Source organism: Acipenser ruthenus, chromosome 4 (genome assembly GCF_902713425.1).
Source record: "Acipenser ruthenus chromosome 4, fAciRut3.2 maternal haplotype, whole genome shotgun sequence".
Classification (NCBI taxonomy): domain Eukaryota; kingdom Metazoa; phylum Chordata; class Actinopteri; order Acipenseriformes; family Acipenseridae; genus Acipenser; species Acipenser ruthenus.
The window spans coordinates 16,933,241-17,077,419 of record NC_081192.1 but is presented as its reverse complement, the minus strand read 5'-3'; the positions used below and the strand labels follow the sequence as shown (position 1 = coordinate 17,077,419).

The 144,179-nt window shown below is 37.0% G+C and overlaps 1 protein-coding gene and 1 long non-coding RNA gene across 2 annotated transcripts; both read left to right on the top strand.

The window, feature by feature from the left end:
- The first annotated feature begins 51,724 nt into the window (after nucleotides 1–51,724).
- LOC117400516 (cadherin-2-like) lies at nucleotides 51,725–106,666 on the top strand. Its single transcript, XM_034000598.3, has 16 exons — nucleotides 51,725–52,011; nucleotides 54,630–54,738; nucleotides 90,544–90,767; nucleotides 92,699–92,872; nucleotides 93,441–93,596; nucleotides 94,017–94,161; nucleotides 94,711–94,883; nucleotides 96,076–96,213; nucleotides 97,155–97,340; nucleotides 97,611–97,864; nucleotides 97,982–98,124; nucleotides 100,178–100,411; nucleotides 100,612–100,845; nucleotides 101,051–101,190; nucleotides 102,839–103,003; nucleotides 105,312–106,666. Exons 1-16 carry the CDS (start codon nucleotides 51,955–51,957, stop codon nucleotides 105,516–105,518), a joined length of 2,739 nt encoding a protein of 912 aa, XP_033856489.3. The 5' UTR covers nucleotides 51,725–51,954; the 3' UTR covers nucleotides 105,519–106,666.
- Nucleotides 103,019–105,272, top strand: LOC131736829 (uncharacterized). Its single transcript, XR_009328415.1, has 2 exons — nucleotides 103,019–103,281; nucleotides 104,826–105,272. It is a non-coding gene; the product is annotated as an uncharacterized LOC131736829 (long non-coding RNA).
- Nucleotides 106,667–144,179: the final 37,513 nt, after the last annotated feature.

Sequence of the window (144,179 nt, the reverse complement as noted above, 5' to 3'; positions counted from 1 at the left end):
AAGACTTTTACAGAAAATGATATCAAGATGAAAAGAGCAACGTAGCAGATGACAAAGACGAGATTGAAAAAACCTGAGAAAGAAGTTCTAGACAGTCTACTGGAAGAAGTAAAACATGCTATCAAACATATGAAGACAGGAAAGGCACCCGGAGAAGACGGCATAACGATTGACATCATGAAAGGAGGTGAAGAACTGAAAAAATACTGTCGCGTATTTTTACAGATTGTATTAGCAAAAGAAAGTGCCAAACGACTGGAACCTATTAGCTTACTTCCTATAATCTACAAAAGTTTTACCAAGATACTCATCAACAGACTTCAAGATAAATGTGATTTGGCACAATCAAATGAGCAAGCAGGATTCAGGAGTGGATTTAGCACAATGGATCATCTTCAAGTTGTATGGCAGGAGATTCAAACCAGCAGCGAGTATGAACTACCACTTTATTTGGGATGCATCGACTATGAAAAAGTCATTGACACTGTTTACACAAGATCTGTATTAAGCTCTCTGAAAAAACAAGGAATTGAGAAAACATACAGAGACTTGATCAGCACCATATACAAGAATGTAACATCCATAGTAAGACTCCATAAAAACTGTGACAAAATGTGTGAAATCAACAGAAGAGCAAAAATGGGCTGGAGTGCCTTTGGAAGATTAAGCATGGTTCTGAAAGGGAAACTACCCTTATGCCTCAAGAGGAAAGTCTTCGACCAATGCGTGCTGCCAGTGCTAACTTACGGATGCGATACCTGTACCCTCAATGCAAAAATGACTCAAAAATTACAAACAACTTAACGGAGTATGGAAAGATGCATGCTGGGAATAACAAGAAGAGACAGGAAAAGGAAGGAATGGATAAGAGTGCAAACCAAAGGATGCAATGTTGTTATCAGAGCAAAAAAACTGAAATGGCAGTGGGTCGGACATGTAGTAAGAAGAACAGACCATCGTTGGACCAAGGAGATACTAGACTGGATCCCAAGTGATATAAAGCGACCAAGAAGAAGACCTCCAGGAAGATGGCAAGATGAAATTAGGAAACACGCCGGAGCAACGTGGATGAGGAATGCAGCAGACAGGCTTTTGTGGAAGAATCTTGGGGAGGCCTTCATCCAGCAGTGGACTGAAAAAGGCTGAAGATGATGATGATGGTGATACAAACAGCTTAGCATCTCCAAATTCTGCACTTGGAATTTCAGAAGCTACTGTAGCTCAATATCCACAACTAAACAACCAGTTAAGAACACAACATCTGCCAGTCTTATGGGATTCAAGGTTACAAAAAGTCTGTTGTAAAGGTTGATGTTTAATTCAAGTATCTTGGATTGTTTCTTCCCATATATGGAGTGTGGCAGCTGTCTGAGACAAGAAGATAAAATAAGGGGCTCATATGTCTGACAAAGAACAAAACTAACCTTGCAGATATACTGTACTCCACCACACAGGATAAAAATAAGAGGAAGCTGTAAGAAATTCTAGTCTGCATGGTTGGGATTTGGCTCATGCTGGTCTTCCTCTGACCACCACTGTGCTAAAATGTATTGAAGGTTCTGCACAGCAAGCCTGCTTTACATTTAACTGTAGTCAAGAAATGCAGTTACCGATTTAAATTCCAGCAAATTGACAGACTGAGCTTAAGGTTCTATCTAAAAAGTTGTGAAGAGGCCATAAACAGGGTTTGAAATGAATCTGTGTCAAAGCACATTCTGTTGAAAGTGAAAGTAAAGATCCGCTAGGTAAAATAATCTTTGCATTGTTTTATTTTATTCTTATTTGTTTAATATTTTTTTGGTATAAACAGAATATTGAATGATTGTTCATGGTACAGTTTTTTATTCGCCACAGGAAAATGTCCCAGTAAACAATACTAGGATAGATTTCACACTGAAGTTACATTGCTATCTGCTTTCAAAACCCTCATGTACACACTGAACTATAATTGCAATTTGCATTTAGTTTTTTCTCATTGTACACTAATTTGTATATACTTTTAAAGATGATTATATATTGGGGGGATGATTTATTTATTTCAAACATTTGCCAGGAAGAGCTGAAACAGACGTTTACCAGCTCTTCCTGGTAAATGTTTTTAATATTAAATAAATAAATCATGTCCCCTCACTATTTTATCACAAACTGGATTAGGACCTACCCTAAGTCAGTGAGACAGGATGGTCGAAGACCAATTACCCTCCCAAATAAGCAAGACAATGTGATCTTCAAATCAATAATAGGAATGGGTATAAATCCCCAGGTAAAGAGGGGAGACTAGAAAAAACTAATAGGAGGAAGTCTCTGGACAACAAAGGCCTTGGAACCCCTCTTCCCAAAGGTATGCTGCAAGGCTGCAGCAATGCACGCATATTGATTGTTTAAGAAGTAAGCATCCAGTAAACCTAAAGGGCCTCTTATCATAATATAAAAATGAGAAAACATAGGTCACCCATTTTTTAAGATTAAAATCTAGTTGGCTGTCACATATTGAATATTTTTTTTTAAATACACATGCAGATAATACATGACTGTAATCTGGGTACAATCCTTGTCTAAACTTTTGCTCTGATCATAAATAAATATCCAGAGTAAATAAATAGGTTGAGGATAAACACAAAATGCATAAGAATCATAATGGATATCGAGTCTATTTAAACATTTGAGCAGCAGTATATTTCCCAAAATTACCACTGAGATCACTTCAAAACACAGAGTTGCTATGGACACGATTATCGTGAAAGGCAAGACTGGATACAGCCTTATATAACAAGGCACTAAGAACTACCAGTACAGGCTTTCCCAGAGCTGTAATCTTGATAAAATGATGTTGCTGAAGAGAAACCTGATAGTGAGATGAATACTTTAATGCTGGAGGTGAACCCAATGGTCTTCTAATGACTTTTGAAATGCACTTTCATATTGAAGACTGGAACTGAGAAAAAAAGCACAGGCAATAAAAAGGAATGCTGAACCCACAAAGTTATCAGAATAAGATGGAAATTACTGCCACCTCTACTTGGAGTTCTAAGCAGTGAAAAAATTATAATAAAAAGATAACATTCAAATGACAGTAGTACCAAGTCATATATAGAAGCTGTCATTAAAAATAATTAGCGATACATCAACCAATGAGGGTTTTGTGATTTCACATTTTGTAAACTTGTGACTCAGTATAAATGTGTAATTGCCACTTGTCTGGCAGTCAATGCTGTTTTCAAAAAGTTTTTTAAATTTTTTTTTTATTATTATTTTGAGAAAAGGGGAAGTAATGTAGGAGAGTAGTCATACCTCAGTCTGTCATCAGTGAGTGTCTCAATAACAGAGGCAAAACTAGCTTTCATCATTCTTTTGACTAGAAGCCTTTTTACTTACAAAATCACATGTCTGGTACCAAAGGCACACCTGGCTTTGAACATGTCTCATATTTCCAGGAAGATTTGTATTGGAAATATGTAGGGAGATCATCTAGTAAAAAGAGACATCTGAAAGACAAAGCGACAGGAAGTGGGTTGAAATAATAAAGAATGAAAGCAAATTGTTTCACATTTTTGTGTTAGTTTTGTAATCCAGTGTGTCAAGAAACGTCAACATTTATGAAAGGGCACTAAATTTGGAGTTAGCGTGCATGTAAAGTAGTGAGCCTAACATGCGCGATAAATCTAAATTTAGTGCCCCATTTACTAACAGAAAACACATAAATTTACGTGCACAGTATTAGGCTAATTTACATACCATACCATGCACGCTACATGTATTGTGAACGATAATTTAATGTGGACGATAATGTCAGGCTTACCTGTGACCACAGTGATGTCAAAAGCCACAGCAGTACAGGCGTATCTTTTGGTCAGTAGCTTATTGTGAAGGTGGAGGTGGCTTACATTGACCGAAAATGAGCGACCAACAGACACCGCACTCAGCAGCAGGACAGGCAGAGGCAACGTAAAGTGAAACTGCACTGCTTACCTTTTAATTTTAACATGTATTCCTTGTGTCGCGGCCCCGAAATAAATAGCCAGACTACGCCGACTTATGTTTAAAGAAAATAAGGAATTCTGTTCTATTATAATTACCTTCTACTTTCATTGACACAGGTTCGAATTATCAACAAAGGGGGGCAGCAACTAGCCCACATCAAAGAACACAGACGAGAAGCAATATGCAATTCTTTATTAAAAACAGGTAATATTCAAAACTTGGCATTAGTATAGCAACCCTCATCACTAACAAGAAAAGTCAAAGTAGCACAGTAAAATAATGTGCATGACCAGTCCTTATTCAATATTACACTTGCCCTGGCTAGATTGTTGGTAGGGGACGTGGTTCCAATCTCCTGCCACCCCAAATTTCAAAACTGCTCAATTATCCCTTTCCCCAACAGGGGGCACCACTCCACCACTGAGTCCAAGCCAACAGACTAATAACACTGAGCCTTCCCCAGAGTCAATTGAGTGGAGAAAGAAACGTTTCAATCTGCAACAGAGCAGGGCCTCCACTCTCGATCTAAAATAGGATATTGCACACGACACAGGTTTCCTGATAAAAATAAAGCAAAGGATCAGTGCACTTCAAGACATTTCAATTCATCTGCTAATTTATACAACAAATTAAAATAGAATAATAACCAGAGAGATTACTATTAAGCAAATTACTGATTAATTAATCACAAACACATATCTATAACCATATATCAATACACATATATCTAGATCTATATATAAATACACAGTATAATCTAGTAACAGATATAACCTAGCAGCATATACAACCTAGCAGCTTTATGTAGTTTAGCAACAGATACAGTCTAGCAGCGTTATATAATTTTAGCAGCAGATACAATTTAGCAGCGTTATATAATTTTAGCAGCAGATACAATTTAGCAGCATTGTCTAGTGTAGCAGCCAAGTATAATCTAACAGCATTTGTAGCAGTAAAATACAGCCCGGCATCAGTTTAATTCTGGCTGTAATGTAAGGCAGGGAACAGGAAAAAATTATTATATATTATAATAAAAAGTAACAATAGCTCAATGAGAAGGTGTGTGACTCTACTGCAGTTTAAGCATAATGCACCACAACAAAACACTTAGCTGGTGGATGACGACCCACAACTCCCAGTCCGGCGTCTTGGGCAGCTCTCTCTCTCAAAGTGCTCGTGCTTTTTACTTCTCTCCAGCCAACGCCGCTCAACTGGTTATCTTCAGCTCCTCACGTCCCGATTTCTCTTTAGTCTCGTTCCCAGTACACCAAGTGTCCCGTACTGCTGCCAACAACACCCCAAATTCCTCACATCCTAATCCCATGCCGCTACCTGCAACACTCCGATCTCCTTGCTTTCTTTAGTCTTGTATCCGTTTTGTTCTTTTCTCTATCCCCGCGTTCTGCTTTCTCCCTATCTTGTTTCTGCCTATCTTTCTTTTCTTTCGTTCCGCCTTGTTCTAACTTCGTTTTCTCACTTTGTTTTCTTACCTCGTTTTCTGAACTGCGTCTCCCAATATCCTCTTTTTTGTTTTTTCTTTTTCCTCCCTCTTTATAGTGCACAGCTGATTAAATTTTTGTCCACACCTGCGATCCAAACAGTAATTTCAAGCGGTAGACACCGGTGGCGTTGCCATAGGAACAGGTAACACAGCGTGTGTACGAAAACGTAAAAGCAAAATAAATCAGTACGTCAATAACGTGCTTAAATTAATCATTCCAACACCACATTGTGAAAAAAGTAAAAATAAATAAAACATTCTAAAAATCACAACAATATAATTCAATAAATCACATACACCTGTGACACTTGTCTGATGTAAAAAAAAAGCCTTTTTCCTTTCTCCTTTAATGCATAAACAATATGTCAAGTTGTGCAATGGCATATTTTTCTTTTTGTTCTGCTTACTCGAGAAATATTGATTGATGAGATGTAGCCTCAATTCTTGGCACTGCCACCCTGCAGAGCAGGCTTCATGGATCAGGGTGACAGTGCTATGTGAGTACAATCAATACTTATTGACTAGGAACCATACAGTGGGGGGAATGTGTTTTGAATAGTATATTTGAGTATATTGGCCTACATACACTTTATATAGACATTACCATGTTTGTGTGTGTGTGTGTGTGTGTGTGTGTATATATATATATATATATATATATATATATATATATATATATATATATATAACATTTTATTTTTATGGTGCAGCCCATGAAGTGAACAGTCTTAACTTAAATGCCACCAGATTTTTTTGTTCAAACAAATTTTCATAACCAAGTAATTCAGCAAGATGTATTTATTTTGCGTTAGTGAATCAATGAATCAAACAAACACATTTGTTGAACTGATTCATTAAACTGAATGAATCCAACGAATCAAGTCAGTAAAAGAATCAAACTGCACATCACTAGTTTTCAGACCAGAAAAATAGCGAGCCTATCAGTGGTTAAAGTCTGGTTCCCATACACGCTAATAAATTATCACTTTAATGCGCGCACTAAAATTAACATCCTTTAGTAAATACCATATTATAATAATAATAATCTGATTATTCTGAGCTAGATGCTCATTTATGATAGTTACATCAGGATACGATTAAATGCAAAATACTACAGATTGAATAACAGTAGTGGCAGATTATATTACAGTGCTCTGTAAAGTACAGGATTAAATCATTTAATACATTTAATCCTGTACTTCAGAGTACTGTAATCTGCCAAGTGTTTAATCTGTAGTATTTTGTATTTAATCATATCCTGATGTAACTATCACTGACACTGTTATCTGCTGTATTATTGAATTGTATTTTGTCACACTTGTACTTGCTTGAACCAAGTCATTGTATTTATCTTGCTCTTAATTGTATTAATACTTGTACTGTGATACTTGAAATGTATTTGCTTACGATTGTAAGTCGCCCTGGATAAGGGCGTCTGCTAAGAAATAAATAATAATAATAATAATAATAATAATAATAATAATAATAAGTAAAGCACATTAAGGAAGAGTGATAAAGTGTCCAGAGGGAAAAGAGGAGTTCTACAGGTGCTGTCTGAAGAGGTGAGTCTTGAGGAGACACCTGAAGGTGGTCAGGGACTGGGCAGTCCTGACATCTGTAGGAAGGTCATTCCACCACTGCGGGGCGAGGGTGGAGAAGGAGCGGGCTCTGGAGGCAGGGAAGCGTAGAGGAGGTACAGCCAGTGGAGCGGAGAGGTCGGTTGGGGGTGTAGGGAGAGATGAGGGTCTGGAGGTAGCTGGGTGCAGTCTGGTCAAAGCATATGTAGGCGAGTACAAGAGTCTTGAACTGGATGTGAGCGGTGATCGGGAGCCAGTAGAGTGAGCAGAGCAATTGAGTAGCGTGGGAGAAGCGAGGCAGAGAGAACACCAGGCGAGCAGCGGAGTTCTGGATGAGCTGGAGCAGACGGGTAGCGGACGCAGGGAAGGCCGGCCAGGAGGCAGTTGCAGTAGTCTAGGCGGGAGAGTACCAGGGCCTGGACAAGCCTACAGCATGTTTTATTGTAAGCTATATGCTGTACACAATCTTTTAGAATAGTAATGACATGGTTATTATATAATATTTTGTATAGAAATTTTACCATAAGGTAACCTGGGGTCCATTCAGACCCCACGGTGCTTTAGAATCAGTTATTATGTGGATCTAGTTACTTGATTTTTGTTTCCTTTTAGGTAGTTGTCAGGCACCCATCCTGTTACACTATGCAAATGATAATTCTAGTCCAGGTAGCCATATAGTTTGGGGTCCGTATGGACTACAGGCGTAGTGTATGGGCGGGCCCAACTTTCTCACGTGAATATCTCAGGCACTGTAATGATTCAATGCTTGTTTGAAAGTACAGAATTAGAGATTTCCAATTATGTATCCTATGTCCTGACCAGGCGAAACTAAACAAACCAAAACTAAGGCTTGAGTCATGTGACATGAGTCAGCTCCTAAGTTTCGTTTGTTGCCTATTACTCAGTCGCTTCAACAGATAGCGTTCCGGTTTTAACGTCATTTAAAAGCACAGGCTTTACACTTTCCACTGATGTCAGGCATACCCATATGCGTACTTTCTATCACCCCCTCATTCAGTGTTCCAGTGCCGTGACACGTAGCAAATCAGTAGGTGTGTTCTGTGACTGTGTCTGTGACTCGAAAACAGAAAGAGCTAGCAACACAGTCGATATACCAAATGAAAGAGGAGGCTTGGGCTTTCCAATTATATCTCACATGCCCTTGACATGTTCCTAGAATAAACTACAGCGATCCAGAATACAGTGATGTCTTCACTTGCTAGGAGACAGCTGTGTGCATTGGGCGTCTTATCCATTTTGCATAGCTTAAACAAAACATTATACCAAACAATGGTAGAAGTAAAGGAAAAGCAAAATAAAGTGTTCATATACACATTTTCATTCATTCATTTATTCCAGTTGTTAGTTATATGTTGTTTTATTGCTGGGGTCAGCTTGTATCCCTGGTTACCAGGAAATTCAATTTTCCGACCTGTCCTTATGAGGGTTAAAAAGTGCAATCTGTGAATCAGTCAAAACTGTTTTACACTGTAACACTGTTTTATAGCTTGATCCTCATTTTACACAACTCCAAACAAGGTGTAAAATAATGGAGCTAAATAGACTCTTCTGCTCCTCTTCAGATTCAAAATTGAATCTCATCAGCAAGTTATTTGAAAATAGTATTTTGGTGCAAAGCTTTGAAAAGTAGAGCAGTACGAAATTAGCTCACAAGCAAAATAACTGAAAATCGATCTGTTATTGTTAAACAAGACATATACAGTTATGATGTACTTCAATCTTATTTAATCTGTATCACTTTTACTGAGCCTCTCTGGCCGCATACTCTCATCCACATTACAGTGGATGTTGTTCTTGGCAATTCTCCTAGAATAATCGCTTGCCGTTTTTGTTCGATTCTAAACATACAAGATGCATGCAAATAAACACACCTATACTCTAACAAAATGTCAAAACTCTTTTACAAATGAGGTAACTGTTTTTTGGTGCTGTTTGTTCCAAAATAATAATAACAAAAAAATAATCACAAAAAAACAATTAACCCGCCCTGCCACAGCTTACTATTTTGAAAAACAATGCATAATGATTCTGCCTGATTGGGTATATAGTCGAAATGTACAAATCAAAGGAGGTTATGATGAGGTTGTACAATCCACTACTGAAACTGCACTTAGAATACTGTGTTTAATTTTGGTCACCACAATACCAAAATGACAACAGCAACCAGACTAATCCCAGGGCTAAAATGAGCTATAACCAGTACTTTTAAAGGCAGCACCGAAATTGTGACCAGAGGACACAGTTTGAAATTAAATGGACTTAAGACAGACGGTAAGAGACATGTGTTTACACAGAGAGTGGTGAGGGTACTAAACGGATTACCTAGCCATTGTTACTTATGCTAAATCATTGGGATCCTTTTAGTCCTTAAACTTGACAAAGTTTTTAGATAAATCAGCTTCTAGGACCCGGGCATGCTTTGATGAAATTTGTCTTCTGTTCATATGTAAGTTACCTTATTTAATTTGCAAGCGATACAAAGCCTTTTAAACAAAGGCTGAGGCATTCTAGGGCTCCTCCCCCATTCTGTCCTGCAAAAATGTCTGTAAATCTCCCTATTTAAAACCCAAGTCACTCCCTTATTCTCTGTCTTGCGTTTCTGTTTGTGTATCGCTACACAACTCTGTAGAGTCCAACTCAATCATTTAAATCTAAGATGATCAATTTTAGATATAAAATGGCTACTCACCCGATGCACTTTTCTTTCTCTTCGGGATCTGAATCAAACACCGACTGCCTGAAATTGCAGCCGCGCCTGTCAATTTCACCGCTCCCACTACACCAACCCTCCTGTCAATCTTCGCTCTCACTTCTGCCTTTAGATCAGGCTCCTGCCCTGCTTCTGTGGTCCACCGGCACTCTCTCTCTCCTCAGCTTAGATGCAATAGACATTTGGTTCCCTCAGCTCATCTGTTCCCCCTGCCTATTCCTCAATTCAGCAATTTGATTGAACTAAATTCATCTCTTCACAATCCCGTCACATGTGCTCAAGATTACATGGCGGCTGCCTTTGCTCCATCTACTCCTAAGCAACCGGCTGGTATGCCTTCTCAACCTTCTGCAAGCAAAATTGTATCTCACGTGCACCCTCCAATCAGAATTTAATTCTGCCTTTCCTCATTCACGCAAAAGGTAATCTACACCACTCCATGGGAACCTTTCAAAACGTACCTTCTCTACCTAATAAAAAATAAATAATAATAATAATAATAATAATAATAATAATAATAATAATAATAATAATAATGCTGATCTCGTCCCCATGTGCTGTTTTACACAATCCATCAGCTTCTACTGATTCTTTCTCTGACACATGCTTCCAAATCCTTATGACATCAAGTAACTCATTCTACCACTCAACACCACAGTTTCACCACCCACTGATTGTCTGGATGCGGTTTAAAATCAGATTACTCACCTGGAACCATCAGTCTCCTCCCCCCACACCAGCTTCACCAGCTGCTCCAGCTGCGCCCATCACTTCTGCTGTTCCCATTGCACCTAACCTGCTGACAAGCTCCCGATATTCACCCTGCTACTGCTTCCAGATCTGCCTCCTCCTCTGCTGGCACTCTAGCTGTCTACTGCTGTGGCGTAACATTATTGAACGCTCCCTGGTTCAGATGCTGATTCCTTCCACTCATTTATTTCCCTGCCTATTCCTCAGTTCAGCAATCTGTTATTCTTTATTATTTTTTTTTATTTGTTTATTTTAGCAGATGCCTTTATCTAAGGTGATTTACAGAGACCAGCATGTGTGAACTATGCATCAGCTGCAAAGTCACTTACAACAATGTCTCACACGAAAGACGGAGAACAAGGAGGTTAAATGACTTGCTCAAGGTCACACAGTGAGTCAGTGAGTGAGCCGTGAGTTGAACCGGGGACCTCCTGGTTACAAGCCCTTTTCTTTAACCACTGGACAACACAGCCTACTATTCAATTAAATTCATCCCTGTGCAATCTCGTCGCCTCCACCCAAGTCTTAACGGCCGCTGTCGTCGCAAAAGACAATCCATTCCTTCTGCATAGGTGCAGCAACTTCAGCAGCCAAAGTCAATGTCAATGGGTCTTCCACTGCAGTGGAGTCTTGTGTTCGTTCCTCTCTCCATAAGATCTCCTCTGCCCAACAGAGTATTGCTAGTATGCCTGGAGTGGGGGTCATCTTTCTGATGGGACCACCATGGGTTTCCTCCAACCAGGGTTTTTTTTCCTCCACTGAGCATTAAGATTAGTCTTTTAATTCTCCCATCAGAGTATATATATATATATATCAATTAATCTCTATTTCTTTCCTTTGCATTGGTAGTGCAGTTGCCGGGAGCAAACAACATAGAATATCTGTGTTTTACCACGTTATTCTGCAGCAAATGGATTCCTAGGATCTCAGCTTATCATCAAGTGTAAAATCAAGGGAATTATATACAATGAATGGTTGTTAAATGTCCTCCCATTTTACTATATTGTGATGCTGCTAGCTATAAAAAACACGGGCCAGATATTATTTATTTATTTATTTATTTATTTATTTATTTATTTATTTATTAGCAGACGCCGTTACCCAGGGTGACTTACAAATGTATACAAAAAATACATATCAAGAATTACAGTACAATTAAGAGCAAGATACAAATACAATGACATCAGTCCTAATAAGAGCAAATACAAAACACAGTACGATTTGATATCGGGGCAGTTCAAGACCAGATAACAGTGTTGATAGTTACATCAGGGTTAGATACACGTGAAATACAAAATACTACAGATTGGGTTAAGTGCAGGATTAAATACAGTAAAATAGGGAGCAGATAAGTGCAAGTTAAAGTGCATTAAAGGCAGAGTGCTATATTGTCCAGAAGGGAAGAGTTGAGTTTTACAGGTGTTGTCTAAAGAGGTGTGTCTTGAGGAGCCGCCGGAAGGTGGTCAGAGACTGGGCAGTCCTGACATCCGTAGGAAGGTCATTCCATCACTGCGGGGCAAGGGTGGAGAAGGAGCGGGCTCTGGAGGCAGGGGAGTGTAGAGGAGGTACAGCCAGTCTTCTAGTGCAGGTGGAGCGGAGAGGTCGGTGGGGGTGTAGGGAGAGATGAGGGTCTGGAGGTAGCTGGGTGCAGTCTGGTCAAGGCATCGGTAGGCGAGTACAAGAGTCTTGAACTGGATGCGTGCGGTGATCGGGAGCCAGTGGAGTGAGCAGAGCAATTGAGTAGCGTGGGAGAAGTATGGCAGAGAGAACACCAGGCAAGCAGCGGAGTTGTAGTAGTCTAGGTGGGAGAGTACCAGGGCCTGGACAAGGAGTTGCGTGGAGTAGTTGGTGACATATGAAAGTTGGGGGGAGAGATGCAGTATTAACAGTGGTGCATTTCATCATATGTTATAATGTATGTGTTTAAATGATTAAGTGCAAGCACTCCCACTCGATGGAGGGTTGTGGACAAAGGCAATACAAAAACAATCTAACAATAGAGAGCACAATTTTATTGAATATTTTATTTTTAGAATTAATGGATATACATTTAAACATTGAACTCCCATATAAAAAACATATACCTTTGTATTCCTATTAAAATTTCATTTTGTTCAAATTTGTAATGTAGTTATTAGTCCTTTCAATATTGTAAGTGGACCAAAATACCTATTTATACTACATAAAAAAATGCGTAATTGTCATAATGCACATTGTGGATAGGGTAAAAAAAAATTTTTAAAAATCAATTTGCGATAAATGGTAGCACAAAACCAAGCAATAAAGGGTTTTCATTATTTATCACTTTATTTTCTTGTTTGGTAGGACTATAAATCTGCTATCTTTATAGTGGTGCCAAATGGGAAATTTAATTCAGGCCTGGGTTCATTTTTTTTTACTTTCTTTCCACATGTGAGATGGTGGTTTTCTAATGATCAAAGCATGCTTATTAGTTACACATCTGCAATAAATTAAACTGTCAACATAAGTACTGTAGCCTTTTCCTTACTTTGTACGGAATTGCTTTATAATTTGCTTGCAGCAAAGTCATTTACTGGAATGAAAGAATGATGGTCTTTACAGCAATTATTTTCCTGTTTAGCAAGTGTTATAGAAACTATATAGTTCTGTGTATACAGTTCTGGTAAAGTATAAAATACGTGTGTTCAATTCCCTGTATAAAAGTTGACCACAGTGACGTGTATGCGGTCGCTTGCTATATAAAGGATATGTCCAGTGCTTAATTTGTACAGAGAGAGGTGCCGGGGCACAAGCAGGGACAATAAATAAAGATATGATTTTGTTACTGTAAAAATATGTAAAAATCATGGCACACTTAAGGCTAAAAATAGACAATTTCACGGAATGGTCACGGATAAAATATAAACTTAAAAAAAAAAAGATTTTATTAATATAATATTGTAATATTTTAATATGTGTGCTAAAAAACATCTATGTAATGTATTTAACATGTTTTTTTTTATTTTATTTAGCAGTACCTTTTCAAACAACTGTAACAGGAATATGCTTACCTTTTAATTTTAACATGTATTCCTTGTCCGATTGTAAACAGTAATCTGAACACTGAAATGCAGTTTTTAAAATAAATGCTCTGGTTGTAAATTGAGAGTTTTACAACAATATCATTTTCGTTAATGTGGTTTTGGTATTTCAAGATTAAAAGTTTGCTTTTCTGTCATCCCTAATGCATTGTTAAGATCAGAAGGATCGTTCTGCAGCCACACTATTCAGGTCCTGGAAATGATCACTTAAGGATGTTGTGGAGGTTTGCAAAGCATAGCTTTTCTAAGCCAAGCCTACAGAAGTGCCTTGTGTCATCCAGAATCAAAGATGATAATGTCCTGGTGTCAGATGGTGTGCCTGGTACCTGAGTGGCTTTTGAAAAGCACCACATTCCAAAAATACTATGTACAAATTTGATAGTTCAGAACTTTCATTGTAGGTTAATGGGAAGTGCTAACAAACTTATTATTTTATTTTTTTTTTCCTGGAACTTGACATGATGAGCTGTAGAGCCCTAAATCTCCCTGCTGGCTTCTCAAAAACTAAAAACAACAAATGCATGTATTTTAATAAAAGGTAGCTAGTACACAATGCTATTAAGAATGAACTTAAAATGTTTGTTTTGTTTTATAGAATAAGGCAACCCGGTCATGATAACACACTCCACACAAAGCTTTCTCTAATTTAAACATGTGTTGTCCTTTTAATATAAAACATTATTTTGTGAGCAACCTACAAAAAAATGGCAATTAGTTGCGGTTCTTTGCACAAAGAAAAGACTGAAACCCAATCTAAGAATCTTTTAAGTTCTCATTTTTTACTATCTACCGAGCAGTAAATACGTGAAGTGGCTGTAAAGAAAGCTCTTGCTTTATATTCACTACTTGTACAATTAGAACTAATTTGTCAAGATGTTTTTCTCATTTATTAATTTAGTATTTTAGTAAATTGCAGTCCATTAGTGTGCTTTTTAATTTGGAAATTCCTGTGAAAAAGGGGGTTTATATTAGTAAAAAAAAACATTATGAATAATGGTTTCCAAATTTAAATCATACACTTTTCCAAACACAACATAAAAAACCAATGATGCAGCAGCTAGGAAATTGAAGACACTTATCAGTGTTTCATAAAACACATTTTAAGAGCATTATTAAAACTACAGAAACATTAGCAATACAATTTCGAAACAGAGTTTATAATAATAATAATAATAATAATAATAATTTATTTATTTTATATAGCGCCTTTCGGGGATCACAAAGCACTTTACACACATAAATGACAATAATCAAAAATAATAATAGCAACAATAAAACAGCACTACAGGAAAATTACAAGAATAAAAATAATACAAATAAAAACACACACAGAACTAAAAGCAATTTAAAAAGCTATAGTAAAAAGATGTGTTTTAAAAAAAGATTTTAAAATATCTGGGGACGGAGCTTCCCTTATTGCGAGGGGAAGCATGTTCCAAAAACTAGGCGCGTAACTGGCGAACGCCTGATCTCCCAGTGTTCGCAGCCTTGTCTTTGGAACAACCAGCAATCTTTGGTCCCTAGATCTTAAAACACGTGCAGGGGCATGGAAAATTAAAAGTTATTTTAAATAGGCTGGTGCTAGATTATTCAGGGCTTTGTACGTGAGTAAAATAATCTTAAAATCAATTATTTGCCTTATCAGGAGCCAGTGAAGGGATGCTAAAATAGGGGTGATGTGAGCAGAGAGTGGGGTTCTAGTTAAAACCCTGGCCGCTGCGTTCTGGACCATCTGGTCTCTGCAGGAGCTTACCAGAGACCCCTGCTAATAGTCCATTACAGTAATCAATACGAGAGGTAATGAACGCATGGACCAGTTTCTCTGCATCAACAGTTGTAAGGGAGGATCTTAGTCGGGCAATGTTGTGCAGATGGAAAAAGGAAATCTTGGTGGTATTCTTAACAAAAGAAAATACCGAGTCAAAGATCACAAAGATTTCAGGCTTCAGAAGCGCAATATACTTCAACCCCATCAATTTTTAGGTTGACACTACCCACTTTACGAAGCTGTTGGGGAGAACCAACATCACCTCAGTTTTATCACAGTTTAATTTAAAAATATATATATTTTGCATCCAAATTTTAATATCAGACAGGCAATCAAGAAGAATAGAAAAATCAAGATTTGACTCAGGTTTGGCCTGTAAATAAATTTGCGTATCGTCGGCATAGCAATGAAAATTAATTCCATGGCTGCGAAGTATTTGACCTAAAGTTAAAAGATAAATACTAAAAAGAAGAGGTCCCAGTCCAGAGCCCTGCGGAACACCAGCTGAAACCAGCATTGTTTTAGACCTGGCTCCATCCATTCCCACAAACTGCCTTCTATCAAATAGGTAGGATCGAAACCATTGGAGTGTAGTGCCGGAAATGTCTACATAATTCTCAAGACAGCCCAGTACAACATCATGATTAACTGTATCAAATGCTGCGCTCCGGTCTAGGTAAGCAGAAGAAATAAATTTTGGGACAGGAATAACAGTGGGTAATAATTGGTTTCTAATGTTAACAATTGTATTCTGAAAGAATTCAGCAAATGTATTACACTGGTCAATAGATACGAATGGAGATGCTTTGCTTGCTGGCTGTAGCATTTGATTTACAGTAGAAAAGATACTTTGGGTTGCCACGGCCATTCTCAATCAGCTGGGAATAATAAGAGGCCCTAGTTGAGTTTAGGGCATCCCTGTACTCACACTGATGCTGTTTAAAGGCTTGAGAAAAAACAGTTAGCTTAGATTTTCTCCACAAGCGCTCCAACTTTCGCCCCTCAGCTTAGATCGTAGTTCAGCTGTGTACCAGGGAGAGGAGCGGGAGAAGGAAACAGAGCGTGTTTTATGGGGGGGTAATGGTTCAGGATATCTTTTAATGTGTCATTATACAATTCAACTGCATTCTCCAAGGAGTTAGGCTGAGCCTTACATAAGGAGGTCTGAATAGCATCGGAGAGTGCAGTGGAATCAACTGATTTTGGATTATGAAATGTAATAATGTGCTTCTTATTAGAAAGCTACAGGGATTTCCAAATCCAGTAGCACAGCTAAATGATCTGAAATGCCCAACTCATATACGTGCAGATTAGAGACTGATAATGATTGGTTGATATTTTAATAATTAAAATATATGTTTGTAAGTATTAAATGATGTACAGAAAACCGTTTTTTATATTAGTGGGAAGAATATTACAGTATGCTGCATCATGCTGAGGCATTTTGTAAGTACAGGATATCATTGTTGTAAGGACCATTTAAGTTATGAGTAATAAGCTTTGAGCAACCGATTTTAGTTTAAAAAAAAAATCCTGGACTTTACTTTGCATGGCACAAATGTTTTCCATTTGTTATACATTAAGTGTGGTTTTGTGGTCTTAAAGATCACATGTGTAACATTAATCTTTTGTGGCAAATTCACTGATGTGATACATCTATGTTTCGTTTTTTTTTTTTTGTTCTACAACAATATGGTCTTCATACAATGCTTATAGACGATGACTCGTTGCCAAAGTGCCAGTATTGCTTTATATTGCCAACATCCCTATGTGCTTCAAACAATCAGACAACGATGCTCAATGTTCAAACTATGATGCGTGATGACACTCACAAAAACTAGAAAATCTTTTAGAATTAAACAGCAGTACATATGATATGCCTTGTATGTAGTACACCCTCGCTATAACAAACCTGCTGGGGTCCAAGCCTTTTGTTCGTTATATCGAGGGGTTCGTTATAGCGAAAGGACAATCAAAATGAATGATAAACTGCTGGAGTAAGTTAATGAGATGAGATTTTGAATAAAAGTAGAATTACATGTACCTGTTTGTCTCATGTATACCGTATTCTGCCTTTGCTTTATCCTATTCGTCAAAGAATTAAAACACAGTACAAAAAGCAAAAATCCCAAATTGAAGCTGAACTTTTATTCAAAATCAATCTGACATGAATCATTTCAAAGTGCACCAAATCTTAATCCAACATGGAAGAATGCCAAACTGAGCTTTTATTCCAGATCAACCCAACATGAAAAGTTTGACTTGAAAAGTTCATCAGATCCTAAAGTTTTTTTTAGTTTTTTTTAGTTTTTTGCTTTGCCGCATGGTTGCTGAACAAGCCAAAAAAGTGCTTTTTGACAACCTATATTCATGACAGAGATATGCCTGCATTACTCCTTTTTTCAAATGATCAATATAGTTTCCATCTTTGTTGCAACATAAAATTATTTGTTGACTTCACTGCGGAGGTGGCATCTCGCACGTACAGACCAGGATGTTGACAGTGTGTATTTATATATATTTTTTATTATTTGTTGTCCAGGGGCCTGGTTTGTTATAGCCGAAGGTTCGTTATAATGAAGGCTGTTATAGCAAGGGTGTACTGTATATATAGAGAGAGGATAAAAAAGTGTATTGTACTCCTAATAAATATACAAAAAACTATAAAACAGTTAGGTCTCCATGTGCGGTTATTACAGCTTTAACTGCTGGAGACTATGGGAGCCATGAAATTGACAGTGAAATGTCATTCCCTTACGTAATGTATGTTAATAAGGCAAAATTGGTAATCATTTGCATATTCTTACAGTACCAAATGTCTGCACTGGACAGGTTAGTGTGCTGCTTTACCAGCCAGTGGTACAAATACAGCTGAGCAGCGTAGTGTTACTCAGACTGACAAAATAATATAAATGAAATAAAAGCAAGTCCCAAAACACACTGTTGCGGCCGTGTGCTATAGTCACTAAGTGCAGTCTCTGGTTCTTTCTAGTCCCCCTTCTCTTTTGCTCTTTCCTGTGGTTTCTTCTGCTCTCTTTCTCTTGCTCTCCAGCTTGTGCCTCTCTCCCTCCCCAGCTCAGCAGTAGCAGTCCGCTACTTATTTCTGTGTCCTCCCCCTCTTGATCCCCTGAAGTTGCAACATCTCGTCCCTTGATTCTGCCAACACTGTTGCAACTGGGGACACTGGTGCGGCAAGCCAAGCCCGATTGGCAGTGATTCTCCCATCTCTAACGTCCCTGAACACCTGCTGCACTGAACTGTTGACCTTGGTCCAGAACCTTCCTGAATGCGGTTACAGCAGACCCAGGGTTGTTACAATTGATATCACTTGAAATGTCATGAGATGTCAACTGTCTGCAGTTATTACAGCTTTGACTGCTGAAGTCTTCTTGATATTTAAAGTTTCAGAGAGAGTGCATATTTTAAAGCCTCAGACCAATAGTGTAGTACTTTAAAGCAGTGGTTCCCAAACTTTTGGCAACCACGGACCACTTTCAAAAATGATATATATTAAATTAAGGTAAACTGTGAAGGCAAATGTTTGACTTACGTTTCATCAAGGTATATTATTGAGATGGATGTTGCTGTTTCAGTGAAGACAACACTTCAATGTCCGGTTGAATTGCCGTAAGTTTAAGTCTCAAATCCGGTTCCACACCCAGCTTATTATGGTACTTCGTTTTGTGAAAGCCACTTCCACAAATGGATGTGGTTGAAAATGGCATCAAATATGTACTGCTTTCTCAGAAAGTTCTGGGTACTCAGACCGAACATGTAATCAAAACCCAATCAATTTTTTGTGTGAAAACACTAATTTCAAAGCAAGAAAGTTCCAAAAGGTTTTCCTCTTCTTTTGACGTCAAATTCGTTGACAATTCACCATCCACATTCACAAATGGGTTTCTTATCCAATCATTTCTGCAGTCAATAGCAGGAAAGTATTCACGTAGCTGTGTTCCTAGGCTTTGAAGATGTTCTTTGATGGCATCATTCACGTCACTGGGAAGCTGTTCTTCATGTTCACCAAGGAAATTGCTCAGTGTAGGAAATTATTTGGAATTTGACCTATCAATACGACGGACCCATAGCTCCAGTTTCTTTATCATTGCATCCACTTTGTCTTGTACTTGAAAGATAGTTACCCCCTTTCCCTGTAAGCTTAAATTGAGTCAAATTAGCTGAATGAAAATATCTGCTAAATAAGCCAAAGCAGCCGACCATGAGAAATCACTGTAACAATAGGACAAATGAAAAGTACAGTCAAGCAAGAACACTCTGACTTCTTCACGTAACTCAAACAAACATGTCAGCAGTTTTCCTCGAGATAGCCATCTAACCTCGGTATATAGGAGCTGGTGCTGGTGTTCACTTTCCAATTTGTCACACAGAGCAGCGAATATACAGGAGTTCAATGGCCGGGACTTGATGAAGTTGACTGTTTTGACAAACTCGTCCATAACCTTCTTTAGATTAACTGGCATTCTTTAGATTAACTGGCATATTTTTCATAGCCAGGGCCTCCTCTCGTTTGTGAACTTTCTTATGTTCTTAACAAGCTCCATCGGTACAAATTCCAACAAAACAATACTATTGCTTTGTATGAATTCATTCAAAGCTTCAAACATAGCTTATGCTGTAGTATGTGTTGGTAATGATTTGCAAAACAGAAAATCTTCATGAGCCTCTCCATTAAATTCATACCTGATGAACAAAAGCTAGGCATTGTTGGCAACGCCAGTTGATTCATCAATTTGAAGTGAAAAGCTATGAGTTTTTCTGATTCTTGATATAAGCTGTTTCTTTACATTTCCCGCCATATCCGTTATCCTACGTTGCACTGTATTGTTAGATAATGGAATTGAATCTATTTTAATTTAAAAAAGGCCTGCTAGCTTTAATATCTGCATATATTATATACACATAAAAATCCAAACGCCAATGTTCAGTGGTGTCGTCCTCAATCTGAAGGGTACCATGTCGTGCTGGATTCTTCCCCTTGCTGAATTGTGCGCAAACATTATTTTTTCCTATATTATCAAATGTAAAATAATCCGCTTGTAAGAATCAAGTAATCTGCTTATAAGAATCATTTTGGGGCAAACTGACTACATGTAATACAGTATTACATGACGTGTGCAATGACGTGTACAGCCAATAAAGCTGCTTTTTACTTTTAATTTGATCACAGCTCGTGTGATTAGGCACGTACGCCTCGTGGATCGTGCAATGATGCAGGAAACACTGCATTGTTTGTAATCAAGCATGACTGCGCCACTGCATTGTGCAGGTATGTTTTTTTGTGTTCTCTGTTAGTGAACATTTGTTACAATAAAATGAATACACATTCATTGAATACATACTGAGTACAGCAGTGTTATTGTGTGATACGCATGTAGAGGGAGTGGGATTGCGGCGCAGTGAGAAGGGAGGGGGATTGCGGAGCTTTACATCTCCGCTTAATGAAAAATTGTGAGATTTGCAATGCAACAGAAAATAAGTAAGTCACAGATGCTAAATGCATAAAATGTAAATTTAATTTGTAATACCGTGTCACAAAGACGGCCGGAGTGGGTGGTGTCAGACCAGAAGCAAGAAATAAAAAAACAAAACGAGAGGTAGAGTTTGTTCTGTTTATTTAATAAATAAACAGAACAGAAAATAAAAGGTTTTAAACACAAAACAGGACACGGCACTTGCGCCAAAATAAATAGACAAACAAAAACGGACTAACACTACAAACGGTGCACGGACAGACACACAAACAAACACGGTGAGTCTATAAACACTTATTATTTACTTATATTTTCTTTTCTTTTACTCCTCTCTCTCCCGTTCTCCACTCTCGAACACCCAACCCCGAGTGAAAGAAATGTGCATCTATTTATACTGTTGTGCTGGGATTCAATTACTAATTAATTATTCACTTGAATCCCAGCGCGTGAATGAATTACGTGCAACCCCGTGCTCACATATTACATACTTTAAATGCACGTGAAGTGATTTGTGCCATCCTCGTGCCTAAATACAAATCTACAATTTAAATCACACGTGAAACACAGACCCGTTTATATCCCGTGTACCAATCTCTATACACCAACATTAACACACGCAACATACAACACATAACACACACATGCACACAGGGGCGGGGCACATTGCCACATACCGAAAGTTCACAGTAAAAACACGGACAAACTTCAACGAAACACTGATGCATGCGCATATCTCAAAGTAGTGCCAAATTCAACAAGGGTTAAAATTCGGCACGACTCCGGAACGCCAGTAAAATATAGATTTTATTAAAAAAATAATGATCATCCAAATTCACATTTTATTTGTATACTGAACTTCAAGTAACACATGTAATAGGTAATGCATTGTGACGGAGTACACCCCGCCCCTGTATTATTATTTGTATATGTATGTTTTGTATTGTTATGGTATTTGTATGCGGGCGGACGAAGCCGACCATCCTAATCATTATTGTGTTTATGTGCGGGCGGTCGAGCACCGTCCGTCTTTTATTATTTACTGTTTGAGACCGACGAGAGAGTCGGTCTTGTAATATGTAGTTGTGGGGATGGGGTTAAAACCCCTTCCCTAGAACTCTCGTGGGAATGTGGCTGGAGCCTTAATAAGGTAATTTATTAATAGGTAATTAAAGCTCCAGCCACAAATATAAAAGACCCACTCTTGGCTCAGAGGGGGGTTGGATGTTCAGAGGTGGAACGAGAGTGAGAGTGAGAGCGAGAGCGAGAGCGAGAGCGAGAGCGAGAGAAGCGAGAGAGAAAATTAAAAAACAAAACGTACAGGACCAGTGAAGGCATTTGCCCAGCCTGACCTGTATTGGCTGTTCGATTTTTGTGTTCGTGATTTTGTTTTGTTTAAATATTTTTTTTTGCTCTGTGAGCAGTGTTTTTGTGTTTAAACTTTTTATTTTATTTTTGTATTTAATTAAATGGCACACTGCGTCTTTTTGCCCTGCACTACTGCTTGTGTTTTCTTTCCTGTTCTGGAACCTGACGTCACCACCCACATGCCACACAAAGCCATCTGTGACATGCATTTATCTCATTTCAACACACAGATGAAGTTGATGCACTGTTGCTGTAGTCTTCGTCTGCATTTTTAGCCTTCTAAAATAGTAGTTCATAATAGAAGTTCCTAATGCGCTTTTCTTTGCATCAAGAGGATTACTGACTGAAATCAGACAGTTGTGCAGGAGCTGTACGTCATGTGACTTAGCTTGCCTAATTATGCAAGTTCTGGCTCGACTACACCGCTGTTGCCTACAGAAAATAGTCCCAGACTACACTGAACCACTGCTCATGTTTTACCATCAGTTTTCTGCTGGTAAACATAGGATTTTTTCTTCAGCTTAAGTTTTATTTTCACTTTTCAGTCTGCTATCCACAATCATACTTCTCTCAAACTCCCTTATGTCTTTCACGTGCTGATTGACAGCAACCTTTCAGGGAAATGCCTACTACTAGAAGTGCACTACTTTTACATAAGCTTTTCTGTAGATCATCTTCTCACTCTCAACAGTGCATGCATTTAGAAAAAAATAAATGCATTTTCTTATTATTACAAGCAATCTTATCACATTTCTTTACTATTGTATTCAATAATGAAAAATAATTGTAGTTGAAAAGTACTGTATATAATATATCCTGAAAAATAAATGGTACTCTTCAAACAGCTAAATGATGTGATACGGTGAAAAAATATGAAATTGCATTCAAGCCACTTTGTATATTGGTACAAATAGCAATAGCAGTCCCAAAAGGAATAGCCTTATTAATATTCAAAAATGATGTATCAATCAGCTTCCTGCTCTAGCTGGTTTCTAACAGAGAGTAGAAACCCACTGTGACGTCATGAGCTGTTACTGAAGTCCAAGTTTTTTTTTCCATTTTCACTGTTCAAGTTTATAAACCTGTCAGTGTCCACTGTAAACTCAACTATTTCTTTTTGAAGCACACATCAGTTAGCACCTAACATGTTTCTGCTGTCCAAAAGCTGCACTACTTTTCTCAGAGAAATATTTTTCTAAATGGATTTTTAATAACGAATGGATATTTATAGAGGGGTGAATTCTCAGTTGATTGGTAAAAATGTACTCCATTTATCACAAATGGAATTTTGTTATTTAATTTTATTCTTTATATGAAAATGTAGTAAAATAACATAGGTGCTATAAAATTACAAGTAGGGTATAATATATCTATTGTATTTGGATTTGTTCATTTTATGCACAAATATTTCTACAGTAGTTACTATAATATTATGAAAATTAGTCTCTGCGTATTAGTGCCAATGATAAGATGTGTGTGGCAAAGCAGAAGCTCAGCACATGGGTGCACATGTGTGTGAGTGTGGTGGCTGGTGGCCATCTTGGTGAAGGGACAGGCTGGAAGCAAGTTGGTCACCGTTTGCACAGCCATGTGGTTTTGATGGTTTGATTGATTGTTGATTGTTTGATTGGAAAAGTGGAGAAGTGTGGAATGTGGCCAGGTGGTGAGTGTCTGATTGATTGTAAATCAGCCCCTGGCCACATGGTATAAAAGGGCAGAAGAAATGTTTGTTTGGGAGCGTGTGATGCAGAGTACAGAGAGAAACAGAGAGAAACAGAGAGAAACAGAGAGAAACAGAGAGAGAAAGAGAGAGAAGGCCCTGTGTTAGCTGAAGCTTTGGTGCTATTTTGTTTATTTTGAACAGTTTGTTTTGTGTAAGTAGTGTTTTGTTTATTTGTTTTTGTGTTAATTAAAAGTGTGCGAGAGTGCTTAACTGCAGTTTTCGTGTATGGGTTTAATATTTCAAAGGGCGCAGACCATCCTTGGCTGAGGGCTATACAACACGTGGTGTTTGAGTGGGACTTCCTTTTGTGGAGACTTAAGAAGACCAGAATGTCCAAAGGGGAAGATTTGCTTCTAGTCCAACACACGTGGATGTTACAGATTGTATTGCAAGGACAGAACATGGTTAAAGATGCTGTGCAGGGACTGTTTTATTTAAGTCCTCCGGAGGTGCTAGGAGTTGTGCACAACTGACAGACAGGTTCACGTAGCGCAGTGCAGTACGTGATTACACTGTGACTTGTGTAAATTGTGTAAACCATGTTGAACTCTTGTAGGAGCTGGAGTCCCCTGTGGTTTCTCGGGATGCTGTTGCAAAGAAAGTTGGTGTGTCAACATTGCAAGTGTCTTGCCTTGTGATAAGATGTGACTTCATTATTTTTAATTTCATGTAGAAATAAAAAAAACAGCAATTTGTTTAGGAATAAAAAAAAAACAAAAAAAACAATTGACTCGTATTCAATTAATATTTAAAATGTAATCATAATGTGATGTAATTTCATTATTTTTCTTTTCATTTATAAACAAAAAGTGTGACTAAGGTCGTCTCAACTGCTTCTTGTTTAATTAGGACAGGTTTAATCTCCCACGGCGTCCCGATAAAGTGGCTGCAACTCTATCTACTTGTATTCTACTGTGAAGCAGAACAATGTATTGAATAATTACATTAAAAAATTGTTTTCTCCTTTTAAACACAACTTAAAATATATATATATAATCATTGTTGCCAAGTCATTATTTCTATTAATGGCATTGGATCTATCTATCTAAATATATTTATAACACCGCTTGTAAAAATAACAACCTCTGATTGAGAACTGCACGGCCCCTCATAGTTTATACCTTACATATATGGTGACACTGAACAATTGTAGTAAAACTTCAAGAAAAGGAATTTGCATCCATCCCAGACAGAAATCATCCGAATCCATATATATTTCCCTAAAGCTAAATACTAACTAAATATGGTGACTCATTAAGATATTATTATATAGGGTTAAGTAAAATCGAAAAATGTGTGCTCAACGTGGGGCTGCATCTCTTTTAACTATCAATTGCTATTTAAATTCACTCAGCAACATCAGCTAAGCACATATGTATTTTGTATGAAAATGTGCTTTTTTTTAAAAAAAAAAATATAGCTACATATATTTAATAAGTAGTCATTTGGAAATGTCACATGTTTAAATTTTTGTTAGTTTTTCGTGAAGTATGTGGAAAACTACAAAGTGGTATGTAATTCAATATGTTAAACATAACATTATTCAGCAGGTTTCATTCTTTATGAAGCAGAATTAGTTAATTTTATAAGGTGATGCAATGCTTTTGGCCATAGCTGTGCAGTATAAATAGAAATGCCAAACATTAAATTGTCACACCTTTCAACAATGATGGTAATAGAATTTCAAACTGAAAGCTGTTTCTGTTTCCCCAGATCATCTTAACCATCCTCATAAATAAATAACTGATATGTAAGATAACTTTTCTGATTTATTTACGTTGTCTTTTTGACAGTCTTCAGTATGTTAACTTGCCAAGGTTCACCTTGTCTTACTTGCTGTTAACTTAATGTTCGTTCTCTGGCATTTAGATGCCGCTAGGGTTCTGATGCAACTGCAATCTCTGTTTACTAAATGCCATGTATATTAGGGTTACAGTTTTTATGTACATGTCTACTGTGATGAAAGATTATTAACTATTGTATATTGCATAAGGATTCCTCTTCTTTAGTACATTTTGCATGCAGAAAATCTAATTACTGCAAAGAAAAACCCATAACACTATGCTAGGACCTTGGTTTTACATGTAAGTTAGGGCCTCCAAATGAGCGACCAACAATGTGTCTGCCAGCAGCAACTTTTCTTTGAAGCTCATCCATCCAAGTTTTAAACGCAGTGCCTTCAAAGATACCACAAAATGTTTCTGTCAGGACAACTGAGCAAGTCAGCACCTCCGGTCACTTTTTTGTAAAGTAACAAAAATGCTTATTCACAGCCAAACATTAACTACTTTAGATGTGTAATGACTGCATGTGGCGGAGTGTCCCACCCCTATTTATTATTATTTGTATTTTTGTTTGAGGATACGTGGCTGATCAGCTACTGATTAACTAGCTGACAGTCACGCATCCTTACCAAACGCGTGCAGACTGTGGCCGAGGGGTAATAAGATAATTAACAGCTAGTTAACCCCTCGGCCAGAGTCTGCACGCGTTTGGTAAGGATGCGTGACTGTCAGCTAGTTAAATAATCAGTAGCTGATCAGCCACGCATCCTCACGGGTTTTTAAATATAAAAAACAATAACAAAAGACGCAGCGCATTTACCCGCGCCGCAAACAAAAATACAAATAATAATAAATAGGGGCGGGACACTCCGCCACACTGCAGTATAGAATACTGACCTTAAGGTTAGGGTTTCGATGTAGGGAGAGGATTAATTATTCATTGTTTTATTAACAACAATCAGAGTGCAGTGTCCTGACAGGAGAATTTCGTGTTACCGTTGCAAGGACAGCGTTTTAAAAAGCCCCAACTCTTCTTAGATTATAAGATTAGACCAGACCAGATTTCAAGGAGGTGAAATACTGCGTGATGAGTATATGTCATAAACCTGGATCATCTTAGCAAATGATCAAATAATAAAAGAAAAGAAAAGAAACAGATCAATGTTTTATCAATCAGAAACTACAATCTGTAGAAACACATTAAACTCATTACTAAAGGAGGTTTGGTTCAGAAACAGAATAAATGACAAACAATCAATTGTTATTACAGCTAAGTGTAGGTAATAAAAAGATAACAGATGTGTCTTCTGCAAACAGAAGTGTGAACACTTCAAGATTCCCTGCTTCAGAAAGTGACACAGAATGTGACAGTGTAACTGAGTAAAACAGATGACATGAAAAGGTGGATTTTGCATTTACATTATGTTTGTATGCAGGATGGTGTTTTGTAAGGACCATCTATAACTTTAAACATGCTTTATTACAGATCAAAGTGGTCTATTGACAATATTTATTTGCTTTTTATTTACCTTAACCTTTAAAAGGTCAGACTTCTTTTTAGACTGTCCTCATCTTTCTGTCTAAAAAATTTTCATGGTTTAACAACCTCACTTGCTCTACATCAAAGAAGAACTCCATTATAAACCTAGGAAAGCAGGGGGGCTCCCGAGTGGTGCATCCAGTAAAGGCGCTCCGCGTGGAGTGCAGGATGTGCCCTATAGCCTGGACGTCGCCGGTTGGAGTCCAGGCTATTCCACTGCCGACTGTGGATGGGAGCTCCCAGGGGGCGGCACACAATTGGCTGAGCGCCGCCCAGGGTGGGGAGGGCTTAGGTCGGCCAGGGTGTCCTTGGCTCACCGCACACCAGCGACCCCTGTAGTCTGGCTGGGCACCTGCAGGCTTGCCTGTAAGCTGCCCAGAGCTGTGTTGTCCTCTGACGCTGCAGCTCTGAGGTGGCTGCATGGTGAGTCTGCATGTGAAAAGAAGCAGTCGGCTGACGGTACACACTTTAGAGGACAGTGTGTGTTTGTCTTCACCACTCCCGAGTCAGCACAGGGGTGGTAGCAGTGAGCTGTGCCTAAAAATAATTGGATATTCTAAATTGGGAGAAAATACAAAAAATAATTGGCCACTACTACATTTTTAAAAATAAAATAAAAAGTAATAATAAAAAAACAACCTAGGAAAGCCCTGTGAAACAAAATGTATCCCTCAGGCACTACAACCAGAAACTGAAAGTGAATGCGAAATTCAGTAAAAACCATGGGGACATTATTAATATGAACACACAGAAAATAAAAGATTTAAAGAAATGTTGACCTCTAGCACATACAGTGCCTTGCGAAAGTATTCGGCCCCCTTGAACTTTGCGACCTTTTGCCACATTTCAGGCTTCAAACATAAAGATATGAAACTGTAATTTTTTGTGAAGAATCAACAACAAGTGGGACACAATCATGAAGTGGAACGAAATTTATTGGATATTTCAAACTTTTTTAACAAATAAAAAACTGAAAAATTGGGCGTGCAAAATTATTCAGCCCCCTTAAGTTAATACTTTGTAGCGCCACCTTTTGCTGCGATTACAGCTGTAAGTCGCTTGGGGTATGTCTCTATCAGTTTTGCACATCGAGAGACTGAAATTTTTGCCCATTCCTCCTTGCAAAACAGCTCGAGCTCAGTGAGGTTGGATGGAGAGCATTTGTGAACAGCAGTTTTCAGTTCTTTCCACAGATTCTCGATTGGATTCAGGTCTGGACTTTGACTTGGCCATTCTAACACCTGGATATGTTTATTTGTGAACCATTCCATTGTAGATTTTGCTTTATGTTTTGGATCATTGTCTTGTTGGAAGACAAATCTCCGTCCCAGTCTCAGGTCTTTTGCAGACTCCATCAGGTTTTCTTCCAGAATGGTCCTGTATTTGGCTCCATCCATCTTCCCATCAATTTTAACCATCTTCCCTGTCCCTGCTGAAGAAAAGCAGGCCCAAACCATGATGCTGCCACCACCATGTTTGACAGTGGGGATGGTGTGTTCAGGGTGATGAGCTGTGTTGCTTTTACGCCAAACATAACGTTTTGCATTGTTGCCAAAAAGTTCGATTTTGGTTTCATCTGACCAGAGCACCTTCTTCCACATGTTTGGTGTGTCTCCCAGGTGGCTTGTGGCAAACTGTAAACGACACTTTTTATGGATATCTTTAAGAAATGGCTTTCTTCTTGCCACTCTTCCATAAAGGCCAGATTTGTGCAGTATACGACTGATTGTTGTCCTATGGACAGAGTCTCCCACCTCAGCTGTAGATCTCTGCAGTTCATCCAGAGTGATCATGGGCCTCTTGGCTGCATCTCTGATCAGTCTTCTCCTTGTATGAGCTGAAAGTTTAGAGGGACGGCCAGGTCTTGGTAGATTTGCAGTGGTCTGATACTCCTTCCATTTCAATATTATCGCTTGCACAGTGCTCCTTGGGATGTTTAAAGCTTGGGAAATCTTTTTGTATCCAAATCCGGCTTTAAACTTCTCCACAACAGTATCTCGGACCTGCCTGGTGTGTTCCTTGTTCTTCATGATGCTCTCTGCGCTTTAAACGGACCTCTGAGACTATCACAGTGCAGGTGCATTTATACGGAGACTTGATTACACACAGGTGGATTCTATTTATCATCATTAGTCATTTAGGTCAACATTGGATCATTCAGAGATCCTCACTGAACTTCTGGAGAGAGTTTGCTGCACTGAAAGTAAAGGGGCTGAATAATTTTGCACGCCCAATTTTTCAGTTTTTTATTTGTTAAAAAAGTTTGAAATATCCAATAAATTTCGTTCCACTTCATGATTGTGTCCCACTTGTTGTTGATTCTTCACAAAAAATTACAGTTTCATATCTTTATGTTTGAAGCCTGAAATGTGGCAAAAGGTCGCAAAGTTCAAGGGGGCCGAATACTTTCGCAAGGCACTGTATGTTTGAACTGAGGTATAATATATATATATATATATATATATATATATATATATATATATATATATATATATATATATATACAAATAAATATTGTCCAATTTTGTATCACTGGGAAACAATCTCATAGAATTTGGTTTTGGGTGCTCTTTCTTGTAATGTTTAACCACACCAAAGGAGTTTATGAGGGCAAATGGAAGTTTGTTATCTTGGTGGGTGTGCGCCATGTGCAGTGATTGATTTATTAGCTATCTTTGGAATAAAAAACAGGATTCAAAATAGACACAAAATGGTTCACAATATATTTTTATTAATCAGAATTCCATTTTACTAAATTTAAAGAATGGTTGCAATTTTAAGCAGGAAGATTAAGCTTATCGTCGAACCATGTGTGTAGCAAATGTCAAATTACATAAAAACATACTTTTGAGTAATACCATACTAAAGATAATGAAGATTTCAAAGAAAACAGGATTAGAGCCTTTGGCCAGAGATGATGTTTACCAGTGCTGTGCCATTGCAGTCGCACTGAAAACACAGATAATCTCAAAACATAGTGTCTGAAATAGATGACAGATCAAAATGAGTATTGATTTCAGCCCATTGCCCTCCACTTCAAAAGTGTCACTGGTTACTTTCAGAATTCTCTAAACAGTCACCACTTTTGGAATGCAAAGACAAATACTGTATGCATGAATAGGAGAGTCAACAACACACTCTTTGTGTGAAGTGATGTGAACTACTGTCTGCTGGGCACTGGGCTGAGGCCACGATACTATTCCCCCTTATTTCTGACGCCTAATTTGATAATAGGACTCTAGACCAATGCATTAGTTCACTAAGCCTGCAAATGTAATTGCAGGACGTTCATTGAGAACAAGAGGGGGGAGGGGGAACGGACAAGCACCAACTGGCTTGAACAGACTTTTCAGACTGAGGAATTATATTGTAAAATGATGTACAAAAAAAAAAAAAAAAAAAGCTTTTAAAGTTACATTTTCATTTCCTAATTATATTACATTTAAGAGACATTTTTATTTGGGATGATGGAAATTCTGACAGCATCGAACTTAATACTATAACCGAATGACTTTTTCTAGCCAAAGTATTTTTATTTTTTATTTGGTGGTACTGTATAACCATGACTGCGGTATGAGGAAATTATTACTGAGCCTTTTTCCAAGAAAAATTGCTCATATGATGAATTACTCTCAGCAGCTACAATAAAATTCTCTATGTACAAAACAAATGATCAAATAACTGAATTAAAAGCATAATGAGGTGCACCCACAAGGTCATCACATAACAAAGTGTCAAGCAACTGTAAATAGTTCCTTTGAATGCATACATTTTAGTCCCTCCTAGAAATGATGTCTTGCTATTATATGTTGATTAGTCTTATTCTATACAATATTTTAAGCCTCTGTAAAAAACAGAAATGGCAGATCAGACGGTTAAGGGAAAGTAAAATATACTGTACCATCACATTTAACACTGCAAAGCAGTGCATACCGAAGCATAGTGCAAGGGGAATAGCCTCTCTGAAAAATGAGTAAGTGAAATGAGTAGTTGTAAAGAAGAAGATGTATATATGAATAACCTTGAGAGACTTACAATATTTATCTAAAGATTCATTGTATAGACTTCAATACTCGCCTCTATCCAGCAGAAAGCTTAAACAATTACGTGACCTTAGTGTGTCATCCATAATGCATCAGAGGTCAGTCACCAACACATTCTGCATGCAGTGACTGCATAACCCTGCAAATATGAAATTGATTCCAGTGGTCGTGATATCTTTATATAATGGCTGGCAGAAAACAAATGTTCTTTAATGATAGAACTTGAACTATGAGTTCTATTCAACTGATGTAAAAGTTGTATCTAAATACCACTGGCCTTTAAATCACTTTTACATATCTTTTCAGACATAAATGCACTAAAAAGACTTATTAGCACGGTTGCAGTAGATGTTTAATTTTCATCATTTTGGTACACAAATTATAATTCTCAGTGGCAGCATTTCAATCTGCTACTGTTTCGCTCAAATGAATAGACCCCTATATCTCAAAATGTTAGTTCTTTATCATTTGGAAACCAAAAAGTCACATGACCACAGTAAGGCTGCCATGTTCAATCACAATTCAAGGTGAAGAGAGCCATTATGTTTCTATACCATTAGTAGCAGTTGAAGCCGTGGTGGGGCAGATTTACAGAAACATACAGTATATGCTACAGTATTTCCTATAGTTAATTTACCATATTTTAACCATCACCTTTGGAGTTATTTTGGAAGCTATACTTTATTCAATTGAATTTTAATTTTGCTTTAAAGAATCTGACTTGTTGAAAAATTACGAGTGTGTTTGTGCAACAGGGCAGATGTTGAGTGTCAACTGGCAACCATGCACGCCAGGAGCGAGCATCTAAATCACAATTAAGAACAAGATTTGTGACTACTGGCATATAAAGCTGGTTAATGATAGCATTATCCCTCATTTTCTGAATACGGCAAACATAAATAGTATACTTTTATTGAGAACTTACATTTGAAAAGCCAACATCCCTAACTGGATTAAATGTATTTGCACAATATTCACAAGTCTGCAGACCTACTGTACTTTTTAAATGAGTGGAAATGCATTATCTTCTAAGTTGAAAAAACAAAGAGCTAAATTTGAACATATTAAATATATATATAGAATGAAAGGTGGAAGCTGTAATATTATTGATAGCTTAACATGTACAATGTGTTCTTGTCATCATCTGCTGCATACCTTATGTATGTAAAATCTTAAAATGCCTTACCATTTCAATTAATTTTTTTGACAGTGGGCAGTGGGTACTGACATATATTTTTCAGTTATCTTAAATGGTTCTTACTCATCTTGTACTACCTTAGGTTTGTGCTAATTGGGGCCATTCCTTAGAGTAGAAGAGTCATTCATAGTGACTAGCATTTCCCTTATGAGGTAATGTGACCCCAGCCCCTCACAGGCAATTTCCGCCTGGGGGGCTGTGCCCTTAAATAAATCACAATATCTTCCAAAGTATAGACAGCACAGGCATGGTTCAGGGCTTGAATTCAAGGTAACCCCTTGGGCATCAAGACTAAAACCTCAGGTGTGATAAAAGTCTTACTCAGTACCACACTGGAAGGAGATATCCAGAAAAAATACATAAAGAAACAACAAACGCTTTTCATTTTTTTATGTTCTATAGTCATTTTTTCAACTTGTAGCATATGAAAAGAGATTTCACCAACATGTCTACTATACTGGGTACAAATTTGGAACTGTTTGAACAAAGGGATCAAATTCTACAGGAGTTTTTACAAAGCTAAGCCCAAGGGTCCCCAAACCTCTCCAAAAATAAACATTGTGTAAATCTTTATGTCCAGTGATACAGTAAGTTCTAAAAGGGATGTTATCTTCTGGCACCTCACTTGCTATCCATTGCCACATGCATTAGCCTTTGTAAGGCTTTTTTTTTTTTTTTCCCTTATCTGGGCGTGTTTGTTTGCACATCGATTACTCTGTAATGGATTGGGCTACAAACAAAGTAAAGGTATGAATGGAAAGCTTGTGACCTCCCCTACAACGTGATCAGGGAGACTTTACCGTCATCAAGGTTTTAAGACCAGAGCAGCAAAACGCAAGCTAGTCGATCACATTGGTTTTGGAAGCATGGGGGTACTAGACACATTGCGAATGGGATATCTCAGCGGTGAAATGACGGATTCGAAAAATTCCTTCGCGGTTTGACGGTAGGAAAACAACGATTTTGATATTCATCAGCCTTTTTTCTCTTTTGCTTTTGTAATAATATTAAAAATGAGTTATGAAATATAATGTTTACGTGCAGTTCCGTGTTCCAACCGTGGGACTAGAGGGCGTAAGAGGTTATCTACTTGGGACCCCATTGCACTGTCATCAGAATTGCTTCGGCGAATATGTTAACGTTAGCACGCCCCAAAATGTATACCGGCACTTGCCGATGGCGCAGGCGATCTATAACGGTGCAAAACATGTCTTCAGAATATCGTTTCAGCGCAGTTTTTTTTTTTAACGTTTTCGCTCCATTTATGTGTCACAGATTCGTGGACAAGCGCCGTTCGCACTCGCATTTGCGCTGTGATCAGAATACAGCCCAATATGTGTCCTTAAGTATTTTAAAAATGAAGGGACCTTGTACAGAAAAAATATCATGTCAAATATTCCAATCCAGTCTCTTAATATAATTGAGCACTGTGTTAAGACCCGCTGAAACCAGGTTTATTTAGTGGTGCAATCAGGAACTTTAACAATACTATAAAAACCAAAGTAGTCCTAAGTAGCAACTGCGTGCGTTTGGACTGACATAGAAAGAGGAAATCAAAGAATGAAAAGTAAAAGAAAAAAAAGAACATGACGAAAAAACAACAAACCGCAACAAACTAACAATATTATTCATAAATTAATAATACACAAATATGAATTTAAAAAAAAAACTCTTTTGCAGATGTAATGGAGTACTACATTTAAGAAGACTGTAGCAATTTATTTTCATGGCAATTATTACAAGTGAAAATATTTACCTACAGAATGGAGAGCAGCACCGCTTCTGTATCTGTATGTGTATGTCTGTCCTTCCTTTCTCTGGTTGTTACTAGTGCTGTGTGTGTGTGTGTGTGTGTATCATGTGCAACTGTAAATGAGTTAACTGCTGTGTAAACTTGACACAATGTATTTGCTTTGTTTCCGTGATTGAAATAAGTTACTACTATCGACAGACCTGAAACAAGATATCGGTTTGGTTCCTAATAATGTACAAGCTTAACTCATTTGAACCATTATAACGAATTAGAAAATGGATCGGAGGTTTCCTTTAACCTGATTGGTCAATATGAAGGCTTAAATCTCTGATAAAGGACCTCAAATGTTTAATCACTGTTCCAAATCAATCTGCCCGAAAATACATAAATACAGTATTCTATGGCGTGCCATTTGTGCCAAAACTATCCAGCCGTTAGTTTGTCAATTTGTTTGTCAATTCGTGAATTGGTCAATTTGTCCAGCAATTCGTCCATAAATTTGTCAATTCATACAGTAATTCATAAACGTATTTGTTAATTCATCTAATAATTAATTCATTAATTTGTCAATTCATTAATACGAAAGGCTGTACGGACCTGCAAATTTCGAATCAACCAGACAAACTTCCCAACAAACAGACAAGCTTCCAACTGTCAATCTCACACTGGGCCGGAAACACTGCAACCTTTCTAGCCAATGGGAGCACACACTAATATTTTAATCAATGAAAATCCAGCCTCACTCAAAACTGCTTCAGCCAGTAATATTTAGAAGGGCGTTTCAAAAAATATTCTATTTAACAAGATACTCGACTCCGCTGATTTTAAATAGAGACTTCCGTCTCACTGCGTGCAAAGCATTTTGGTATATAGCGAGCTAGGCAAAAAAAATTCTATGGAGAGTCAATGCAGGCGTACGAAATGTTGCTGGTTTTCGCCATGTTAAAAAAATGAACTTTTGAAGTAGATTTCACATTTGCCCAAGGCCTTTTGAAGAAAACTGAAACATTAGCAAATTATGACAATACGTAATTATTATGAAAAATGCTATTTTCTGAGCACAGTCCCGTTCGTTGGCGCATGCGCAGAAACATCGCTCTAAAGAAGCGTATTGATTAAATCATTTGACAGTCCGGTAACACCGGTTACTTCAGAAATACATAACAACATAAAATATTATCAAGACACAGCAATATAGTACAGTAAAGAAACTACCGGCATTCTTTTTTAACATGGCGAAAACCAGCAACATTTCTTACGCCTGCATTAACTCTCCATATCATTTTTATCTATATACCACCATGCTTTGTGTGCAGTGAGACGGAAGTCTCCATTGAAAATCAGCAGAGTCGAGTATCTAGTTAAATAGAATATATTTTGAAACGCCCTTCTAAATATTATTGGCTGAAGCAGTTTTGAGTGAGGCTGGATTTTCATTGATTAAAATATTAGTGTGTGCTCCCATTGGCTAGAAAAGTTGCAGTGTTTTCGGCCCAGTGCGAGATTGACAGTTGGAAGTTTGTCTGTTTGTTGGGAAGTTTGTCTGGTTGATTGGAAATTTGCAGGTCCGTACAGCCTTTCGTATTAATGAATTGACAAATTAATGAATTAATTATTAGATTAATTAACAAATATGTTTTTGAATTACTGTATGAATTGACAAATTTATGGACGAATTGCTGGACAAATTAATCAGTTCACAAATTGACAAATTCACAAATTGACAAATGAATTGACAAACAAATTGACAAACTAACGGCTGGTTAGTTTTGGCACAAATGGCACTCCATAGTGTTTGTGTATTTTACCTTGTGCCTGCTTGTTGAAATAAAGTATCCGTTCTTGTAGTGCACACGTCCCCTGAATGTTGTCTGTCAATGTAAGATATTCTGCTTCCTCACTGTCCTATCTATCTATTTAAATTTAGTATAGCAAATACAAGTAAAAAAAAAAAAAAAAGATAAAGTGTTTGCTGTCAGTGGCAATACAGTGACCACAATACTATAGCAACTATATGTGAACTGATGTGGATAGGAGACTATTAAGATGTGATTAAGACTATTAAGATATTAAGATTAGCAAAATGTGACTACAGACTTGCAAAGAAGCAATTACACCTGCAATGCACTATGACGATGGCATCAAATTGCAATAATCCAATAATACATTTAAAAAATGGCATTAGCAATATTATTGCTCTGTATTTTCTTTTGCTGAAGCCTTTTTGGTTCTTCATATTGTTTTTTTATTTTTATTAAACCTTTATTTTACTAGGAAATCACATTGAAATTAAAATCTCTTTTGCAAGTGAGACCTAGCCAAGAAAGGTAGCAACAATACAATACAACATATCGCAATACAAAAATACAAATACAAAAATAAAATTAATTTGAAACAGTCTTTTTTATTATAAGTACAGAAAAACAAGATTTGAGTCTATGAAAACCTATCATGAATTTCAATTTTTTTGCAAGATGGACCTTGAAATCAAAATTACTATCCAGCCAAATACCCAGATACTTCCAGTTGTCAATTAACTCAACGACTTTGTTATCTAACGTAACTAAAGTTAAATCAGCTGTAGCATTTATCCTTGTAGCAGAGAATACCACCTATGTTAAAGAATCAAACAAAGGGAAAACCTTGATTTTTTCAGATACAACAATGTAAGCTGCTTCCTGAAACTCCTCCAGTCATTGATGTGGCTTAATCTACAGCAAGACCTTGTGACCTACACAGCGACCTACATTGCGACCTACACGGCACAGGCAGTGATTTGGTCCTCAGAAAATAGTAAACTTGCAGCACTGTATTCAAAACATGTGCATAACTCCTATTGAAGTTAGAAAAAAAACTATTACATTGTAGCACAATCAAAAATAACTATGATATTTTAAAGCCTTGGTTATGAGTCAAATTTGACCCATCATGTGACTAACATTAAACGGCTATTTCATGTTGCATATTTCTTATTATAAGAATTGAATAAGATACAGAGATGGCTTTCAATCTATCGAAATTGAAATACACTTAATACATTACACATTACACTTAATACATTAGGAATGGGGGGTTTATCATCTGGGACAATGTGTACAAACTTTTTAAGCAGCCAACAAGGGGTATCATTTGTTGTCTGTTTTGATTGCTCTTGCCATATTGAATGCCCCAGCTATTTATGTTGAAACAGTTGTACACTGTTTCAGGATTAACATACAATGCAATCATATAGTATGAAAAGAACCCCTTCTAGCAGTACTCCCTGTAGCTCAGCCCCTGGAGGATCATTTACATAGTTATTAAAATCACTCCCCTGATCTCATACTTAGATGTAGCCAATATTAAACCTTCCTTTATTTGCATAATATACTAAATTGATAGACGGTTGCCATCTTAGGCACAATGTGTTTAACTACAATGATAATAGGACCAAGGCTTCTATTCTTACTTTCAATCACATTTGTCCATATGCAAATAAATAAATAAATAAATAAACAAACATCTAGGAGGTCCTGTTTTGAAACAAGAGCAGAGACAAGGAATATATAATTTTTAAGGAGTGCCTATCGCAGTAAGGAATTATGTCTGGATTTAAAACATTCTAAATGTCTGTTCTACTTTTACTGTACATCTGTGCATATCAGTTAATCCTATATGAGTAACTGTTCGGAATTTACATAACATAGTGTAGAAGGTAGCAGAAGGTGCATGGCTAGATAAACATTGATGTGCCAAATGGTGTCCTTTTTTTCCTAAATGTTCTTATAATCTTATGACTAAGGATTAAACCTAGGTCACGTAGAAGGCTGTGTTGCTGGATTCCCTGCAGATGAGACATGGTTAAAGGTCTATACTACAAGGAGAGTCACACCAAATATACTCCCTGTTACATTTGCCAGGCCCACTTTGCATAGCATCATCATTCATCTACCAGAACACCTTCATCATACCTAGCTTCATAAAGTTCAGAAGGATCCTAATTCTCAAATAATAGGAAGACTTATAAATAGCGTCCTCAAATCATTTGATCAACTCAGGGCTCAATTTGCCATTCCTTTAGTTTAATTTTTGAAATGCATCCTTTTACAGTGATGAATGGTAGCCCCCAAAGAGTACTCATTTGGATTTCTTTCTTCAAAAGCAAGGTGCTAAGAAGCTGATCTTTCGATTCTACTCTCTGATGTTTTCAGATAACGATGATCCACTACCAGGATTGAGGACAGAGTATGGGAGAATCTAAACAGTTTTTTAAGGTATCAATTTCTAGGATTAAAGCTTTCCAGTTTAATTTTGTCCTCTTGGATTTTACTGTATATTCAATACAAAAGCACAAATAAGGCATGATTCTTCACATTTAGATTTGTTCAAATAGTAGGAAATTATCTAAATAGTGGCCAAAATATTAGTGTAATTAGATTTGTTTTTATGGATCTGTACATGGTGGGTCAGAAAGTGACAAAAGTATACAGCACTTTGTTTTACAACCCATTTTTACACCTATTAAATCATTTAAAAGTTGCAAATCAACAAAATTAGATTTTTAGGGCTAACCACAAATTAGACTAGAAGATGAAAAATACAGCTTGAAACTGTACAAGAATGCAGTACTTTAATTACTGTAAAAAAAGCCTCCAAGTACAGTAGGAATGACAAGCTCTTTAAGAAAAAGGGAGACAGGCAGTACAATAGAAATAAAAGCATATCAAAGTTGAAATTTTCACATGTAAAAAGTCTTTAGTGAATAATAGATTTCAAAAGCAGACATTGTGTCATTTTTAGAGCCAACATTAAATAAACACAGAACAAAAAAAAATATTAAAGGATGTTTCCTTACTTAAAACAATTGAAAATGATGGAAAGTGATGTCAAGATGGATATAGCTTATGAAATATTTGCATAAAACTGCCATTTTCATTGCTATGTAGGTCTGACACTTGACTTTTAAAGAACCATATGTTATGTCATTCAATTATTTCAGGTTTCTTGGGGAATCTCTCAGTTTGCATGCCTTACTTTGATGTAGTCAGTTTTATTTGAACTTTCTCTTGGAGGCAGATCTGCCTCCAAGAGAAAACTGATTTACAAAAAAGCTTTATTTGTTCTGATATAAATATCTGAACTGGACAGTGCCAGCCGAGGGTGGGAACTAATTTAAAAGCACAGAATCAAGTATTTTTTTAAAATGTGATATTAATTACTGGCTTTGTGATATTAATTACTGGCTAATGTTCACTAAATGCTTGTATTTAACATGTTATCTTGAATTATCTTATATTTCGTGTAGGGTGCCAATGCTTTTGTCTGTGACTCTATTTACAGACTACACTTAGGGTATAGAATGAAGTGAATATGATGTATGCTTCTATTAGGTATGTGCAGAAATTGAGCTACATTTCAAACAATGTAATGTCATAGGGTATTGGATTTTTATAAAGTAAAAAAATGTTATTTTATAGTGTTTCATATATTTCCTCTGTTACCATCTGTATTATAACTACAGAATCAAGGCCATTTAATCCATTATTCCTTCATTTTAAATGCTGCTAGTGCCTGGGGAAGACATAAGCAAGCTTTGTAAGTGTGGTTTTCTTGATCTTTATATTGCCTACAAAATGTTTCAGGGTTACTTTCATGAGGTAAAAGAAATACAGTTTCTGGTTCATTTAATTTTAAAAAAAGATAGTAATAGTATGTACAATAGGTAAACACTGGCAGTTCTATTGAGTTACTAAATTAACTATTATGATGGCTTCCAATGTTTTAACAATAATTCCCATAATCAGCAAAATTGCACATGCACTCAAACATTTGAGTAAAAAATGGTTCCTTATTTTAATACAAATAATTTACTGTACATCAATTTTTTTTATTTGACGCAAGACATTAGTGTTATATCCTGCACACTGGAGGCAAAGATGGAGCAACTCAAGCAGTGTATTGTACCACAGTTGCATTTATTTTGCAATACCAAGGAATTTAACTTTCTCCGGGCCTAAAAATATATTTTTTGAAAAGCCCAAAACATGTATTTCATTGAAAGGTTCAGTGCAAATGGCAAAATTGTTTATAGGCTTAATAATACTTTTAATAGTAATACAACTTTTTATCACAAACAAAAGAATGGTGAATGATTATTAACACACTGAAATACCTTGGCATGGTTTTAATTGTATGCACATGAGAAGCCAACGTGGCTTTTTTTCTTTAGCTTCTGTTGCAGGATTTGTTATTGCAGTGGTCAAATTTCAGGGAGTCGAAAACTACACATTTTTATTGACAAATGCTTTTTTCTATCAGCTCGTTTGGAATGTGTGTTTGTAAGGTGGTAAGCTCAAGCTCCTCTTTTATATTTTCATACAGCTGACAGTTATCTCATGAAGCCTACATTCTAGAATGGTACTTGACAATGGGTGAGCATTGCTATGGCTTTCCCTTGTAAATCTAAAAACGTCATCCATAAAAAGCAGTTTAAGATGGTTGTTTTATTGGCCCTAAAGCTTGGCACCAAAGACATTTTATATATTTTATGTTCTTTCACCCTAAAACATGCACACATATCCTGGTACAGTATACAGCACGACTAAACTTTAGCCATTAATGATCTGCTTACCAGGACTCTTGGAAAAGTTAATTGCATGGAACAGATTACTCAAACTTCTAAGATATGGTGACCACATCCTTAATAACCTTCGAGCCTCAGGGAGCTTGTAAGAGTCAAGGCAATTAGATCAGGACAATTCTCCATCTTTTACACATTAGAAATCATGCTTGAAGACATATTTTATACTGAATTAATAAAGACTTGACATCGATATTCATTTTAACACAATGGAAGGAAAATTAAAGTGACTGTGTTTCTGTGTTGAGGCCGATTATATCTTGCAATTGACTGATTTAAATTGCACATTCAACTCTATTAGAATTGAAACTGCAACAATCGGGTAAACACTGGTTCTTCTCCTTGATCAGGAAACATAACTTTTGCCTCTGGGACCCAGCTCTGAATCTGGCATGGGATTCAGTGACAGGAAGTACTTTTCAGTGTGACTGCAGAAATGTACCTAATTCTGACATCTAAGTGTTAGCCCATTTCCTAATAATTAAAGGGCACATAAGGACCTTTTTATTTTATTGTGTTACATGTTCCCATGTGTTGCTACAACTATTTAGGTAAGGTGTGTGTATTGTTTTTTTTTTTTTTTTTTTTTTAGATTTTGACCACTCTTTTAAACTTTTAAATTGCATATCCTGCCTCAAGATGGCTTCCCATGTAGCCGCATGGACCTCTCAGAACTACATTTCCCATCATCCTCATGCTCACATATGTAACTGAGATGGATTTACCAGTGAGCAGGAGGATAATGGGAAATGTAGTTCTGAGAGGTCAAAATGATTAAGCACCAACCACAGGCAGAGATGAGATTTTAACACCATCCCTGCCAAACAAATTCTAAATATATATTTTATTATTCACATAGCTTCAAAAACCACACCATTTACCTATTCAGGGCTTCTGCCCTGTCACACTATATACACTTATCAAATGCATACAGTTGGTACAGCTGGTAGCAAAGAGGCTTGACAGGTTTTATACAGCTGAGCACAGTATGTTGCGTTATATAGTCATTAAATTGTAGAGGTTAAAAAAATAGAAACGTTCTACCGTACATGTAGAACACACTTTTAACACACTTAACACAAATGGTTAATTTACTATGACTATGGAATCAATGGCATGCTTTCAGTAAAAAAAAAAAATTAAGAATGCCTCTCTGTTTGAAGTTAGTTTTAGTAATCGTTTCCAAGACAGAAGACATGCAGACTTGATGGTAGGCACTTGTTAGGCAGGGGCCTCAGTATCCAAAACAGCATAATTACTGATATTTCTGCAGTGGTTGAAATAACATTATAACAGAAAAGCAGTAAGACAATGAAAACTGTGTAAACAAAACTTTCGGGGAGCATAGATGATGGAAAAATAATTTGAGGTGATGAACAGTGGTATAGGCTACTTTCTTCTTTTTAAATCAAACGTTTGTGTTTGCTTGTGGTGGCAGACCAATACGCCATGCCTGGCTCCAACTCCAAGGGCACAGAAGATTCTAGAAATAGTCTGAAATTTCAGAAGACCAAATCCATCCCACGATGCATCATTACTACCAGGTCAGAAATTAGTTGCTTCAGGATGACAATGCTTCTATACACACTGCAGAGTGGTTTGACAAACATGGCACAGACTTTCTTAAAATACCCTGGCCCAATCAGGCAACACAGACCATTTAAACATCTGGCCTGTGATTGAGTAAAACCTCATCATAGGAGGAAAAATAGATTTAACTATTGCCCCAACATCCTTACACCACCGATCAGTCTCGGTCTGTCCTGCCCCTTTTCAAAGGAACACCTTTCTCCCCTGCACTCTTCACAAGAGAAAATGGCTGAACACAGATTCTGTGAGTTAACAGAAAATGAATTACAAAACATAGTACTAAAGTAAAATGCTCCAAACAATAAAATGGTGCTGAAAACGTCACTGTCACTGTTTTCTGACTTTCTGAAATTCAAACAAATTCAACTCGACGAAAACAAATATGACGGCGGGATATAAACTGGATTATGCAGCAGTCAGCAAACCAGACAGAGACAGAGAAAAACTTTGCTAACTATACGGTATGAACTTCAAAACATTTTCTGTTATTTATGCTATTTATTTATTTACTTATGCTGTATCAGCTATATTTAAACAAAATAAATAAAGTCGTATTTACCATCCAACCTTGCCTCACTTATTTTCTTGACTGATTCATATATTAAATATGTACTGCAGAATTAAATGCCCCTCGGGAAGACTATTGTTACCTCCTGCGGCTTTGGGTATTATAGCCCCCTGTTTGTAACAGTAGTCTATATATACTGTATATAATCAGACTTATAGGATTTAGTCAAATTTTTCGTGACTCAGACTCAGACTTGAGTCACGGCCACAAAAGACTTGGACTCGACCTTGTGTGACTCAGACTGGAACATTAGGGCACCGTGACTCGGAGACAAGTCCTTTTTTATTTTCTATTACACAAGTAAAATTACAGTTACTAGGAAAATGTGCACAATAAAAACCCACCCAACAAAACATTATCCAATCACTGGTTAGCCCTGTTGTCTTTGCAGCCAATCATAGTAAGAATAAGAAAGTGGAAGCGAGTTAGGTTATAGCGTAAACACCCCCCCACACAAATCCAACTGCAACCATCGCAGACCAATTTTTTTTTCTCTTTTGCATTAAGTTTTATAAGGAATAAATAATGTCAGCATGGTAAACAAATAAGTAATTGTTTGGCTCCCTGAATCTCTGGAATATAATTTATTTGTTAGCACTGAAAACAATAGAACATTGGTCACCTTAATAATTTTGAGTTCACTGAAAACAAAAATGAATGAAAAAAAAATCATATAAGTCATAAACATACTTTCAGAAAGTCGCTGTGTGATTAAATATTCAGTGCTTTGCTTCTAATCTCCACTCGTTCCCAGCACACACCATCACTGTTTGCAAGCAACGTCAGTGAATTCACGTGGCAAATTCAGTGTAAAACTAGGCACTAAAGTCTCAAATTGAAAATTGCCTCCCGTTAAACAAGCAGATATATCAGACTGATATGACAGAAGGACTGATTGATAGTAGGGGCGTCACTTCACAAAAGGCTTGGGTGGGGTGCAAAGAATGCATTTAGGGGGCCCCTCTCCATAATAATAAAACTCTGCAACAAACTTAAAACCAAAAAAAAAACTCTAGCATTGCATGAATAAACCTAATGAAACAGAGGATATCGTCTAGGCTTCACTTTTGCAAAGATATCAACCAGGACCAAAATCTAGTTTTTTTACCAATGATTTTTCAGTTGTCATTACAAGCAGATCACTCAGACAAGGATTGGTCATGGAAGTTCGTAAATAGGTTCTAACCAAACTTAAAACAGAAAGCAGACACTCATTGCCTGCAGTGGTTACTGGAAGAGTGATGACTACCAGGGTTTTTTGTATTTATTTGATTTAAATCAGATTGTTTGATTTAAATTGATAGTTTAGATTTTTTTTTTTTTTTTTTTTAATTATGGATTTTTTTTTGTAGTACCGTAGTTGAAGCTCTACAGTACCTTCAAATTGTGTAAATTTAAGGATGTGTCATACTAAACTAAATTACTCAATCTTAAATGAATAGATAAAGCAAATTCTTTATCATTGTGGCATCCTCTAATGTGAACTACAATAATTTAGCGATGGAGTATGCCAGAGAAAAATACCCCTCACTCATCCCAGTCATTCTTTTTTTTTTTTTTTTTACTTTTCTTTCATTGATTTCCTCTTTCTGTGTCCGTCCAAACACATGCCGTTGTTACTTTTATTTAGCAGACACCTTTATCCAAGGCAGCTTACAAAGACTAGGGTGTGTGAACTATGCATCAGCTGCAGAGTCACTTACAACTACATCTCACCCGAAAGACGGAGCACAAGGAGGTTAAGTGACTTGCTCAGGGTCACACAATGAGTTAGTGGCTGAAGTGGGATTTGAACCAGGGACCTGGGTTACAAGCCCTTTTCTTTAACCACTGGACCACACAGCCTCCTACTTTATGACTACTTTGCTTTTTATAGTGTGTTCAATTGTTAAAGTTCCTGATTGCACCACTAAAACCTGGTTTCAGCGGGTCTTAACACAGTGCTCAGTTGTCTATTTGGGACCCCACTGCTCTGTCATCAGAATCGCGAATATGTTAATGATGGGGCAGGTGCTCTATAACGGGGCAACATGTCTTTAGAATAACATTTTAGTGCAGTATTTTTTTCTTTTTTTTATTTTTTTCTGTCTTCGCTCAATGTATGTGCCACATAATCGGGGGAAAGCGTCATTTGCGCTTGCACTCGCATTTGCGCTGTGATACAGCCCTAAGAGTTTTAGTTTATAGACAGTAAGAGTTTAAGATGTTTGTGTTAATAAAATGTTTTTAAAACATACTTTTCAAATGTTTTTCTTGAGAAACAATATAAAATAGGTAGTAAATGAAAAAAATATTTAAATAAATAAATATATATATATTTTTTTAAATCAAGTGATTTAAATCAGTGATTTAAATCAGCCAACCCTCTGACTACCTTGATGATTTTTAGTAGTTAGAAGTATAAGTAATAGCAAGTATACTTTTAGAGTTGTACCAGCTCAAAAAGAGAATAAAAACTACCGGTGGCATGAGTTTAGCTTTTTGTTCCCCTCTTCGACTCAGTAACTTCTTAATTAGTTAAAATGGCACTGACTATTCAACCACTTACTATTATCAGGGCCTGTGCCAGGTTTCTGTGGGCCCCGGGCAATGGAACTCAAAAATATATATACGGTATGTTTAATTAAAACTACAGGTATCTGATTTTACACATTCTCTTTTTTACTGTAGCTTACGTAGTACACAATTAACAGAAAACAGAACACAAACTTTACAGAAATAATATTTTTTAAATTTACATAGAATATTTTTCCATTTTTGACATCTATATTTGAGTTTCTTTTTATTTGGAGGTTCCAGAGGATTCGCATGTTTCATTTTTGATGGTTTAAAATCGTATAATTATAATAGGCGTTCAGGCGTTATGATCATGAGGCTCAACAAAACGCTTGTCAAATGAACATTTTGTTGGAAAGTAAATGTGCCAATTATAGGATGTCTTTAATTGGAACAGTTGTATAATGTATGTCGAGATCAGCCAATAGCCTTGGGGAGGACGGAAGCCAATAGAGTCAGTAGAGGCAGGACTAAGGGAACAGGAGGCAAGCAGGAAAAGAGGGAAAAAAGGGGGGAGATCTGAAAAGTGTCACTGCACTGCGTACATAAAGTTTAGTTTAGTGAAACCACCGGCCCTGGCTATTATTTTGCTTAGTTGCTGTGACGTGATAGGTCTTATAAGCAAAGCACTGTTACTGACAAGTTCCCAAAACACATCATAAACACATGATTATTAGTAAAACGCACCTTTCTCTTTTGCTTTTTGTAACACAACGTACACAACGGCTGCTATCGTTAATTTTGAATTTCAACAAATGCAAATTATTGCAATAGCTGTTGCTATGACAATTTTTTAGGCAGAACAATTTTAAAACATAGTAGCATTGCAGCATTTGGCAATTAAAAAAAGAATGTTTCATTCAATTGCGTTACATTAATGTCAGGCTAGTTGCTGCACTTTCGATGTCCTGAAGCATGAACACTTTTCTTTAAGCTTCTCACAGAAACTGCATAACTCAGATCAGCAGATGCTATAGTCAGAGGTGAAAGTAACTTTAATTTCTTGCCTGTATAGTGTTATTTTCAGGTACGCGTTAAAAAGTGGTACCCAGAGCACTGCGCTTGCTCATGCATGCCTAAACAGCTTCCACTAAGAAAGCAGGGAAGTGCTCATTCAAATCTGGTTATGCTGTTTTCGGTCTTTTACATCTTTAAATTGTTTTTAATGTAATGTATCATATTTTTCCACCATTAAGAAAATAGTATGTGAATATTTATCATATGTAATACATTGGATCTGGTACATTTTTTTTTACTTGTGCAACTTTGCGTTGGACTTCTCGTGAATTGTTTTTTTCTTTTATGAGAAATTGATTGTCTGTTTCCAGTTTAAGGTTGCAAAACAAAATGTGTATAATTAATGATAAATGTACCTCTTTTTGACAATATGAAAACACCCATCAGATCGCAATTGATTGCATCTGTACCCAAAATCTGTACCACTTGTTGACATTACACGGGTCATGTTTTGGTACGAGTACCACATTCTGACGATTTACCACTTTCTAACTACACCAGCTCTATAGTCCAGGTCACGGCTTCTATCAAAGTAAAAAAACAACGTCCACAAACTTGAATTTGAAGCTTATCTATAAACTTCAGGTACATTCAAAGTTGAAAAGACATACAAATAGAATAATCCAGCTAGAAAAAATAAATTGAAATCATTTTTTTGTATTTTTATTTTTTATTATGTGCGCATTTTTCCTGAGGGATATCAGACAACGTCCGTTAGCTAAACTGTTCCCCCAGCTTCTACCACTAGTTTAATGAAAATTGATTTGTTTGTTTCAAGGACTCGGACTCAGACTCGGACATGGACTTGGACTCGGATTGGAGGTTTGAGGACTCGACTAGAAGTCTGATTTTATATATATATATATATATATATATATATATATATATATATATATACACACACAAAATTCTCCTCTGATGGAAAACCACAGCAAAGGAGAACAAAGACATCAACACCCGTTAAAAATAAAGTTAATATCCACACAGAGTTCTCAATAAAAGCAATGGTCTTTATTTCATATTTTTAACAGCTTCACAGCAAACATAGTTAACACGTTTCGACCCATAGGTCTTCTTCAGAGCATAGACATAACTAGTCATTATTCATATATGTAGAAATAACCCACGACAGGAAGTGCGGTAAGAGTTGTCTTACCGGACACCCTGGAGTGGGTTATTGTGCTTTAAAATGGGTACATTTTTTTTTTTTTAATAACACAAACTAGCTTTTTAAGGAAAAAAAATAAGAAATATATTATGTATCCTTCCACTGAGAAAAAATAGTCCCTGAAGACAGTTTGATTGTAACATATATTTTGTCCTTTTTTATTTGCCATAAACATTGAACATTGCCATTTATAATAACATTTTCGAGATGAAATGACATTTGTGAATTGAAAGCAGACTGATTTCCCACATCTGAGGGAGGAGTCATGGAACAGCCAAACACTGCAATGCACTGGCACTCGAGGGAGGGGCTTCCGAGTGTTTTTTTGTTTGTTTGTTTGTTTGTTTTTGGTAGGAAATGATCCTACTCAGGCTTTGCTGACCAATAATTTCTAATGCTGTTTTCACTCTGATGCCAGTAACTGGCATAATTTCGCTAGATTGTAAACCAGCATGTGGACTAAACGACTTCCGTGGTAGTTTGTTCAGTGTCGCAGTCTTTCCCGTCCGCGGCAAGCACAATAGAATTCTATGCCGAACCCAACCTTGTTTAAAAGCCCACTGGTTGTGTCAGCAGATGTGTCAGCAGGAGAGATTTTAATTTGTTTTAAATACGTTTCTGTCGAATTTAAAAATTGCATACTCGCTAGTCAGTTTTATAAGGCGATATTTAGTTTAATAAGTAGATGCCACTGCTGCATATACAGTATATTACATGCTGAGTGAGACTTGCGTGGTGATTTCTCAGATGGCTTTTGAACAGTGTTACTGCTACTGCTTGCCTCTGAGTTTTCTTTGTTCTGTTCTCTGACTAAATAAATACCACAGTATATTTGCCAATTTTTCTGTAATTCTTAGTGAGAGATGAAAAAAATGATTGTTGAGTGATTTAAATGCTGTTTCAGTTGTATGTTGACATTTTTACCAACAGAAACACTGTTTAGAAGTTGGTCTATGATGTCATAGCCGTGCGATAAGACAATTATTACCACACAGTCATGTGACCTTGTTCAGCCAATCACAGCACTTAATTTATCCAAGCCATTTTATAAATATAGCTGTAGTCAAAAGTTTACAACTTTACAAAAGTTTACAACTCCAAAAATGGTATTTCAAAAGTATTCATACCCTGAGAAGGAAAATGAAATTAATAGCTAGTTGAGGCACATTTACAATAATAACCTCTTTTATGAGCTTTTGGCATGATTCTTTAGTGATTTTTTACCATTCTTCAATGCAAAATTGTTCCAGTTCATTCAGATTCTGAGGACTTGTCTTTTGCACAGCCTTCATCAACTCATACCAAAAATTCTCAATCAGTCAAAGGCTTTATGGAGTGATGAAACAAAAATTGAGCTATTTGGTCACGCTGGTAGTCTTTACGTTTGGAGAAAGTCTAGTGAGGCGTACAAAGAAAAGAACACCATACCTACTGTCAAGCATGGAGGTGGTAATATCCTTCTATGGGGCTATCCAGCATATTTCCAATAACAAAAAAAGCATTGCAAGCTGGACGATGTTTCCCGAGCTCGCTGTGCTTTGGCTACTTGGTTGAAGAACATGTATACTCATTTCAGCACAGTATTGTTTAACTTGTTAATAAAACGAAGCCAGCATCAACACCTGTTTAACCACACTACAATAGGTGCGTTTACACTAGCGTTCCGGAATCTTTCCTATGAGATTCTGGGACAGTCTGTAGTGGAACGGTGTGTTTACACTTGCTTGAAACAGCCGGGGGTATTTCTCACAGGAGCAGACTCTGAGCATGCATATTTTGAGGGGGAAAGAAAAAAAAAAGCTCACACGCTGCTGTAGTGACGACATAAATGAGCGCCATCATTTGAAAATATCCAGTGTAAGCAGTGGACCTTGAAGACTGTTGAAAGAAATTTGGAAATTAATCTTATGATACTGGTTATGGGATGTGTGTCAGTGAATATTTAATAGCATTACTTACTGATTTAACTATATTAAAAACGTATGGCAGAAATTGCTTTGTGATGACGTTGCTGGTTAGCGTGCAGTGCCCACTGGGTATTTTCTGCAGTCTTTCCAGAATACGTCCTCAGCGCATTTACACTGAAGAAAATGACCAGAATCTGTCTTCTTGTCCTCTCAGTCCAGAATACGAACTCAAGATTTGAGAGGATAAGAGGATGGATTCCGGAATGTTCTGAGTAGCGTTTACACTAGCAAAAAGTGACCAGAATCCATCCTTTTATCCTCTCGATCCGGAATATTTGTGCCAGTGTAAAAGCACCTAATGTTTACAACATGCTTACCATAAAACAAAAAGTAGCGTATACTGTTCCACTTAAATACTGCAATTTAGAAATGTTTACGTGAGACAGGTTGAGGGCATGGACATGTAGCGTGTCCAGAATGTCATGTACGTTTGTTTTTAGTATTGCTCCACAAAGCAGCACCCTCAGTTAGCAACATTTGTGACGAGCTGATTGTAGCATGTGGTGCCGCAGAGAATTTACAAAAAAAATCTTATATTTTTTGGGTCATTGTAAAAAAAACGGTTCTACTGTAGACAAGCTTCTAATGTGTTCCAACTACTAACCGACTAGTGAGACTGCAACCTTGCCATTTATAAAATATCCTGCCCCTGCTGTGAGTCAGCCCTGATTGGTCTCTAATCATTTGTGTTCAGAAGCAGTGTAAAAAGGCACAGTGCACTGCACACACAGCTCATAAGATTCACAAAATTAGCAGGATTTATCATTGCACCAGCTGCCGCACCCCCATCACGCATAGTTCCTGTGCCCCTGGAAAGAATCTGTGCTGTCCTTTTTCATGTTTGTATTTTTGACAGTCTTCAGATATTCCGGGAGTGCATAGATCAGCCAGAAGGGACAGCCTAGCCAGTAGGTATAAGTAAAAAAAAAAAAAAAAAAAGTAATTGATACATTTATATAATAATAACCTGACCAAGAACATTCACCAAACGTTTCTGGTACCTACAGTAATGTAGTCTGAAGTAACTGTAAATTGCAGGGGTAAAACCAGAATGTGTCATGGGTTGCACCAGTAAGCTTTTACTGTGGGTGAAATGTGATGGGTGAAATAAAAACATTTTTAAATAGCTTTGTCTATTTTTCAAAGTACAATAATAATAATAATAATAATAATAATAATAATAATAATAATAATAATAATAATACACTGATATTGTTTATACTGTACAACCCTTGGAAGTTCTATAGGGTTAAACCATGAACAAAACCAATTATATTTTGAACCCTGTTGAGCAGTCACTTCTTTAATAAACTGCTTTTTAGAAAAGCAAACCAATTGCTATTTATGGTAATTTATTTAAGGAAGCCTACACTGTATGGTATAAAATGTTACAACATGTACCTATCATTCATGTAACCTTTTTTTATAAGAAAGGAAAAATATGAACACCTTTTTATATTTTACTAACAACTAACTCAAGTGAATTTCAGAACCCTGGTAGACAATGCCCTTTTAATGCAATATTAAAACATTGCAGTGTACTAGTGTGAATTGGATTTATAACACTGTTTGTTCAATCGATTCAAACACACAGCTAGAATGTTGGAGATGTGTTAACGAATAAAATGGGGAACCGAACGAATCTTTAAAAGACTTGTAACATACAAGATTTTGAATTACAGTGAGATTACCTCTAATGGTTATACCAATATCCCCCCACAACATACAGGCAGGAAGAAAGTGAAGACAATGCCTTCAGACCTGCAAATCTCTCACTACAAATTGCCTGCCTCTCCTCGTCTGAACCATTGGTGTGATGGGGGTTGGGTGGGGATAGAAAGAAAGCAGAGAAGAGATTTTCTTTTTGTTGTGGTGAGGGAGGAGGGGTTTGTGATTCCAGCCAAACTTCCGGACTTGCAGTAAAATCCATTAGGGAGAATAAGTGAAATAGACGATGTGACCAGCAGGGAGAGACAGTGAGGTGTCTGTCTGTGCAAGGGGTTTTGTATTGGTTGGCTGTAAAGGGAGTTGCAGCCTCAGTACCACATTGTGAGCTCAGTGTACAGGAGGGGAGCAGAGAGGCTTGTTACTGTTGCCGTTGCTGCCTTTGTTTTAAGGATCATTGTTAACACATCGGTCCAACCCGGAGTGGAACAAATATCAAAATACTAATTCTGAAGGAGAAAGTAAAAGCGATATCGATGTACCTGAGAGGAGGCGCAGGGGTGCTTCTGCCACTGCTGTTTGCAGCTTTGCAGGTAATGTTTTTTGTTACGAATCTAGAGTCGTAGTCGGGTGGTGCGGGTATGTTTTCTGTGACGATGCTGGAGAAAACATGTTATGTGCTCCGACAGTGATTCGGTTAACTGCTGGCATAAAAATAACAACAACAACAACAAAAATCTCGTAGAAGAAAAAAAAAAAGCTACTCTTCCAACACCAGAAAACTAAAGTAACTATACACTACCCGTTATTTATTGCAGAATTGCGCTTTATAACAAGTGCAATTTCAAACGATTGGTGCTGTTTCTTTCAGCATGTTCGGGGTGCTTTCTCGTGTGATTGCAGAAAAAGACCTGGGTGGGGAATATGATGAAATGAATACGCTTCCTAAAAGGAACTCTCTTTTCGTGTCTTGGTTTGGTTTTGTAGATTGTTGTTAGTGTATATGTTACAGCCTTATGTTTCAAGTACTCCTGGTTTAGTTTGCTAAGGGTACTGTCCACGGTGTTACAAAATGAAGCAACGAGAGTGTCTCGCATCTGTGGCTTGCTGTGTGAATTTGTATCGGATACATTTTTGCACTTACAACGTTTGTCACAAACATTGGGTTAAATAACTAGCAGATATAATGTTCCGGTCAACAAATACTAAATGTGCTGTAAAATAGTGTCAAGGTTTTTTTTCTTTTGTCATAAAACCTGAGACACTTACATGTTCATTTTGTTTTCAAGTCCGTACAGTATTTTAATTAACTTTGTATATGCAGACCTCATGTATTTGTGCAGGTAATGTGTTAAAACATATATAAACATTCTGATATATATATATATATATATATATATATATATATATATATATATATATATATATATATATATAACGGTTTTATTTTCTTCCTGTTACATGGAGCGTTTTAACACGTTCTCATGTGTTTTTTAAATGGGTTGTGGTTAGATTTTAAGTTGCAAATAGTGCACGTCGATATTTACTTAGTATTCTGTTCTTAATCATTTTACACGGTCTCAATTCATAGCTGTACTATATAATACAAATGATTACTGGAAGAACATTAAAGTGCTTAATTTATTATAATAGCAGTTGTAGATTGAATTGTCACTTTTTACTTTTCAAATGTTTTATACAGACCTTGACCATATCTATAGTACTTTTGCCTGATTTTCAATCTTTAATGTTGTAACATAATTGGATGGTTTTGATGGTCGCTTAAAATTGTCCAATTAATGGTCTTATGGGGCTGTAGGTGGGGAAACAAGATGTTCAGGACAAGTGTTTTCCTTTCTTTCCTTTTTTCCTGTAAAAAGATTGAAAGTGGCAAGTGGTAGAGATACTCATAATGCACTACACGCCTTTAAACTCACAATTCACATTCTTGAGCGTCCCACAATGAAATGAGATTTCGAAGTGGGTGCAAAGGGAGGGGGGGGGAGGGGGGGCTGCATGTTGGTATGTACTTGGCAGTTAATTAATTTGCTAAACTGCATAGTCTAAATCTATCTTTCACTTACAACAGACACACAAATATTGGAGGGAGGTGTGCATTTTGTATGTTTAATTGCCAGTGGTTACATGGACAGCTTTTCTATTTATTTATTTTTAATTCATTATAGGTTACTGTGTGGTAATGCCAAACATAATCAATGGGTAGTTTGAGTTTTTGGTTTGCTTGGATAATTAAGTTTTCTGGGTATTTACAAAAATAAATCATATTTACTTTTATTTTGAATTGCTGGTGTATTTAATTTGAATGGGATAGTCATAGTTTGTACTGCATCATTTCCTTATCATTCAAACACACATTTGAGCTGTAAACCAACCATAAAAAAGGATCTTAATTTTTGTCCTATAAACATTTCCATTTCCTTTAGCCATATTTATGAAGAATTAGAAACATTTTGCTCATAGTGCCCTTTTTATAGGGGGGAGGGGGCTTTGTTAAGCTATTGTGTGTATTCTGCTGAAAAGGAAAGGCAGCACTCAATAGAGGTATCAAACAAGAGAAGATTCCTTTTCACTGAACTGGGTTTCAAATGGTCTTGTTCATGATTCATTCATTCACTGCCACTGCACACCTAAGAACCTTAGGAAGTTCTGAAATTTGTGTAAAAGCATGCAAAGCTCTATAAGAACGTATTCAAAGAAAAGTGTTGCTAAACCCATGTAATTTGTTACATGATTATTTTTCCTAATAAATTTGTTTAATGCACACCTAGCTGCACGTCTGCAAATTTTTGTAGCGTTGACGTGACTGGATGAATGATGCATTATTAACAGATGGCTGTGCTATCCTGATAAGTCAAGTCTTAACGCTTTTCAGCACTGTATGCTTCTTTACATCATCTTTCCTTCCACTTGACTACTAAATGGGTGTTGTCTCAAATGTCTAGAGATCGGTGGCAAAAGGCTTCTGTTACATTCAAACCTCACAAAACAAATGGGGCCTGTTCATGCTTTGCAATGTTCCCTGGCAAATGGTTAACCCTTTTGCCCTCATTACCTTAATTGTATCCCTTTAGAAAAAACAGATGTGTTTGTAGAGCTATGGGATGCAGGGTAAACTGATATCCATTCTGGAGTGGAATATATTATTGAAAACTACTCATTTTATTATGTTGGTTTTTTTTTGGTCCCCTAGATTCCCATTGAAGGCAGTGGATCCCAGTTGTGCAACACTGGATTTTCAGAAGATGAGTACAATGCAGCTGTGTCTGGGAGTGTACTTGAAGGCCAGCCTCTTCTAAATGGTAATTTCCTTGACATAATGACACTGGATTATTCATTTGGGCTATGGATTCATTGTACTGTAAAAGCAGTTAATGAGTAAAAAAATAAAATATAATATATATATAGAGAGAGAGAGAGAGAGAGAGAGAGAGAGAGAGAGAGAGAGAGAGAGAGAGAGAGAGAGAGAGAGAGAGAGAGAGAGAGAGAGAGAGAGAGAGAGAGAGAGAGAGCTTCAGTTTGATCACATAATACATGTGATGCATGAGACCAAGCAAAATGCATGTTTCAGTAGTAAATCAAATTTCCATGCATATTAAGATTGTAGCCAGTTTAAAATTTGCTTGATGAAGTTCCATGGTCAAAATGTAGAGTATTTTTACAAGAATATTTGAACAACTGAGGTATAGGGAAATTTATGTATTGATATTTAATTTATTCCATCATAGAATTCAACAAAGCTTGTACTACAATATATACTAAGAAAACCACTGCAGGAAGAGTGGTTTAAAAATATATATCAAGTGCTCTGGCTTTTCTGTTCCATACCACATCATGGATTGTTATTGCTGTGTTACCTGTTTGACAATGTGGGCAAGAGTCCTTACACTATCAGTGCATGAGAGCGGACATTTTTAAAATATCTTTGAAACAGACTTTAAAGTTATATGTGTAAAAATTGGTTAGGATGTTACAATGATAAGAAAAAATACAAGTATGTTATTTAAACAGTTGTAGCAACACGCTATATTTTTACTCTAAGAGTGCAAGTATAATCAGATTATTTTTGTTTCAGCAGATCTGGGCTATAACAGAATAGGGGTGGAGTTGAGCCATTTAAGTTTACCTCAGCCTTGTGCACACTAATCATATATAATTGATAAAAAGTCAAACGGTTTCTGGCTGAGTGATTTATGTGCTTATGAGCGGAGAACTGTTCTTGTTTTGGTTTTAGGGCACTGCTTCATTTTTTTTAAGGCACTCACAAAGGCTCTTGGGACTTCTGAGTAAATCGCCCTTGTGACCTTAAAACCAGCAGTCTAAAACAGACACTGGCCATATTCAAATCTGAAATATATGTTCTATTTTTTTTTTGCATAGTTACTAAAACAATGTTGTCCATAGCTGTATAGTTCTTATAAATTAAATATTTACATTTGATACTATTCTGCCTTTTAGTGCAGTAGAAGATCAGCCATTGGACAACGAATAACTGTTTCATTGGTTTTCAATGGAATCATTCAGGCAAATTTGACCAAGTTTGTGAGAGAAAAGTGTGAGGGAGAAGAGTGAATAATTATTTAGCTTTAGGTTATTTGCTTTAAATGCAGAAAGGTGGTTATGTTCTCGATTTGTAAATGGGGAAACCACCTAGAGTGCTTGAGGGTATTGGAAACATTGAGGTTTGACATTCCCATCGTCTGTAGGCTATATGCAAAATGGGATTTCCTGTATTATTGTGTAAGATTCTAATTCTATATTTTAATTTAGGAAGACTAATAGTAAGTGGGTAAGCCTTGGAAATTGTATTATTTTAATATAAGTGTATAAAGTCATATGTTTGTCCTAGACTGAACTGCAAAAAAGCACATGTTTTCCAACATTTCAGTTTAATTCTATTCTTTGTTCTTTTGAGAGGCAGCATGAAGATTAAGGCCATTTCAGAGCCAGTAAAGGAATGACCATTTCACAATGATCTTAGTTATTGTTCCTGATAACTGTGGAATTAACATACAATTACAGCAGATCATGATCATGAACTATAAGCCTGTATGACATAATTAGGAAGTCTGGAATAAGTGTTCCTTGTCTTTTATATCTGTCACATCTACTGAAGCCTTTCAAAAACAGTTTGTCTAAAATGTAGGAAAATTGGTGATTTTATTTTAAACATGTACCCCAAGGTATTTCTTCATTGCCTGCATGCATAGGCTAAACTATATATAGTTTACTATAATTCTATTATGCTTAAACTTTAACACTATACCAGTTTCTAAAGGAATGGTTTAAAAAACTAGGTTAATGAAAAGCCCCAAAGGCTGATTGAACAAAATGCAGTTTTGATCATGGATGTAATTTTTTCTTTTTTCTATTTTTTTTTTTTTTGTGTGAGACAATTCAAATTACATTCAATGTAAATTCAATTTTATTAAGGGCTTAGTTGATTTGAATTCAGTCAGGTTAGCAAAAACTTTATTTTTAAGCAAGTGTATGACGGGGTTGAGGTGGGGTTTAAACAGTCACTTGTTGGCAAGTGCTTGGTATAAATACATTCTGCACTGATGGCAGTGCAGAATGATGCATGTGTTCAGGAATTAATTAGCAACTAGGTATGATGATTAATGAACATGTGTCATTCAGCTAAACCCAGACCCTTTATCGGCTAAACAAATACAGTGTGTATGTGAGAAAGGAGGGTCCGTGAAGGTGGAATGGTCATTTGCCTAATGTGGTCTGGTCTGCTTCTACAATGGTTGCTCATTTTTCTTCAGTTTCTGGCTCAGTTTTACAGATGTTACTGTGCATTCAACTCGGTAACCATTATTATTAATTTTGCCAAACCAAACCATCTTCTCCTGAGCATTACTGCAAAAGCCCAGCTCATAAATATCAAAAGTCTACCTAAAAGATTGTAGTTTTTCCAATCTATCTCTTTTTGTGGGATGGTCCTATCTGGTTGTACTCTATTAGTCGCACAATGTAAAGGAGTCTTTTTTTTTTGTGGTTTGCTGTAACTGCTATAGAGTGGATACATGTTTAATAATGTGCTTTAAAAATCTTGAGAAATAACATTTCTTGTAAAATATAGGTCATGGTGACCTACTTCTGGCTTCTCAACCAAAAAGTTATTTCCCATACTGTGACAGTGAGCCCTGTTGCTAGTTCCTGCGCAAGTGTGTGCAGCTGAGGCGTGTTGCTGGGCAACTGATTGGGTAGTTAGGCTCGCCAGCGCTGAGCGGATCAGGAGAATCGGATTGGCTGGTGGGTGTGTCTGGGGATGCTCATCATCATCGAAGACATCCTCCTGGAATTTCTTCCTGTAGCCCTTTTAGTGTGGCCCCCACTTGATTTAGGATGGTTGCCTTGAGAGTGGGGTAGTCCATCATGGTGGAGGGGTACAGGGATTTTTCTGCAGCCTGTGCCTCCCCCGTTAAACAGGGCTTCCGATCTTCCACCCTGCACGATCATGCATATGCCCGATTTAGCCAGCACAGATCTTCTGTGTCGCACATACTATGAACCAATTTTTTCAAGGTACTAAAATAATTAACATACATTTTGGAAATCATTGCCTGTATAAAAATGCTGTGGCAGCTCATGAAAATGTGTTTGATGTGAAATATTTATTTTTATCACCAGTAAGGCAGCATTTTATTAATGTGCTCCTTGCATCCTTGGTGAGAAGCCATTTGTTTTTTTCTTTCAGTTTGAATGATCAATAAATCCAGGGTCTTTGTTTGGTCTGATCAATATAGTATAATGAAGTCTGTGTTCCAATTCCCAGCTAAGCATTGCTGCCAGGGATGGGAGGATTGGGCTGTTGTTTCCATGTTATAAAGCACAATCATTTTTATTGCTGCACATCAGTATTTTCTGGTTTGTTCTGTTCCGCTCATGGTTCTGAATTTGAGCTGTAGTACAGTGTATATTTAAAATTACCAAAATTTTACTATTGTCCTAATCATTCAATATTAGTGAGACTACATACACAGAACAAGTATATACAGTGGCTCTCAAAAGTATTCACCCCCCTTGGACTTTTCCACATTTTATTGTGTTACAACATGGAATCAAAATTGATTTAATTAGTTTTTGCCACTGATCAACACAAAGTCCATAATGTCAAAGTGAAAAATAAAATCTACAAATTGTTCTAAATTAATTACTAATATAAAACAGAAAATAATTGATTGCATAAGTATTCACCCCCTTTGCTATGACACACCTAAATAAGCTCTGGTGCAACCAATTGTCTTTAGAAGTCACATAATTAGTTGAATGGAGTCCACCTGTGTGCAATTAAGGTATTTCACATGATTTCAGGTTAAATACACCTGTCTCTGGGGAGTTGGGTAGTACATTTCCTAACAAAAACTACATCATGAAGATGAAGGAACATTCAAAGCAAATCCGAATAAGGTTCTTCAAAAGCACCAATCAGGGGTAGGATATAAGAACATTTCCAAGGTATTGAATATCCCCCGGAGCACAGTAAAGTCCATTATTAAGAAATGGAGAGAATATGGCACAACTGTGAATCTCTCTAGAACAGACCGTCCTCAAAAACTGAGTATCCGGGCGAGAAGGGCACTAGTCAGGGAGGCCACCAAGAGGCCTATGTCAACTCTAAAGGAGTTACAGTCTTCCACGGCTGAGCTGGGAGACACTGTGCATACGGCAACAATAGCCTGGGTGCTTCACAAAACTGGCCTTTATGGCAAAAAGAAAGCCATTGTTGAAAAAAACTCACATCAAATCTCGGCTAGAATTTGCCAGAAGGCATGTGGGAGACTCAGAGACCAAGTGGAAGAAGATTCTATGGTCTGATGAGACCAAAATAGAGACCAACTTGATGGAGCTTGAGCAATTTTGCAAAGAAGAATGGGCAAAAATTGCAGTGTCCAGATGTGCAAAGCTGGTAGAGACTTATCCAAATAGACTCATGGCTGTAATTGCTGCCAAAGGTGCCTCTACCAAATATTGACCAAAGGGGGTGAATACTTATGCAATCAATTATTTTCTGTTTTGTATTTGTAATTAATTTAGAACAATTTGTAGATTTTATTTTTCACTTTGACATTATGGACTTATTTTGTGTTGATCACTGGCAAAAACACCTAATTAAATCCATTTTGATTCCATGTTGTAACACAATAAAAATGTGAAAGTCCAAGGGGGGTGAGTACTTTTGAGAGCCACTGTGTGTGTGTGTGTGTATGTATGTGTATATATATATATATATATATATATATATATATATATATATATATATATATATATATATATATATATATAAGTGAAAATCCTCATAATCAAGCATTTTCTTAAAGCCCCGGTGTTAATTATAAATGTTACTAGAGAGGGAATATTCACTCGTCTCTAAAAGACAAAATCATCATGTGCCGTGTCCACAACAATTTTTTTGTGCTGATTTGGGGTGTTTTAAAGCACTGCATCAGCATTTTCAATTAACATTTTTAATTCCTTACCCTGATTGCCTTTTGTTAAGGAAAGAAAATTGAGGCATTGTTAAAGTAGCTCTCAGCAGGATATACAGAGAACTTTTGTAAAAGACAATAGCACTTGGAACCTTTCTTAATGAGCATAAAGTCCTGAATAAAAAAAAAAAAATGCATTTTTAATGTGTCGTTACATTTTTATTTATTTATTTATTCAGTAATTAATTTGATGATACTTTATGCAACTGGAATAGATTCATTGTTCCAACATGTACATCATTAATCTTGAAGAAACATTTTCTAACCAATCTAACAAACTAAAGTACATTTTAATCTGACTTGGAGTTATATATACCATTACATAGGAAATATAATTACATGGTTTATCTTTCCAGAGCGTATAGGAACCTCTTTTCATGCTGTTTTTTTTTTTTTGGGGGGGGGGGGGGGCATTTTTTATTTATGCTTGACCTTTAGCCATTGTTCATTTATCAGGGTTGACTGTTAAGTAAATTGTATGCCTGGATTCCAGAGCAAAGAGCTGGCTGGAATGTGCTCATGATAAAGAAGTTTACACTCTCTGGTAGGCTGATTCCCGTAATGCTGTTGACTTATTTTAGGCTTGGAATCGATGGCTAATTTCAGCAAGCTTTGATTAGAGTGAAGTAGTGTTAGCATTTACTCGGTCCCCTCAATCCACAGAAGAAAAGGGATGTTTACTGGACTATTATTCGATTTATTTATTTATTTATTTATTTATTTTCCCCATCTATCATTAACAAATAAGATGGAGTAATGTTAGTGTTTCAGAGGGGTTTCCATGGATTTTCCATGTGTCCTTGGCTTATAATTGGCCTGATATACACAGGCGCCTGCAATACCCGTGGGCAGATCCTGGCTCCAAATCCAACAGCTGTGGCCAGAGGGTTCTCTTTTTGTAAAGCTTACTGTAGACGGAATGAAAATTGGTTCCCAGTATTGTGGCAAGAAAAGATTAATAAAGTATTTATTTCCTGTTGCCACTCTTGGTGACTTTTATATTGACATTTGTCAGATGCATTGCTGTATATTTCAAAAATAAAATAGTCCCAGCGTTTTAGTAGGTATATTAAGTACCAAAAGTATGGCATTTGGCTTTCCATCCAATACTGCAGGCCAACCCGGAGATCAATAATGTCTTTAGTGTCCATTACTGTGAAATAGGTGCAAGGTTTTTGTGTCATGTGAATATTGCACCTCTGACTTATTTTGCAGACTATGAGTGATCATAAAACTGGAAGATGACTTCCAGTGAGCGTACCTTTAGAACAAGGTGGTGGATTTGTTTTAAAATGATGTTTTAAAAGCACATCTAGGATTGTAAAAGATAAAAAGTAAGCATTTTAATTCCATTCTTTTTAGCCTAGTTAGTGTCAGTATTTTTCTTCTATGGATTATACATAGCCTATGATCTTTCTTAGTACAATTCTGTATCGCTGTTGAAGTTTATATTAATACAACAGCCACAAAGCAGACCTTGTAACATTTATTTTACTTGATGACAACATGAAAACTAGGGAAAGGCCATATATCAATAGCACTTGGGCAGTGTTGACCCGGCTTTCAGCAGGCATGCTGTTATATTTTCATTCTTGAAATCCCAGACACAGCAGAAAACTGGCAGTGCTCATTACTGCGTGTGTCTCGCAGTCAGCAGAATTCAGAACAAAGTTGTGGAATAAAATGTTTATTCATAGAATAACTGGTTTACGGAACTTAAGAAGCATCTTATTTGAATGTCCTATCTATCTATCTATCTATCTATCTATCTATCTATCTATCTATCTATCTATCTATCTATCTATCTATCTATCTATCTATCTATCTCTGTCTAACATGGGTAAACCTTACTTGAGAGTAAATGGAACGAAGGCCTGCAAATACTTGTACCGTGATTCTTGAAATGTATTTTTGTTTACGACTGTAAGTTGCCCTGGATAAGGGCGTCTGCTAAGAAATAAATAATATGGTTTGATGGAGTTCTTAGAATTCCTTGCTTTTTAAACAGCCCAGTTTGCTGACCAGTAATCAAAGCCAGTATTGTGTAACTTGATTTATTTCTGCAGCTTGCTATTTTTTTTGTACAACTGTTTGTGCCTCTGTTCATTTTCATAATTATTTCTTAATCTGTCACTGGATGTAACCCATATTATCTGGCTTTAGCCCTGGACAATGCACTGCTATTTACCACAAATAACATGTAGTGAGCGTATTGTACCTTATACAAATTAAATGGGTTCTCCTTTTTTTTTTTTTTTAATTTAGTCATTGCCAATGATTTTTACCTCAGTTTTCTCCCCAATTTGGAATAGCCAATTGTGTTATTAATCACGGTAAACCGCTGCAACCCCCCCAACGACTCAGGGAAATGGAGTCTGGAACACGTGTCCTCCGAAACATGTTCCTGCCAAGCTGTCATTTTTCGCACTGCAGATCCACAGCGAAGCCATCAGACCTATAGTGCCAGAGGACAACACAGATCTGAATGGCTCCACTGCAGAACCGCAGGCGCCCTGTCACCCACAGGGGTCGCTGGTGCGCGGTGAACTGTGGATCTCCCTGCCGACCTAAGCCCTCCCTACCCGGGCGGCGCTCGGCCAATTGTGCACCGCCCCCTGGGAGCCCACGGTCAGCAATGATAAATGGGTTCTCTTGTAAACCATGTAATGTTTGCCTCCTATTCCGATGTATCAAAGTTGTGTTTGGTTGAGTTTAAGAAATAATACAATAGAAAAAAAATAAATAAAGGAGAATTTGTTTTGCTTTCTTTTTTTTTTCATGAAAGGCTTGTGATGGGGGGGGGGGGGGGGTGGGAATACATACCTGCGATCTCAGGGAAAGGTGAATTTTCTGTGTCTGATTTCAGTAGTTTAGTCAATGTTTCCTCCCTAAATACCTTGACTTTCGTTCTTTAAAAAAAGACTGCCCCTGGCTTGGCGAATACATTTGTCCTTTCAACATGAGAATTGCACTCATAATGAGTTTCCAGTACAGTATACCACAGCTATCCATACCCCTTATGACCTTCAAACCACCCTGCATTTTTTTTAGCCTTCACTTTGCATATCTGTTTGTGTGAATATATGCTTACTAAGCAGGAAGAAATTTCTGACATTATGATAACAATTATCTATTACATAAATGTTTGTGATTCATATACAAAATATTTTCTTCTGTAACTATAGTGGGACCATAGAATGAGCCTTGGGTGCTATATTTGTACATCAAGAAAAAATGTTCTCAAAGACAACAACACTGGTCTTTCCAAATTAGTTGAGTTACATTGGGGGTGGGGTGGGTGGGGGGGCTCTTATAAGTTACAGGAGAAAACATTTGTAATATGAATTCTATCAGATGGCTGTAGACAAACAATTTTTTTCAGTTGAAGAGGGGTCCTACAGAATTGTGTTTGTAGCAGTTATGGACATATCATGTTTACTACCTGGGATTTTCAGTTCATACTGACTGAGTCTGCCTGTGGAATATTGTCAAGTGTTTTAATCTATGTTTAGACTTATAGCACATTTTCCTCTTTAAAAGGATTGTCACATTTACACAGTTTTATCTTCCTTGATATATAAAGTGCCAGAGTTTACTGTTGGAAATGAGACATGGTGGGCAGTATGTGTGATTTCAGATGAGCTATCACCACCATGTTAGCTCTGTAGGAATTTGTTGCGTGGAGCACATGTACCGGTCATTCTGCCTGAGCTGTGCCTAGGTCAGCATTTATCCGCTTCCCTGCTCATTCAGAGAAACTTGTTGAATTTTTCAGCCGCTTACTACAGAGCGACTCAGAACCATGAAGTAAGAAACTATGAACAGTTTATTTTGGTCCAGTGAGCTTTTCTAAAACGCAGAGCTATGAAATAAGTCTGTGAGGAATGCATTTCTGGAGTGGGTGCGATTTTGATGGAATAATCTCAGCTGAAATAAGATTTAAGCACATGTTCAGAATGCCATTATTGTGCATTGCTAGAATCAGACTAACTAAATATCTGTTCATACCATAAGGGTTAATTCCTTTAGTGAGTGTAATTCTGTCTTCAAAGTACAAGCATACACATGGTGACTGCAGATGGACTAAATAAATCAACTTAACTGTAGTGGAATGTTTCTGATCAGACCTTTTTTTAATGTTTATCAGTTTACCCTCTGTTTCTCTTTTGAAAATCAGACCCCGATAAGAGGTTGGAGATAAGGGTTTTAAGTGACCCCAGCTATTAAATCTTGTGTGGTTGAAGATAGCTCTCAAACAACACAGTGCTGCATAAGGAATGGTAGCTTTATTTAATCTTGTACACAGTTTAGGGCCTCCATTTAGCTATTATGTACAGTATGATGCTTTAAGTGGTTAAAATCGCGTGCTATGTTTTGGAGATGTAACAGGCTGTAGTATCGCTTTCTCTCCATCTATACAAAATTCAACTGCGAGTATGGAGTTAGGGTGTGCTGCAGACCCTTATTGGCCGAGAATGAATGAATTGATGAAAAATTATATTGCTTTTAATAACTCTCAGCGTCTTATGTTCTTTAACTTTAAATAATCTTTAACCACAGCCTCTCATGTCATTGTGGAGGACACAATTTGAGGACATCAGCTTTTACATCTGGGCACTTATTTTCTAATAGCATTGTGTTAGCAGTTTGATGATAACCTGTCACAGTTGGTACCCAGTGATGGTGTAGTGTAATTGTATTACCAGTTGCTTTTATAAATGGCAGAGTAGCCAAACGGCACACTTGCACCACTTTAGATTTGCCTTTGGGAGCTCAATTGAGACTGTGTGGTGTGGAGGACAAACCAATTAGATTTTTTCCCAGTGTCTGTCTGGTCTACAGCTGTAGTGTGCCTCGCACAATGAAGGCTGGAAAATGTCCTTTAGCAGCTGTCATAAAACTAAGCGCCAGTCTATCCGGATAAGTGAGACTGGCTTTTCTCCCATGTGTGTTAAAGTATGTTTCATCTGTTGGAGACATAACAGCTGGAACTGTGTTTCAGACATTGTCAAAGTCCTTCTGTAACCATTCTATGTTGGTGGAGTGAAAAAAAAAAAAGTTTTAAATTGGTGCTTGGTTTCAGGCAAAACTAATGAGGGCATGTGTTAAGAATTAGTATACACATAACCTTAACAATGTTTAATATTTTACAGATGTGACATGCTACTGTTTCTTTCATCATTTTAATATAAATAAGTATGTTAATTAACCAAAATTAGTCATTGATGTTTGGATGAGAAAATAAGATAATCATCTCTCTCTTTAATAGACTACTGTGTCCTATTTACAATAGTAAAGAAAAAAACATTGCTTCTTCTAGAATGTAAAGCAGTTATGCTAAATCAATTATTCTACTTTCTAGTATTTCAGTTTTTAAAGTTTTTTAGTTATTGGAAAACTGTGTATTGTGCTGCCCTTTTCATAAACCCTTGTCCTAAAAAGCTGTGTTAACTACAAACAAGACTGATGTGGGTTAGTGATTTAATCTACTTGTGTGGGTTGTTTTAACTATGGAAACATTCTGAAGCCCACTGGGTTTTGCTTGCAGACTAGTTACTGAAAGATAAATCGCACGTATTTATCCCTGGGAAACCTTGTGAATGGCTTTAGGGAGCATAGTTTTAAATAAGTCTTACGTTTGCAACTTCGACTGTTTACAATGGCAGAAAAGTGTGAGGTACTGGAGGTGAAAATTGGCAGAAGCCACCTGCCACCTGCTTCTAGCTTTTTTTGATCAACCAAATGCGTAACCAGCATGGTAAATCCTAGGCAATATATAATGTTCTATAAGCACATAATTACAGAACTGGAGCTTTAGCAGGTTTGTACACTTATGCAGGGTTAGAAACTAACAATATTGTGGTACTAGTCCAAAGGACTAGTAACTTTTGAAACTTGCTAGTCCTGATGTAAACTTACTAGTCCTTATGTGAAGTGCCTAAGTTGGAATCAGCAACAGTTGGGGTCCTTAAAAATGGGCATAGATTTTATTTTGCTAAAAAATAAACACTGTTATAAATTTTGATTTACATTTTTTTATCAAAGCACCTTCTTAAACGCTCATAGAGATCGATCGATCAATCGCCTGTTTTCACCTCGTTACTGAGTGACTAACTGTACTGTGTGCTGAGAAACTGACACTGACAACACCAGACGGGATGACAGAGGAAACATTCTCTCAGCTGTGTCACCTTGCTGACCACGAAGCTCCGCATGAAATTGACACCGATGACACAAATAAAAGGTTTATTTTATTGTACAGTACATGTGTTGCTATTTACAAAAATGCTGGCTGGCTATGAATTACTATCTACAATAATTAATGTATTCACGTACACATGCAGTCTTCACTAAAGTCCCAATTTAAAGACAGTATGTTCCACTGTAGCCATGTGGATGAAATTGTTAGCTAGGTGGCTTTTTTTAAAATTTAATTAACAGTGGGAGAACAGCTTCAGGAAGTATAGTAGAATCTGCCAGAACTACCGGACGCTGAATCTACTATAGATACTAATGAGAGCATAACAAATACAAAAGAAAAAACAAGGGAAACGCTGATCTTTTCAAGACAGCTGGAAGACTTGTATACATGGATTTTATATTTTTAAACGCTGCAATAACAGTTCTGCTTGTGAAGCATCCACAGAACAGGTGATTTATTTGCACTAGGCGGGACCTTTTTTTCCCCATTGGTGCTTGAGCCCTGGAGCACTCACAGAATCGCTGCCTGTGCACCTATCGGTGATATAAAGCCTGGTTTTCAAACAAACTGATTATTGCTCACCAGTGCTGTATTGGTATAAGAAAAGTGTGTTTTTAAAAAAGTAATTTCAGCTTCCAATCACTTAAAATATGCTTACAATAATGTAAACAACACCAAGCTAGAGACAGCGAGTCCCAAGCATTAAACGTGTTACTGTTTATATATAAGAACTCAACTTTTATGAATATGTTGTGTGATTTATGTTTTAAGCAACATACTATGATAACGTTCAATATAAGTAATTGTTTGTTTGTTTGTTTGTTTGTTTGTTTGTTTGTTTGTTTGTTTGTTTGTTTGTTTGTTTATTAGTTTTTAAAATGTTTAGTAAAACGTGGCCTATTCTCCACAATCTCCACATTTTTGTAAACTGACTTTATACTTACTTCAAAAGATGCAACTTGTTTCAGCAAATTCAAATGATAAACTTCGCATCCCGCGTAGAGGGAGAACACAAACGTAAAACGTCATTAAGTGGGGTTGGCATTGCACGGGAGATGAAGGGAGGTTTCAGTTCCTAGTGACTGACTATTTTCTAAGCATTTTTTGTGAATGCTTATTCACCATTGCTACACCACATTAGAAAATTGACTTCCCTGCATTTTTTTTAATGCAAGACTGAACGTGAGAGTATATGTGTACATTTCTTTTAAGTACTCGCCCAGAGTACTACTGAGACACAGATATCAACTAGTCCTCATCAGATTTAATTTGCCTTGGGCAAGCGTGAGATTCTAACCCTGCTTATTATTATTATTATTATTATTATTATTATTATTATTATTATTATTATTTTCATTTATTTATTTATTTATTTATTTATTTATTTATTTATTTATTTATTTTTATTATTTATTTCTTAGCAGACGCCCTTATCCAGGGCGACTTACAATTGTTATAAGATATCACGTTATTTTTACATACAATTCCCCATTTACACAGTTGGGTTTTTACTGGAGCAATCTTATCTGACTCATTCTTTTTAATGAAAAAAAAAAATGCTGTGGTTGATTTGGCGATGTTTCAGTACAAGTATGTTATAATAGTACCTGTGTAACAGACTTTCACATGGTTGAATATATCAAGATGCCACCCACATTGGCCAGACACACAATGATTAGCACAACAAAGTGATTTAATCAGCAAATTGAAGACTGTCATGCTATTGTTATCTGCTGAGCAGGATTTTTGTAACCAGACTGGAAGTATTTTAAGTTTGGAATTTATTTTGTTGAGGGACACAGTTTAAGCTGACACTGGTGTAATGAAAGGGGCAGGGGAGGTATGCCAACCCCCCCCCCCCACCCCAAGAAAAGTAAATAAAATACAGTTTCTAGGAACACTCGGCTGTTTTAAAACATTGAGTTTGACTGATGTGGTAATAATAAAAAATCTTTATAGGTTTAACAGAGATGTGATAGGGGTGAGGGATTATGTCTAATTTATCCAAGTTTTTTTGTGTGTGTGTTCCCAATTTTAAAACTACAATTAGAAACAGAGAAAACCAAAAGTTTTTTTTATAAATTCTGGTACATTCTTGTTCAAGAAATAATTAAGGGATGTCTACTCCAAATAGTTTAATTTTACCCACAAATACACTGTTTCGCATTATACAAGTTATCTCTGTCAGGGCATGCTAGAGTCCTGTTTGGCCATAAAAAAAAACAAAACACAATGTTGCTTTTATTTAGAAAGTTCTTTACCTTTCTTTGTTTGGCAAAACAGTTGTGGGATTTTAACTCCACTGAAGATGAAGCAAATGTTTGTGGTTCAGCCCTGTTGTCTCTCATCATTACAGCTGTCACTTCCTAATGCTCTTGATAAAATCCAAATGCTGCCGGTGCTGTTAATCAACGGAGATGGCATACAAATATCTATTGTAAGACGGATTACTTTGTAGGACTTAAACAACTGCTGATTTAAAAGTCTAGCAACAGCTCATCACTTTGACCTTGCTGTGAACCTTTGTTGATAAAGTATGTGAAATACTAAAGCCATACTAAATGTCGGTACTGCAGGGTTTATAATTAGCTTCCAGACATTTTAACAAGTACGCACACATACTAAATGTATTGCTTTCTGCATTTCCTTTAGCAATGTTTGTCGCAAACATTTTGTGATTTATCATTATGTGGGTGATTATATTGATAACTCAGGGGAAAGCTTGTGTGTATGTGTGTGTGTGTGTGTATATATATATATATATATATATATATATATATATATATATATATATATATATATTATTGTTCAGGTTAAAAATGCTCAACGGGGTTGCACTGTGGGAAATTATTTTCTAGTTATGGTAAAAGGTGAACCTTATAAGGCTATGAAATTAAAAGTACACAATTTATTTTGGTCCGTTTTAGCTTCCTTGTTTCTATGTGTAAATACATGAGCAGTAGTTTTAGACTTCTTCTTACCAGGCTTGTATTTACTTAGTTACATCCTTTTTCATTACGATACTGCATGATCTGATTTTTTTTTTTTTTTTTTTTTAAAACATCAATTCACAGGGCCTTTTTGTGTGCTCTGCTTCTCTCTCTCTTGTTTCATACCACTCTTTGTCTCTGCTGCATGAAAACTGATCCCTTCTAAAGGGCTGCATTGAATTTCAATGCCAGCCGAAAGATACATTTCAAAGGTGAAAAAAGGAATAGACAGCTAGAATTCTGGGGAAGTGAGAGCAAACTTTCCTGTCTTCACCAGTAAGGATGGAGCAATACAACTTTTACATTTCAGTAGAAGCAAACATCGGTCTTGATGAAATAAAGCTATTTATTTCGCATCTCTCTTAATTATATCTAATTAATTTTCAATACCCATTTATAGTGGGACTATACAAGGAAGTAACTAAAACTCTGATGGTCCCCAGGTGCAGGTATTGTGCTGGGAGCAGCTGAGCTTGGAAGTGTAATAGAATATAGGGAAGTATTAGGTCACCACCCTTTCCATTTGCCCACGAGTAAGTTTTGCAAAAAAAGGTGTATGTTATCACTGAAACACTAAATTTCTATAGTCCTGGGCAGTGTTTGTGAGAGGTTTTCTACAGCTAGAGTAGGGTGTATACACACCTTAGGTTTTAAATATTAATAAATAGCCTGTTCATCATTTTTTTTCAAAGAAAAAGTTTTAAAATGTATGTTGTCTTGGATCTTTTAATATGTTTAGTAAGTTTACTCATGCTTGCCCTTGGTTGGTTCAATGCATGAAAAAGGTCAAGCTAGGAATGCAAATAAAAGGAACCAATGCATTTATTTATTTGAATTCATTGTTGATTTTCTCTCTCAATGTGTTAATTGCTATAGAATCTGAAAATGTTCTCAAGATAATTGGTTTCCCTGTGTCTGTTGGAAAAGGATACGTTGAAATGCCATGCAGAGCTGTTGACTAACTCAGTCAAAAATCATCTCCCTTTTTTTAAATGTATACCTCAACTTGTGACTTTGAAAGAAATTATTTTAAATAAAACTGTTAAATGATGTTAAAAAATGAGTATCAGACTAGTGTGGTTTTTAGTAATGGGTTTGTTTATTTCGGTGGAAGTTGGCATATGAACGTACTGACATGTAATGCATTAAGTTGAACCCACATTGTTGAACTGAGCTAGTAATGCAGCTGTTGATGTAAGCCGTCTCCCGAACTTGACACACATGCTGTGACATTCCTTAAACCAAAAGTGTTATAGACACTTAATTGTTAGAAAGAACAGGTGATTCTTAATGGAGGAAGGGGTAGATTGTTCCTACACATCACTGTCAGAAGACTAAAGAGCAGTTGATCAATAGTAAAATATATATATATATATATATATATATATATATATATATATATATATAATATGTGTGTGTGTGTATATATATGTATGTGTGTGTGTGTGTGTGTGTGTATATATATATATATATATATATATATATATATTTTTTTTTATATATAGTATGTGTATGTACACACACACACACACACACAACAGGTGGATCTATTATATTGTTGAAACAAAGAAGCATTTTAATACTGATTTTAAACTAGCAACCATTTTAATAATTTATGTTTAAATAAGATAACAAACATAAACTTTTTTTTTTTTTTTTTAGGCAAGTAGAACAAAGGAATTGATGGTGTTTTATAATTGATACACATTGGAAATTTGTGTAAAATTAATCAGACTTTGAAAAGCATAATAACCTGCACAACCTACATACACACACACAAACACAATCCTTCAGGTGCTGTGGCTGTAAAGTAATTCACTCCAGCAGCCAAACAAAAACTTCATGGTACCCAAAGCTTCTGAAATCAGTACAGTGCAAATTTAATCTCATCCTTTTCTGCTGTCTCCTATATTCATTTTCACTTTTCTCCTCCACTGCTTGTTTTACTCAAAACTTGTTACCTTGCCAACCAATATGTCTGCTCTGATCCTTCAACTGGGGTTCTGGGGTTCTCTTCCTATAAGGTGATGTGTGTGTGTGTGTGTGTGTGTGTGTGTAGAGCACCAAACTATCTACCTGCATGCATTAACTTAAATAAATGTAATACTTGACAAAAAAAGGTATCCAAAGGAGAAGGCTGACAATAAACACGTCTTCCCATTATATTCATTAATTACCATTTTTTTTATATACATATAAAAACAGATTCATGTTTTGGAACTTTCAAATTAGGTCAAAGTGAGGAAAAATGCAGTGCATAAAGCTTGAAAGCAAAAACCTGAAACTGAATATGTAGAAAATTGGATTAAATTTAGATTAGAGCAGTAAGTGGTTTCATTTCTAATCAGTACTGCGTGTTATGTGCAAGTCTGTCAATTAAAAATGCAATAGGCCCTTAATAGGAATTTAAAGTAGGTATCCATGGAACTGAGATTAAAAAGTGTTGTCATAGTGCTGGCATACTTAAGTTAATAGATTTAGAAATGAATAGGCAAGTCCCCCCAGCATGCACAAAGGAATGTATAAGCTTGAGAGCTAAAATGCTATTTTAACACCTTGAGGTGTAGCAGGGGACAGAGAAAATGGGACACCACCTGACACACTTAAGCAGCAATCTATTTTTACCCAGTCCTTGTGGTACTACCCTCTCACCGGTGCATGTAAATCTGGCTTTGTCTTGCTACATGCCGTCAGGGGAGCTATTAATGGAGTAGGGTGAATTCATGCTCTGTGGCTGGCTATCAAGTCACTCTTCAAACCCCCCCACTATAAACATTACAGGAATCTAATATTTCTAAAATATAGTTTTTGCATGGGTGTGGCAGTATTTGAGCTGTTTAGGCTTTTTATGTTTCAATTACAGCGGTAGTGGTGGGAATTGACAGCAAGACAGATTGTGTTGATTGGAAATAACGGAGGCTCATTTATTTGAAAAGCTTCAGAGGCAAATTGATGGCGACTTGCTGACAATATAAAACTTTTAAATGAATCTGTTGTTCAAACAAAACACTGACCTTTCCACGATGTGGGGATATGGCTGCGAAGATGGAGCATCTGTCATTAAAAAACAAAAACAAAAAAAAAAACAGTAAAAATGTTATTGTTCTGTAAAGGGTGGTGACATGAAGACATGCTTTGTTGCTTGTCCCTTGAAGCTTTCTACATTTTACAGTATCCTAATGATAATACTTTGTCATTTACCATGCTGGGTTTTGTTTATCAGTTTATACATTCTGGGATGTAGTGACAGAAGACAGCCAGCATGAATAAGCAGCTTTGTCATTATAAATTCGTTGGCATTTATTCCTGCTTACCAAATGGTTTGAATATATTTTCTTTAAGAAACAAAACCAGTTAAATTTAGAGAAATCGTGCGTGTGTGTGTGTATAATATATATTACACACACACACACACACAATCTTCACCATTTTAAATCTTTTTAAGAATTTAACCTCCTGGTACAGGTTGTACCAGTAATGTTATGCCCTGTTTCCCCAATAAGATTTCTAGGTACAAAAAGTAATTTATTATTCAACACATGGATGTATTGATACCAAAAGGATCATACGTAACTTGGAGTGAAGTTATATAATAGGAAATGGTCATGGCTAGCCGTATTACTTGTAACAACTTGTTTTTCCCCCCAAAAAATAAATAAATATTACTACAATAATTAAATAATTCCAGTAGTTCATTGTGTTTTAAACCTGCAAGATTGGGTTTCATGTTATGCAAGCATTCTGTACTGTACATCATTAATCCTGTTTTTTATAATCTATAGCACACAGCTTAACATCTCAGGACTAAGGTATTAAGGGTGTTTTTAAATAGGTATGTTTATTCATTATAATGTGCTCTGTCCCAGCAAATTTTAATGGCGAGTCTTAACACAATTTACCTCTTTAACCATGTATCTGAATATTTAAAAAAAAAAAATAATATTGGTAATAAATCATTATTCTAAAATAATAGTAAATCATAGTAGTTTTTAAAATACTGCACTTGGCTTAAAGAAAAAAAGCTGGTGAAGAATCTACGGAAGTGGTGAGCATTCTGGTGATTTTAGATGGTGTTTATATTGAAACTCTTGGGACTGCATGTTAAGTAGTTAATGCTGCTGCATTCATAATATATACAAACCAGAATCAATTAAAATTCAGTTCGACTACTCTCAATATTGTTCTGTTTGTGTTTTTAAATATATATATTTTTTTTCTATACCCCCATTTTTTGTGTCAGACACAAGCTATTAAAACTATCTTTGTTTGAAAACCCAGCCACCCTTGTATGTCTACATTTCCTGGGTGGAAACACATCAAATTGCTTTTTTTTCCCATTTGATGTGAAGTCATGCAGAGCAGTCAGTCTGATGGAAAGGTATACCTTTCAAGCTTAGTACTTTTTATGGTGCACTTCATTACAGGGGTACCCAGCATTTCAGGAAGAGGCACAAGTTGATTGTAAATAAGGTAATTAGGATTTGCAATATTACTCTGCCTTCTGTGATCTTTGAAGCATGAAGTTGCGTTAGTCTAACCAAAAGTAAAGCTCTGTGTTTGTTTGCCGAAATATCTACTTAAAATGTGAGGTCTCTCTTCCCTGATCGGCTTCTGCTTTACAGCAGTATTGGTCAATTGTTATTGATCCATGGGAATTGGTACATTTCGCCCGCAGATACAGACACTCCTTGCTAGCACAGATGGATCTATTCTCCATTTGATATCTTTAGAAAACTGCCTTGAGGGAGGGGATTGCATCCCTGTAAAGTAGGTTAATAGTGACACTTGTTGGAGATGTTGCTTATTTTTGCTGCAGCAGTGGTGAACAAATGTATTTGATATGATATCTAAGAAAGAACTTAAAACACGTTTAAATATTTGCTTCTGAAACTCATTTATAACAAAAGGGTATTCAGTACCTCCTAGAAATGTACCAGTTTTTTTTATTTATGCTTTTGCCAGGAAACCATAGTCGAACTACAGCTTCTAATAAAATAAAATGCTGGTAAAATAAATAAATAAATATATTTATACAATATAAATACAATTCTCCTTGCTATATTATTTAAGTGATGTACCATAAAAATAAACAAATATTTATTCTAGACTTTGTAAAGATGCCAATAAATCTCCTTACCTAAATATAGCAAGGAGAATTGTAGTGCAACGCTGTAGCCTTGGGGTACAGTAACTTTAGTATAATCGTGATGTATAGGTCTGTACTTTTTTTTTTTTAGGTCTGTACTTATATAAAACATTTTTTTTTTATATACTTACCGGTAAATGATTATTGTTTCAAAATGTTCCCCTATTCAAGGCTTGGCTGGTTTCATAAAATAGCTGTAATGGAAATTAGTCTAATTTATGAATTCAGAATTCCTTTTGGCCAAACCTTTGTGGTATTATGTGGTACAGAATATGAAACATGAATCCTGTTTGTTTCCTGTAGGAACCCACAAGCTTAAGCGGTTTTATTTTTTGTAACATGTAAGCAGAGTATTGGTTAATGCAAGATTTTTAGCACCTTTTGTTCATTTAATTAGAAGCTTAAAGAATTGCAGGGGTTAAACAGGGGGGCCACTTGAAATACAATGCCCATTGTTAAACATTGTAAAACCTTTTCTAAACAGTTAAATAAAAGGAGATTTATTTACTGTCTTGCCACAATGGGCTTATAGTATCTTGGGAACCAGTTCTATCCTAAACAAGCCATAGTGGATAATGGATCATTATGTTACGGTTTGCTTTAGATTTCCAGTCAGCGTTATGTGACAATTCTGATTTGTGAAAGTATTGTTCCCAAGTAACGTAGCTTTATCTGTCAGGCTTGTTTGATTGTTTTTGCTTGCTGCTTGTTAGCAAGGATCATAGAGTGCTAAATGTATATACAGAACACTTTTGAAGCTATGGATAATGGATTACATTTCCTTCTTGCCGTGTTGCGGAGCCTGAAATATTAACTTATTTTAACACTGCAGACCTATCTTGATCAATAAATAGAATCCCATACAGAACAGCAGACTAGTAATCTAACATACTAAGATATACATCTACAGGGGTGTGCAATTCATATCACCCAACGCCAGGGACAACAAGATTTGTGTGACGGACAACAAGTTTTGCCGTCGGACAAGTAGTTTGTATTTATTTATTTGTCCTATGTTTGTTTTGTTGCTAGAAACTCACTCTGGGTATATTTCTAGAGACCCACGCAAGTTTCTGAAAACTGGAATGCGGAAGTCTAGCACGAAAGCACAAACCATTTTAAAAAGTATTTACATCCCACCCCTATCACTTCTGATTGGCTAGCTGTGGAAGAAGCTGATCTTCTATTGGTTACAAAGAAAACCAGAAATGGCTGCCAAAAGGCCTCTGGCAACACACAGACTAATCTTTTAAATGTTTAAGGTATTTAGTTTTTTTGTAAATTAGCAAATAAGTGATACTGCTTTATTAATACATGAACCTGACATTTAAATGGTGTAATCTAATAAAGTTACAAAAAACAATAAAAACACCATAGTCACTAAGGTATTAGCGGATTAGAAAAAATCATGTTGTGTAATTTATAACACTTAATGGTCAATGTACTTGTTTAAAAAAATAAATAAATAAAAAGTTTACTGTCGACATTTCAAGACAAACTTTCCCAGGCAAAAAAATTAATGATTTTTGTTTTTCTTTCGACTTTTTTATGTTGCTAACCTAGCTTGCTATTTACCATATTTTATTTATTTATTTTTTTGATGTAAACAGTGTACTCCATTGATTTGTGAAACTATTAAATCATTAAGATTGACAAATATGTTTTATAATGATAGAAATCAAATGCTTATATATGAGATTATCTGTACAATATAACTTTCTTTAATAAAATGCAGACTAAATCTCATGGTAATGTGTTTATGTATTAATGTATATTTATTTTTAAGTGAGCAATGTTCTCAAACCCCTAAGGCAAAACACTTTTGCGAACAGACTTTGCCCACGTATGTGATTTAGCAATCGTGTTGTAGTGCCCACTCGGCAAGGCAGCGTTAGCACTGGACATGGGCTTAACTTTAGTGTCCATAATAATAATAATAATAATTTCTACGTGGCCAGACAAAGAGAGGAGGAAACATCCCCAAATATTTAGAAGTCTTTTCTGAGCCTGTCTGACACACAATGTATGCAGCAATTTCGCCTCAACAGAACTGTCGAACAGAGGTATAACCGTACCTTTTAAATGTGCTTGTACTGTAATTGAGCGCACATTTGAAATCCTCAATGTGATTCCGATGTTTGGATGTCTCTGGGGGAACATTACAGTACACTCCTCAGAAGGTTAGCAATGCCATCCTGGCTTTTGTGTATTACACAACATAGTTTTCTGTAGTAGATGTTGAACTTACAGAGGAGAGGTTTACAGGGTTTGAGGGAAGCAGATGCTGGACTTGAAGCCCCAGTGTTGGAGGTTGCAGATGCTGCAAGTGTCAGGCAGGTCAGACAAAGCCTTATAAACAGGGGTTCACATAACTGGTACGCAGGTACGCATGCAGCCCAATTTAAAAAAAAAAAAAATGCAGACTTCTTTATTGTTGTTTTAAGACCCAAATGCATACCGTCAGTGTTTTTTTTTAATAGGAAAGCATTTATAATAAAGGCAGCGACGGTGTTATACATTTGTTGAGGTGAGGTGGGGTCACAGGGAACCTTTTGTATCTTGAAGAATTTAGTGAACCAGTCAAGCTATATAAGGCTAGATCCACCCCTGTTAATCACTATTTGATTGATTTGTGTTCACTGTTAAAACCAAAATCCTTTTTTTATAGTTTTATATTCTACTTGTTTTGTGCGACGGGGAGGGGCAAGTAGATTTTTAAGAAGGACAAGTAGGTCTCTCAATCATTTTGTTCCCTTGGACAACAAGTTTTGTTAAAAATGGCACATTCCTGCATCCAGTTTCATTAGTTATCTTAAGGTAGCCTTTCTGGTACTTGGTGCTGAAAGAGTTAATACTAACTCTGCATTTGATAGGGTTAATTTCACCTAACTTGGTCAAAAGGTTAAAACATCTCTGGTGGCAAAAGAAAATGTCTTGACAGCTGGGTCTGTTCCACTCCTGAATGGTTAATTTTGTAATTGGATACCATCAGCCTAATCGGTTCCTACAGGAGGCATATGTTTTAGGCACTTTAGTCCAAGTCTTCAGCTCCCATTCTGATAGAATCCATAAACATAATGTAAGGCCTACATTGATGTTTAACTAATGTAAAAAGAGAAGCAATCTTAAGTGTGTTTGTTTTTGTTTTGGAAACAGAAGTATTTTAGTGTCGCTGAGTCAGTGGTAGAAGTTTGTAACAGTTGTGGCATCTCCTGCTAATGCATTTTGTCTTAAAGTATGAAAACTAATCCCATTACACTACATTGTTTGCTTACCTTAGTCTTTGATTGATTGCACTATGCCTGATTTGTTTTTGTTTTTTGTCAGTGATTTTAATTTAGCACAAGTTATTAAACTAGATTTAAAAAAGTGGGGAAAGTAATAGTAAGTATTGGAATATTAGAGTATTAGAATATTTCCGTATATTTCCCAGCTGTTCAATGAAACAAAGCAAATACCTAGTGCTTGAAATTACAACATAAGACCCTACACAATTCTTGGATTCGCTTCAGATGGGTCAATTCGCTATTTAGGCCATATATTGATACCCAAGGGAGCATAGGCACAGCATGCAAGCCAGCATGTTGGTGAAATTTCCTGTGGGAGTCAATAGAACATTTCTAGCAATGCAAATTGAAATTGCTATTAGTTTAGTGGACCCCTGCAGCCTTTTGGTGAATCATGCTCTTTGGTGTCTGATTCCCCTGGTGTCTGTCAATGATACAATTTGAGCCTGGAAACATTGCAGTGGTGGCAGAGGCACCCAGCCACGTAGAACCATTTTAGACAACACACTGCCTCCAGGATTCAAAATGACTTTCAGTGCCGACAGTTAACCATGTAAACACAAATCTATGTAAAAACAAAACTAACCTTACTTTTCCAGTATTCATTTCTTCAATTGGAAGAAATTAGCTGAGAACACATTTAATTAACTGCCTATTAACTGCGCTTTCTTTTAATGAAACAATTTGTAATAACTTAAGCACAACAACTGATCTGCAGTATGTTCAATTTATTTGATCATTAAAAAAAAATGCAAGAAAGAACAAACACAATAGGCGGTTTTACCCAAGGGAGCTCCACTTCTCCACATGTTCTTTATAGAATTGGTTTGAAGCTGAGTCATCCTGGGGCTTGGTGGAGCTTCTTCCCATAACACCATGGTGTAAGAAAAGACATTTTGTGCACTAGTTTTAATGGACTTAAATGAATTAGATTATATGCTCCTTGAAGAGTCTTAATAACCTCACTCCTTGTTCTCTGTCATATCCCTGAAAAAGTGGGATCCTGCTGACATTCTAGTTTGCATGTACGTTGGAAGTGGCACTTAAGAAAGTGTTTTGGTATGGTATGGTAATGAGTATTTGATGTCACTGAGAGACTTATACTCAAGGCATTGCAATTTAGAATTTACAAATGAAATAAGTTGTTAATACATTAGACAGAAGGCATAGAGAGAGCATTGGACCCCCTGTGTTTTCTGATCAAGTTAGTATGTAACCTGTGATTTGTTAACTAGATTATGTACTTTTAAATGCACTACTTTGAGAATGATTTTATTGATTTAATTTGTTTCTGGACAATGCACAAGACCAAAAATAGTAGACTAACTCTGATTCCTGCATTGCTTTAGATTTAAGATCTCTTGGAGGCTGAAGGGTATGTACATTTTGGGAAGAAGAAAATGCATGTGTGCTATACATTATCAACCATGCTAAGTCTTTTGTGCATACAGTATACATGTCCATTTATTCTTAATTTTATTAATGAGCTTACCGCTTTTATATGAACATTTTCTACCTCTGTTCTGTTTAATAAGAATATAATCTCCCAGTAAGCAAATTCTTTTTTGGGTCATCTGGTTAAGTTGGCTTTCACTGTCGGACTCAAACGAGTGCAGGCAAGGTTAAAAAGCTCTCGCCTGCCATAATTTCAAACATTTCAGTAAATCTTAAATCCTGGTCTAATGTGGTTTCTGTTGTTCCTTTTTGTGTAATAGCCGTTTAACCCCAGTATCAGGAAATGTCAATGATTTGGGAAAACAGAATCCTAAGGGTTTTTGTTGATAACCCTAAAGCAGAGCTGTCAGAGTTATCTGCCTATGGTCAACTTGTCTTGATCCAGGAATGGTGTAACCCTGCAGATTTGATCTCTCTCTCTCTCTCTCTCCTCTCTCTCTCCTCTCTCGCTCCTCTCTTTCTCTCTCTCTCCAAAAATGCTAATTCGAAAAGTATTTATACCCATTGATGCTGTGATAGTATTGTCTAAGGTGCTAGAAATTTCAAAAAGTAAAGCGCTATCAAAATGAATTGGCTGCAAATGGGACTGGGGTTTCCATTTCAACCATTGGTCGAGTATTGCATGGTGAAGGTCTCAATGGTCGCAGGCCAAGGAAAAAGCCACTTTTAGGAAAACATCAAGAGGACAATCGCTTAAAGTTTGCAAAACGACATTTGAATGATGGATAGGAGTTCTGGTCAAAGGTTATGTGGTATGATGAAACGAAAATCGAGCTATTTGGTCACACTGATAGTTGTTACGTTTGGAGAAAGTCTGGTGAGGCATTGAAAGAAAAGAACACCATACCTACTGTCAAGCATGGAGGTGGTAATATCCTTCTGTGGGGCTGTTTTTCCTCAAATGGCACAAGAAATTTAGTTCCAATACATGGTAAAATGGATTCCGTAGCATACCAAAAGATATTGGCCAATCATCTGAAACCCTCCTCTACAGCACAACTGGACATTTCAACACGACAACGATGCAAAGCACACATCAATATCTACTTCAGAATGGTTAAAGAAGAATAAAATCAAGGTTCTGGAATGGCCTAGTCCAAAGTCTAAATCCGATTTTGAGAACCTTTGGTATGAGTTGAAGAAGCCTGTGCACAAGAGAAGTCCTCGGAATTTGAATAAACTGGAACCATTTTGCGTTGAATGGTCAAAAATCACTAAAGAATCATGCCAAAAGCTCATTGACAAATATCCTAATTGTTTAAAAGAGGTTATTATTGCTAAAGGTGCCTCAATTAGCTATTAATTTCATTTTTCTTGTTGTTGGGGTATGAAAAGTGCTGAAATAAATAATTGTAAACTATTTCTAGTAACTTTTTTCCCCTCATCCACAAAAGCAAAACTTTTGCTACAAAAGATTATTCCTATAATTTGAGAAATTTCTAGAAATGATACATTTTCCATTTAGATATGTAAACGTTTGACTACTCTGTGTGTGTGTGTGTGTGTGTGTGTGTCGTAATTTATGATGTCACAGAAACCCTCTGAAATATTTTCACTCACTGAAGCCCATCTATATATATATATATATATATATATATATATATATATATATATATATATATATATATATAAAATAAATACACACACTGTCTTCAATATGTTTCATTTTTCTACTTTGATACATTATGAGCATCAACAATTTACTCAAAGCCTCCACTAGTGTTTTCTACTATTATAACAACCTTGACTTGCATAAAGAAGGAAAAACATTGAGTGAAATAGCTCGCATCACTCGATTTTTCAAGGTGTGGTATCCGACGCATAATCAGCAAGTACAGAGAAACATCATCTGTAATTGACAAACCCAAGACTGGAAGACCCAAAAGGCTATCTAACAAGGATGAACAATACTTAGATAATATCCTTAAAGAATAGAAAGAAGACAAGCATTGAATTGACAACAGAACTGGCAGAAGGATCAGGTGTCATTGTCCATCCATCAACAGTACGAAGGTCACTTTTGAAATCAGGACTTTTTGAAATAGTAGTCACGTCACTTTTGAAATCAGGATGTGTTGCAGTAAGAAAACCTCTGTTAAAGGGGAACAAGACTAAAAGGCTAAAATATGCACAAGAACACAGAAATTGGACTATGGTACAATGGTCAAAGGTGCTTTGGACTGTTGATGGATGGACAATGACACCTCTGTGTGTGTGTGTGTATATAATAAAATTCTCTCTCCATTTGTTTTACAAATGGTAGTCTTTTGATTAGAGTTATTAAAATAAACAAAACGTTCAGTAAAGGGGTGGGGCTTTTAAAGGAAGTGGGGGGGTGGGGGGTTGATAAAGATAATTAATGAAAGGATTTCAAATCAATTTGTATTTTACTGTAACATGCCCCTGAAGTTGGTTTCTGATTGCTCGGACAAGGTGTTGCTGTGTAGGGTTAAATATTATTGAAATAAAGAAGAATAAAAACATTACAAATAGGGTGTTGACTGAAAACTGTATTTGACAATATAGGATTTAAGAAACTTTGGACATGGTTATTTTGGGATGAGAGTTATATTTAGAATCAGTGTATTGAAGGGATACTTTTGTCTGCAGCATTTTCTACATTCAAGTATGATTTTCCTTTTTTCTGCTTTGGTAGACCAGCTATTGGAACGCTTTTATTTATTTATTTATTTATTTATTTATTTATTTATTTATTAATTAATTAATTAATTAATGGCTATGTACAGCAATGTACAGTACATCGGAGTAACAGGTTAGCTGTGATAAGTTGATGAAATAGCTCAGAAGTTTGGTCCCTGATCTACTGAAAGCTGGGCAAGAGAACAAAGAATGTCATTATCAGTTCAATTGCCTTGATGCAGACATGTTACTAACAGGGCCACACATTGACAGTATAAGTGAAAGTGTAAGCTTGGTAATCAACAGAGAAGACGCTCCTCCTCCAACATATGCTAGTAAATCCGATTTACAGTGTGATGGGTAGAAATAACATCAGCATTCTCCAATCACAGGGAGTTATGTGCATTGATTATTATTGTGGTGTTATAATACATGGTGAACAATAATTGTCCTATAAACATTGGTGTTTTGCAGTCTTATTATACATGGTGGTAGTGCGAGACCTGTGTACAATAAGATTGACTTAGTGTACAGTCAGCTCTCAGATATCCGTTACCCAGATACACATCAGTCACGTTTCCCCGCCCTTGTATTAAGAATAAAACCAATCCCCATTATATATACATGTAACAAATGCACTTACCCGTCACATGCGATTTTCTGACAATCTCTTCAATGATACAATGTACTTGTTTAATCGCCACAGCCTGCGTTTTTTTATTTTATTTTATTTTATTTTATTTTTTTATAAATATTGTTCTCATGTCAGTTCAGTCTGTCTGTTATGCGGTTACACAGCGCTTCCTCCAATTTCACATGACGAAAATGCACCAAAAACAAAGTGAACAAGACCTGCTATGGTAATGTAAAAGTTAATCATTAAACAGTTTTAGATAATGCGATGCATTTTTATTTGCAAGTTAACTGTGACATTAGGGCCTTATCGAGCACTATATTCTGCAATTTGAATACTGACTTTGGATACTGTTTTAATTATGGAAAGTGGTGTTTTTGTTTTCTTTTTTTATATTTTGCTAAATTGCATTGCCTTTTACATTTTATGCAGTTCTGTGCATGGGTAACATTTTGATTTCATTTTGCTGTTGGGTAGTTTAATTGGGAATTTTACATTGGTAATGTTACATACAGGACTTAAAAGTATGTACTGTATTACAGTCCACAGTCATCTCTTTTGGCAAGTGATATTTTCACAATCATATCGTTCTGAATTAAAATACTACCTGCAGTACATCTAAATGGAAGCCTACTTATTTTAAAACACAGTCCTTTCAGCTATGTATTTTTGAACATTTGTATCTTTGTGTTTCCTGAAAAAAGACATGGGTTGGAACGGGCCAAAATGAAATGATCGGATGTGTGTCACACTCGTTGAACCATCACTGAAGTCAAAATGGCATGGATATACGAGTGCTGACTATATATATAGTAAGGTTGATAAAACTGCTGACCTCCATTTTTTTAAAAACAAACTCTACCACCAGTACATGAACACAACAAAACACTGTCAATACTAAAACAAACAACAATGGGCAGCACATTTAAAGTTTTATCTGCAAAAGACTGGGAGAAATGAGTGGAAGAGCAGAATTACGCTAGTACTCTTAGAAAATGATAACTGACACATTCAGTAAGACATGACATATTAGGCAGTGTAGACTTATGGTCTCAGAAAGCAGATCTCTTGAGTGACAAGGAAATCCTCTTAACTTCCCCCTCTAAAAAAGCTAAGCAAATTTTCTACTGCAGTTCTTAGTAATAATGTTTTCCTGCCCGAAAAAAATGTTAAAACAACAACAAAAAAAATACGGAAGTTTAAAATTAATTGTTAAATTAACATTGGGAAAAAAAAAAAGGTTTTCTCAACACTTCTTCAATTGTTAAAAATAAACACTGGTAGTTCGACAATTTCTGTCTCATGTCACCATGTATGTAAATAATCCAGAACTGTACATGTAAGGAAGCAATTGTATCTGGGGTTTCTGGTGACATTGATAAATCACTCAAGCTAGCACTCTCCCCAGAAACGGTTGATAGAATTACATCCTTATTATGCACAGATGGGTGTATTATGATTATGATTGTTGTCTTTTAAAAGGCTTTAACCGTTAGTATACATCTTAAATAAATCTAGACAAAAACTCACATCCTCCAGGAATACCAGTAAAGTGTCAGCAAGTAATTGCACTTCACAGGCAGAATAAAATGCCTAAAACTGCAGTTATTCAAGAAAGTCTGTCTGTAGGTTTCTTCCTAAAGCAGTCTGCCAATGAAGAGAGATATCTGTCAGTTTTTGAGTACTACTAATGGCAACATTTGATATTGAATCCTTGGAAGTTGGTGACAGAAAATGTATTAGTGCTTTGCATATGTGCTGAATTCAGTATAGAGGTGCTTTTGTGGTTTGTGTTGAATTTGATTTATACACATTCTTTTCCTGTGTTGTTGTTTTTTTTTTTTTTTTTTTAAGTCTTTTGATTTAAGAATTGCTAACTGGTGGCAGAGCCAACATGACTGTAGAGCTTCCAGGGTTGGTTTTTCTTTTTTCCCTTTCACTCTGTTAAGAAATAATTAGGTTGTTCTGTTACCATGCCTCAGACAAAGCTCAGCACAGAAACTATACTGAAAGCGTATTCTGTTTGTAGCTATAAATTAAGCAAACTTTGTTTGCTGTGTCACGTGACACTGCAGACAAAGGGTACTTGAGAGGTTAGTAAGGTTTTGTATTGTAAGCAGCAGGGGTTAGCTATGAATGTGATCATTGAATTGGATGTAATTTTGGCTCTGCTCTAGGCATTAAATCTGTGTTTTTGCTGACAGCCAGTATTCCCATTTTGCAGTGCTGCATAGGCATTTCTGTCCAAGCTGCCAAAGACCTTTATCTCTGTGTCCAATGGTGACATGTCTAATGTGGCATGGTTTTTTTTTTTTTTTTATATACAAAGGGGAATAAGACTACTGAAAATAGTATACAACAATTTTTGAAGCAGCTAATATCTGGTTACAATATAAATCGCAATTCAAGGACCAATACACCACTAATTTATGTTGTCAGTGTTGAATTATGTGAATGACTCATTTTAAAGTGTTTGTCTTGAGGGCTTAGTGCATAGTGTTTGGTTAACTTTTATAAAAGCAAGAGTACCCACAGGTCAATTTATTTCACCAACTAGTCTTTCTAGATTCTAGAGTAACATTGTCCATATCTTTTTAGAAAAACTAATGTGCTGTTTTTATCCTGCCAAGCTGAGTGGCCCCTGGTGACCTGTGTTGCTTATTGATCTTTTCTGTTTTTAAATACCATATTCTTTCGAATTTAATTTTTTTTTAAATCAATTTTTTCTTCTAAAAAATGGCCTGCGTCTTAAATTTGAGCATAAGTGATGCGTGTATTACAAAATCACGAAGAGACAACAGTACCTCGAGTACACAAACAGCAACGTGACAAGACAAAAAAAACCCATCACTGCCCGATCTCGAATCAGCCATGACATACAGACAGCCATTTTCAAAGCAGAGTCATTAGCTTCCTTAGGAATTCAAAGGTAAGCTTTAACAGTACCAGCTTGGACAGATCGGATATTTTTCAATATGCCAAGCAATGCCACAGTTCGCAAAAAGGAGGAAAAACAGGTGTTAGTAATCACGACTGGAATTGAGAAGTAGCGCATAACTGTAATGCTCTGTGTGACAGCAGACGGCCGCAAACTGCCTCCAGACAAAATTTTCTTATATGCGTAATTGAGGTTGTATCTTTGTAAGTGCAGCTTTTATTTGAGCTGCGTCTTAAATTCGAGGACGTCATAAATTTGAAGGAATGCGAGAAGGCACAGAAATAAAAGGTTAAGCTCATTCAAGTGCATCAGCGTACAGTATTTCTCAATAGAGATGATTCAAGATGGTCTTAGAATAGTGAATTGACTGAAAAGGCATTTAATTTTAGACCCAGGCACTGTGTCTACATTTCTATGTTAAATGAATACTGTACTTTAGCTGCATTTAAAAATATCTTTAAGTGTCTTGTGAAATATGGATAGCTCAGTAAAAACAGTAGTAGACAATGAGAGGGACTGACCTGTGGGGACACTTTATTCACAGATAATATTCATTTGACAATGATTTGTCAATGTGTTTCCAAATTTAAATTCTCTGTTAAATACTAAACAAACTGACACATGCTGCCTACAGATTGTTGCAGCTTGAATCTTTTGTTCTTTTTTAAAAATAGGATTGCAAATATTTTAAAGATAGCAGTTATTTAAATAAATGTATTCTGTAATTGCATCAGTATTACTGTCAGGATAATTTATTATTATTTTTTTTCTTATATATATTTTTTTTATATGAAGTGTTGCTCTAAAACCAAATTGGATTAGACATGTATACTATATTTGCTGTGTTTTATTACATTGTAATGAATACTGCTGTGGGATTCAATTATATGACTATAAACCACAGACTAATTGTTTGCTGTTTCAGTTAACTTTTCAGTATGCTGTAAATGTGATTAGGAACAGGTTTAACTATGGTAGCTTTTTTCACTCTTCCTTGCAGCTATTCTGAATAATGCAGTTCATTCTTAGCAACACAATTGATGGATTAAATCTGCACTGTTTATAGATAAAACTTTATACTGTGGAATCCTTTTTGTTTTGTGGGAATTTGATGGCCACAAACAAGTGTGTTCCAGCTCCATTGTATACTAAATTATTAAAACCACAATAAATCGTAACATTTTCATAAACATTATGCAATGATAACCTGTTAGTCAGTGTTGTCTTGAAAGCTGTAACAAAGAAAGTAGGGCATACTGAAGAAGGCAGTTTTAAGGAACTGGTGCTCCCCAGAGATTCTGCATTCTGACATGCAAGTCTATTTATGGCGACCTTTTGTTGAAAGGAACATGCTCTGGTGTCACACATTCACAATGTTAGACAGAAGCACAACCGGGTCAGGAGCAAAATGGAAGAAATCATCTTAAATGGCTGCAGGTATATATCCACCCTGTAGTGTAAAGCCAGGATCAGTCCCTTATAGCTACTATTAACTGCTTCCAATATACCCTGTAATAAGAAGTCATTTGGATTTACAGTATGTGGGATAAGACTAATTTTACCCTAGAGTCAGTAAGATGGGACGTCATTGTGCAAGTAGTCTTTCTTCAAGCAAACATCATCTTAAAGTTAGTTGATTTAAAGTTGGAATATGTTAAATAGCTTTTCTATTCTTATGTGACACACAATTTTAATCGCAGTTTACATCTATTTAAAATGATGAATCATTAAATAACAGCAGGCTGTTTTTTTTATTTTATTTTTATTTTGCAAGGGCTAGTATAGCTTTAAACCATTCTTTTCTAGAGCCTTTGTCTTAAGTAAAGGAGATAATAATTAACTTTTGTATTGGAGTATAATTGCCTGGTGGTAAAATGTAAATTAAACCTGTTTGTGACTCAAAAGGTGTGCATAGTTGAATGCATTTGATGTGGCCAGTTTCCATCGATTTTGTAAGTTCGAGTAGAGTGCAATGAAATGCAATACATTTGATTTTGTAGCTGAGGAAATAAACACTCTTCTTGGAACAGTTGACATTCACATGATTTACATGATCACAAGAATGTAAAAGGAATTTTTATAACAAGTGGTCACTCCATTGAATAAATGACAGTAATCGGAACCTTTCTCTTTCCAGTAGAGCTACTCTAGGCATGATCTACAATCTACAATCCAATTAGATTTTGTTTAAAGCATAATTTATTACAAAAGTTGTTTTAAAGCTAATTTTGTATTGGTATTCCTGTTGCTGATGGGATACTGTGGGTCACATGTAGTGGAGACAGGAAATCAGTTTTGTGTCAGATTTTAAATATAACAGTTCTTCTTTTTTTCCCCACTGAGGGTTTCCATAAGATCTGCAAGGAGGGTGTGTGTGTGCGCTCTCTCTCTCTCTCTCTCTCTCTCTCTCTCTCTCTCTCTCTCTCTCTCTCTCTCTCTCTCTCTCTCAACCTCGGTCTTAATCACATATTAAATTGATACAATTACTACATCTCATTTAAATTTGTTGCATTATTATTATTATTATTATTGTTATTGTTATTATTATCCTTAATGGTAAATAAAATATATTTATTTAACCAGAAAATTAACCCATTGAGACAGTCACCAAAATTTATTAGGTGCAATAATTTAGAAATTACAAATACAACCAAAACAATAAAACGTGCAGTTCAAGCTTGATCAGCAGCATACAGAGATCAGAAAGCAGACTAAATAGGATATATATTTTTAAATGTGATTGTGGATTGAAATAAATTTGTGTTTTTTTTAATAAAATTATAAATATGTAGCTACAATAAGCACTTCTAAGAAATTAACTGTTAATTGTGAAGATAATTGTCAACATATCCCAAAACTGCAAACTTAACAAGCACAATTGGTAGGCTTTACATACTATGCACAAAAAAAGCAGCCTACTTTTGGGGGGGGGGGGGGGGGGAAGGGGAGGGGGAAGGGGAGGGGGAAGGGGAGGGGAAGGGAGGGGGAAGGGGAAGGGGAGGGGGAGGGGAGGGGAAGGGGAGGGGAGGGGAAGGGGAGGGGAGGGGAGGGGAGGGGGAGGGGGAGGGGGGGGGGGGAGTCGTGCTTAGTTTGATTCGTGGGCTTGCAGCGATCCTGAATTTCTGTCAAAACTGGTGGGTTTAATTTATTGTTGTTGTCTGTAGCAGAAGAGCTGCTAGTGTATTCTAAGAATCCAGTATCATCCCTTACAAAATAAGTAATATACTGCAAGTATACTTGTGCCAAAATTGTCTGGTTTAAGTATACTATTGGTACAGGGCTTGAATTTCATTTGTGTGTGCTGGGAGGATTTCCAATGGGGGTGAATCCAAAATTTTAGGTGGGAATGGCAAAAGAAAATGCACTTTTGCATTTAAAAAAACTCTATTTTCTACTGCATCATCATTCACACTGGTGTTGCTTTAAAATAAGCTGCTTTCATGAGACCTAAGAGCTGTTTATCATTGTGAGAAACAGCACTCTCCATTGCTCTTGCCATTGCCTGACGTGATGTTTTTGCATGCAGCAGAAGAAAAAGGTGCTTTTCTTTTTAACCAGCGCTCCATTTCCACGTGTTTTTCACTGTTTTTATTTATGTATGTTTGACTGGATGGTTTTTACTGCATGCATGTAACATATCAAATGAAAGGCCACAAATTCCCCTTTCAGATTATGTAAGTTGCAACAGGATCAGGCATACTATATATGGTAGACATAAGAATATATGTAAAAAAATATATATGTATGTATTGTAATCCATAGATGGCTCAAAAACAAAACAAAAAACCAAAAAAAACCCATTAAACCTCAATATGAAGTGAACATGGGGGGAGAAGCTGAGCATCTAAGCTTTCCAATGATACCGCTCCTTTCAGTCTAGCTGCTACAATGACGGAGCAACAGACTCGCAACGAAACCTCAGCTGTGAAGTCTGTCACATGATGAGAGGCTTAACTTCAGGCAGTCGTAGTTCTGGCTAGGAGTACTGCATACACACACTGAATACGTCTTTGGAAAGCCCCAAGTCTATACTTTTTAAACAAGCCATGGACCAGGAAAGTGGCTTTTACGGTGACTGAGTAATATGTGCGTAACCTGAGTTTTAAGAGTTAAAGCGAAAGTCACTGCTTGCAAAACAACACCTAGGTAGACTTTTTAATATTGTTTTTTTTTTTTTTTTTCAAAACTGTTTATTATTATTATTATTATTATTATTATTATTATTATTATTATTATTTATTTCTTAGCAGATGCCCTTATCCAGGGCGACTTACAATTTGTTACAAGTTATCACATTATACATTATTTCACATTATACAGATATCACATTATTTTTACATACAATTACCCATTTATACAGTTGGGTTTTTACTGGAGCAATCTAGGTAAAGTACCTTGCTCAAGGGTACAACAGCAGTGTCCCCCACTGGGGATTGAACCCACAACCCTCCGGTCAAGAGTCCAGAGCCCTAACCACTACTCCACACTTACTTACTGCAGTTTACTTACTGCAGAGCCAGCTCTTTTGCAAGGAGCGTATATCGGGCTTACTACTTCGTGTGTGATTACATCACCTACCAACCCTGTTGCTGCCTTCCCCCGTGCACGCTACACTTTCCCCTGCCAGCCTCAAGTCCGCCCCGGACTTGCTCACCAGGCTACAGTCCGACGAGTGCCAGGGTACCTGCGTCCACTTCTGACACCAATGTAGCGATCTCGGTCAACGCAGGCGCATCACACAGGGCGAGGCAGTCTACACACAGGCGCAGAGCGGGCGCGAACCTGGGACTTCTCGCACTAAAATATAATGCCCATACCGCTGTACAAGGAGTGTATATCGGGCTTATGTCTTCGTGTGTGATTACGTCACCTACCAGCCCTGCTGCTGCCTTCCCCCATGCACGCCACTATATATGTGTGTGTGTGTGTGTGTGTGTGTGTGTGTGTATATAATATAATATAATGCAAGGCATTTTAAATTTCCAGAAAATCACATACACATGCTATTATTGAGTACTTAGCAGATGCTCAAGGCAATATTAATACCACATTTCCCTCTCCTCTCTGCCAAAAAAAGATATTCCACAGAGAAATCACTTTACATTTCTATCCAGTAAAAAAAAAAACATTGTAAGGATGTGCTAAAACATGGACATTTTAAACAGTACTAACCACATAAATATATTGAAATGTTTGTGTTTTTTGTTTTTTTTAGACATATTCTTCATTTTTCACTGTTCTACTAATATTGTAAAAATGTATTTCTATATCCTTCCATTTTGTTGAACTTCCTCTCTATTTGTCATGTATGTTTCAGTGAGATTTGTAGACTGTGGAAGGAATGGACGACTTCGGTATGAAACCACTGACCCATCAGACTTTAGGATAGGAGATGATGGAGTGGTTTATGCTGCAAGAAACGTCCACATTTCCTCCAAGCAGACTACGTTTTCTGTGAAAGCATGGGATACCGAAACCCAGGAGCAATGGCAGGCAGCAGTGAGACTGACCCCCAGGCTGGCACACAGTGAAAAGCATCAGGTGAGGAAGGTTATAAACCAATGGTGTATCTTAATGGAGATTTTCAATTGCAGCAAAGACATTTTGTCTGGTAGGGTTAAAAAGTAAAGCAAGATCTTTTTATAACTGTTTTTCTAAAAGCATATATTAATTTATCCATGTCACTGTGGTTTTAAATGGAGACATCCTCAGGTCATCTTTAAATATCAACATAGCAGTGTGTATGCAGAAGAGATCTGTTCTTCTAGTGATTTAAGAGACCCATGTTGGATATTCCTGCAAAAAATGACTAAGAAATATCATTTGTATTTGCTTGCCAGAGGCAAAAGTGGTGCTTGCTCCATACCAGGTTTCAGTTTCTCAGATGTGATAGTAAATTTATAAAGAAATATATACAAAAGTAAATATAGTTTTTATGTATTGTTTTTACTGTTTGTAGTAGATAATCAACTGTCTTTTTCAGCTAAATCAATAACAGATTTTCAGCCAATGAAATTGGTTAAGCACAAAAGTCTGCAGCTGTTAAACTTAATAATACTAATGGTTGTTAGTTGATTTTTCAGCTACTGTGTTATTTGGGATTTGGTGAAGGGTCATGAATATACAAATTAAACAGGGAGTCACATTTTAATTCTCATTGAAGCAAATACAAAATAAACATGGTAACATGTTACATTGCTAGCATTTTGACCAAGCTCCAAAAGCAGCAACTCCTGTTTTAAGACTACCTCTCTTGTATTTTATAAAATTGTACTATTTAAAAAGTTTATTTGGACAGCTTATAACTAGAGAATAGGAAGTATTCTACAAGTCAATTATCAAGCAAGTTTATTATAAGGCTTCTGTTGAAATAACTGAACCAACTGAAAAGCACTGCTGGGAAGCCTTGTTTTAGTATATGATTAGACCTGTAAATCCATGACTTGGGTAACATGTAAATGTACAACCACATTCTTATTGTGTGAGGTGTGTGTGTGTGTGTGTGTGTGTGTGTGTGTGTTTTTTTCCCCTCCCTGTGTATCATACAAAACAATGATTGTATTAGTTTTTGCCTTTTGACATTTAGATTCTCAACAAATATTGTATATGTGCCAATATTAGATATTTGCTTTGTGATTTGTACTAGTATATGTAAAAAAAAAAAATGGCTATTATTGGTAAGGGTTTGAAATGTCGACATTTACCTACTGAGATGGATGTCCATTCTCTTAAGCAAGCCATCTAGAACATCCATCTTTCTTGACATAGGTCCCAAATAATTACTGCATTACTTCTCTAGAATTTAATAGGGTCATAAATATTTCTGAGTCATGTTTCTGTTAGCTGCAAGACCTGCTTCTGTGAATTTAAATGTATTGCGTTTATAATCAGATTTCAAACATGATTAGCATTACCAACTGTTTTAAGAAGTCTAAAGGAAAACCGTAATGTATTGTAGTTTTTTTTTTCCCCCCCTTTTCAGCATAACAAGATTTAAATCAAAGAGCATTTTTCAAAAAGCTGGATCTTTTAAAAAAAAAAAAAAAAAAACTCAAAAAGACAGTAAAGCCGCACAGGTTGTTGCTGTCACTTGCTCAGCAGTTTTAGAAACAATCTCCAAAAGTTATACTGACTTGGTGTATCTGGCTTTGCTTCTGTTTTCTTTTACAAAGGGAAGGCAAAGCACGTTCTAGTTTTTGTATTTTCCCTCAAGGTTCTGAGTTTTTTTTTCTCTATTCGTCTATTCCACTTGAGAAAAAGCAACGCTCTTGAAATAGTTTAGCTCAGCAGGTTTGAGTACAGTTTACTTAAGACCGCTTATTTAGTATAGTGGTGTGTTGCACAACTGAATTTTGAGATTGGAACAGTAATTTATAATTGTTTGGTCCATGATTTTATTGTGACCATTTGTAATCAATAACTGAAACTTTTGTTATCGGCCATCCCTAATTTTAAGTGTATTTGAATTTCAGAATGGCAAGAAATCCAGTGCCCCAGAGTTCCCCCAGCAGATCCGAGAAATTGTATTTCCACAGCAACACCCGGACCGTAGTGGTCAGCTGAAGCGCATGAAGAGAGATTGGGTCATCCCCCCAATCAATGTGGCAGAAAACTCCCGAGGCCCTTTTCCACTAGAGCTTGTTAGGGTAAAGAAATATTTTATTTATTTATTCATTTTATTTTAACCACATTATTGTAATGTTAATAGATTTGTAAAAGGTGTTTTTCACTTATAGGTAATAAAGGTACTATCTTTGTACTTCTCATTTTGCTGATACTGGATTGCATAGTACATCATTTTCATAAAAAAAAAGAAAAATAAAATAAATAAGAGGAAAACAATTTGTATACATTTACAATTGAGTGCATTAAAAGGCAGTACAGATATAGCTAAAAATGGGTGGTTTTTGATGGGATTCCATTTCCTGAATATACGTTGTCAAACACAGTAGAAAAATGTAATTAACCTTGCCATAGGAAGAGAGAACCCTTTTTATGAAACCAGCACTGCCTGCTGTGTGTAAGCGGGAGCTGACAGCACTGTTAGGTAGATTTGGTTATTACTAATGTACAGTGACTGAGTAATTAATAGATTGTCAGATTTTTTTTTTTTTTTTGTCACCTGTAAAAAATAAATAAATGAAATAGTGCATTCTTGCTGCTGGTTCTTATTTAATCTATCTTTACCTTCGCCTCCTTTTCCCCTGGTTTTAGATCAGGTCAGATCGGGACAAAAACCGCTCCCTGCGCTACAGTGTCACAGGACCTGGAGCAGACCAGCCTCCTACTGGGATCTTCATCATTAATCCAATTTCAGGAGAACTGTCTGTGACTAAGCCTTTGGATCGAGAGCAAATATCTAACTTTCATGTAAGGATAATTTACTGCCCCTCTAGACATGTAGATACAACTGCTGTATATCTGTGTATTAAACCAATAAATTGTTTCATGGACAGATGGAAATCAATAAGTCTTTTTAATGATAATTTGAATAAGTTGTGTTTACTGTAACAAAAACACCTGCAGACCCATTTATTTCTATATAATCTAATGTTTTAGAAATACAATTTTAGGTAAGCCAATTGAACCGCAGCAAAAACTATCAACACTGATACCTACTTTTTTGGACGGCAATCTTACTGTTCAAGTTTTGCATGTGGTTTACACGGTAAAGGCTGTTTTAAAATAACGGTGTGTTTTTAGATGACCTCCCTCTCATCAGTGTTTGTTGTTTTTAAGCCACAGAAAATGTGTGTAAATTCCTGCTGTAATTGTTCATGCTTTTCCCAGCTGAGGGCACATGCAGTGGATCTGAATGGAAACCAGGTGGAAAATCCCATTGATATTGTCATCAATGTGATAGATATGAATGACAACAGGCCTGAATTTCTGCACCAAATCTGGAATGGAACTGTTCCTGAAGGGTCAAAGCCAGGTACCTGAGAAACAGTTTTGTAATAATAATAATGTTCTATTGCTTCAATCAGGATGCATGTGTTTCCTTGACACAACAAAAGTCACGTAGGTAATATATGTGTGTGTACTATACCATGCAGCTGGAGTAAGTTGATTGGAAAGTTAGTTTTACTCGGATGAAAGTAAAAATGTGTGTCCTATAGGAGAAGTTAATGCTTCAACTTACAGTTGGCATGTTACAAGATTGGACGAGCTGTTGAATTTGTTACTTGGGGTGGTTATGGAAATGTTCTTAAATGTTGGCACTGGTATGGATACACCATTTTGGGTCTCTTTCCTTGCAGTAAGACAACTGTAATAAATACATGAATACATTAAATCAATAAAATGTGTGATATCTGGCACTTTGGGGTTGATTACAAAATGTATGTATTCCTTTGTCAAATCCAAAATTGAACTTATTGCCTACTTGAACAATTGCAATAGTTTGCTAAAGGAAGTGCCAGTACTGAATCCAAGTACAATTGTCTGAACAAGTTTGCTGTTTTTTTTTTTTGTTTATCTCTAGGAACTTATGTTATGACTGTCACTGCTATTGACAAGGACGATCCCAATTCTCACAATGGTATTCTGAGATACAAGATCCTGTCCCAGAATCCTGAAAGCCCTTCTTCAAACATGTTTACTATAAACAATCAGACTGGAGACATTATCACTGTAGCAGCAGGACTTGACAGAGAGGTATAAACAGTGCTAAACTAAATTCCAATTGTAAACAAAAGGTCTTGCACAAATACGATTAACTAAAACTGCAACTGGCATCCTAAATGCATGCTAAAGTGATTCAGAATTAAACCAGTAGTTGGGGACAAAACAGAAGCATATGTTACTGGTTTTGTACAAAAGAGAACTGAATAATTAAGGTGTCTTCCTATTAAAATGTATGCATTGTCATTATAAATTAACACATGTGGCAATGGTTGTACATTTTTTCCAAGGTAAAAAACAAACCCAACATGTGACCATTCTGTCCTAGTTAAAATATTTTTAAAATGTAACATTTTTAATATATTAATGTAGTAAGGCAAGCTACAGATGTATTACTAGAAATGTTAAATGCCTGCTTTAAGTAAAGTTGAAAATGTCTGAGTGATGAAAATCCCTTTTTCCTATCAAGGTATCAGTTTCCCCGTATTTTTTATGCCTTGCTGACTTTATAATATGAAAGATGGTCAGTTGCTCTCATTTGAGAAAAGGCAATATGCATGACTCCCTCCTGTTTGGGTAATTACACCCCAGGGTTCTGTTTCATGTGCAGTGGCTGGGGGAGGTTTCCTCTGAAAATAATCTGTCTGCTTCCTATTACCTAGCAACCAGTACCTGAACAGTTTTACTAGAGAGGGGAGTCAGCTGCCAGATCAGAACCTCCCTCCAGGCTCTAGGATATTAAACCAACAAGCTGCACTGTTTATTTTGTACATCATAGGAATTAATGATAAAAAGTGTTACTTACAATTGTTACAAGATATCACACATTATTTTTACATACATTTACCCATTTATACAGTTGGGTTTTTACTGGAGCAATCTAGGTAAAGTACCTTGCTCAAGGGTACAGCAGCAGTGTCCCCCACCTAGGATTGAACCCACGACCCTCCGGTCAAGAGTCCAGAGCCCTAACCACTACTCCACACTGCTGCCCCATATGTGCATGATGGGGGGGGGGGGGGGGGATATACAACATGATGAAGAAAAACAAATAGTCCTGCATACAACAGTGGGTTTCTGAGTTTGTATTTAGGAGGTATAGGTACAGGAGCTGAGACCATATAAATGCAGCACTTAAGGGGGGTTAAGTATGTCCCCAATGACCTCTGTTAACTTTTTTGTGATTCATTTATTAAACATGAGGGATTGTGTTTTTATTTTACAGAAAGTACCACAATACACGTTAATAATTCAGGCGACGGATATGGAGGGAAACCCGACATACGGCCTCTCTAACACGGGAACTGCTGTTATCAAAGTCACAGATGTCAACGACAACCCTCCTGAGTTCACAGCTCGAACTGTAAGTGAAAACCTATAATTATTTATTTTCTTTGCATTATTATGTTTTATATTACAATAGATTTTCCTGATGGAATGTACAGTAACCCTGCGTTAAAGTATGAAGCTCCAAGCTTATGCTGCATGATATTTAGAAAGAAACTTGAGGAGGAAAGGATTTGTTGTTTGCGACCCAGTAGTGGGTCATCACCTTTTTGATTTTGGTTATTGTGATTCATTGTTGGCTCTTTTTTGTCTGGCTTTTTGCAGACTTGAGTTTCTCTTTCAAAGCACTGTGGTGGGAATGCTTACCCACGCCAGGGTATCTTGACATATCACCTGTACTTAATTTTCAGTTATAATGTTTCACTGTTTTAGTTCTCAGTTTCCTGCCCAGATTACTGGATACATTTTGTCCACATTCACCCAGGTAGAAATGTGTGTCATTAAACATCATGAAAGCGGAGTCCGTGGCTTACGATTTTAAAATCGAGATTTAAAACTTGTTTGATCAAATTTGTATTTAACTTCTGATCTATTGGCCATAAAAGCACTATGTTGCCACTAAATAATTGGTTTCTAAAGCATCCGATAGCTCTGGTGGTTAATTCAAATATGAGCTTGATTTTAATTTAGTGCAGTTCCTTGGGGAACTTGTATTGTTCTTTATAAGAGAAATGTCTACCAGCATGATTATCAGGTCAGCTCAATGTAAATGATGTGTTTGACTCCAGACTCAAGGCTGTGCTCTGGTGAGCGTGCCAGCAGTCTCACCTGTATTGATCATCTGTCAAGCAACCCAAGTCAACCCTCAAGCAGCCAAAGTTAAATTCTTCAAATAATAATAAACTTTACCACCTCTTACATTTTGTTATATCTTAAGTAAAAGGCATAATTTAATAAACATATGATTGTACTTGTACCTGTCTGAGTTTCTAAATCATTTATGTTTCATTTATGTAGTTCTATGGAGAAGTGCCAGAAAACAGAGTGAATGTTATTGTTGCCAACTTAACAGTTACTGATAAGGACCAGCCCAATACCCCTGCCTGGAATGCAGTCTACAGAATAACAGGTGGTGATTCTACAGGAAGATTTGCCATTCCAACTGACCCAAACAGTAATGAAGGCTTGGTTACTGTTGTCAAGGTAAAATGCAGCTCATCTTGAGATTTATGAGAATTGCTTTCAGATTTTTTTTTTTTTTTTTTTTTTTTTGTTGGTTTGAAACATTTTGATGTAAAATAATTAGAATGAACTGTAAATAACCACGTTGCCTTTTTCCAATGAGAACAGTTAATAATGAAACTGTGAAATCAATTTTCTTTATTTTGATAATATTTTGAGTGTGCTGCTGTTGCATGATTTGTTCCCCTTTATGAAGCATGACATTAACATATTATTTGTATTTCTCTACAGCCCATTGACTATGAGACCAGTCGGATGTTTGTGCTAACTGTGGTTGCGGAAAATCAAGTGCCTCTGGCAAGGGGCATCAATCTTCCTCCTCAGTCAACGGCAACTGTCTCCATTACAGTTATTGACATGAATGAGAGTCCCTATTTTAATCCAAACCCCAAGCTTATCAAACAGGAAGAAGGCTTGCCAGCTGAAACAATGTTAACAAGCTTCACTGCCCAGGATCCTGATCGCTATATGCAGCAAACAATGAGGTACAGTAAAGTTTCTTTATTTTTAAGAGACATCTTGTATTCTACTCCATATTGTACTCGTATATTTGATTTACTCTTGAGGATTAAACGTAAAACACATTTTTCCTTTTTTTTTAGGTATTCAAAACTGTCGGATCCTGCAAATTGGTTGAAAATTGATGCTGTTAGTGGACGAATATCTACAATCGCAATTCTGGACAGGGAGTCTCCATATGTGAAAAATAATTTTTACAATGCTACCTTCCTTGCATCAGATAGTGGTATGCTGTGTTTTGTTTTTTTGTGTTGTTTTTGTTTTTTTTAATCACTTTCTTGTGAAGTGAATTAATCTTATCTTAATTCGGGCGACTTGTCTGAAATTGTACATGTGAACAGTTAAAGATTTTATTTTTTTTGGAAGATTGAGGACTTTTATTTCTTGCAAAATGTGTGATGTGTACATAATGGAACATGCTCTCATTTAAACAGAAGAGCTTTGAGGGTCAACTAGAGTTAACTGGTTCATGAGTAACTGAAATTACAAGTTTTTATCATAGGTTTTGAACGTATGTGTGTATATATACACAGTAGATGCCACTTATTACCAACCTTTCGGTTCCCAGCAAAAAGTTGTTATTAACTGAACGTTGTTATTAAGCGAAAAGCCACATTTTCAAGTGTATGGATATGGAAAAACAATGTATACTATACTATAGTAGTAGAAACAGCACTGAAATACACATCGTGGTTCATTACAGGGTTAAAAATAAACAAGAAAAACGCCAAATATCAGAACAAACAACTGTTTACTAATACCAGTAGCGGAGGAAGAGGAAGTTGGGCCCCACTGTAGGACATTATTGTGGGTCCCCCTCCCCAAACGTTAATTTAACCCTTATTTATAAAAATCAAACATACCAAATCAAGTGTTCAATATGAACTATATTTAATTGTCAGAATGTTAACATGTATGAAACGGTACATAATAAGAACATTTTCTACTCACCTACTTTAATTTTATTTTGCGTACATCTTTCTGTCTAACACTACACTATTTTTTAATCATAAACGAACAGGTTTAATCACCAATCCTACCAGGATTCCCCAATTCTGAGATCACAGAAATTATTACAGAATTCACAATTCAGCACAGACTTATGCAGAAATTGTCTCACTATTATTATTATTATTATTATTATTATTATTATTATTATTATTATTATTATTATTATTATTATTATTATTATTTTTAAATCAGTAATGCAGGCATGTTGATTTGCTGTAGTTTATTTTAGTGCCGTTAGCAGCACCCGACAGCTTCTGTCTAAACTACAGGATGAATCGTGCACACAGAATATCACTGCAAATGTCTGTGCTGAATAGTACCACAAAACCTTCCACGAAGACGTGCCTCGTACCAGCCTCCAGGGGGAAAAAGTTAGGATAATTATGACAAAAGCGATACCTGTTGAAATGAGGGAGGATACAATCTGAACTACTACCACTGCACACCAGCAGCTACAGTTATACAAATGTGTAACATTTGCAAATATAAATGTGAAGGATATTATTATTGTTAGAAAATAAATAAATAAAAACTTTCGAACCCCTCCGGGGCCCTCTGAGTGCTTACATTTAATACAGAAGCATCATTTTAAAACAAGTAGTTGTTGACCAATGTTTTTTTTTTTTTTACGATTCGCCACCTCCAGCTGTCAATCACTCAATTTTGCATGCAGCTTCGTAAAATGTGTTAAAATGTGGGATACAACATATTTTGAGATGCTAAACTTTTCTGCTACCCGTACTTGTTTAGCACCGGGTTCACGTAGTGCCTCCAGAATCCAAACTTTATCGGCTATAGAAAGGTCGACACGTTTTGAAGCCATGATGACAGACGACAATCAGACTCAATAAATGTACAGTTGTGTTATGAAAACTGATACATAAATAGACGCTGCGATGCGTGCGCACAATGTATTTGTGTGTGTGCCGTAGCCATAGAAATTGTAAAAAAAAAAAAAAAAGAAATTGTGATTTAAGCGGCAGACAGTTGCTAATATCCGAAATCCATTAACATTAAAGTCTATGTGATGGGATTGGTTCCCATGAAAATTTTAATAACCGAAAGTTGTCTTTATCAGGGTTGCTAATAACCAGCATCTACTGTATGTGTGTCTGTGTGTCTATATATGTAAAAATATATATATATATATATATATATATATATATATATATGACCACAAACGCTTTTCAATTTGAAGGAACTGCATTTATTTAAGTATATCATTTAATTTTTGTTTTTAAACATGTTTAATGTTTTCCCTCTTTTAGGAGTTCCTCCTGCAAGTGGAACTGGGACACTGCAGATTCTCCTGATGGATATCAATGACAATGCTCCACGTGTGTTTCCTGAAGAGGCAGAGATCTGTGAAAAGCCTGAGCCCAATGCCATCAACATTACAGCAATTGATGGGGACATTGACCCCAATTCTGGCCCCTTTGCCTTTGAACTTCCTTATAAGCCCTTCGATGTAAAGAAGAACTGGACCATTACCCGTCTGAGTGGTATGTTAGTAGTGATTTGAACATTTAAGGTTGTAGTACAGGTTAAAAACAGCATTGCCTACAAAACTCAACCTAGGATTACATTTTGTATATAACACCACTATCTGTATACCCGTTTATAAAAAAAGGACCTAAAAACGGTTGTAAAAGTCAATGCAATAACCATATAATTTGTTTAAGAATTCGAATTTCTTCTACAGGTGATTATGCTCAACTAAGTCTCCAGATTGGTTATCTTGAAAGTGGAATCTATGAGCTCCCTATAATAATCACAGACTCTGGCAATCCGCCCAAGTCCCACACATCCATCCTTCGAATAAAGGTGTGCCAGTGTGACCATAATGGAGACTGTGCTGACGTGGAGCGGATCGTTGCTGCTGGTCTTGGGACGGGAGCTATCATTGCCATTCTGCTCTGCATCATTACCTTGCTCAGTAAGTACACATCTCTGGCTATTGATGCCAAACACTGCTAAATACAATGTTATCCTCTAAAAGAAATCCTTGTAGATTTATATGGATAAAAACAAAATTACTGATCAATCCTGTACAGCTGTATCCTCTTCTAAACATGTGTCTAAACTAGAAACATAACTACATATGTTTCATTTTATTGATTTGTCCTTTTTTTATTTTCCAGTTCTTGTCCTGCTGTTTGTGGTTTGGATGAAGCGCCGTGACAAGGAACGCCAAGCCAAGCAGCTGCTGATCGATCCTGAGGATGATGTTCGTGACAACATCCTGAAATACGACGAGGAGGGTGGTGGAGAGGAGGACCAGGTATGTTACTGGAACACGATACGCACACACTACTTGAAAACATTTAGAATGCCAGTCACGATTCATTTTAAACAGGCAATAATTAACAGTAATAATAAATGCTGAGTAATCTTGTAAATTTGTTTTTCCCCATAGGCCTAACCTTTATTAATGTGAACTTCTTCGAAACAAGCGAAGACCATTCACACTTATTATGATTTATTTTAATTTTATTGGCCAGCTAAAATGAGTTATAAGAATAATGGTTATAATGAATATGATTCAGATCGACTACAGTGGCTCTCAAAAGTATTCACCCCCCTTGGACTTTTCCACATTTTATTGTGTTACAATATGGAATCAAAATGGATTTAATTAGGAGTTTTTGCCAGTGATCAACACAAAATAAGTCCATAATGTCTTTACTGTGCTCCAGGAGATATTCAGTGCCTTGGAAATGTTCTTATATTCTACCCCTGATTGGTGCTTTTGAAGAACCTTATTCCGGATTTGCTTTGAATGTTCCTTCGTCTTCATTATGTAGTTTTTGTTAGGAAATGTACTAACCAACTGTGGGACCTCCCAGAGACAGGTGTATTTAACCTGAAATCATGTGAAATACCTTAATTGCACACAGGTGGACTCCATTCAACTAATTATGTGACTTCTAAATACAATTGGTTGCACCAGAGCTTATTTAGGTGTGTCATAGCAAAGGGGGTGAATACTTATGCAATCAGTTATTTTCTGTTTTATATTTGTAATTAATTTAGAACAATTTGTAGATTTCATTTTTCACTTTGGCATTATGGACTTATTTTGTGTTGATCAGTGGCAAAAACTCCTAATTAAATCAATTTTGATTCCATGTTGTAACACAATAAAATGTGGAAAAGTCCAAGGGGGGTGAATACTTTTGAGAGCCACTGTATGTAATTTATTTTTTCTATGTTGGAGCACACACAGTTTTTAAATAGTTTAATTTTAATATAGAAATAAACATTCACTGTCAATAGCTACAGACATGGTAATGATTTAAGGGTAGGAGGAATCCTTCATTTTCAGCTAATCGTGTCAGTCCCATTGAGGCTAATCCAAGATAGTGCCAATTCTCATCTTCTCTTTGGCCTATATTAATAAAGATGAAAGAATTAACAAAATGATGAGGCTGTAAAGACAACTCAGTAGTTTTATCTACATTGTCAGCCCAGCAGAAAACGAATTACATTGTGCTCTAAAACATTGTTCATCTTTACCATAGCATATTTCATTCATCTCCTAGTTATCAGACATTTTTGTTTTTTGTAGTGTAGTTTTAAAGAAGTAAAATTAGCCTAGCAGCATAACTAACCATTTTAGTCTTATCACTTACATAAAATTATCTATTAAATTTAAGGTCCCCCCCCCCCCCCCCATAAATATCATCATGTGGTCCTAGATTGGGTACTGTAAAAAAAAAAAAAGTAAGTATTTCGTTTGTTAATAGGAGCACATTTATGGCAAACCATTAGAACAGTGTTCCTCACTGATTTTTTTTTAAATTTGTTGATCAGTCAAATTATTTTTAAAGCGGACCTCGCATTTGAAAAGCAGGTCATCATAATGTTCTGTTTGTCGTGCATTCTGCAGTCGCCAGGCGGTTTTTCATTGATTCCCATCTGCTTTACAGGATTATGACCTGAGCCAGCTTCAGCAGCCTGATACGGTGGAGCCGGATGCCATCAAGCCTGTTGGAATTAGACGTCTTGATGAGAGACCAATCCATGCAGAGCCACAATATCCAATAAGATCAGCTGCTCCACACCCTGGGGACATTGGTGACTTCATTAATGAGGTGAGAGAGAGAGACTTAAATTAAAATGGTGTATTTAATCTTTTCAGAACTGACTTGACATTGCAAGAGGGTCTTGAGGAACACTGATTTTGTTTATTATTGCCTCGTTGTGTATTCTGATTTATACAAGTGCACCTCATCACTTCAAAATGGCATGTAAACAAACGGCAAAATATGCCGCTGTTCCTCTTGCTATACAAAGTTGGAAATTTTTCAAGCTCTTGAGGAAAACCTGAATCAGATATAAGTCACCAAGCAATTTGATGTTTCCCGTTCTGGTGAGTTCCTTCACCATTCTGTTAAATAATTGTGTGCGTGTCTTGAATATTGCTCCTGTACAGGTATTCATAATTGATCGAGAGGTGCTGCTGCATTAATTTAGTTAATTTTATTGGGTTGTATTAATTTGATAATTGGAGAAATGTATTTCCCTTTTAAGTATGACATTTAACCATTACCAAATGGGATATATCTCTTATAGCCTGAATTACCTGATAATATCCCATTCGGTAATGGACAACAGTTGAAATTATTTAATATCTTTTAAAAGAGCCAAGTTGAACTCTACGCAAAGAAGATTAGCACAAAACACAGATAATTAAAGACAAGCTTTGTGAGGTGAACTTAAAGTAATCAACCCTGATTTTGAACAGCACAGGATCTGTGGTTTAAACCTCTATATGTGACCACATTTTATGCAAGAAACTGTTTGGAATGGAGTTATCTTTACTAGACCTCAATACATGTCTGCAGTGTTGAAAGAGTTTAATTTAAGAAAATATAAGAAATGCTGTTCCTTTTCAACATTTGTTTCAGTCTTTTGGATTGACACTCCTAGGGCTGATACCATTATACAATTTTTTTTTTTTTTTTTTTTTTTTTTTTTTTTTTTAAGAAGCCTAACATAAACCATTAGCGTACCAAGCTACCAGAGAAAGTTAACATTTCATGGTAGCCTTAGCCTACCATCAGTTTTAGCCCCTGCTGATACATTTTTTTTTTTTTTTTTAAGAGAAATCTTTCATGAATTTTAGACCCGCTTCAAAAGATATGAAAGCCTTTGTTTCAGATTTATATTGGAATATAAAACCATTGTAGAGCAACTATTTCTGGAGGGGCATGGGCTCTTATTTCCTATACCGAAATCTTTAGACAAACTTTAGTCTGAAACATAAATTAACTTTTGTGGTTGTGAAGAAATTATAGTGTCTCCAGAAATAGACTCTACTGGTTTTTTTTTTTTTTGTTGTTTTGTTTTTTAATTTATTCATTTTTTCACTGGAGGGCAAGACATTTATGTTGCTACTGCAATGTTGTTTTTTCATGACTAATGGTACTGCAAAAGTGTGTACCTCAAGTTTATTTGGACAAAGAATAGTATTCACCTTTTTTAGATGATGTAGCGCCACGGTTTTTTGTTTTAATGTTTTGACAAACTAAACAACCCTGCAGTGTTTTGTTAATGCTATTACGACAAAACTGGGACTCCAGCGAGTCAGTTATGTCTAACTTTGGAGTCTACTTGCGTGCTGCCACTGGGGTGATCTTAAACCACATTTAATAATAGAAAAGTTTACCACTAGAGCAATGATGACTTGAATTGTAATAAAAGATCTGTCACTCATATTGTACACGGCTGCCTAGAGCAAACTTCACTAGTTAACAAGGGGAAAATTAATCCATGCTGAATGGGATTCCTTTTGTAAATGACCAGTTATGTAACTACTGAATCTGAATGCTGCTTAGTTGCACTGAAACAGATTAATTTCTGTTTGAAAAGTGCACGTCTTCAGTTATACTCCTTTTATTAAACTATTTTCAGAATCTGAATATCTAAATTTGGATCATATCAGGAGAGTTCTATCAGATTGTGGGGGGAAAAAAGTTGAAACCAGGTCGTACTTTAACTATTGGGCTTCTTCCTACTAGTAAGTCAAGGACATTCGTGTATACATTGCTGATCTAAAAAAATGATTAGACAGGGCTAATTTCTGTTGAAGACATTTTGGCCTCAGTTTTCTGTTACCCCTGGTTACAAATGTAGTATCTATGCTTAATTTTGCTGAATTAAAAAAAAAAGTCCTTTTTACCTTACAAAACAATACTTTTATATTATTTTGTGTTCAAATGTTTAAGCTGGTTTTCAAATGGTTTATCAATGGTCATTTCTCAAAAATGAAAACATGTTGGCAATAGTAAGGAACAAAAATTAACTTGTGATTTGTACACACTGCTTTAAAAAAAAAAAAAAAAAGCTTAAACCTGCCCTTAGTAGATAACAGCTGAAGACTTTAATTTTTCTTTACAGGGACTCAAGGCAGCAGACAATGACCCGACAGCTCCACCCTATGACTCTCTGCTGGTGTTTGACTATGAAGGCAGTGGATCTACAGCAGGCTCTTTGAGTTCCCTGGCCTCTTCCAGTAGTGGAGGCGACCAGGACTATGATTACCTGAATGACTGGGGACCGCGTTTTAAGAAACTTGCAGACATGTATGGTGGAAGTGATGACTAATTGAACCTTGAAGTGGAACCTTTTTTATGGGACAAGGACAGCTTCTTAAAACCGATATTCCCAAAGGCAAAACAAAAGGCTAGGCTTTAACTTTGTAGTCTACTAGCACAGGTGCTTGATGAAGGATTTGGCATAGGCTACAATCCAATTCCAGCTCACAGGGAATATCGGTAAACTGACACTGTTTTGGATCGTTGATATTAAGAGCGCTCAGTTACACTTGAATTTTACAGTACAGAAGCACTGGGATGCTATGTGCCTTTTTGTACATTTTTGGATCTGATTTAATTAGTTTTATGTTCAAGGCTTTAATGGTACTGACTTTTTGAGTGATTACGAATTTGAGAAAGTATGTTAAACTATGGTATGCTTCTACATGCTTTTTGGTTATCCCATACTGCTGTTTGTTAAATATGATATAAAAAACAAAAAAAAAAAAAAAAAACAATCTGTAAGTACTTACCAGTAACTGATGGAAACATCCATTAGTTAGCTTGGAGGGGGAAGTAAAACCTGAAAACAGCAATGTACAGTGCGCTAGACTTTAGATAGTTTTTCACTAAAAATTAAATTGGCTTGGTTGCAAATAAAGGGACTGTCATAAATCACCATTTTGTAGCAGAATCAGTTTTTTTTGTTTGTTTTTCTGAAGTGGTATAGTATTTTACAAAAATGTTCATTTTGTTCTAATCCATGTACACTTTGTTATTTGCCTTAGTCAGCCTATGGTACTTTTAATTTTTACTTCACTGTAAAGAAACTGCGTGTACATAATGTTTTTTGACGTAGTGCAAAAAGATCCGAACTTACATGTAGAATTTGGACTACGGATTCAAGTCTTTTGCATGTTTTTATCTTTTCATTATAAACATATTTCCAAAATTGATTTTACAAAAAGACATTGACACAATGGGTTAAATGGAATGGAAGGTGAGAAGAAACCTTTTGTAAAAATTAGCAAATCTTATTAGCACAACTGTTTGAATTTGTACCAAAAAGGCGGTGTTATGACACTAGTAGCACTAATAAATGAAACGGCTTTAAAACTGGAAAGCTTTTTGACTGCAGCTTTGCAGATCTGTACCAGAATACAAATTATGCATCTCCTGACCCCAACAATCTGAATAAAATACTAATTTTGGAGCAAGTGACTGTTTCTGAATTGTTTTTTCTACATGACTGTGTCTGGATCTCTAAGAAAAAAAATCCCAAGGTACTAAACTGTTTTTGCTGAGAAGAATTACTTGTTTCCCTGAATCGACCTGGCTTCTCAGATGACGTTTGCATTGTACAGACATCTGACCTGTTGGTTGAGAAAATGTATGCTGTACCATTGCAGTATGTCACTGTCTGGCTGATTTACGTTCTGTTTTTATAGTTTCATTTCATTAAAACTAAAACTAAATCTCTAGCATACTTACCATTCCAAATTTATTTTGACCATGCGATTGTCATTTACATTGAATTCCACCAAGCTTCATGCTTGGAATACATCCAGCCCAACCTATTTTACAATAGATTATTTTAGAAGATAATAAAAAACAGTGAAGACAAAGTATTGTTTTTATGACATTGTCTATATATTAAATTGATCCCAGGTTTGTTTACACCCTGGAGCTGTCGCGTAAAACAGACGCAGTTTCATTGAATTGCAGCCAGACCACACCACCCCCCCCACATTCTATTGAAATACATACTTCTGTGTAGGCTAGGAAGGAAGTGGGGGTGGGGCTTGTATACTAAAATAATACTATTGGTGGCTATACAAAAAAAAAAGGTACTGTATTTTAATACGTGTCAAAATGATGCATCTGGCGGTTCTAGGTAGAAGTGCTTTTAAAATTGTTATTTTGGAAAATCTGCTGCTCAAACGCCGCCAGGATATCTATTGCATATATTTAGGAAAAGAAATTCTATCCGAATCTTGCCCTCACAATGGGGGGTGGGGGGGGGGGGTTCGCCTTTTACACAAGGTCGTCTTTTAATGAAGCAAATACAATAGTTTATTTGGCAGCCTTTATCCAAGGCAACTTACAGGTGTTATAGGGAAATACAAGTTTTAAATAGTGTAGTTTTCAGTAAGTGCAAATACTACTAGAAAACAATATGAGATATGAAGTAACAAAGGATTAACCATTTGCATCTAAAATGACATAATAGTGTAATAATGCAAGGATATTGCATCAGCTGAGCTTCCATTAACAGTAGTAGGAGGGGTAGATCAAGAGATCTACCAGTGCAGTGTAAACAGGGGGGTCTTGAGGAGGCGGCAGAAGGCAGTGAGAGACGGAGCAGTCCTGAAATTCTCCGGTAGCTGGTTCCAAGTTGTTTTATTTAGGGCCGTATCAACATAATACGGGACAAAGTACTTAGCTCATTCATTCTGAAATAAGGCAATTGTAGTGATCTTAGAAAACTGTTTTGAAACAACATTTATTTTGGAAGATTAATTCTATTTCACATCTAATTTAACTGAAGTTAGAAATCCAATCTCTGACTAAACTGAAAGTAAATTACATGAAAACATTCATATGTTAGCATGATTTAATAATAATGGAAAAAATAGCCATGAGGTCCAGGTTCTAAATCCTTGTTCAATCACCGGATTGCAGTGTGGCTTTAGCACCTATCTGGGTGGAATCAGGAGGCCATACAAGACCCCAGCTTGGCTTAACGTCTTAAATAATTAAGCATCTATTAGAGGAGTTTTAGTCTCTGGCTAGAATAAATGATACAGACCAAAAGCACTTATAAGGTGTGTTTACACTTGCAACTCGGACCTGAGCTGGTTTAAGTCAATCAGATTCTCTTCATCTGAGACGCCCATTTACACTTGAGCACAGACCTAAGCTGGCTTTCCCCCTGTATGCACACGTATAGCCCCTGAACTTTAGTGCATACTCAATGATCCTATCAACCACCCCTTGCATGAAGACATTTCCACTCCCCAAAACACAGAGGCAGAAGCATTTAAATCAACAAGAAGCGTGTCACTTGTGTGTTTCTACTTCAAGGTGGTTTTTCCGTGCCAATTGAGATTTCGTTTTGTGATCGGAAATGGAGTGAAGCATTGAAAACTTGCATATCTGTACCGATATGTAAATAACACCTGTTTCTTTAAATTTCCACTTTCAAAGTATCTACTTCAGGGGTATGTGGACATTTAAAGAAACAGGTGTCATTGTATAGATTTATACATCCGTCTGACAACTCATCATGTGAAAAATACCTATTTTTGCTATTCAACAAAAGCGAAACTCATTCGTTTAATAGCTAAAAAGAAACATCTGGGACTTTCAATTGTGTACTGTTCTCCCCACAGAAATGTATTCACTATATACTAACAACACAGTACTATCGATGATCCAATTTTAAAAATAAAGCCTTTCATAAATAAACACAAAAAACACAGAGGGTCAATTGCAATGCACATTCAGAGTTAGTACGCATCAATCGTACTAAGTTGCAGACTAGCTAGTATGGTACTTTCCTGAGGATCAACCCCAGCTGCAGATTAAGTTAGTTCCAATTGCAACGAACAAACAAGTTGAAGATCAGCTGATCCTCAGGTTTAGTACACAGCAGAGGATCAAGACTATCTCCAAACCTCAAGTGCGGGGTGCGCTCACAAACCAATTGATTCCAGTTTGTTATAGTTCAAAGGATTTATGTGATTAAGCATTTGCATTTTTTCTGTAAAAACATAAATAACAATAAAAAAAACATATATATGTAAAACATGAAGATAATACATTTTAATTCATGGGGTGTCCACTGGGCTGTGAGGATAGAACAGGAAAGCAAAAATGAGCTGTTAGTAAGACGGGCTGAGCGAGTGATGCTCGGCCAAGGATAGAGGCTCGATCCTGTAACTCGGCTTAGATGGGCCGGATAGGGTCCCGCTTAAATTAGGATAGAAAGAGATCCCGAGCGATGAGCTCTCCTTTTGCCGAGGATGGAGCTTGGTCGAAGGTAGCGCTCCTGAGGATCTGAAAACATATAAAAGTTGCTCTGCTTGGCAGAGGCACCTCTCGGGGTGATAGGAATAGCCCGGTCGTAGGGCTGAAAGGAGAACAGAAAAGGATTCATTGACTGGTCTGGTGCTGCCCTTGCATGAGGTGAGGCACAGTCCTCCAAAGTCGGGAAAAAGCTCCTGCAAGGAATCTGAAACAGAAAGATGGGTTAGTCTGGGACTGGGCACTGAAAGCGTAAAGCAGGCCATGTCCCTAGCAAATGAATCAGCACTTATCCCCCCCCCCCCAAGGATGGACCCTCGGCTCCCCGCAGAGACCCTCACCGTGAGACAAACAAGAGAGTCACGCCAGTGCATAACATAAAAGAAACAGCTGGAAAAGATGGGAAAGGAAGGGACATACGTGACAAACTGGAGAGGTTGAAATAGTGTTAGTGTGGTATGGTTATGTGATTACCTGCCGCTCAGTGGAGAGGAAAAAAAAACCTTCCTAGAAGTGGCCCCGGCGGTCAGGTAGCCCCACTCCGGGCATGCTAGCTAGTCATTGATGGCTATTGCTATGTCGGTAGGGGATAAACGGATGTATGAATCGACTGCTGCAGAGGACCAGTGCCCCATGCTCCTCGACCAGCCGGAGATCGATGTTGGCTCTGGCTGTTAAAGTGCTCGATCCAAAAAGATTGGGGAGGAAGCCGGTTCTGGAGACGACAGTGGAGAGACCATCCTATGTGTTAGTTAATATGGGATCGATCAGCGGTTTGCTCCTGTCAGGTCTGCTTGGAATGGAAAAGGTGAACTCGCATTCAGAGATTTGGGTTTCACAACTCCAGTCATTCTCCTAATAGTGGAACTCCTTAACTCATAATCAAGACAGATTTCCAGTCTCGTACCACGTCTTCACCATATATTAATGTTTGTAGTATTTGAAAGGATGAGCGGACATACGACTAGATTGGTGAAGAAGTCAAGCAGAAATGGATGCCATGAGTATTGGAGGCAAGCTGGAGCGTTGGAAACTATGGAGGAGGACAGTTGTAGATTTAAGCAGTAAACAAAAGCAACTGTTGCCTGCTGCAACAGTAAACAGATCTGAAGAGGGAGCCGAGATCTGCTGCAGTAAGGAGCGATTAAGAGTAGAGGGCAGGATCTGCTGAGCAGTGCAGAGTTCTGAGGAAGTAAACGATAGAGTGCTATCAGTAGCGTGCGGTGGCCCAGCTGTAGAAAGCAGAGATCTGCTGAAGCAGTTATATGTGCTAGTGAATGGTGGACTGCCATCGGTAGTGTGTGGTGGCCTGCTGTAGAGTGCAGAGATCTGCTGAATGTGAATATTGGACTTTGAGGGTTAAGGCGGTTTAGATGGAGCCGAAGATAGGGCTGGCTTCGGGTAGAGATGAACAATGCGAAGATCTGAGGCTGCTGCAGAACCTGAGAGGATGAAGAATGCATTGCTCTGATTAGGAGCAGTCTATGAGTGTATTGACCATTGCGGGGTAGGAGGGCGCCATGACTGAAACGTTGATAATAGTAGGACATGGTTTCCGTATCCGACATGTGTCTCCCATCGAATGAAATATTAACTTCTGAAGTAAAATTGATCCTGATTTGAAAATACATGACTTACGCAGTGAAAGAGGACCCGCTAAAATGTATAGAGCTTGTGGTGTTATACTGCCCTCTAGAGGTTATGATTAGAATAAAACTGTTGACTTTAGAAAGTGATGCAGGTAGAATATTTGATTATTGGGATTAATAGCCCTTGTGATTGGAATGTTTATCCCAAATGCTCTGACGCTGTATCGTGATTGTATTTTTGGACAGAGGGAGGTAGAATGGGCTGTGAATGCACCAACGCCTGCGAACTCTGCTCGCGAACCGCTGAAAATGCAGTTAAAAGATGACTAAATCAGGGGAAGACCGATCAACAAAATGGTTATCTGTTGCTGAGATGGCAGCGGCTTTAGCGGAGAATGTCTTATAGTACTGAATGAGAACTGGATGCAATTACTGATGCTAAATTGTACACGGCCAATGCTTGATGATTCCTTGCAGTGTGAGACGGACTGTTAGGATAGGCAGCAAGATATGGGAAAACACTGCCAATAAAATGATAGTGATACTGGATCCCACTAATGTATGATTTAATTGTGCCTAGAGCCAGATGGAGGAAGTCTCTTTTGTGTGTGATGAAAGCAAGGATCCAGTCTTGATTGAATGGATAGGAAGAATCCAGTTTTGAGCACAGAAGACTGATAGCAATTACAGCCTGTGGTGCAAGACATAGGAGGCAGTGTGGTCCAGTGGTTAAAGAAAAAGGGCTTGTAACCAGGAGGTCCCCGGTTCAAATCCCACCTCAGCTACTGACTCATTGTGTGACACTGAGCAAGTCACTTAACCTCCTTGTGCTCCGTCTTTCGGGTGAGACGTAATTGTAAGTGACTCTGCAGCTGATGCATAGTTCACACACCCTAGTCTCTGTAAGTCGCCTTGGATAAAGGCATCTGCTAAATAAACAAATAATAATAATAATAATGGAATGCCTGCAATTGGACTGGAGCTGCTGCTGGGATGAGCGTGTGAAATCTGGTGATTCATGCAACCCCTGAATCCTAGAAATGAGGCATCTGAAAAGGGATGAGTCATGGGGGACTGAGATGTAGACTTCGTAGAATAGTGAAAGCCTGTTCCAGTTTAGAATTAATGCACACATTTTGATGTCCTTCCTGGATTGCAATGATATGCTTTTCTGAGCTTCCTGGCTTGATGCTGTAGAAAGGAGTGAGGAGACGTGAAATGAAGGCTCTACCCTGGGGGATGATGCAAATTGCGTAACTGAAATGGCCCAGTAAGGATAGCAGGTCCCTTTTTTTTTTAGAAATTAAGGATCCGAGGTTGCCGAGTGTAGGTTATTGTGAATGTGTGATGACACATTATGAAAATATCTTTAGTCAGTAGCAGTGAAACTGGGAGTGTACAGGATGGGAAAATCCAGTACGAATAGCAGCGTGAAGCCTGTTTCCAAAATAAACTTGACAAAACAGCTTAGCCATATCTTTTAGTACTTGCAAGCAGTCTTAAATTAGAACTGTACTTGAAAATGTTCTTTCAGAAAATAAATTAATGAGCTGGAAAATAGCTTTGAGAATCTAGCCCTTAAGTGTTGCGAAAGTATAAGCCATATGTGGTCGCTAGACTTGATTTCTCACTACAGGCGCGTGCTGTGGGCCATTGAGGGAGCTGATACCAGGTTGTAAGTAGGAACGTCAGCTGTGGATATCCCCCAGTAGTGTCAATTTTTTGTCTTCTTTTCTTCAAATATACCAATACAATTACCTTAATAATATTGTAGTGAACAGGCAGTGCGTCTCCCCGTCCCTCATTTGCATTCCGTAGGAGCGGTGCACACTGGGCCTTATTTGCATATGGCTGGAGCAGGGCATGATGGGACCGATCAAATGTACTTTCTACCGCTCCGGCTGGATAAGTGGGCTGTTCTATTTCCCTTTTTAGACTTACTTTAAATCTTGTGTTATTGTTTCTTGTTGTGTGTACCATTGTCCTCTCCTGTCTGGGGTAAGTGCAATCTGTTACCGTCGGGTGTGTGTGAGTCGTCTGGTGTGACCTCCTGTCCCTCCCAATTGTGGATTCCTTGCATCTGTATCTGCATTTATGTATAGAGAGAAAATTGTGAAAATTAAATACATAGCTAGACATATTAATGTTTTAGTTTAACTTGCTATTTAAATATTGTCGGAGGTTTAATTTTGGCTGGTATTATTCAGAATTCAGTTTCACCATAAAAGAATAGCCATTTTGTGAGTTTTCTAACTATTTACTTGTTCAGCTATAAAAAAAGGAAATATTGAATGAATGAATGAATGCCTTTATTGTCACTATACACATGTACAATGAGATTAAGAGCCACTCCTTTTTTCAATGCCAACATGTACATAAGATAAATAAAATAAATAAAATAAATAAAATAAATAAATATAACAACATAAGTTAAAATAAATAGTGCCCGGGGGGGAGGTGAGGGGGGCTGTAAAGTGCACAGTTCTGAGATGCTATATACCTATATTGTGTTGGAAGTGAGTGTGTCATAATGATTTTGGAAATATGAGCAAGAAAACCTAAAGATATAGAAAGTAAACCAACAGTTAAGGTATTAAAAATGGTTATTTTGTACATTAACTACACCACAAACCACCGCAAACTAACCAAACTGAGTCCACCTCAGGTCGTTTGGAAAATGTTTGGTTCGCTAGCTAAACTTCAATGTGAGCAACTAGTTTTGCACACAGGAAACAAAACATACACATTCACCTTTGTAGCTAGATGAAGAGAACGTGGCGTTTCCTTTTTATTTTGTGTAGTTGGTTGGTAGCGTTGCTCGTCTTGTGTCTGGTATTCTGTGAAAATTATGTATGAAGATCCTTCAAAAAAATGTCAAGAGGAACAATATGGACAGTGAAAGAAACAGCAACACTGTTAGAAATTTGGTTGGACACCAAAATCTTGTCAGCACGTGACAAAGAGAATGCTCTCCCTCCATCTCATGTACTTTCCTTCAGTGCTTGCTTCAATAGCAATAAACCACAATGAAATGAAATGTAAACACATGCTGACAAAACAGAACAATCCCCCAATCACTCCCATCTTAAAAAGATAACAAGATGAATTGCAGACAGGGTAAACATCCAGTCCACTAATCACAAAAAATGAACAGAGTTCAGTTGCAAAATATTGCAATATGAACACAAATCAATTCAGTCCTGAAAAAACACAAAAAATGAACCAAAAAAACAAACAAACATGCAAACTCAGTACATTTGCTTGTAGGTAAGTATGAGCAGCAAGCAAATTGATTCATTGTTTTAAATCCAAGAAACTGAACTGAGACTGTGATGAGCCCAACGTGAACACACCATAAAATGGTTTGAGAGAGGTTTAAACCTGAAAACAAGTCTTTAGAAAGACGACTTTATGAACTCAATTTCAACCTACCAATTATAACCACAATGTGTCAAAAATTGCAAATCATCTTCAGCATACCAGCAGTTGCTTAATTTTTTAGCCCCAGTTACAGTTTTAACTTCCCATGTCTTGTGAGGTTTTACTCTGTTTTATCTCTTACATTTTTTGTATTTGACATTTCCAAGCAATAAGATAATCAGAGATACATGAATCTGTGAATCTCTAATTAGCTTTTAAGTTTTGTAATCATCAAAGTTTTTTATTTAGTAAGGAGCATTTTTTTTCTATAACTTGCTCTAAATTAGCAACACAGGTGATTACATTCCAAACTACTGTACAAGTATATGAAATGTTACATTTTTACATTTAACAGAAATAGCAGTAGACTGAGCCTATAGGCTAGTACCTGGATTCTGCCTACTGCTGGTCTGCTCCATAAATAGTCTCTGGTAAGTTCTACATAACTTCAGTTATAAATGCATTAAGAGGTCATGCGGTTATGGGGTGCCATGTGTAAAAAAAAAAAAAGCTTTAAAATACAAGATTTAACTTAAATCTTGTATTTTTTCCCATATTTATAAATGTTGTGATTTTTTTTAAATGTGTACATTCAGATATAATTTATTAATCTAGTTACAATATTTAACATTTAGCTAAATGTTTAACTAAATTTTAAATCTCTTAACATAATTTAACACTTAGCTAAATATTTAACAAAATCTTAAATCTCTTAACAAGATTTAACATTTAACTAAATATTTAACTGGCTGGCTAAATCTTGAGTTTGTATGCAGAAGAGCTCCGCCTGCTTTGTGGTTTCACACGATATGATTGGCTCTTGTAATGTCCCTAGCGCATCAGCACGCACAATGGCTGCAATTCTGGCTCCGGGGATCAACCACAGTTGAATCTCCCCAGCACATCAGCATGACAACCGTCTGGATTGATCTGAGTAGAGTACATCTCTGGGGTTTTCAAGTGGGCACCTTCCATCCTTGGTGTTTCGTCAACTAGTCCACAACACCTCAAGAGGGCTTGACAGTGATTCTGGCATCCCAGCATCACCCCCCTCCGTCCCCCACTCAACTCAGCCCAGCTTACTTACCCGTACATCAGCGTTTCTTTCTTTCTATTGTGCTTGAGATCCCCAACCAGAATCGTTCTGTCTCAACCACAGCCAGTTGCGGCTCCTCTCTGCTGCTTGAGATAAGTTCTTCACTGTGCAACTCTTGGCCACTGAATCCAACGTCTCTGAGAAAACAGGTTGTAGAGGGTGCCACAAATCCTTGACAACCCACCTCAATGTTGCAGGTGATGAACATAAAGGACACGAGGGATCCTCTCCTACCCAGAGGTTTAGGTTCAGTGGTGATGGGAGAACATCATATGTTGACCTGATGAGGAAACTGATCCTGCTGTGTTCCATTGTCCAGCCGATCTTGCGTTGTTCCACACTCTCCCATCTCATGCATTCTCCCTGCTTGGCCTGGGAAACAGCCTTTACACACCTCATCTTCCTCCGTTTTGCTGGGGCTGCCTTGTGCCATGTAGGAGGAGCTGAACTGAAACAAAGACCCTCTCTTCCATGCTGAACTTGCCCCATGATATCACCGTTTCGAAGGGCAGCCTTTGCATCTTCCACAGCTTTATTTGCCGCCCACTTTCTTCCAGTTTTCAACACAGGTGCTGCCTCCCTTACGCGTGACTCTACTAATATAATTTCCAGTCGGACCTTGGCGCACTTAAACTCCTCGGTTAGAGCGGATACTGGTTGTTGCAGTATTCCTTTACCATAAAGTCCCACTCTGCTGAGGCAGTGGGGAACTCCCAACCATTTCCTGATGTATGAACTGATTAAAGCTTCCAGCTTCTCTACTGTTGTCTAAGAAACTTCGTACACAGTCAGTGGCCACAGCAGCCTCGGCAGTAGACCAAACTGAAAGCACCACAGTTTTAGTTTGCCTGGTAAAGCGCTGCTGTCCATGCTCTTTAACCCTTCCACTGCTTGTTGTGTAACTTCTCCCACACTAACTGTGTCCTTTAGATCCCCATTGTACCATCTCCCAAGACTTTTCACTGGTTTCTCAGACACTGTTGGTATTGCCTCACCATTAATGTAGAACATTTTATCTATTACTTTACCTTTAATTATAGAGATGCTCCTTGATTTAGTGGGCTTGAATTGCATTCATGCCCATTAAATGTTATTGGTTAATTTGCCCAATAACCGATTAGTGCAGGCTACTGTTGTACATGGTTGTCATGTCATCCATGTATGCTCGAATTGGTGGTAGTCTCATTCCAGAAGCAAAGCGCTCTCCTCCCACTACCCATCTTGATGCTCTAATGATTACTTCCATTGCCATGGTAAAAGCCAGTGGAGAAATGGTGCATCCTGCCATTATTCCAACTTCTAGACATTGTCATGTAGTGCTGAATTCTGAAGCTGAAAAACTAAATTGCAAATCTCCAAAGTAGGCTTCACTAAATTTGTTATTGTCATCGGTACACTGAAAAAATCAAATGCTGCCCAAAGAAGTTCATGTGGCACTGAACCATATGCATTAGCCAAATCCAGGAATGTCACTTTGAGCATATAACTCTTCATAAGAATGGTAAATATTGATAGCAATTGCTTTGAAGTGCTTAGGCCTTGCTGCTGAAATTCACAAACACATTAGAAAAAAAAGCTTTCTGAAGAAGAGTGTCAAAATATTTTTTAAAACATGATAACAATGTTTCTGGTTTCTATGTAGTCTATATTATTGTGTAGATTATGTTGATATGTTGTAACAGAGAGCGAAGGAATTCAAGCTGTAAATCTCCCTCCCGATCAGAAAGGGCGCTGTGTAAGGTTGGTGGTATGCCTTTTCCTAGATGGGCAGCCTCGACGGTAGGCAGAAACTGGAAGGCGAACATATTAGGGGGAGCGCATAGCTGCACGTACGTGGAAGGACTCCCTTGCAATCAGCTACAGGGCAGACAGCGATTGGAGAAACCATAGTGCCGGGTTGATTGCAGGGAGGAGTTTTGTGGTACAAAGGGGAAACAGCTACGTCAGTACCAGGCCCCCTTACACTGAGACGTGATTCACAGCCAGAGCTATACCTGTGTATGTTATTGTTTGTGTTTTGTTGTTTGTCTACTGCAGAGGAGGACTGAGGAGATCAGGAGCTGCCGCCACTGACCCAGCACTTATCCCAGATTACTATCCCACTGCACAGCACAGCACGGATACGAACACCACTTTCCCCAGGATTGAAGGAGCACATTTTCGTGCACCAAGGAGTGTTGTTTATTTGTTTGGGACTGCAACCCGCCGTATCGCTTCCCCTATACAATTGTTGGTATAGGGGCGACTGAATTATTATTTGCCTGTTTTATTAAATACAGACATTTTTCATTGGGAATACATTTGTACACGGCACCACTCACACCCTGTTCACATATGTGTAACGGTAATACTGATAGCTCTTGAATTTACAGCCATGGTGGGGATGGATGTTATACTGTTTGTTTGTCCACTCAAGTTTTCACCCTGGCAATATGCATGCTTACTGGTGTTATTGTAACAGACAACATACAACAAATAAATACTTGGGTAGCAACTAGAACTTCCATGTAAACAATATTGATAGATTCTGTACAAAAAGGTACCGTTATGCACATAAAATTGTCATAGTAGCAATCTAAATAGTACAGAAACTGCAGGACCTGAGCTATTAAAAATGTTCATAATTAACTTGCATATCCCCTGTGAACAATATAAATCGAACATAATTTTTTGAGTTAATGGTGAAAAAACTGTTTAAAAATACTGGGAATGGATTTGCCATGTAGGCTACATGAGGTTTGTGTATTAAATTATATATATATATATATATATATATATATATATATATATATATATATATATATATATATATATATATATATATATATATATATATATATATATACACACAGTGCCATGAAAAAGAATTTGCCCCCTGTCTGATTTTCCTTTTTGGCATATTTCTGACACTGAATGTTATCAGATCTTCAACCAAAACCTTATATTAGATAAAAGGGACCCTGAGTGAACAAATAACACAAAAATTTGATACATATTTCATTTATTTATTAAAGAAAGTTATGCAACACCCAATGCCCCCATGTGAAAAAGTAATCGCCCCCTTAGACTCAATAACTGATTACGCCACCTTTAGCAACAATAACTGCAACCAAACGCTTCCTGTAGTTATTGATTAGTCTCTCACAGCGCCGTGGAGGAATTTTGGCCCACTCCTCCATGCAGAACTGCTTCAAGTGACATTTGTGGGTTTTCGAGCATGAACTGCTCATTTCTTGGGGTTTCTCAATGGGGTTTAGGTCTGGACTTTGACTAGGCCGTTCCAAAACTTTAAATTTCTTGTTCTTCAGCCATTCTGATGTAGACTTGCTTGTGTGTTTCGGATCATTGTCTTGCTGCATGACCCAGCTGCGCTTCAGCTTCAGCTCACGGACGGATGGCCTGACATTCTCCTGTAGAATTCTCTGATATAGAGCAGAATTCATGGTTCCTTCAATGATGGCAAAGCGTCCCCAAACCATGACACTACCACCACCATGCTTGACTGTTGGTATGAGGTCCTTACTGTGGAATGCAGGGTTTGGTTTTTGCCAGATATAATGGAGCCCATGTCGACCAAAAAGTTCCACTTTTGACTCATCTGTCCATAGAACATTGTTCCAGAACTCTTGAGGATCATCCAGATGCTTTTTGGCAAACTTGAGACGAGCATTCATGTTCTTCTTAGTGAGCAATGGTTTCCGCCTTGCTACTCTGCCATGAATCCCATTTTTGCCCAGTCTTTCTGATGGTGGAGTCATGAACACTGACTTTAGCGAGAGAGGCCTGCAGATCCCTGGATGTTGTTCTAGGGTTCTTTGTGACTTCCTGGACGATTTTACGCCTTACTCTTGGAGAGATTTTGGCAGGACGGCCATTCCTGGGAAGATTCACTACTGTCCCAAACTTTCTCCATTTGGACAATATGGCTTTGACCGTGGTTTGGTGGAGCCCCAGAGCTTTTCCGGAGGTCTTCAGGAATTTCTTTTGTTCGTGGCATGATGTGCCTCTAGAACCTGTGTGCTGACAACTTCACTCTGATGGTAAGGGCCAAAGTTAGTCAGATTTATATTGGGCAGGGCTGGCCCAAATCAGGCCTTGTTGTTAACCAAAGTACTCAAACAGCTGACCCTAATTATCAATTTAATTGGGTTGAGTTAATTGGGGGGGGGGGGGGGGGGGGGGCAATAACTTTTTCACACCTGAAGATTGCATGTTTTATTACCTTGCACACCAAACACATTTTTTCTCTCAGACTCCCTCTATGTACTACTACAGCCCACAAAAAATCTGACCAAATACAATGTGAAAAATGTGCAAAAATGCAGAAAATCAGACAGGGGGCAAATACTTTTTCATATATATATAAGAGAGAACCTCAATATTTGAACTTAAATGTGCTATTTTTATAAGCCATGTGCACCAGACTCAGTCAAACATAATACTTTTTTTTAATTGGACCTTGGAGCTGAGGGTAAATGGTTGACAGAATAGAAATGGCATTATACACCCCAAAGGTGAACTTGCTATGTCTGAAAACTAAATTCTATCAAGAGCTACATTTTTGTACCAGGGCTATTCTTCACGAAAGGGATTATTGAAGTACCTGTACATGCTGATCTGCTGTTCCTGGGTCACAGACACACAGAATAATCCCTATTATACCCTCTGCTGAAAGTAAATTGAATTGGTAAAAAGTCCATTCATTTATTAAAACATGATACAGTAGTATGTCACGGTACTCAGGAACTGCTGTTGGAATCATCAGAGGTGTGAAACAGATTTCCATGGTTACTTGATGATATTAAATACTTTTCATCTACAACATACTAACCTTTTAGAGGGCAATAGCTTTTTCCCAACAATAGTTCATATAGACAGATGTTCTGTGGTTTGTCCCTTTGACCTATAATTGAGCATATAATGGCTACAAAAGAGATACAGTACAGGTGCAGTTAATTTAAATGTTCTGTGTCTGATCAGTGTGTTTACACTTACAAGTCTGACCTGGACAATCGATTGGATTTAAAGATTCTTATTAGTTGGGAAACCCATTTACACATGTGGTGGGCTCTAAGCTGCCTTAGGATCTATATGCACACTCATAGTCCCTGAACTAACTAACGTACATGACAACAGACATCATATCTCCATGTCGACCTCACTGCATACTGGACGAAAAGTTTTTAAATGTGTATAATTAATATTATTAAGTTGAATGTTACTGTACTGAAAATTGGCTCTGACATAGACTGTACAAAACTGCGCACCTGGCGTCTGTTTGGACCCCAATTTATTTATTGTATGTAAGTTACTTTTTTGAAGTGGAAAATTGTTTTTGTGTGTGTTTGTATTTATTTTGGGTTCAAAACAAAATAATTTCACACATGAAATATATTTTTTCTTTTAAATCATATATTTTCATTGCATGAATTATACTGCAAATAGAGATATTATCGAGAAATGAAGTGGCAGTCTATACACTGTTACACACAGTCATTACAAAGAAGTGTTGTTTGCCCATGGCCCTTGCACACATGCTTGTGACAACCTTCACAGCTAATCCTGGCTTTCTTGTCTGATGAGCGTGGGCAAAGATGACATATTTGCTGCCTGCTGGCCCACCAACTATAGGGTACGCTTCACTCCTGGCCGATGAATACTCCTTGGGTTTTGCAGACGAATACTAATTTGTTCTTGGGTGAGTTAATTCCACAGCTGTAGTAGAAAGTGTTGCCTATGACCCCTGGAATTGTTTTGCAGCCATGTTGGTTGCAAAGACAGCCACACAACCAGGGCAGCCACTCCAGCTGAGTCATATTGTAAAACTGGACCATTGTTGACTCCAAGTAGCAGAAGTCCAATGAATGCCTTCTCATCAGTAATATTTGTCTCAGTCCACTGTTTCTGGTTTTCTGGGTGTGCATCATTCCACTCTTTGAACACATGTCCAGCTTCTCTATTTGTTTGTTTTCATTACCCCAGTATTTCAGGGGTAATGAAGAGCCCATATGCCGCCTTGATGGATGTCACTTGGCCATCTCTTGTAACACCTGGAGGAGAGCGAATGATGTCACGAGCCTGACGTCTTCCTTGAGGAGGAGGTTCCCTACAATAAAAACATAACACATTCACATTTGAATAATTTTCACCACATAACACATTTTCACTCTTCTGCAATTTTATGCTATTGTCCGGAAAATTATCATTGCAGGCAAACATATCATGCCCACCCATTGTGTCCAATCATGTGATTTCTGCGAGGCTGTTCCACATCTCCTGCAGCTACAAGAACTCCACAACCACATCCCCAGAATTCCCTCAGCCTGTTCCATGTCCTCTCCCTCTACCCTGCAGTGGTGCTTCATTTGGAGGTGGACCATCTTCCTCTGCTTGTCCATCACCCTCATCACTATGGTTACCACTGGTTTCGTGCTCATCAGGTTCAGAGTCTGTATCTGACTGGTAATCCTCAGCTACAGATGTCTCATCTCTTGTAGGTACAAAATCTTCATCAGGGTCATCAATGTCAAATTCACCATCAGACTGTTGAGGTGAAGTTGAGGGTATACGCAGGTAAACGCCGTTTACCCACTTTTAATTTGGGCCATATAGCGTTTACCCACTTCTCATAGAAGGGATATAGAGTTTACTCATTTCTACTCTCCTGTGATGTGCAAATCCTGGGTTAAAGACAAGACATTTTAAAGCTGAGAGTCTGTGTTGTGTTGCTGCGTGCGACACTGACAGCTGAAAGCAGTTAACTTTGGCTATTAACGCATTCATTTTTGTTTAGATACATTTTTTTATTGCATGTTACTCGCCCTCTGTCTTGACCCTCTCAGCATACTGTATTTAATTCCCTGCAACACTATTTTAATAGACTCGCGTGCATGCAACGCAGTAAGTGCAGTTGTCGTTTGAATAAAAAGTTAGTCACGGAGAAGGTCACGTGACCTGTTAGTTCAATGGCTGCATAGAAGTCTTGCTCCTCTCTTGCTGTCGTCTCTTTGCCCTAATATACACGCTAAAGGGAGAGAGGGAAAGAAAAATAGTAATACTAACTTGCTACTTACCTATTAAGTTTACTACGGTCTCCTGGACACATAAGAATATCAGCACCGCAGAAAAAATGACCTTCGTCACAGGCACCATCACCATCTAAGGCTGGAAACATGGACCCTGACTCTCTTTCAACCACTATGATGGAGGCCTATATGGAGAAAAAACGTCTATTTTTCAAACACCAATTTTCCTGACTGGAGGATATATATATGAAGTCGGAATCCAAACTCAGCTCAATACATAAAGAACCATCTTTTCTCACTCACAAGCTCAAAGAAATAAAGGTTGATATCACCCTCGTGCGAACATCAGCTGAGGATAACAAGAAAGCAGTCTCCCTCTGCAACTCCAGAGTAGACAACATGGAAGCCAAGATCGCTGATCTGGAGGACAGGAATTGCCGAAATAACCTTTGTCTCGTAGGCCTACCTCAGGGATCGGAAGCCAAAGGCGGCACCATTTTCGTAAACAAGCACCTTCCACTGTGGTTCCCATCTTTGGCGAACAAGAAGATAGAAGTCATGAGAGCACATCATATTTACGCTGACAAATCCGGGACGAACGACAGGCCTCGTACGCTAATATTTAACCTACTGCATTACTCAGACCATCAGCTAATATTGCAGAAAGCCACCCGCCCACCCCCACCCCCCCCCCACCCCTCCCCCGCCACTTCGACAAGACTCTCAGGTTCTATCCAGATTTTAGCAATTATACTGCCCAGCGCAGACATGCATTTGCCCAGCCTCTCACTCTGGCTAGTTCCCAGGGGGTGCAGGCCTTCCTCCTCTATCCTGCGATCCTCTATCCTGGCCGACGCACAGGCTTACCTGGACTCACTGGACATCCATGATTCGTCTCACTCCCGGACCTCACGTAATCGAGCCTTTTCTCCTCCTAATGACGAGATGGAGTCTGATGAAACAACGAGAATATCTTCCTCGCACCTCCTGTAGACCACACCAGAGATCTTCTTTACCTGACCGAACTGGCAAGCTGAGTTCTCTTTTTTTCTCTCTTTCTTCTCTTTCCCTCGCAATGAGATTTTCTTGTTGAAATTGTTACCTAACCTGCACCAAATGCTCTTTAGCTGCTCGGGTTAATTCTATATAAGTTGCATATTATCTCTGACAATACTACCATCACATCCAATTCATACAATACTAGATACAGGGGGTAAAACAAGAGGTTGGTTACTTCATTATACTCTCATTTTTTAAAAACTTCATACAGACCATTAGCTATCTGTACTATCTGGAACACTGAATTAGCCCACCTTGCTGCAGAAACTAATTGGGATAACATCTGGCGCAATGTAGACCTAGCCTCCAAAAACCCTAATCAGCAATTGATTTATTTTAATTTTATTTATTTTTTGTTTATCTAGCAGATGCCTATATCCAAGGCGATTTACAGAGACTAGGGTGTGTGAACTATGCATCAGCTGCAGAGTCACTTACAATTACATCTCACCCGAAAGACGGAGCACAAGGAGGTTAAGTGACTTGCTCAGGGTCACACAATGAGTCAGTGGCTGAGGTGGGATGTGAACCGGGGACCTCCTGGTTACAAGCCCTTTTCTTTAACCACAGGACCACACAGCCTCCTCACAGAACATAGCTAACCCCACGCAGGCACTTTCAAATTAAACTTGCTCCCAGTCCTGTTTGCCCACTTTGCCCCGAGGGTGCCCTGGGTACCTTCATGCACATGGTATGGGACTTGCCCGGTGGTAGCTAAATTCTGGAAGCAGGTGTCTTCAACCTTGTCCATCATGTTATTTTTTATTGTTAATACTAAACAATGAGTCATCTCTTGATCTGACATCCCAACAGAAATGAATTTGGCTAGCTGGCCTTACTGCAGAAAAAAAGTTGATAACGTTGCGCTGGCGGCCTCCCCACTCCCTTCCTTGGCGCCAGTGGATCCTTGCCCTCTTGGATATTATTTACCTGGTGCTCTCTACAGCTCGGATCCATGATGTCCGGGAGGGGACGGTGCAGGCTTGGCAGGATGCACCTGTCCCTTTTAAATCTTTGATAGACTCGGTCTGAATTAGCTCCCTGAATTCACACTAGCTGAGACCTGAGACAGGGGAAGTATAGCCACCTGGGGGGAGGGAGGGAGGGAGGGAGGCAGGGAGGGAGAGGGTGAGTGAGGAGGGAGGCAGGGAGGGAGAGGGTGGGTGAGGAGGGAGGGAGGGAGGGAGAGGGTGGGTGGGTGAGGAGGGAGAGAGGGAGGGAGGGAGAGGGTGGGTGAGGAGGGAGGGAGGCTGGGAGGGAGAGAGAGGGTGGGTGGGTGAGGAGGGAGGCAGGGAGGGAGAGAGAGGATGTGTGAGCAGGGAGGGAGGCAGGGAGGGAGAGAGAGGGTGGGTGAGGAGGGAGGGAAGGAGAGGCAGATAGGGAGGTAGTGTCAAGAATTTTTGCAACATATTATTTTTATTTATGTATATGCTCTGAGCACACTCTTAAACTCAGGGAAGATGTTCAGGAGGACATAAAGATGTTTCGGACTCCTGTAAGTGGATCGTTCGTGCACTGGGCTTGAAATGTATCCAGATTACTTTTTAATGTTCAGGAAAATCACACAGACTCATTTAATTTGAAGTTTTAATGAATCAGGGCAGTAGTAGTGCCCCTTCGGTTTATTAAATGCTTATGTTAAAATTTGGATTGGTTGGTTGCACAGACCACCGTAAATCCGAAGTAATAAGCAGTCCAGATGATCTGGTGCCTTTACAGGTTTAACAGCATTAATACTTCAATATAGTAATACAGATATGGTTAATTATATGCTTAGTTCTTAGGCTGTGCATGCATAAAGCTAAAAACGCCCACCACTAAATTCTAGAACATTCTACATATATATATATATATATATATATATATATATATATATATATATATATATATATATATATATATATATATATATATAGTGTGAGACAGCAGAGAGGGGGTTAAAACCTCTCTGCAGTAAAAACATGTGCGGAATGCACATTTGTCTTTTTTAATTGTTTTTCTGTTAATTGTGTTATTGTTAATTATCACCTGCACCTGGCTATGATTGTAAATTAGAGCCAGGTGCAGGGTTTATAAGGAGAGTAGCCAGTCTGCTCTGGGCTGCTGAGTAGAAGGAGGCAGGAAGAGGTACTCTGCTTCCCAGCAGTCGTAAGGTAAAGTGTGTTGTGTTGTGTTGTGTTGTGTTGTGTTGTGTTGTGTTGTGTTGTATTGTTTATTGTTTAGTGGGGAAACAGCTTAGCTGTCCCACTGGTAGTCAGGGTGTTCCTGTGTGTTAGTTAGTGCTCGTACAGAGCTAGGTGTTTGTTTTGTATTTTTGTTTATTTTGGTGTTTATTAAAAATAGCGCAACAGCGCTTTAAAATCCATTCCAGTGTGTTGGGTCGTGTTTTTAAAGGGGCTAGAACCGCGAAGAGGGTCGATTCATTTACAGTATATATATATATATATTATATATATATATATATATTATATATCACTCTCTTAAGACTAAAACATAATTTATATACCTTATAGCAATGCATCTATATAAAAGAGATATTAAATTCAAATATATGCTTACCTTCCAGTATATGGAAGTGTAGTGTAGGATATATTGAAAAATAAGAACTGTCTTCAAAAGGCAGAGACTTGTGAATACGACCAAACAGCAATCAGTTTTTCAGAGATCCTCAGAGCATGGACCACACAACTTGTAGTTAGCAAGTCGCGCGATACTGGGGTTTTCCCTCCATTGAATACATCAGGTCCCAAGTAAATCTAATCATCAATCGGCCTTGACATTTCTTATCTTTAAGTTAATTATACATTCTAGAAGGATCTGGTCAACTCCTTTTTCAAAACTGATTAGATATAACTTCTTGCCAAAAAATATTGGAACATGATTTCATCGCTCTCTTTTTATAAAAAGTCAGGTGGACCAAAGTTCACAGAATCCTTGCTATAATATAATACAAATATGTGTATATATGAGAGTTGTTTTTAATATGTAACACCAGCTCTATTTGATTATATTTAGCTGAGTCAAATATATGTCCTTCCAAGCCGCATAGTATGTTACCTTTTCAGTGTGTTGTCAATGGGTCAGTTTAACTTCATATACAAATGTGTGTTAACAAAATATGGGACAAAGACTCTGGGGGTTTATCATAAGCCTTTGAATAAGACCACTAAGCCTACAGTGGCAAGTCCAGTTATTTTCTTTTAAATTCAAGATATAATAAAACATGTTAAATATAATAGCCTTATATTAACATGTAGCATGGTTGGACCAAGCTTGATCTCTCTCTCTGTTTCTAAAGATTCGCCTGCACAAGCAGGATTCAGACACCCTGTTTTCTTGCCAAGGCTAGTGTTTTAATTAATATGAAACTCCTCTGTAAGCACTTTTCCAAATTCACCGCATGACGTCATTTTTTGGCCGATTCAAGAGACACCTGGACCGGTATCTTTTCAGATAATACAAAATAACGCTTACATTCAAATTTTTATAGCTCAGCTCTCATTATTTTCTTTTAATATAATGAGATATATATGCCTGTCTTTCTTAAAGCACCTTCATTGTTTATCATTCAAGGTTGGCAAATCCCGCCTTCAAGAGTCAACACCGAATCCTGCTTTGAGGTGCCAAAGACTAAGCCTTATCTTTTGAAGGTCTAATGCCCTTCCAGAATTATACTGTGTGTCTGAGACAAACATCTAGATATTTCACTTTACAGTTTCCCTGTAAATAAGTACCTCTGTTTATTACTGCAGTAAAATCTTTATACAAACTAAACATGTATATTCTTTGGTTTAATTGATATTGTAAATTGTCTAAATACTTTCTGTTTAGTTGGAGAAACTAAACTAATTCTTAAATCGATTAAATTAAATTAACATTATCGCAACTGTGTCAACAATATGGTTGCAATATTGTTAGTGCCATGCATATAATTATAAATTATAAGTTATAAGCAAAAGTTATAAGGCAGCAGTGTGGAGTAGTGGTTAGGGCTTTGGACTCTTGACTGGAGGGTTGTGGGTTCAATCCCCAGTGGGGGACACTGCTGCTGTACCCTTGAGCAAGGTACTTTACCTAGATTGCTCCAGTAAAAACCCAACTGTATAAATGGGTAATTGTATGTAAAAAAAAAATAATGTAATTGTATGTAAAAATAATGTGATATCTTGTAACAACTGTAAGTCGCCCTGGATAAGGGCGTCTGCTAAGAAATAAATAATAATTATAAATTATAAGTAAAAGTTTAATTATAATAAACTTTTACTAAGTTCTTTCAACAGTTTATTTTTAAATGGCATTATAAGTTACTTCAGTTGCTCCTAGAAATTGTAATATTATTTTATTCCATAGATAAATTATCAAGATTTTAATGCAAATGCTGGAGTTTTTCTGTATAATTATGTGTAAATAAATATAAAACCACAAACAGAGACCATCAATATGAATCCAGAAATAAGAAAACAGGGTTTTTATGATGGGCTGTAGATAATAATAATAGTAATAATCCTATCAGTAATACAACACATTTGAATGAGATGGATGCAGTCATTGTATCAATTAAATATGCAATTAAAACCAAAATTAACTGAGATAAAAAAAAATGTAATCGCAAGATTAATTGTGATGCATTTTCTTTATCACTTGACAGCCTTAATTCTGTTGTTAGACACACTGGACCTGCAGGGCGGTGCTAGTAGCCTTCATCATTGGTATATTTTTTTTGGGGGGGTGGGGCTTCAACTATTTTTTTTAAACAAGGTTTTCCAGAGTTCTGACATTTCTAATGCCTTGAAGACTCTTCTTTAGTTTGTGCTATTTACAAAGCCAAAATCATTCTTAAAACAGTGTTGTCATTGTCCCTGTGGAACTGAGTGCCAGAAATTAATTTTAATGGCTTTCATTTTTGCCCCTGATGTCCTTCAAACTCCATTAAAAAAATGGTAACAATGGTCAACCTAAGTTCCTACCATGTCGCTGCCTGGCCTTGAGCACCAAACAGGGGAGTTTACCCACTTTTTTATTTACCACTACACCACTGATCAGACCCACTGCCGCAATTTGGAATCCTCTGCAAAGCTTCTGCTGTTGTATATATTGCTCAATGTGTAGCCATATTGATGACCTATAGGAGACTGACTATAGGAAACACCTTTATGGTTTCACTTTCAGTTTTTGGGAAACTGCCTTTGTAGTTTCATTTTCAGCTTTTGGGAAATATCTAAGAAGAGAGAACTATTTGTCAGCAATCAAAACTTTCTGTAAGAACATTGCAGACATAGTTTCTCACAAAGTCCTAGGAGTATATGATTAGAAAAAGGGCACTGATTAGGGTTAAAGTGAAGTTTCCTAACAGTGGCAAGTATTCGGTTATTTGATGCTAAAATTAAACACTTGGATACTTTTGGCAAGGCAGTAAAATAGAAGTGTGTAATGTCTGTCAATGTCTGAAACGTCAAAGGATTCCTAAAAGTAACACTCACAGGTCACATATACTAATGGTTCAACTGAACCAAATTAATCTTTGCTTTAGACACTGTTTTGCCTCATTTGGTTCATGTAGGGTCAAACCAGCTGAAACTTCAATCCCATCACTACTTTTTAGTTATAAAACAAACATTTGAGAGATCATTTTTATAAAAGTGTGCACCCTTTTATAAAAATGAACATTAGTATTTGCACAAACATAATCTATACTGTACTTTTAAACTTTTATTTGCTTTGCTTTGCAGGTTTACTAACAATGGTGGCGTTTACATGCACAAGTCATGACAGTTTTCCTCACAACCTGTTTGCCGTACTTTTCAGGAAATGTGCTGCTATGCAGTTCTGATTTAGGAAAGAAAATTGGCCATAATAATGCATATTACTCAATTCATAGTGCTATAGGGGAGGGGATATTTAAATGTCTGTGCAGATCATAATACAATTCAATGGAGACAAGCTTTGCCATCTGGGGCTGGTTTTTCAAAACTTTTAATCTGGATAACATTGATCCGGATTTTCTAATCCTACATTTTGTGATCGAGATTACTTTTATCTGGACCGTTTTGATCAGGTTTTTCAGAATATGTCACTGTTGGATTACATTTATCCAGATTACAAATAATTACGATTACAAAATCTGTTTTTGTTTTTTAAAGTAATTTCGTTCACAAGGCAATGTGAAACACTTATCAGAATTTTTTTTAGATTACATGCTTTGTATGTGCCAAGCACCAATTAAAAACAACGGGGGTTATTGTAGTGAGCGCATGTGGATTTAGAAACAATATGGCATATATTTATCGCTTCCATAAAAAAAAAAAACGTGTAGGCATAGTACAACCTAAAATATGTATGCTACTCATATGGGTATGATAAAAATGTCCTATACATATGTGTTTAAAAAAAAAAAAATGCCCATAAGTAACATCCCTATCAAAGGATGTAGTACCATAATAAGGCTTGTTTCTCATAAATGTATCTTTTTATTAAATATGTGCTGAGACCGCATGTGGTTTTATTGTTTTGTTGATTATAACACTTATTACGAAATGATTTTGTTAATCATGCACACATTAACATCTGATGATAATTTTGATATGTAAAATATTTTAATGACGTCTTCTGCTGTTTTACATATTTCTACTGTACAATAGATACAACTCAATGAAAAGTGATAACCAGAATTGGGAATTAAAAGCTTTTTGTTATCATTATTATTGTTGCGAGCAAGCATTATAGAATAATTAAACATTAAGGTGTCATGTCTCAAGCTTTTTCAGCTTCAAATCACTCCACTTCTCCATTAAAGTTTCACAAGGGAGCTAATATATTAGCAGATTTTTTTTTTCTTGGTCTCACACTATGTGCACCATATAAAACAGTGTTTCGAAATGCAGATGAAATGAAGAACCTATTGCTTCAAGAAAAATACAGCATTTTGGATATCTAATTCTCTTTATGTTCAAAGTAACAAGACTTGCTTTGTATTTAAATATATTCTTTGTTAGTTGTATTATACATTAAATATCATACCAATACAGTTAATGGGTCTTCTAATGGTTTTATAGATCTTATAGATTTATAGATGTTTAGATCTATGTACTGACCTTGATTTATAGTAGCTCCTGTATATGCTTCATGCTCTCATCTGCTTGTGGATCGAGGTTTTATTACTTTATTGTTGGTGTCGGCAGCTGCACGCCGACCTTTGCCTAGCCATGTTTTAACACAATCTTCAGGTTTTAACAATACCAGTGGCAGGCTGACTAATCTGATGAACAGGAGCGATGACACTGTTGTTGTTAAGAGCACTCGTTTTTTGGCGTTTTTTGGAGTGTGTGAAAGGGTAGCATTGCTGGCAAAGCTGGTTACCGGCAGGAGGGAGACTCAGAAACAGACAGCTGCAGTTAAAGCACCGAGGCGCATGTTTATTTACAAATAAACATGAAGACAAAAAACAAATAAATAAGGTACAAGGGCCAAAAATAAAGAGACACCCAAGCAATGCTATCATGGTGTATTACTTATCTTTGTTCAGGCTAGGCATTAGCCTTCACTGAACCTGCTCTTCCTAAAACTCTTCTCCCCAAACAAAGATTTAGTTTTCGTTTTATACCGTGTGGCTAGGACTTGATTGATGATCATCCAATCAAGACCCAGCCAAATTTCACATTTAATGAAATTAACACCCATCCCCGCCAAACTGAAATACAAAATAATACATATTTATTTACACACAACACACACCTAGTTGCATCCTAAAATATATCATTACAGTACATTTGTGTCATTCAATATCACAATGCATAGCAATTTTGCAGCACAGCTTGTCTGCCTCCCCTCCTGCCTCCCCTAAAACTTCCACTAACAACTACATCTCCCAGAATACAATGTCTTCAGTTACTAGGAAACTGTATACAAGAAAAAACCACCCCACAAACATTATCCAATCTTTGGCTAGCCATGTTGTCTTTGCAGTCAATCACAGTAAGAATAAGAAAAATTTGAACCTACACAGGTTGAAGCGTAAACACCCCAGTCCAGCTACAAATCCAACTGGAACCATCGTCAGAGGCAACCACTAACAAAGGTGCCTATAATATTAAACAAACTGTTTTATAATTTATTAATGCATTTTAATTTAATTATATCCTTAAGGAATAGAAAGAAGACAAGCGTTGAATTGACAACAGAACTGGCAGAAGAAACAGGTGTCGTTGTCCATCAAATCAACAGCATGAAGGTCACTATTGAAATCAGGACTTAAAGGATGTGTTGCAGTAAGAATACCTCTGTTAAGAAAGGGGAACAAGACTAAAAGGCTAAAATATGCACAAGAACACAGAAATTGGACTATGGAATAATGATCAAAGGTGCTTAGGACTGTTGATGGATGGACAACAACTCCTGTGCCTTCTGCCAGTTCTGTTGTCAATTCAACGCTTGTCTTCTTTCTATTCCTTAAGGATATTATCTTCAAGTATTGCTCATCCTTGTTAGACAGCTTTTTGGGAGTTCCAGTCCTGGGTTTGTCAATTACAGATGATGTTTCTCTGTACTTGTTGATTATACTTCAGATACCACACCTTGACAATCAAGTGATGCAAGCTATTTCACTCAATGTTTTTCCTTCTTTATGCAAGTCAAGGTTGTTATAATAGTAGAAAACACTACTGGAGGCTTTGAGTAAATTGTTGATGCTCATAGTGCATCAGAGTAGAAAAATGCAACATGTCTAAGACTTTTGCACAACAGTGTATAACAGAAAGTACAGTGCACAATATTTATTTGTTAAGCATTTGATAGAATTGCACTGTTGGTTTAATGTTTGCATTGGAAAGCATTGGTTGTGTCTTTCAAACAAGTCACTTTGCAATAACTTTTCACTCACTGGATGTTTTATCAACATTAACTGATACTGAAATTCCATTGCGTTGCTGCCCCTCGTGGAAGCATCCTGCTTATTATAGCATTCAGTATCCTAGTCCTCTTTGGAGAGAAAAGAATGCTGGAAAACCAGACAAATCACAAAAGAAAATTCTAACTTGCAAGATTTTAGATACAGCTTGCTACATGATTAGGTTTAGCTGCTGGGCATAGCAATGAACATAATGTATCTGTCCTTCAACTTCCTTTGAACCCTGCCAGTTTCTCCATGCAGTTATGGCAAGCCAAATTATCAATTAGACATATGTCAAATTGCTTTTTAAGATATCTTAAAATATTTAAAGATATCTCTAAATCAATTTGAGATATCTCAAACTGAATTACAGATATCTTTAATTGTGCAGTTTTTAAGATATCTAAAATTAATTTGAAGATATCTGTAAATTAATTAGCGCTACTAAAAATCAAATAAATATATCTCAAATTGATTTACAGATATCTTTAAATAATATGGAAACCATATGCATTTTGCTAGCATGGTACACCAAACTGTCAATTAGTGATATCTTAAAATTAGGGTTTTAAAGATATCTCTAAGTCATTTGAAAATATCTCTAAATGGCTTCCTCCCAGTAAACATCATAACGTTGGCCCAACGTTGGCTTTAGGTCGAATTGGTTGGTGTTGGTTGGTAACTTGCAAACTAACCAAACACCGATGCTAGCCCAATGTCAAATTCTGATCTTGTGTGGTCTCCTCCTAAGAAACGTTAACAAAACCCCTCAGTTCCTGAAAGGCTGATTTGAGACGCTCTTAATACTTTGGTAAATTTTGTGTTTTACTCATTGTATCTATAAAGTATATATGTAAATAAAATGTATATATTTATTGTTATCATGAATATTTATTGAATAAAGGAAACAATATTTAGTGTCCTGTTTTATGAATTGTTCATTTGTGTTTAAACGTTTTGTTTTTCTTTAATAATACTTATTGTAACACCATGTATTTTATAACTGGTACTATGTGTAGCCAATTTAACATAATGGTCACATAGTCCAATCCTATATATGAAGCGGGATAACAGTGACAGACAATAGTGCTATCCAAATTATCTGAGGTAAACATTTAAATTAATCTGATTAAACTGTAAATAATGAGATAATTTAATAAATACACAAATAATGTTTATTATGTTATACAATCATGGTTTTATTGATATGTAACAGTTACTGTATTAGTGTGACGCAAGTTGTCTGAGGTAAAATATTACAATGTTTTTTGTCAAATTCAATCACCTGATTCGCGCCCCTGAGTTTGTCTCGAGACACAGACGGGGGTGGGAGTATAATGACAATAGTTCTTCATACGATTATCCTTTGTTCGTGGAACTTTATTCATATATCTGTACTTGATATTTATAAATATTATAAAAGTGTAAGAACGAAAAACCATGAAATCCATTCTATCCAATATGATATGATATGATATGATACATGATATGATATGATATGTTGGCCTCCTAAGTCCAAAGAACAACGCACATTTATCCTGTGTAGCCTTAAGTGTTTTACACTTAAAATAAAAAGCATTTTAGGATTTGTTAAACAAAAATATTTTATGTAAAAGGACAATGTTAAATACATACCGTACAAATTTAGAGTAGAATTTGTGTTTTTTTGTTTTTCTGAGGCGAAGACTTTTAAGAAAAAATTGTGCTTTTACTATAATAATACATAGGTTCAAATGTGTGGTTTACAAAAGGTAATAATATACCGCAAGAACCTCGTACTGCAGAGGTCAGCCCTATGGGCCCCGGGACCCCCTGAAAAACAGAAAAATCCTCTGACTGCGGAGAATCCTGAAGTTACTGCCTCGTGGACCGGGCCATGCCCCCAGAGGACGGAATGGTTCATAACCTGGAAAGAAGGAAGGAAAGAGAATCCCTGTCTCCAGGAGCCACCCTCAAAGAAGTGAGGCAAGTCCTCCAAGGTCAGAGACTGGAGTGTGCCCACATGGGTATCTGAAAGATAGAGTTTGTTAGTATTAGTATTTAAGGATTGTAGATGACTACAGCTCTTACTGGTACAGTGAGAGAGAAACAATAGAGTCTCCGGGTGAGACAAGAAAATAGCACATGAGCTGCAAAAGAACAATGTGGCAGGTGGTCCCCTCTGACTCACTGCGGCGAATACCCCCATTTTTGAATGAAGGCATGAGTAGCTGGAGCTGACTCGAGGCCAGAGAAGTGAGACTCACTAACCCCCCAAAAGGATGGACCACCGTCTCCCCGCAAGAACCACACGTGTGAAGACAAACAAAAGACTGCATGCCAATGCACAACATAAAACAGGGAAGAGGGACAAACGAGGACAAAAAGATGGATAGTAAAGCGGGCTATGTGAAACCCTCCGCTTGGTGGTCCTGGCGGAAAGGGTGCCCCCACTCCGGACATACTAGCAATAGATTGGTGAGCTGCTGAGATGTCTGCAGGAAGAGAACGAATGTAGGAGTGGACTGCTGCTGATGACCAGCGACCCATAGTTTTTATAAGGTGATGACTAATGGCTTTTGCTGCTGATGAGGCTGCGCCGATCCTAAATGAGTGTGGGGTATAGAACTGGGGACAGAGACCTGCATTGGAGATAAGAGAAGAAAGGAGAGCTGCGAACCAGTGTCTTGTAATGACATTACGGGAACAATCGATAAACAGGGGATCTAGGGGACTGAAGGGTTTTTTGACAGATAAGAACCTGGACAAGGAAGCATAAGGACAGAGATGGGAGTTTATCTTGGATAATTGAATAACTTGTCCTTGATGAAGCTGGTCAGTCTTGGATGAGCGAAGGAACAGAATGAAATGATTATCAGGAATTATTAGAAATCCAAAGAAAGCTGTCAGGCACATAGCTTCCATCACCAGATCATCAAATGGGTTGAAACATCCTCAGCGCACAATTGAGGTTAATTGGGAAAGGATGTCTATAGATATGGGGAGTCTGGATGGAGATGTTGGGGGAAGGCTCTTAAAATTGCTCTGAGTCTGAAGCATCCCTTCCTTGTAAGAGACTTTGGAAATTGCTCTGCCCATGTGCAACAGGGACAGTGAAGAAGAACGCCCTGCTATGTTCGTGATTTATTTTTTAGTGACTGTACACATACAACCTGTATATTATGTCTGCGGGATAGCAGAACGAAGTTACTGTTTAATGGCAATTTTACAACCAGCTCAAAAGGGGGGTAAAACCCCACCGATATGCATGGGGCAGCAGTGTGGAGTAGTGGTGAAAAAAAAAGCTGTTTTTCTTTTTTTTTTTTTTAATGACTCAGACACTTTTCTATACACATGTATCTCAAAAAGTATAGCAAATTAAGGAACCACACTCGGCATACACAGTCCCGGGGGTGTAGGTGTGCAACAGGGTATTTATATTTTTTGGGGGGTCCTAGTTTTACAGAAATTGAACCCCAAAGATAACAATTCAAGAAAGGACAAGTTCTGCAAGTTTCAGAATAATATTGGTTGTGGGTTATTTTACTGTTATTTGTCTGTTTATCAAGGAAGGGCTTAAGTGCTTGTAAACCATCAATGTTGGGGATAACCGTGTTGAGGCTTTTGATATCCATTGTGAAGAGAATGAGATTTTCACTGTTTCTATGTAATGTAATGGGGTGACCCACGTCACTTTATTTAGGCACATTTGATTTTGTTATTGTAGTATATTCACATTTTGATTTGTCACATTTGATTTAATGTTAGTTAGTTTTATTTTAACACATTTATAAAGCGCGTTTATTTTGGCACGTTACTTTGTTGTAAATTTCCACAGCTCTGACTGGCACGTTGATGCTCTCCTGTTCTCTGCCCCCAGTGCTAATTGAATAATTTGAAGAAGCTGAGCGCCAGGTATAAAATGTCCTGATTTAATAATAATTATTATTATTATTATTATTAATTTATTTCTTAGCCGACGCCCTTATCCAGGGCGACTTACAATTGTTACAAGATATCACATTATTTTTTCATACAATTACACATTTATACAGTTGGGTTTTTACTGGAGCAATCTAGGTAAAGTACCTTGCTCAAGGGTACAGCAGCAGTGTCCCCCACCTGGGATTGAACCAACGACCCTCCGGTCAAAAGTCTAGAGCCCTAACCACTACTCCACACTGCTGCCCTTCAAGAGATGCATTCAAGAGATTGTTTTTGGTCCAGTGTGATCCCGGGTTTGTCTGGAGTGGAGGTTGGGCGCACAGCCAGCAGCAGCAGAGAAGGAATTGGACTTGTTTGTGTTTGGCGGTGGGTTGGGGAGAAAAATGACTGAAAATAACTGCTGACATTTAGAGCAAGGCTCCTGCTATGCCTCCTGTCTCCCTCCGTGTGTGTATGTTTTTAACTGTTTTAGATTATAGTATTTTTAAAAGGCATTGGGGATTTTATAAATGATTTCTGTGGAGCAGGAGCATTACAAAAAACAGATTTATATAGTAAATTATTTATTATATTTGAATTCAAAGTAGAGCAACTGTATAGAGTTGAGGGGGGATTATATTGAAAAGCAGTAAAGGAATACTCAGGTAGATATCTTTTCTTGAATTTTTTGTATTTGTTTTGTATTTCTAATGTAGAAATGCCAGCTACTAAAATGTCAAACCTTAAATAAAAAAGCCCAAAATACCTTAGGCCAGCGGTTCTCAAACTTTTTGGGCCACGCCCCCCTTACCTGTGGTACTTGACGTCCCCCACCCCAACACACACACACGTACATAAACTGGTAAAAAAAATCTCTGTTTGTCACTGCTGGTTTTTTTTGCACAAACCAGCCACCGATCCATCGTAATACCGATTGTGACCAACTCTTACAACATAGCAAGCTGATAAACAACATGCTGTAGCGATCTTGGTTAACACAGGCAGGAACATCACACAGGGCAAGGCAATCCACACACAGCCTGTGTTTCTGAGGAGCCTTCAGAGCTGACGGTGGTGTCTCTAAACTGGCCAGGGCATTGACTGGCTCACCCTGTACTGGGGCAATCCACACCGGGTGCTTTAGCACTTGACCCCCCGACGTGGATGGTCATTGTCCCTTTTCCTCCCATCGGTGACAGCTTGACCTCTGATTGGTGGAAGTATTATTGGTTATCCAATCAAAACAGCCAACCCAAAATAAAGTATCCGTCCATTATACAGTATAGCCTAGGTTAAGATGTGCGCTGTAATAAAAACAAAAAAAAAAATTGTAATTAAAAAATTTTAAAAAACCCTGAACCTTCTTGCGCACCCCCAGGATACAGTCTGCGACCCCAGTTTGAGAACCGCTGCCTTAGGCAAAGGTTTTGTCCACGAGGTACTGTTTTGTGTATTGAGTTTATTTTGTAAGACATGTTTTAAAAAATATTGACATTTCTGATAGATGTTAAATATTTCAAATGTAATTGTTTCTGACATTATTGTTTCATAATCAAATGCATTTGTTATGTGGAATTGCAAACTGCTAAAATGTAATCATAGCCGTTTAAATAGTAAAAATAAGGTTACCTAGGCTACTCAGAACTAGGGTGACCACCCGTCCCTAATTGGGCGGGACAGTCCCGAAATGTAAAGATCAAGTCCTGGTTCCAGGCTTAATGCCACTGGGACAGCATTTGTCCCAAATTCGTAGACACAGTGCAATCTTACAGTTTAGCGCCACAGTCAAACCATAACATATCTGTTTATAGCGCATGTAAATATACCCCAGCATAAGAAATGACAGGTGTTCCGTTTTTGCATTTTGAAAAGGTGGTCACCCTACTCAGAACAAGAAAAACCTTTGGATTCTGGGGGCAACTGTCCCAAGACCCCCAAAAAATGTTTCGCCTCGATACTCTCTGCAAGTTGCACTACTACTATTCAGTCTTGGCCACTTGACTGTGCTCCCACCACTGTTGTAAATATTTAACAACCTGATGAACTAAAGGTATACCTTTATGAACACAAATCCTCTGTGGGCCCATCAAGCACAAAGGAGTGGACTGGGTATGATCAAATCTTAAAAGATGCAGTCATGTGGGGCGATCTCAGCCTTTGATGGTTATAAGACCAATTTCATGCAAAACTGTGAACCACTATTAACATATATTGTGTTCTTCCAAATCACTTTCCCAAAAATGGATCCACTATGAAGTGCAGGACATGAAAAGTAAGCACACTGTTTTAACGGCAACCTCCAAAAAGTATTATGAAAATGCACACCTTTAAAGCTAAATTGTAACTGAATGTCAGTAAAAATAATCTAAATGAAAAAAAGCAAAACATATTATTCTAACTTGTTCTATTCTAAATTATTCTAAACAAAGATAACATTTCCTCACACTCTTGTGGTGCTAAATATCCTATCTTATTTCTAGCATCTTCTTGTTTTTAATATACAGCAAACTGCTAGTGTGTTCAAAACTCCATGGCAACTTGATGTGTGCTTCTCCACAGAAATTATAACTTTCCCATAAGATGAAAGGGCCGTTTAGCATTGTTGAGTGCTGTGTGACCCTCTTCCACATATTCTTTACCCCCTGAAGCTTCTTCTCAGATCTATGCAGTGGGTGGAGTTCATTAAGGTGAAGCACCCCTCTGTAGGTGGAAATGCTAAATGGAATTTGATGCAGCATTCAGCAGGCCTATAGTTTAAATAGCTTGAAATCATTTTATTAGAGCCTTGTTCAGGGGTTTTGGTAGGGATCCGGCATGTAGCACTAAATTATACAGATGTTAAAGATGAGAGGTAAGCTTATCTGCATTTCTCTTGAACAGCGAAGAGAAAGCTGTCAAACCCTGCAGCTTTGCCTGGAGCAATTTAAGCAAATCGTTACCTTAATCTCTGCTGGGCTCATTTAAAATCCATGTTTTCCTCCAGAAACAACATAGTAGATTTAGACCATAGAAAGAAAAAAAACCATTGTCAATAGTAGGGGTGTTCCCGAGTCTGAGCACAAACGAGCATTTGTAATGAGTATAATGGGCATTTTTCCAAATACGCGTAATACACAAGTAATTTTGCTATTACTCCTTATTTGAAGATAATTGTTTTTTGTGTGTGAGCAAATTAGACAGACGGAAAGATTAGTTTTCGGCTTGAAATGTGTGCATTAAAAACTTTTTTTATAAGAATATCATTTATTAAAATATATTTTATAAAAAAAACAAAACGTTTTGCTTGACGATGCAAAGAATTATATTTTTATTTTTCAAAGAAAAAAACAAGCATTATTTATTTAAAGGTGTTTTTAAAGGTGTGTTTTTTGGGATCTTTGTCTCGCAACCACAGGCATTTTGTGTGTTTCTTTCTGTGTTGTTTTTTTCTTTACATTTTTTTCATGGGTTTGTTTTTTTCTTATTTTATTTAGATCAGGTGAATGATTTCATTTTGTACTAGTAGTGCTGGTACAGCTATACACACACACAAGACTTAAGCTACGTGCCTGTAAAATAACAAATAATTTCGCTTTTAATTTACTCTGCACACACAAACTATTGTCTGTTTAGCATTAGCTTTTATTTTTTACGCCAAAGATGTTGGCGTAAAACATGTTCCATGAGTTGTATGTGTTGTTGTTTTCTCACACGTTAAAGCATTGTTTAATCAGAAAATGTATGTATTTGTGCATTTCTGAGGTTGGAGATTCAATAAGCAGACAAATACTCTTGTCTTATTTTGCACACAAGCACCTCTCCATCACAATGAACACTCAAATAATAAATAGTATGTTTTGCAGATCTGATTGAAGTCGTCTTAGCTGATCACATTATACTTTACTGCAGCATCTACTGTACACAGGCACCTCCTCCCCCCCAATAAAATCATAATAATCCCAAAAGGACTGCTAAATAAACAAATAAATGCATTTTGCAGATTTGCAATTTGGTCTAAGTGGTCAATAGTCATTTTCATGAAACTGTGCATCTATGTTTGTATAATTAGTTTCCAGTACTATTTGATAACTGCATTGTTTACAGTATCCTGCTTATTACCTGATACAGTACATTATTGAAAAAATATGATCTTGTATTACATTTTTTCATCTTCAGTGAGCAAAAAAGGTCTGTTTTTCATATACCATGTGCAGCTCCTGTTTACTTGCAAAATAGAATGCTATTTGCAGGGGAACTGGGATAGATGTAGAAAAGATGAACCGCTTCTAAAATTATTCATTTAGTCCTACAGATTACTTTTTTTGGTTGTATGTCAACTTGCTATCATAGAATGAGTATATACTGTATGTTTGTATAATATGTTTCCAGTACTGTATTTAATTACTGCATTCTTTACAGCAACTTGCTTATTACTTTCTAAAGTACATTATTGAAAAAAATATGATTTTATTCTGCGAAAAAAGATGTCTTGCATATACTAGGCTACCGCTATTGTGCAGCCCCTGTTGACTTGTAGAATTGATGCCTGAGAGAGACAGGCAATTTGGAGTAAATGTGGATGGAGCCTATTTTTCTTTTTTTGTTTTGTATGCAAGTTCTCTTTGTGCAGTTTTTTTTTTATGTGCAATGCGTCTTCATAGTAAAGCACAGCACTGTTTTGACATATATATATTTTTATATATAATTATAAAAAATATTTACTACATTTTGTACAGTTAAGTTTGCAAGTACAATACGATACTTATTTTTGTAGTTTATGTTTGTGTTTGTGGCATTTAAAGGCATTCACTGCTGATATATATATATATATATATATATATATATATATATATATATATATATATATATATATTTTTTTTTTTTAAATAATCAAATACAATATTTAAAAAACTTCTTAGCACTTAAAAATAACGTTTATCCAATACAGAACTGTCTAAATATAAACTAGTTATTTTCCTTTAAATTATGTTAACCATGTTTATGTATGAGGTGCATTTGCACCCCTTTCCACCTTCTGTGTGAGCTCAATTATTGCAGCTGACGGATGGTTAAATAAACATTGAAACACTGTATGGTCACTTTCCGAGTGAACATCAGGGCAGAGATGCATCTTAACACTAGAACCGCCACGACAGTCATTTTGACGGTTAAATTACCCTGCATGTCTGAAAGTTATGCGGTTGTCCGTTTATGACTTTTCCTAAATACATGTATTAAATACAGGATCACGAAAATAAGGAAGTTATAATCCCGCCCACCTAAAACCGCCAAAGCGAATATAATCTACAATATTCTATTACATTTTTATATACAAGACTGTTGTTATCTCTACTGGACCTTTTTTGAAGTAGTGCTTTATATGTGGTAAGTTAGAAAATAAACACTTTTATGTTTAATTGTTAATTTAAATATGACGTTTCGGCTGTGCAGATGTTTGACATGATGTGCTTGAATAAAACTTGAGTTGTATCCGATAGTTTGTCTTTCATTTTAATACTGATGTTGTTTAAAATTTAACCATCATAATACCGTAACTGTCAAGCATCGGTTTCTGAGGACGAGTAATGGGTTCTCTGTATTTCACTAGTCAATTGTATGCTGTCCAGTTAATTTTGGCCAAGGAGGATGTTAAATTGTAAAGCAAAAAGTTTGTTTTGATTTAGGAAAAAATGTCTTCCAACTGGTTTGTCTTTGTCAAACACTTTGTATGGAAATTAAATAAATCATATATTTTTTTTTATTCACAAGTAAATGTAAAAGGTTCTGTGATAGGATAAAGTCAAGAATGAGACTCAGAGTCAGGAAGCTGCAGTTGAAGCGCTAACGCACATCCTTATTAATGAACAACACACCAAAATATGGTAACAAATAAACAGGGTACAGCAACGAAAATAAAGAGTTAAACAAACACAAAACACACTTCAAAATAAATACATCTTGGCCGAGGCCTGCGCTGAATTAACCGCCATACTCTCTCCAACTCCCCCAACTAAACAAAGGATTTGGCTCCTTTTTAAACCATGTGGCTGGGACTTGATTGATGATCAACGATTCAGTCAAGATCCAGCCACATTCCACACATGGACTTTGGCAGGGATAGAATTAACCCCATCCCTGCCAAACTTACATTCAAAATAATGAATCTTTATTTACAAAGAAGCCACACATGTGGCTTCTGCCCTGCCACAGGATCATAAAAATCTTTTGGACATAAACAGATTTTAGAGCACATCAGCAGATTTAAAAGCATGAATTTCCTGTTAAAATGTAATTTATTAAATAATGATAATAATAATAATAATAAATAAGAGAGAGAGGTAGAATTTGAACCTATACCTATTACATTACTGCTGTGCCAGGTCATTGTCTTTTCAGTGTACATAATCCTACCTATTATACAAGCAGTGGAATTCAAAGGCAATATCCCTTGATAGCAGGAGATCTGCTTCAGAGGATCATCACTCTGTTGTGTTATCATTCTGTGTGTGCTTTTAGCAAATCTGTTTTATTACATTTTTTTGTAGTTTGGGTACAAATCAACAACCTCGGTTATATGCGGGGTGTGCTTACCAGTTATAAAAACCCAACTGGGTTAGATACTGTAATTTGGTCAATAACTTGTTTTATTTCCTTTTGGTTAATGGTGTGATAACTACATGTTCTCCAACAATCTCCATTCTGAGACTGTAAATAAGTGATGGCATTCCCATAGACTGCACAGGGTTGTGATAAGTGACTGTATTCCTTTTATCCGTAAATAGTTGGTGTGATTAGGAAAGATGTACAAGATGTAACCTTGCCACATTAGCTGCCGTTCTCTAAATGAAAGCAGTCTTTGGACAACATGCTCATTTATATTCATCCTTTCAGTGTACAAATGCTCCTTTCAGCCTCCCCAATTAACCACCATCGCAGATAAATTACTTTATTTCACTCTACACATTTGAATGTGGGACCAGCAGTGTATTTGAATATATTGTGGTGAACTGCAGGCAGGGGCTTCTCAGATCGGATGCGAACCCGGGACCTCCCGCTTTGAAGCATAGCGCCGATAACGCTGTACAAGAGCCGAGCTCCCACCTCCGCCTGTGAGAAACATCTGCCTGCGGGAACCACGGTTCACCACATTGGTGTCAGAAGTGGATGCAGGTACCCTGGAATCCAATTGGAAGCCTGTAGCCTGGTGAGCAAGTCTGAGGGCGGACTTGAGGCTGACAGGGGAGAGTGTAGCATGCACAGGGGTAGGGGTCAGTGTTGGTAGGTGATGCAATCAAATATGAAGACATAAGCCTGATACCAACTCCTATCTTTTATACAACGGTATCGGCACTATGCTGCAGAGCAGGGGGTCCCGGGTTTACGCCCCACCTCCGCCTGTGAGAAACCTCTGCCTGCGGAAACCGCGGTTCGTCACAGTGGCACTTTATTTGAATATTTTAGAACAGGCAAGAAAGAAAATGCCTCTTTTGCTGTTTATAATTAAAGTTTTGAATCTGCTGTAAAAAATGCTTGTTGTCCTATGCTGGCAAAAAAAATGTACCATACATTTACTTCCATTTTGACATGAAATATCAGTATTTAAATATCTTCTCTTGTCTGTATTGCAGCACTGTTTAGCACCATGTGACCTTTTAAGAAAGCTATACTGCAAAATACCTGGTAAGAAGGGGAATACCAAAGTGTGAAGAAGTAATGATTAGCATCTTGCTCTTCTGTGTCTGCAGTGTAT

What these genes read in the sequence shown, in the direction of transcription:
- LOC117400516 (XM_034000598.3), top strand. Translation starts at nt 51,955, where the DNA reads ATGTACCTGAGAGGAGGCGCAGGGGTGCTTCTGCCACTGCTGTTTGCA. An exon ending in GACCATTACCCGTCTGAGTG is followed by an intron (nt 100,412 to 100,611) that starts GTATGTTAGTAG and finishes TTTCTTCTACAG; the next exon opens with GTGATTATGCTCAACTAAGT. An exon ending in CTGCATCATTACCTTGCTCA is followed by an intron (nt 100,846 to 101,050) that starts GTAAGTACACAT and finishes TTTATTTTCCAG; the next exon opens with TTCTTGTCCTGCTGTTTGTG.